Here is a 112,207-nt window from a genome sequence, read left to right as displayed (position 1 = left end):
AGCTGTTATAAACAAAAAAGTCCATTAGAGTAAATTGGGAACTGGAAGTATAGTGGGTTTTCACTGGCTGAGGTGTCAGTGTCTCATTGGCTGGATTGTTGCTTGGGGGAGGAGGAAAGCCTTTCTTCCTCCTGTTGGGATAGCAAAATAGTATCCTTGTGCAAAGTCCCTCTCTTCCCCTTAGGTCTGGAATTGAGAAGTGAGAAGTTGTGAGAGCTTGCCCTGCTGGCCTGACTCCATTCTAAATGAGATTTCCTTAAAAAAAAAAAAAAAAAAAAAAGGTTTCCTTTAATTAATTTTCACATTTTAAAATATGCATGTGGCAGGGGTGTTTATTTTTTCACCTTTATTATGTTGTGTTCAAATACTATGACCTTTACAGTTCTTGCATTTTGAATTTGGAAATGAGTATGGTTTTGTGGAAGTGCCTGTATAATTATTTTTTGTAACTGTTCCAAAGTTATTTGAATAGACATTTCTCTGTAATAGATTTACTTGCAGTCTCTTACCTTTTCTTTCAAATACAAACTTTTAAATCTGTCATAAGGATATATATCCTACTTTACTGCCACTTCTGTTAACCTCCACTTAGGAACTTCGTAGAACCATCATTTCAAATATGGAACCCTCCTCTATTTTATCTTTCCCATAATTCCCCTTAAGAAATGCTAGGGGCGCCTGGGTGGTTCAGTAGGTTAAGTGCCCAACTTGATTTCGGCTCAGGTCATGATATACAGTTCGTGGATTCAAGCCCCGCATCAAGCTCGGCACTGACAGTACAGAGCCTGCTTGAGATTCTCTCTCTCTCCCCTCTTCTCTGCCTCTACCCAGCTCTCTCTCTCTCTCAAAATAAATAAACTTAAAAAAGAAGACTGTTACAGCTTGATCACTCTAACAAAATATAATATGAAGCACCAAGATTCAAATGAAATAAATGAATCTCACATCAAATTTTCTTGGATACAGATTCATTTTTCCAGTGACCAAACCCTGCTACACTTCATTCCTCAAATGTTTCTCTCCTTGGCTAATAGAATTTCTTAGTTTCACCTGGAAGCAGAGTGGTCTAGGGGGAAAAAAGACAGATTTTAGGTCAGAAAGGCCTGGGTTTTAATCCAAGCTCTACGTACATAACAGTTTGATCAAGTTATTTAACCTCTTTAAACCTTAGTTTCCTCTCATGTAATAAAAGAAGAAAAGCCAAGAATTAATACTGTATCAACTGCAGGGGCTACTAACCTTAGAAAAAGCACCATCGTTGACAGTCTAAGAAAATAGGGAAGTAGTAAAAATAAAAATGGCATTTATTATATATGTATATAATAATTCTATATGTATATAATCAATTATATATAATTATATTCATATAGCATATTAATATATAATAAAACATTTTACATAATATATACATTATGTGTATATATATATATATATATATTTTTTTTTTTTTTTTTTAAGTATTTGTTCTCTGAGAGAGAGAGAATTCCAGGCAAGCTGTATACTGTCAGTACAAAGCCCAATGCAGGGCTCAAACTTATGAACCATGAGATCATGACCTGAGCTTAAACCGAGAGCCAGCCACTTAACCAACTGAGCCACCCAGGAGCCCCTAACATATATTTTTAATACAGTAAAGAAAAGTTTTGGAAGGCATGTTTTCAAAACAAATCAGATTTAAGACCAGTTCCAGTGAGAATCCCTATTTGCTGCATCCCCTCATCAGATTTTGAGGAAATGTTTATCACATTATGATCTAAGATAGATTCTTTCTCAAGTGTTTGTTATATTATGTGGAAAAGTTTTGTTTTAGTTTTGAACTAGCCATTACTAGCCTGAAATTTTATTTTTATACTTATATTCTCTGTTTTTGTTTTGTTGTAAGACTAACAAATTTCCAAACTGTTTTTACATTTTAAAAAAACTAGTGGTGCCTGGCTGGCTCATTTGGTAGAGCATGTGACTTGATATCAGGGTGGTGAGTTTGAGCTCCACAGTAGGTGTAGAGATTACTTAAAATCTTAAAAAATATTTATTACAATGCCTAGACACCTATTTTTTTAAACCTGTTTTTATTTATGTGTATATAGGATGGGACATGAAAAGATTTTGTAAAACTATTTTTACAGGCCTTTCTACAGAGTCTGTCTGAGAGGGAAGCAAATTTGTTTTCATGTACTTTTAAGATAATTGACCTGATAGCATATATTAAGTTTTAGCCAACACAAACAAATGGAAAGATATTCCATGCTCATGGGTTAGGAGAATTGATATTGTTAAAATGTCCATACTATTAAAGCAATCTACAGATACAATATAATCCCTATCAAAATACCAACAGCATTTTACACAGAACTAGAACAAATAATAAAATTTGTATGGAACCCTAAAAGACCCCAAATAGCCAAAGCAGTCTTAAAAAAGAAGAATATAGCCGGAGATATCACAACCCCAAATTTCGAGATATACTACAAAGCTGTAGTAATCAAAACAATATGGTATTGGCACAAAAATAGACACACAGATCACTGGAACAAAATAGAGAACTCAGACATAAACCCGTGTTTATATGGTCAATTAATCTATAACAAATATTAACCAGTTAATCTTTTGGTTTCAAGTGATAGAAACTCAAGTTACCTTAAATAAAAAATAGGTTGTTAGTTCAAAGATTCCCAGGAAGGTTCTACCTACCAGGCTGTGAGAAGGGCAGGAATTGCACTCAGCCTGAGGGGTTACTAGAGCAAGTCTTGAAACATTGGCAGGATTCTCTTTCCCCCTGCTGCTCATTGCTCCTTTTCCCTATAAGCCACCTTTATTCTCAACCATTGCAGGATTCCTTTAAATAGGAAGATATATAGTTCCCCACAGGTTTTACACTCTTAGCCACTAAACAGTTAGTTAAACATAATGGTCTTTCTGGGCCATGTTTAAAAGCTCATGGGTGGGACTGATGAGTGTGGCATGACTTAGTTGCTCTTTCAGGGACCAGTTGACTGTGTGGAGGGTGGAATACTGTGATAGGTTCATGTCAATCAGGTACCAATCTCTAGACTAGTCAACCGATTACTTTCACTAACCATGTGGGTGGCTAGATCTTAGATAGAAAAGAAGTGCTAGGCAAACAGCCATGTAGAGTCTCCTACCCTAGGACAGTGGGATTCCATGGTTTTCATCATGTGCTCTGTAAGCCCCCAGAGCCCTTGTCAGTTCATGGCAAAACCAGTTTTCCATAAATAACTGTCACATATCCACCTTTGCAACTTGTACTGCTAGTTCTGTATAAGCACAAGCATTTCCTTTGATGATACATGCTTTGTGCAGAAGGAATAAAAGAACAGAATTTAAAAGAATAGAATAAAAAGAATTTTCCAGACACGTATCCCCCTAAATAGGTACTCTGTATTTTAAATAATATTTTTCAAGTATTCAAATAGTATTTTTCAAGTTTCCTACTTTGAAATGACTTTTAACTTCTATCATTAGAAAGATGATCCTGGGCTTTTGGTGGACTCAGAGGTTAGGTAAAGGTTTGTCTTAGTCTAGTAAATAATGGTTTTATTCTTACTTTCTGTTTCAGTGAGGAGGTAGATTTTGAACTTCCATGCACTGAAAATGAGTGTGTATCAACTTCAGAACCTGATATTGGTGGACAATCTAAAATGGTATTTAAAGAAAAAACAGTCACTTCTCTTGGAATCGTGGCAGATGGAGTGGCCCCAGTCTTTAAAAAGAGAAGAATTGAAAATGGAAAATCTAGAAATTTAAGGCAACGAGGTGATGATCAGTAATTGCAAAAGAGCTTTTTGTACCTGCTTTTCAGACCGCATGGAGACTATACATCTTGAAGCTCCTCTGTGTTTGTTTAAATGCTGAAAATTTAGATTTATTCTAAATGTATTTTCTGTGAATCTAAAATAAATCTTTTTTCATGTGAAACTTATTTTTGCTCCTAAAATGGAAGCCTACCACCACATTTCATTGTAATACAGTGTATTATATTGAGTGTCTAAAAATGCTAATATGTCGTAATATAAGATGCTATGTATCTGTTACTTAAAACATGGAAAAACAAGGCCTAGCACATTCTTATCCTGCACCGAAAATGCATTACTTCTGCACACTGATACTAACTTATCCAAGAAATAAGAATCAGACCACATAAGAGAAGATTCACAGGCCTGTGATGGTTCAGTTCTAAGGACTCTGTCAAAAGGCTGATACAGAATGTTTATGTGTGTTGGCCTACCATACCCAGTTTAAGGCTAAGGGCCAAGAACCAGGACTGCAACTCAGGAACTTTAAATGTAGTGCTTAATATGGAATGAAATTTGGACCAAAGGTAGAAATGTGTATTTCCCCAGTTTGGTTCAAAGCAGCAAGCATTGTTTAAACATTATTACTTACCTTGAGCTAGGCATTATGCTAGGAGCTGAGGATATAAAGATGAATAAGATATATCCCTGTTCTTCATGATTTCACATGCTAGCATAGTCCTTCTCTCAGTCATGCACTCTGTTTCAAACAGCCTTATATATACTAGAAAGTAATTTTTCAGGCTTATTTAAAGCTATGTAGATAAAGGCTTGAACAAAAATACTATGATCTCTGACTTCAGTAAAGTTTTAGTATTCCCTTAGACAAATTGGAAATATCTTTTCTGGTTACATTTCTTAACAAGTAGGATTTTCTTATTTTATCCATTTGAAGATGGTTTCTTCCCTTTATTACTCCAAATTCTTAAAATTATATTTTTTATAAATTGTACAGTATTTAACGTTTGGTAGTAAATATTTGTCTTTAAGTTTACTAGTAGTGTACATGTAAGAAAATGATAGCTTATTAAAAACTTTATGAACGAGTTAATTAATATTGGATTTGATTTTTTTTTCTAATACTGATCAGAGTTAACAGCATTGGTGAAACAGTATTTGGAGATTTGACTATATTTGATCAGTCTACTTATTTAGGTATTTCATGAATACATAGCGTATGAAGAAATATTTTAGGTTCTCAATAGTGCATTTGTCATCTACCTAAGCAGTACATTTTGGTGCTCGACTGCCCTTAATTGGAGAAAGTAATAAGACCATAAATGGAATGCTACTTTATTTTACCCCCACGTAGCTCATACAAAATATGCAAAAAACATACCTTATCATCAGGAGCTTGGGAAGATGGTGGATTAAGAGGACCCCAAGCTCACCCTGTCCCACATTTACAACTAGATACCATCCATATCCAGGTCAATAAACCAGAGAATGATCTGAAGACTGGCAGAACAAACCATAGCTAAATATAGACGTGGAGCTGCCTCTCAAAGGTCAGGACGGTCAGCTAGGCAGAGGGAGGCTGCCAGCAGGAGAGAGGGAGCTCTCCTGTATGGAGAGAGCAGAGATACAGGCCATCGCACGCAAGGAAAGCTAATCCCCATAAGGTTGGCTTTAAAAACCAACCTGTGTTTGTAAAACCAGTGGGACTTGGATCCTGGAGTCAGCCAACTCTGCACTGGGCAAGCGATAGCTGTGTCTCCGCTCTTACAGAGCAGCTGGCTTGGAGAGGCAACATAAAAATGGCAGCTTACACAACGCCAGGGACAAATAGGAGAGCTGTTCCTACCGAGTATGGAGCATGTTAAGGGATTTGGAAAATGAGGGAGCTGACAGGTACTGTTTTCCTCCCTTACCCACCAGCATAAACAGAGCCACTTGCAGGAGGTGGTACTGCACAGACACTTGCTACCGAATGTACTACCAATATACCATCCCCACAAGTTTTCCAGAGCACTTTCCCCCTCCAAGCCTGGAGGCCTCGTCCCTAGGCTCAGTGCAAATGTTGCTAAAGCTATGCTTACACCCTGCCTAGCCACCAGGTATTGCCTGCCACTGTGCAAATCACCCAGCACTGCCCCATGCCCAACCTTGAACACCCACCACTTGGCCCCAATGCACAAGTTCCCAGCTGCCACAAGATTTTGTGAAATCTAGCATAGGACTAGGGTCCCAACACAAATTTTGCTAACACTGCTTCCCACTCCCAAGTTCCCCTGTGGGCACAGGCCATCAGAGCTGGCCTGCCAGAGTCCCACTAACACCACAGAGAACAATCACAGCCCACAACATGCAGAGAGTCAGTGCAGACAACTGCACTGAAAGGAAAAGTGACACAACAGCAGGGTGTCAACACACATAGGTACTCTCCTGCAATGCCAGGTTCTGATAAACAGGGGATACTGCACTGCAGGGCATTCCAGGACCTCCTGCTACTTTTAAGAACAGAATACCTAGCTGGCAACACACAGAAACACACAGAGAAGCAGACAAAATGAGAGAAAATTTTCCCAGCTCCAAGAACAAGTCCATGGCTAGAGATCTAAGCAAAACAGATACATCTAACACACCAGTTTAAAGCAATGACCGCAAGATACTCACTGGACTTGAGAAAACTGGACATGAGACACTTAACTCAGAGATAAGGAATAACATAGCAGAGATAAAGAGCTCAATAAATGAAATAAGAAACACGCATGACAGAATGAATAGTGGGATGGAAGAAGCAGAGGAACAAATTAGTGACCTAGAAGACAGAGTAATGGAACATAATCAAGTTGAACAAAAGAGAGTAAAAACAATTACATGAAACAAGAACAGACAGGAAATTTAGCAACTCCATCAAATGTAATAATTTCATATTATAGGACACCCAGAAGAAGAGAGAGAAAAAAGGGGGTAGAAAATTAATCTGAAGAAATAGCTGAAAGGTTCCCTAATCTCAGAAGGAAACACATCCAGGTACAGGAGGCACAGAGATTTCCCATCAAAATCTACAAAAGCAGACCCACACCAAGATACATTGTAACTAAATTGAAAAAATGTGGTGATAAATCTTAAAAGCAAGACCGGGGCACCTGGGTGGCTCCATTAGTTGAGCATCCAACTCAGTTTTGGCTCAGGTCACGAGCTCATGGTTTCTGAGTTCAAGCCCTGTGTCAGGCTCTACGTGCTGAAAGCTTGGGATTCTCTCTTTCTCTCAATAAGTAAATTAAATAAATAAATAAGAAAGCAAAACAAAAGAAGTATCTTACAAGGGAAACCCCGTAAGTGGCATGACATATTCAAGGTGCTGAATAGGAAAAATCTGCAGGCAAGAATACTTTATTCAGCAAGGTTATTCAGAATAGAAGGAGAGATTTAGAGTTTCCCAGACAAAAACTAAAGTTCCCAGACAAAAAACACTAATCAACCCTGTAAGAAATATTAAATGGGACTCTTTGAGTAGAAAGGGGGGCCTGGCTAGGTCAATCAGTAGAGCATGTGACTTTGAGCCCCACAGTGGGTGCAGAGATTATATAAATAAATAACTTAAAAAATACAAATTGGTATATATATACATATATATATGTGTGTGTCTATATATATATATATGTGTGTGTATATATATATACATATATATATATAGACAGACACATATATATGTGTGTGTGTGTGTATATATATATATATATATATATATAAAGGAGAGACCAAAACTGACAGTAAAAAGGTAGGAAATACAAAATCAGTATAAATGAATATTTCTCTATAAAATCAGTCAAGGAACTACCCCCAAAAAGGATATAATAATATATACCTAAAACATGCAAAGGAAAGAAGAATGAGTTCAAACTTAAATGATCATCAACTTAATATAGACTGCTAATGCAGAAGAATTTATATACAAACCTAATAGTAACCATATATCAAAAACTACTAATAAACATGTGAAGAATAAAGAGAAAGAAATCCAAATAAATTTCTAAAGAAAATCAGCAAAACTTGAAAGAGAGAATGACAAGAAAGGGTCAGAGAAAATCTTCAGAAACAACCACAAAACAAGTAACAAAATGGCAATAAATAATATCTGTCAATGATTACTTTTTAAAAATCTTTTCTTTGAAAGGGAGAGGGACAGAGAGAGAAAGAATCCCAAGCAGGCTCCACACCCAGCACGGAGCCCAAAGCAGGGCTCGATCTCACAACCATGAGATCATGACCTGAGTGGAGGCACCCAGGTATCGCAATAATTACTTTGAATGTAAATAGACTAAATGGTCCAATCAACAGACGTAAGGTGACAGAATGGAAAAGAAAAGTAAGACCCGTCTATATGCTGCCCACAAGAGACTTATTTTAGATATAAAGGCGCCTAAAGATTGAAAGTGAGGGATGGAAAAATATCTATCATGCAAATGGATGTCAAAAAAGCTGGAGTAGCAGTACTTCTATTAGACAAAAGAGACTTTAAAACAAAGACTGTAACAAGAGACAAAGAAGGACACTATATAATAATAAAGGGGATGATCCAACAAGAATATATAACAATTATAAATATTTAGGCAGCCACCATAGGAACACCCCAAAACATAAAATAGTTCATAACAAATATAAAGGAACTAATCAATAGTGGTACAATAATTATAAAGGACATGGAGTGCCTGGGTGGCTCAGTAGGTTGGGTGTCTGACTTCAACTCATGTCATGATCTCATGGTTCATGTGTGCGAGCCCCACGTTGGGCTTTGTGCTGACAGCTCAGAGGCTGGGGCTGCTTCAGATTCTGTGTCCCCCTCTCTCTGCCCCTCCCCAACTCGCACTGTCTCTCTCTCTCTCAAAAATAAATAAACATTAATTATAAAGGACGTTAGCTCCCCACTTACATCAATGGAGAGATCATCTAAACAGGAAATCAACAAGAAAACAATACCTTTGAGTGACACACTGGAACAGATGGATTTAACAGATATATTATGAACATTCCATCCTAAAACAGAATACACATTCTTTTCAAGTGCACATAGAACATTCTCCAGAAACAGTAACATTTTAGGCCACAAAACAAGTCTCACAAATTGAAAAAGATTGAAATCATACCATGCATCTTTTCTGAACACAATGCTATGAAACTAAAAATGAACCACAAGAAAAAAATCTGGAAAGAACACAAATACATGGAGTTTAAATAACATGCTGCTAAACAACAAATGGATCAACCAAATAAAAGAAGAAATTAAAAATACATGGAAACAAATAAAAACAAAAGCACAATGATCCAAAACCTCTGGGATGCAACAAAAGCAGTTCTAAGAGGGAAGTTTATAAAAGCAGTATAGGTCTAACTTAAGTAGTAAGATAAATCTCATATAAACAATCTACCCTTAAACCTAAAAGAGCTACAGAAAGAACAATAAAACCTAAAACCAGCAGAAGGAAGGAAATAATAAAGATTAGAGCAGAAACAAATGATATAGAAACTAAAAACAAAAACAAAAAAAAACAGAACAGGGACACTTGGGTGGCTCAGTCATTTAAGCACCTCACCTTGGCTCAGGTCATAATCTCACAGTTCATGGGTTCGAGACCTGAGTCAGGCTCTGTGTGCTGACAGCGCAGAGCCTGGAGCCTGCTTCAGATTCTGTGTTTCCCTCTCTCTTTCTGCTCCTCCCCTGTTTGTGTTCTGTCTCTCTCTCTCTCTCTCTCCCTCTCTCTCTCTCAAAATTAAAAAAAAATGATAACAAAAAAACATTAAAAAAAAAAAAAAACAATGGAACAGATCAACGAATCCAGGAGTTGGTTATTTGAAAAAAATTAACAAAATTGATAAACCTCTAGCCAGGCTTATCAAGAAAAAAAGAGAAAGGACTCAAATAAAATCACAAATGAGAGAGCAGAAATAACAGCCAACACCAACAGAAATACAAATAATCATAATATTATGAAAAACTATATGCCAACAAACTGGACAACTTAGAAGAAATGAATAAATTTCTAGAAATATATAAACAACCAAAACTGAAAAAGAAAGAAATAGAAAATATGAACAGACAGATAAGCAACAAAGATATTGAATCAGTAATCAAAAAACTCTTAGCAAAAGTCCATGAATAGATGGCTTCACAGGCAAATTCTATCAAATATTTAAAAAAGAGTTAATACTTATTTTTTTCGAACTATTCCAAAAATTAGAAAAGGAAGGAAAATTTCCAAATTCATTCTATGATGCCATTACCCTGATATCAAAACTGGATAAAGATACCACTAAAAAAGAGAACTACAGGGGGCGCCTGGGTGGTGCAGTCGGTTAAGCGTCCGACTTCAGCCAGGTCACGATCTCGCGGTCCGTGAGTTCGAGCCCCGCGTCGGGCTCTGGGCTGATGGCTCAGAGCCTGGAGCCTGTTTCCGATTCTGTGTCTCCCTCTCTCTCTGCCCCTCCCCCGTTCATGCTCTGTCTCTCTCTGTCCCAAAAATAAATAAAAAAACGTTGAAAAAAAAATTTAAAAAAAAAAAAAAAAAAAAAGAGAACTACAGGCCAATATCCCGGATGAAAATAGATGCAAAAATTCTCAATAAAATACTACTAACGTGAATTCAATAATACATTCAAAAACCATCCCACGATCTAGTGGGAATTATTCTGGGGTTCTGAGGGTGGTTCAGTATTCGCAAGTCAATCAACATGATACATCACATCAATAAAAAATAAGAATAAAAACCATATGATCATTTCAATAGGTACAGAAAAAGCATTTGACAAAATACAACATTCATGATAAACACCGTCAACAAAGAAGGTTTAGAGGAAACATACTTCAACATAATAAAGGCCACATACTGAAAACCCACAGCAAAATCAAATTCAATGAGGGAAAACCTGAGAGCTTTTCCCCTAAGGTCAGGGACAAAACAAGGATGTCCATTCTCACCACTTTTATTCAACATAGTACTGGAAGTCCTAACCACAGCAATCATAGAAGAAAAAGAAATAAAAGGCATCCACATGGGTAAGGAAGAAGTAAAACTTTTATTATTTACAGATGACATGATACTATATACAGGTAACCCAAAAGACTCCACCAAAAAAATCCTGTAACTGATAAATGAATTCAGTAAAGTCCCTGGATAAAAAAAATCAAGGTACAGAAAGCTGTTGCATTTCTATATACCAATAATGAAGCATCAGAAAATAAAATTAAGAAAACAATCCCATTTACAATTGTACCAAAAATAAGAAACCTAGGAATAAATCTAACCTAACCGAAGAGATGAAGAACCTGTACTCAGAAAACTATAAAACACCGATGAAAGAAATTGAAGAAGACACAAAGAAATGGAAAAATATTCCATGCTCATGGATTAGAGGAATATTATTAAAATGTTTATACTATCCAAAGCAATCTCCACATTTATTGCAATCCTTATCAAAATACCAACAGTACTTCTCACAAAACTAGAACAAACAATCCTAAAATTTGTATGGAACCACAAAAGACCCTGAATAGCCAAAGCAATCTTGAAAAAGAAAAGAAAAGCAAAACTGGAGGTATCACAATATTGGACTTCAAGTTATATTACAAAGCTGTAGTAATCCAAACATTATGGTACTGGCTGAATAGACACACATGTCAATAGAACAGAATAGAAAACCCAAAAATAAACCCACAATTATATGGTCAATCTTCGACAAAGCAGGAAAGAATATACAATGGGAAAAAGACAGTCTCTTCAGCAAATGGAGTTGGGAAAACTGGTCAGCTACAGGCAAAAGAAAGAAACTTGGCCACCTTTTTACAAAATAATAAATTCAAATGGATTAAAGACCTAAATGTGAGACCTGAAACCGTAAAAATCCTAGAAGAGAACACAGCCAGTAACTTCTTTGACATGGACTGTAGAAACTTCTTTCGAGACATGTCTCCTGAGGCAAAAGAAACAAAAGCAAAAATAAGCTATTGGGATTACCTCAAAATAAAAACTTTCTGCACAGCAAAGGAAACAATCAACAAAACTAAAAGGCAGCCTATGGAATGGGAGAAGATATTAGCAAATGACATATCCAATAAAGTCCTAGTATCCAAAATATATAAAGAACTTATAAAACTCAACACTGAAAAAAACAACTAATCAATTTAAAAATGGGCAGAAGATATGAACAGACACTTCTGCAGAAAAGACATACAGATGGCCAACAGACACATGAAAATATGCTCATTATCCCTGATCATCAGGGAAATGCAAATCAAAATGAGAATGAGATATCATCTCTCATGTGTCAGAATGGCTAAAATCAAAAACACAAGAAACAACAGGTGTTGACAAGGTTGTGGAGAAAGAGGAACCCTTGTGTGCTATTGGTGGAAATGCAAACTGGTGCAGCCACTGTGGAAAACAGTATGGAGATTCCTCAAAAAGTTAAAAATAGTGGAGTGCTTGGCTGGTTCAGATAGAGCATGCACCTCTTGATCTCAGGGTCTTGGATTCAAGTGCCACATTGGGCACAGAGCTTACTTAAAAAAAAAAAAAGTTAAAAATGGAACTATCTTATGATCCAGCAATGGCGCTACTGGGTATTTACCCCCAAAATACAAGAACATTAATTCAAACAGGTATGTGCACCCCTATGTTTACTACAGCATTTTTTATAATAGCCAAGTTATGGAGGCAACCCAAGTATCCATCAATTGATAAATGGATAAAGAATATGGATGTGTGTGTGTGTGTGTGTGTGTGTGTGTGTGTGTATCATTATTATTCAGTCATAATATTATTCAGTTATATTATGGAATTATTATGGAATATTATTCCGTCATAAAAAAAAAGAATGAAATCTTTCCATTTGCAGAGACATGGATGAAGCTAGAGAATGTTATGCCAAGTGAAATAAGTCAGAGAAAGACAAATACCGTATGATTTCATTCATATGTAAAATTTAAGAAAAAAAAAACAAGCAAGGGGGAAAAAAAGAGAAACAATAAAGGGACTCTGTTTTTTAATTAAGTTTATTCATTTGTTTTGAGAGAGAGAACACAGGTGGGAGAAGGGCAGAGAGAGAGAGAGAGAGAGAGAGAGAGAGAATCCCAAGCAGGCTCCACACTGCCAGTGCAGAGCCCGACACAGGACATGAACGCATGAACCGCAAGATCATGACTTGAGCCCAAATCAAGAGGCAAACATTTAACTGATTGAGCCACCCAGGTGCCCCAAGAAAGGGACTCAATTATAGAGAACAAACTGATGGTTACCAGAGGGGAGGGGTGGGAGTCTTTTAAATAAGTAATTAGGATTAAGAAGTGCCCTTGTCCAGATGAGCACAGGGCGACATATGGAAAGGTTGAATCACTACACTGTACACCTGAAACTAATATGTCACTGTATGTTAACAGTACTGGAATTAAAATAAAAACTTGAAATAAAAAAATAAATATAAAACCACACTTCATCATATAGTAGTTCTCTCTGATGCATTCTTTAAATTATTTCCTTTACCTTTGGAATAAGATGGATTCTCCAGGTGCCTGGCTGGCTCAGTCAGTAGAACATATGACTCTTAATCTTGGGGTCATGAGTTCAAACCCCATGTTAAGTGTAAAAAAGAAAATAAAAAAGACCGTATTCTCAGAAGTTTGGAAGTAAATCTCCTTACGTTGAACTAGTTTTAAGAATTGCTCAGGGAATGGGCTATGGGCTAAATGGGTAAGGAGCATTAAGGAATCTACTCCTGAAATCATTGTTGCACCATATGCTAACTAACTTGAATGTAAATTAAAGAATGAATTATTAATTAAAAAATAATAAAATAAAATAAAATTTCAGAGAAATGCACAAGGTACGTTATAGTTCAGCTAATTTGTTAACAAAAACATTCAGATAAATTTTAAAAAATAAAATTCAGATAAAACATTATAAAAAAAACAAAACAAAAACAAATTGCTCAGAAAACACTGTTGTCAAAAATGTAAGGAATCAAATCGGTAAAAACAGTACTTTTCTATTTGCTTTGAAAGATTAGAAGGGCACCTGGGTGGCTCAGTTGGTTAAACGTCTGACTCTTGATCTCACAGTTTGTGAATTCAAGCCCTATGTAGGACTCTGTGCTGATAGTGTGGAGCCTGCTTGGGATTCTCTCTCTCCCTCTCCCTTTGCCCCTCTTCCACTTGTGTGTGCATGTACTCTATCTCTCTCAAAATAAATAGACATAAAAATTTGTTTAAAAAAAAGAAAGATTAGAAAACATACGAGCTTTAAATTACCTGGATTTTTCAAGAAGTTAAATCATATCATCATTTCTACCATCACCGATTATTTCATATTTTTAATATATGTGTACATTGATCATAAATAATATATATTATTATGAATATAAAACCCCAAATAATAAAGAAGTAAAAAAAAAAAAAAAGTCCCGATAATCTCTCACTGCTCTGCAATGATCACTGTGGGCTTTTTTTCCTAAGCATGTCAAGACTATGGATACAGTGGGTAACCTTTATGACGTTTGGCTCCATGAGGTCCATTCTGGAGGAATCTTATACACTGCTAGTTAAAATATATACATTAATTTTTTTCTGTATTTCATGGATGTTTTGAGGTCTTAAAAGCTTGCTGGCCCCTCCTTTCTTAGAGATAGCAAAGGGCTTGCCCTGGAGCACATCCTTCACATACAAATTAACTCATCCCAAACCCACCCTCCAGCCACCTCCTTATCTAATTCTCACACACCATACTAATATTCTCTCTGCCCGAAATCATCGAGGGCCAGATAGCCCAGCAACTAGAGACCACTCGATAGCCCATCATCCCCTGGCATTATTCAAACCTGCCAATCCTATTTACTTTGCCCTACCTTGCCTTGCTTTTCCCACAAACACTTCAATAAAGACTTTGGCCTAGACTTTTCCCTTACTCCTGTCTTCTGCCAAAACCTAGTAGTGTCCCTGTGGCCCAGTGTGGCATGCAGTGACCTTCTCTGATATAATAAACTTTCTCCTTCCAAGCCCCAGTCTTGTCTTTTCTTGTGGCCACACCTACTTCACGATGCCATATCCAACAGGTGCATTTGTACGACACTATGTCAATGCAACATTTATAGAGAAAAATATATAAAAATGTACAAGTATGTATCTGTTAAGCTGGTGAGTCCATGTTCAGGAATGCTATAGGTATCTTATAAGTACTATCACACATATGGGAAGGAATGTTTCTCTGAAGGCCCAATAGATGAGGGAAGCCACTTTAGATTTCGTAGTCAACATGACTGTATATTAACTTTGTTCAAATCAAAAGCCTGATTTATGGCCCACCACACGTGCATTGTACATCTACTTCGTGAATGAGTAGCCAAAGGAAAACCATTTTGCCCTTGAGATATTGATCAAGGCTCCTACTCTCCCTATTCCTTGATAAAACTCATGACTCCTGCCTATCTGCTAATTTATCATCTCTTGAGCTCTTACAATATGTAAAAAAGCACATAACTGTGTGAAACCTGTTCATTCTCTGGAGCACTTTGTTCCCTGTGAAGAGTGTGTTTCCCGGGCACCTGTCCTAACTTGGGCTCGAATAAAACTCTCTTACTTTTAGAGATTCTACAAGGTCTATCCAATTTGCATTGACATTTCTTGTCATCGTTGGCAGGATATCAGAGCACCTCACCTGACGACACCTGGGGGTTATCTGGAACTCTGTGCTTGGTCCCAACATGGGCCCCTTTGTGCCCCTCCTACTTCTCAGCACCTCACAGGTATGTCAGTGAGTTCTCCTGATATCTGGTCCTCCTCAATTTGAGTTGATGGTCCTGATTTTTACTTGAGCTGTTCAGGGTTATCAGTAACGATCTCTAGGTGGGAATAATCTAGAGAGGTTGGAGGTGATGGGTTGGTTGTTTTAATTTGGCATTATACTAATTGATGTTTTTTGTATAAGGCCTGAGTAAATTTTCTGGCTAGAAATAGGAGAGACTGAATGATTCAGCTCTGAAGAGGAGTGACACTTGCTTCTTCAAGCTGAACAGTACTTTTGGGTGACTGAAAGCACAGTGGATGTACTCAAAACCCATAGTGGTCCCATAGGAATTTCCCATCTCATAAGGTAATTGATGATGGGCTTGTCCAAGGACACACACGTGAGAACTGATTATCCAATGCTCCGAGGCCCCTTGATAGTCTTAGGTCTTACTGAGAGAAACCAAGGCACATCAGAGAATGTATCACGGCTGTGAGGAAGGGACACTCACAAATGGCACCCACTCAATCCACCATACTCACCATCCTTAGATTTTACTCAAACCTTATTCCAAAACTGAAACTAAAATGAATGGGCGGGGGGGGGGGGCACCGGGGTGGCTCAGTCTGTTAGGCGTCCGACTTCGGCTCAGGTCATGATCTCACAGTCCGTGAGTTCGAGCCCCGCGTCGGGCTCTGTGCTGACAGCTCAGAGCCTGGAGCCCGTTTCAGATTCTGTGTCTCCCTCTCTCTCTGCCCCTCCCCTGTTCATGCTCTGTCTCTCCCTGTCTCAAAAATAAATAAATGTTAAAAAAATTTTAAAAAAATAAATAAAATAAAATGAATAGGGAGACAATTGAGCTTTAAAGGCCAAACAGCTCCCAGGAAACCAACAACAATTCACAGGGACTCTGGCAGGTATACACACAACACACATAGAGTCTCTACGTGGAAGTGCTTACCTAAGGGGGGAATTTTAACTAATAGCTTGAGTCTCAGATGGCCCAAAGAGGGTTCTTTTGACATGTCTGCATTCGTTTTCTTGCATGCACAATTAGAGAAAACTGGCCATAAGACCAAGCAACCAGAAACTAGGAAGCCATTTGGTTCAGTCAGTGAAGCCCCTGGCTTCTGGGAGGAACCAATGCTCACAGAGGCACTCCGGGCTTCATTTGGTTTATTTGTTTCTGCAACTTTTGGCAACTTTGGACAAAACCAGCCATGTTAGATTAGAAAATGGGAAAAGACTAATAAATGGATCCATAAATTATAATGCTATCTTATGATTAGATTTGCTTTAATAAAAGACAGATATATGGTAGAGTATTATTCAGCCATTAAAATGAATGAAATCTTGCCATTTGCAATAACATGGATGAAGTTAGAGAGTATAATTAACACTAAGATTTAAATCAGTCAGAGAGAGACAAATATCATATGATTTCACTCATATGTGGAATTTAAGAAACAAAGGAACAAGGGGGGGGAAGGGGAGAGAGACAAATCAAGAAACAGACTCTTAACTATAGAGAACTGATGGTCACTAGAGGGGTGGTAGGTGGGGGGATGGGTGAAATAGGTAATAGGGATTAAAAAGTGCACTTACGGTGAGCACTGACTAATGTACACAGTGGTTAAATCACTATGTTGTATACATTAAATTAATACACCAAAGCTGGGGGCATCACAATGCTGGACTTCAAGCTGTATTACAAAGCTGTAATCATCAGGACAGTCTGGTACTGACACAAAAGCAGACACATAGATCAATAGAAGAAAATAGAAAACCCAGAAATGGACCCACAAATCTATGGCCAACTAGTATTTGACAAAGCAGTAAAGAATATCCAATGGAAAAAAGACAGTTTCTTTAGCAAATGGTGCTGGGAAAACTGGACAGTGACATGCAGAAGAATGAACCTGGACCACTTTCTTACGCCTTACAGAGAAATAAAGTCAAAATGGATGAAAGACCTAAATGTAAAACAGGAAACCATCAAAACCCTAGGGGAGAAAACAGGCAGCAACCTCTTTCACCTCAGCCACAGCAACTTCTTAAGAAGATAAAAAGCTTCTGCACAGTGAAGGAAATAATCAACAAAACTAAAAGGCAACGAATGGAATGGGAAAAGAATTTGCAAATGACATATCGAATAAAGGGTTAGTATCCAAAATCTATAAAGAACTCACCAAACTTAACACCCCAAAAAATAAATAATCCAGTGAAGAAACGGGCAAAAGAATGTGAACACTTTTCCAAAGAAGACATCCAGATGCCTAACAGACACATGAAAAGATGCTCAACATCACTCATCATCAGGAAAGTACAAATCAAAACCACAATGAGATACCACCTCTGAATGATTAAAATTAACAACTCAGAAAATAACAGATGTTGGCAAGGATGCGGAGAAAGAGGATATCTTTTGCACTGCTGGTAGGAATGCAAATTAGGGCAGCCACTCTGGAAAGTAGTATGGAGGCTCCTCAAAAAATTGAAAATATAACTACCCTACAACCCAGCAATTGCATTAATAGGTATTTATCCAAAGGATACAAAAATGTTGATTCAAAGGGACTCATGCACCCCAATGTTTACAGCAGAACTATCACCAATACCCAAAGTTTGGAAAGAGCCTAAATGTCCATCGATGGATGAATGGATAAAGAAGATGTGGAATATATACACAATGGAATATTACTCAGCGACCAAAAAGAATGAAATTTTGCCATTTGCAACATTGTGTATGGAACTAGAGTGTATGCTAAGCGAAATAAGTCAAAGAAATGTATCATGTGATTACGCTCATAAGTAGAATATAAGAAACAAAACCGATGAACATAGGGGAAGGGAAGGAAAAGTAAGATAAAAACAGAGGGAGGCAAACCATAAGAACTCATAAATACAGAGAATAAACAACTGAGGGTTGCTGTAAGGGTGTTGGGTGAGGGGATGGGCTAAATGGATGATGGGCATTAAGAAGGCACTTGTTGGGATGATCACTGGGTGTTATATGTAAGTGATGAATCACTAAATTCTCCTGAAACCATTAATACACTATATGTTAACTAGCTTGGATTAAAAAAAAAACTAATATAACACTGTATGTGAACAATACTGGAATTTAAAAAAAATATTAGATGGGGCGCCTGGGTGGCTCAGTTGGTTAAGCGGCCGACTTCGGCTCAGGTCATGATCTCACAGTCCGTGAGTTCGAGCCCCGCGTCGGGCTCTGTGCTGACAGCTCAGAGCCTGGAGCCTGTTTCAGATTCTGTGTCTCCCTCTCTCTGACCCTCCCCCGTTCATGCTCTGTCTCTCTCTGTCTCAAAAATAAATAAACGTTAAAAAAAATTAAAAAAATAAATAAATAAATAAAATATTAGAATTAAAATTAAAAGCTTAATTAAAAAAATTTCTGGGAGTGCCTGGCTGGCTCAGTCTGTGGAGCATGTTACTCTTGATCTCAGGGTCATAAGTTTAAGCCCCACATTGGACAGAGAACTACTTAAAAAATTTTTTTTCTGAAAAAAAAAATGTAGAAACTATGTTTTACTTGCAAGAACTATAATTCCTGATGACATACTTACTGGTGTGGGAAAAAATGGTATTCTCACCAAAAAATAGTGGAGAATTGGAGAAAAGAATAGTCTTTCTATTTGATTTTGAGTTTTATTATTTTTCCTAAAAAAATAAAGATTTGGAAATTGCACTTTTAATGTCCTCTTCACAAATATTAATGAAACAAAGACTAGATTTTGTTTGCACCTCGTTTGTGTATGTGTGTGTTATAAATGTGAGATATTTTTTCTATGTCCAGATGGTATTGTTAAAATTAGTTTGTAAAAGAGCTCTATTTAATTGTTTTAAAGTCAAATGTTTACAGGAATTGTGCATTCTAAAGCTCAGAAAGAGACTAACACAAATGTTTTTCAAGTTCATAGGATGTAAGAAAAAATTCAATAATTAAAACTAGTGTAAGTTTGGGGGCACCTAAGTGGCTCTGTTGATTAATCATCTGACTCTTGATTTCCGCTAGGGTGATAATCTCATGGTTTGTGAGATCGAGCCCCACTTTGGGCTCTGTGCTGACAGCAAGGACCCTGCTTCAGATTCTCTCCCTCTCCCTCTCTTTCTCTGCTCCTCCCCCATGAGCGCGCACTCTCTCTCTCTCCCCCTCTCTCCCTCTCTCTCTTTCAAAATAAACTCAAAAAGAAAAAATGAGTTTAAGTTTGTTGTTTAATTAAAATAGACATGTCTTTAGATTTACTAGCATTAAATATAAAGCTATTCTACCAAAATATACTAAAGGTCAAATAAGCTTGCATTCTCTCTGTTCCAAATTGTCAGCAAAAAATGACTTAAAATGATGGTTGGTTTTGTCTGTCTCATGAGGTTTTCATGCATAACTGTATGAGCAAATAGGTTAAATAAATAAAAAGTTTTATAGCTTTCAAAATCTTTGGTAGCCTGAAACTTTGAAGTTCTGCTAAATTAAATGGTACATTGGGCTGAATTCATTGGGTATCTAGGTATCTAAGTCTTTTCCAACTAAGAATACTAAAGTACCTGATTACTGACCTTAGGTTTGTCTGCTTTGGCCTCTTATTGCAGAGAAACTGGAGGATACTCGGGTCTGTTGATAAACATGCTTTGTACTTAATTGAAAGATTGTATGATGGGGGAAAAAATATGTTTCTAGAAATTAAAAAATGTATTCATAAATTTCCAATCTAAGGAATTCTGGTGTAACAGTTCACAATTGGTTACTATTTAGTTTTCAGTGGAGTCTGAGGTTTCTCAAAGCTAAAATCCTGATAAATGTCATGGAGACTGCTAGAAATGATAAGGGAAACAACTCCATCTGCAGGAAAAATAAGATGTGTTTTGATAAGAAAGAAGGTATGAGGAAAAGGGAAACATTTTTGCTGAGGGAAAAGAAAGCAAGTTTGTCCTAAATAAGGCTGGTTGTTTAGAGAAAGAAGACTTAGGACAAAATCTAAATGAAAAAGAAAGTTGTAGAAAGTTTGTAAAGGGAAATCTTTGGAGAAGAATTTTATGCGTGGTCAGGGCTAAATAAAATTGGAATGAATGAGTTTTAAATGTACATTGATAGAAGATTGAGATTTAGCCTTTCTCTCTGTTTTCTTGGATTGTTGGTCTGTTTTTGATAAGAAATTATAAGTGAAGTTTTTATCTGCCCCCACTCCCCTCCAAAAAAAACCCCAAGAACTTTCTATGCTTTGTCTTTATCAGGTCTTTAATTATGTGAGGAAGTTAAAACTGAATATTAAAAGCATCTAAGTTTTGCTAAGAACTAGATAACCTTCTGTATTTGCCTTTTGAATCTCTTATTGCCACCTTGGTTAAATAGATAATTAAAAATTAAGTTTTTTGGGGGGCCTGGGTGGTTCACTCGGCTGGGCATCTGACTTCGGCTCAGGTCACGATCTCCCAGTTGGAGCCCTGTGTCGGGCTCTGTGCTGACAGCTCAGAGCCTGGAGTCTGCTTTGGATTCTGTGTCTCCCTCTCTCTCGGACCCTCCCCTACTCATGCTCTGTCTCTCTCTCTTTCTCAGAAATAAAAATTAAAAAAAAATTTTTTTTAATTAAGTTTTTTAATGATCTGTAATCCCACTTAGGTATGTGCTTTAAAACCTTCTGAGGTTTTTAACAAAACTTCCCAAGATTCGAATTCTAAATGAAGTCATTTTGACTAATCAGGCTTGTTTACTTGGTATGGTAAGTTACATGGGAAGCACTGTCAAACAACTAATGAGACACCTTCTTATGTTATATTGTATGGGTAAATGCTGTAACTGTTTTAGAAATTATATGAAATTCTTGAAGTTTTAATATGTTCTGGTGTAAGGTCATCTAATTATTAAAACGCGTGTGTCTCAGAAATAACTGAATTTCCTTGTCAAATGCATTATTACAAACACTCATCAGATCTTTAACCATGGCCATTTTTTAGTCTTTTGTCATTTAGTGTTATTGTTCTGATGCTCTTGCAAAACGTGTTTCCTCTTCAAGCAGATTCATGAAACTTTTTGACAAACTCCGGTTTCTGATATATTTAAAGCAATAAAACTAAGCTGAGAAGGAATTTGCAAATCTAAAGGAAAAGCTGCATTCAAACAGAATATTAGTAACATGAAACTGAATAAATTAAGAAAGATGATTATAGTCGTGACCACTTTTGTTTGAAACATTGCTGGTCCGGGGTGCCTGGGTGGCTCAGTTGGTTAAGCGTCTGACTCTTGATTTTAGTTCAGATCACTATCTCACAGTTCATGAGATTGAGTCCCACATCTGGCTCTGTGCTGACAGTGCGGAGCCTGCTTGGGATTCTCTCTCTCTTTCCCTCTCTTTCTCCCCCTCCCCCCACTCTCTCTCTGTCTCTCTCTTTCAAGATAAATAAATAAACATTAAAAAAATAAAATAAAAAATGAAACATTGCTGGTCATCTAATATCTGCTCTTCCAGATTTAAGGAAGACATTTATGACTTACGGAGATATGATAAAGTATTCCTTTGTGAACAAATTGAAACATTTACCTTCCAGAATTCAGAAACTCCCAGTGAGTATTCTTTCTTTCATGGCAATTACAATTATTTGCTTATGTTCAGTAAGAATCTGTTTTCCTTGTAACAAGACACCATTGGAAATACTGGTTATGTTACCAAGGCTTTGACTGGAATGTCATATCTGGGAAAGACATGCATAGACTCAGATATGACCAGACAGCTTTAAGGAATTAAGGCTGACTTTATGGATCCAACAAAGCCCCTTGGAAATATCAGCCTGATATTTTGCTTACAGAGTTCCCCCCAGCCTTACCAGGTGAGTAAAAAATGTCACGTCCTGGCAGGTGCAGAAACCTCACGATATTTTGGAGACCTCAAGAAGAGGAATTGCCCCATATCTACAGGTATTGCAGGCAAACCCGACAGCAAGAATTCGGCTTGGGGGCACCTGGGTGGCTCAGTCGGTTGAGCGTCCAACTTCAGCTCAGGTCATGATCTCACTGTTCACGAGTTCGAGCCCCACGTCACGCTCTGTGCTGACAGCTCAGAGCCTGGAGCCTGCTTCTGCTTCTGTGTCTCCCTCTCTCTCTGCCCCTCCCCTGCTCACGCTCTCTCTCTCTCAACAATAAATAAACATTAAAACATTTTTTTTAGAAAAAAAAAGAATTCGGCTTGGCTTCTGGTCTGGAGAGGCTGAGAGGCTATTAAAGTTCAACCTAAAATTGCTTATAAAAAGTTCCAGCAAAGCAGATCCAAAAGAACTTATATGGTCAATCACTATTCTTCCTGTGCTTATGTAAATAATGAGGCCATGTTGATTAGAACTGATTACAAACAAATCAGTCTTAATTTGGCTCTTTTGGGTAAAAATGAGGGTGATAATAGAAAAAAAAATGTTTCAACAACACATCTTTGTAGATATTAGATTTTAATACTATTCACTGTGCACTAGACTAGATCCTGACTTCTTCTAGCAGTGTTCTCCAATGCCAGGCTACAGCTGTCCAAACCAACACGTTGATTTTCCTCCCACCTTTCTAACTTGGAATCATTTGAGAACTAAAACTGCCCTTTTCCCTGAAGCCCTGCAAATTTCAAATATAAACACCTTGATGTAAAGAAATTACTGCAGTAGTTCATGCAGCATCAATCTTTGTGCCTGTTGCTCAGTGGGCCACTCAAAGATCATCAGAGACATTCAAGCTACAAACTACCATGAGAAGTAGATGACATCAGGGTAGACCGCTTTTTCCAAAATTCAGGACCAGGCCTATATTTCCATTCTTCTTTTAGAATTGTAATATTAGGGGTGCTTGGGTGGCTCAGTCAGTTAAGTGTCAGACTTTGGCTCAGGTCATGACCTCGCAGTTTGTGAGTTAGAGCCCCACATCGGACTCCCTGCTGTCAGCGCAGAGCCCTCTTTGAGTTCTCTGCCTCCCTCTCTCTTTGCCCCTCCCTTGCATGTTCTCTCTCTCTCTCTCTCTCTCTCTCTCTCTCTCTCTCTCTCACAAAAATAAATAAATAAACATTTTTTTACAAAAAGATCAGGGGGTGCCTGGGTGGCTCAGTCAGTTAAGCATCCAACTATTGGTTTCAGCTGAGGTCATGACCTCATGGTTTGTGAGTTGGAGCCCCACATGGGGCTGTGTGCTGACAGGATGCTCTCTCTCCCCCTCTCTCTGCCCCTCCCCCACTCACTCTCTCTGTCTCTCTCTCAAAAATAAATAAACTTAATTTTTTTAAAAAAGATCATTTCTGCTCTATGGATCTTAAAAAAAAGAAAGAAACATTACCTAAGTCACATTTAACCTGTTTTATATATAACACTTAACAGATTGACAATTGTATCTCTATAAACTTAGGTGATAATTGAAGTAAGCCCCCCAGCTACAACAATGGGAGAAACTGAGCAACAGCTTGTCCAACATGCCAAAATATCCAAATGCACTCACATTGTGTGGATGGAACGGCCTGAAACAAAATAAGAAAAAAACAATGGCTATCTGTCAGAGATGCTACTGAAGGAATAACTTGGTGGATTCAGCCACCTCTGAAATCTAACTCTACCATACAACCCATAAGGTTCTGAGGTAAATATGGGTCCATGACCTTCTTTATTAACTGCAGAAACCCAAAATGTACGCTTTCCTAATGTGTGGCAGATCATTAAAGACTTCTGTAACTTTTATAATGTTTACCTCCTTAATACCCAAATTTATGGCCAACCAGACTTATTTCAATTCAACACCATAATAGGGAAAGAAACTATTGTAAATACCACCAGAGTTCTTCTGACTAGAGGAAGATAGGCCTTATTAGCCAATGATTCTTATTGGATTCCATTATATACAGACATCTGTGAATTCAGGCAAGATATATGATTATTCCCTGAACAACAATGGAACCCTGAATTCACTCCAACTTGGTCTGTAATGGCTATGCCTATACAAACTAACACACAGTATATGGGAAAAAGGAAGATTTTGTTGGGAAGATTTACAAAACACTTCTGTATTACTCCTTGATTTATTGTGTGACCAGAGTACTTTTTATTATAACGCTACTGCTATATACTATAAGATTGGCTTTACACCTCGAATAGAATTGCCTGACTCTAACAAAAATTATAGTAATATTGATATTAATAACCAAATCTTCTGGGAGATAGAATTACAACCACCACAAGATGTAATATCTATGGAAACTAATTGATCAGAGAAATGATTACTTATTTATAATAACATAAAATTTAATGACTATTTTTTATTTTTATCTATTTATTTTTTAAGTGCATTTATTTATTTTGAGAGAGAGAGAGAGAGAGAGAGAGAGAGAGAATCGCAAGCAGATGCAGGGCTCAACACCAGGAACCATGAGATGATGACCTGAGCTGAATCAAGAGTTGTACACTTAACCAACTGAGCCACCCAGGTGCCCCTTAATGACTATTTTAAACCAATCAGATAAAACATCATAAAGTACAAATAACTAGATAAAAAAGGTAAACAGATACTCAAATTAATTTAAGATTATCAAAATAAATGTAATGGATATTTTTAGATTCTTCTCTTGTCATGTATGTCTGTCCCTACTCTTCATTAGTTACTTTGAATGTTATTAACTGGATTTTTATATTATTTCAATATTTATGCTATAAGTGTTACCAAAAAATGTAAAGGCAAAACTCACCACAAAGCACACATACAGTGTTTGCACACAGTTTCATTTCATTGATGGCACACCTGAGTGGCTCAGTAGGTTAAGTGTCCAATTCTTAGCTTCGGCTCAGGTCATGATCTCACACTTTGTGAGTTTGCACCCCACCTTGGGCTCTGCACTGACGGCAGGCCCAGAACCCACTTGGGATTCTCTCTGTCCTCTCTCTTTGCCCCTCCCCAACTCGTGTTCTCTTTCTCTCTTTCAAAGTAAATATATATATATTAAATATAAATATATATTAAATATACAAATATATATTAAATATAAATATATATAATAAGTATATATATTAAATAAATATAAATATATATATATATATATCAGGGTACCTGGGTGGCTCAGCCAGTTGAGCATTCAGCTCTTGATTTCGGCTCAAGTTGTGATCTCATGGTTCATGAGATCAAGCCCTGTGTGGGGCTCAGCTCTGACAGCTCTCAGCCTGCTTAGGATTCTCTATGTCTCTCTGCCCCTCTCCCACTTGAACTCTATCAAAACAAATAAACATTAAAAAAATAAATATATAATTATAATATCCCCTATTAAAGGCCATACTGTTGACATCTCTCCCCCCATGTAGACTCCTAGGTAATCCAAAGCAGGCCTAGCATCAAGGGACGTGATGGACCCAGGGCAGATAAGCAATCACCCTAGTATCGAGGGACAACATAATGATCCTCAATGCTTTCTGTCAAAAGATTATTGATCAAAAGGAGAAAATGATGAAAAAGAAACTCTAAGACCTGATATAAAGGGAAGCCATTTTAGATTTCTTTCTTAGTCAACGTGATTATATATATTAACTTTGTTCAAATCAAAAGCCTGATTTATGGCCCACCACACATGCATTGTACATCTGCTTTGTGAGTGAGTAGCCTAAAGGAAAACCATCTTGTCCTTGAGATATTGATCAAGTCTTCTACTCCCTGCATTCCTTTATGATAAAACTTGTGATTCCTGCCTATCTGCTAATCTATAATCTTATGAGCTGTTACAATATGTAAAAAAGCACATAACTGTGTAAAAACTGTTCATTCTCTGAAGCACTTTCTTCCTTGTGAAGACTGTGTTTCCCAGGCAACTGTCCTAACTTGGGCTCAAATAAAACTCTTTCTTACTGTTAGAAATTCTGAAAGGTTTGTTCATTTCACATTGACAGCAGTGACATGTATAAGATTAATGTAGCATTATTTCTAAATCAGATTAGAAACAACTTGAAGGTCTAGCAACACAAAACAGATTAAATTAAAAGGAACTCTATAGGTACTTTTATGAATTGATCTGCAACATACATTTTTAGGTAAAAGAAGCAAGATTCAGAAAAAAAAGTGCACTGGTTAAAGATAAAGTTCTATTGCCAGAGGGATTCTGCCAATCCCGCCTTTGTACGTGGCAGACCTTGGAAAATTTTAGGCAAGCTATTTAAACTCTCTACCTCTACCTTCTTATCTGTAAAATGGGGATTTTTAAAGAAAGGTTTTAGGTTCACAACAAAATTGAAAAGAAGGTACAGGGGTGCCTAGCTGGCTCAGTCAGTTGAGGATGTGACTCGTGATCTCGCTGATGCGAGTTGGAGCCTCACACTGGGTGTAGACATTACTTAAAAAATAAAATCCTTAAAAAAAAGAAAAGAAGGTACAGAGACTTCCTATGTACTCCCTGCCCCCACATATGTATACCTTCCGTTTTCAACATCCCTCAACAGAGTGGTACATTGGTTACAACTGGTGAACCTACATTGACACATAATCACCCAAAGCCCAGAGCTTACGTTAGAGTTTACTCTTGGTGTCGTATACTTCTTAGATATTCTGTTCCAGTGGTGTTGTTTTTCATTCTTATATTTCTTTGCATTTCACACTGGGAGATTTCAATGGACATACCTTCAAGCTGACTGATGGCTAACTTGACCATGTCCAGTCTACTAATGAGCCCATCAAAGGCATTCTTCATTTGTGCAATGTTTCTTATTCATAGAATTTCCTTTTGATACTTTAAAATGATTATTTATTTTTTTTTTTTTGAGAGAGAGAGAGCAAGCAGGAAAGGTGCAGAGAGAGAGGGAGAGATAGAGAATCCCAAGTAGGCTCTGCACTGTCAGCATGGAGCCCCATGTGGGACTTGAACCCATGAACTGAACTGTGAGATCATGACCTGAGCCAAAATCAAGAGTCAGATGCTTAACTGACTGAGCCACCCAGGTGCAACTCCTTTTGATTTTTTGAGGTTCTCTCTGTTTCTGTTTCCATCTCTCTGTACATCACTCTTCTGTTCTTGTATGTTGACCACTTTTTCCATTAGAGCCATTAGCATTTTCATCAGTTATCTTAAACTTCTCATAATTCTAAAATTTCTGCCATATTTTATATCTATTTCTGATACTTGCTTTGTCTCTTCAGACTCGTTTTTATCTCTTAGCATGCCCCGTAATTTTTTTTTGTTGAAAGCCATTCATGATGTATTGGATAAAAAAAAGTGAGGTAAATAGGCCTTTCCTGTGAGATTTTATGCTTGTTTCCCTTGGAGTTAGGCTGTGTTTAATGTTTCCTACAGCTGTAGATGTCAGAGGTTTCAATTTGATCTAATGTCCTTGTTTTTCTCTCCTCTGTTGTCTTGGCCTAGAAATTCCTTCTTAAATAGAGCCTGAGCCTCGTGGTTCATTCTTTCAGCTGTTTGCACTGTTACTATACCGGGACCCTGTTGATGTGGTGCTAAAGTGGAAGGGAAGCATCCTATTATCTGGTGATTAAGTCTCGGTGTTTAGTGGGTTGTGACCTTCATAAGTGCTTGTCAGCATCCTCTCTCCCCCACTTGGGTGATACTGGAAGACTCCAAGGTGCTAGAGTTGGAATTTCCCTTCTCCTACCTTCCTTAAGGCTCTGATAAAGCAGTTTCCCTTGATGGTGGGCCTTTGTTATGAAAAACAATGCACTTGAAGGTATTTCAAAATGATTCTTTTCCCCCTAGGCATATTTCAAAATGGATATTTTCCCCCTCCCCCTGAGCCAAACAGAGGGAACTTTTCTCAGATCTTCACTATGAGGACTGGTGGTGCTCCAGGAGGTAAAGTCAAAGAAGCATGTCCTCCCTCACCCCCCACCCCACCTTAGACTGGGCTCTCAGGAGTTGGTAACTCAGGCAGTCCACCTTCAGCCTCCAGCGATTTGTCAGTTACCTTTGTTACCTACAGTACTGGCTGCAGGGCTTCTACTGCACGTAAGCTGACACGTTCTCAGTATTTAAGCAGGTAAGCTGACACGTTCTCGGTATTTACTAGTCTCTCTGGTAAAGACTAGCCAGTTTTCTGATGGCTGTAAGAAAATGTATTGATTTTAATTTTGTGAAACATTTTTCTTCTTGAGAGGGCTGGAATTGATGGCTTTCAAGCTCTCTACGTGTTACAGCTGAGATTCTAGCAATTTTTTTTTAATGTTTTATTTATTTTTAAGAGAGAGAGACAGAGACAGAACATCAGCAGGGAAGGAGCAGAGAGCAAGGGAGACACAGGATCCAAAGCAGGCTTTAGGCTCTGAACTGATAGCACAGAGTCCGATGCGGGGCTCGAACTCATGAACCACAAGATCATGACCTGAGCCCAAGTCAGACACTTAACCGACTGAGCCACCCAGGCACCCCCTACCAATTTCTTAAAAATCTATTTCAAATACATATTTAAAAACCTATTTCCTTTGGACAAGCCTCATATCTTCACGTAAATTGGTTAAGATCTATATTCAGAAAGGCAAATTTGCCTGCACTGACCTATAGATATTCTACAAAAGTGAGTCTTGAACCACTACTAAACTTTTCCTTTTGACTTTACTTTGCAAAAGTCAACGTCACACCCATGTCTCAGTTTCTACACCTGTGAAACAGGTATGCTGTTTTGTATAATTCTGGCCGATGCATGTTGTAGAATTGCTTCCCAGCGGTAGAGGGAAGTATTGGCCTGGGTATTTCTAGAAAAGGTAATGCAGAGACCTCAAGTAACTGCTGGCACTGGGGCAAATGGAGAATCAATCCCGAGATTTTTTTTTTCTCCTTATCAGTTCAGACAAGTTCCTTAATTCTTTAATTTGCATTGGGAATCTAGCTTTCAGGGTCCCAGGCTTGAAATTAAACAGGGACCACTCTAAGTGCTTAAAGACCCATTACTGGCTGGAGTTCTTTTCAGAGGTGGAATTTTCCCTTCCATCAAGCTTCTTGCTAGTGTTTCATTTCCCTTCCTTGTCTCCTGTGTTATGTAGTTCTCCACTTCTTTGACAAAGAAGATGAAAGCAATTATACAAAGGACTGCCCAGGGCTCTGCCATACAACAAACAACTGCAGTGGACTCAGGAGAAAGAGCCTTACTCTGGACCAAAGAGATTTTCTCCAATATCTTGAGACTAGAACATCATTCTGTCTTATTTTACAAGTTCAAATTGAAGTTTGAGACGTCAGGTCTAGCTCATAATGTAAGTCTTTATCAGCACTTGATTACTACCTGGGATCAAATTTCTCCCTTCCTCTTGGAGTTAGGATGATGGAGAAGTCTGCAGAGAGAGCTTGGAAATTGTTAGCACCAATAACAAATGAGCTGGTCCTTCAGGACCAAGGAGCTAAATGCGAGTTCCTTAATAAACCACTATGTGATGCAGAATAAATTAAATTACATCACTTAAATAATTGGCAAAGCTATTGGCAAGCTGTTCCTAAAGCCTAAAGTAGCCCAAACATTATAAATTGTGGCACCACATGCTGGCTTGAGAAGTTTTTTTGTTTTTGTTTTTGTTTTTCTTACTATAAGCTTCATTATGTCATTATTTCTGAAACCGCAATCAGACATCTGAACTGTAGACTTTGCTGTGGTTGCACTGCCTTCTTGAACATTAATTATCTCAGTTCAGAGATCAGAAGGTAATTTTGGCTTTAGCTGGCTGAACTCACCTGAATTTAGCTGGCGGAATAAAGACAACATGTCCTCATGTTTCCTAAGTATTATCCATACTAACAACAATTTCAATATTTATCCAAAGACAGATGAAATAATGGCCTAGCAAATCTTTGCCATACACATATTTCAACAGCGACTGTAAAAAGAGCTCACACATCATACTCAGCTCTGTTCCCAAAATACATTTTTTGACAGAAGGAAAAATTTGACCATCGCACTGCATGGTGATGGGACTCATCTCTCTATAAAGGTTTGATTAAATGCCTTTGACCCTTGTCATTGACCACAGAAAGGAGAAAAAGAGAAAAATAAATTCTGTCATTACAGAAAATGGGCTTCTCTGGGAATCTGGTACATCCAGCCACAGGGTCTATGCTCCTTCGCTTTGCCCTACGATGAAAGAGCTTTCTGGAACCAGGTCAGATGGAAAAGAGAAGAGGGCTGGCGTGAGGTGGAAGTGGAAGAAAATTGACAAGGGATGATAACACTAAAGGCTAGGCAGTCATAGGTAAAATCTGTGACCCAAACCATGTAAATAGGACAAGGGCATGTCACATCATCTTTGAAAGATTCAATTCTACCCACATGGATTGAATATCTGTTGGAGCCAATTTTCAAATTCATGCAGCCCATAAAGATGTTCACTGGTTCTCAAAACGTCTGTTGACTGTAGCTCCACGTAAGAATGCCATTTCCATCCTTCTGCCATTCCTGAGGCCTCTGACCCAAACTGTTACGTCTGAGACACTACCTGTGTCCATTGATTTTGAGGAATATTTTCATAAAACTAATATCACTGTGATTTCCCCATAAAAACGGAACCAAGTAGGAATGAAAAAGATGGATAGATGGTTAGGAATGAAAAAGATGGTCTCTTGCTACCCCTCACTCAATCTCAGATCTCAGAGAGAACACATTGGTAACTGCATCTGTCAGCACCTTGATCTTGGACTTCTAGCCTCCAGGACTGTGAGAAAATATACTCTGTTGTCAGAGCCACGCCGTCTGTGGTGTTTGGTTAGAGCAGCCCTAGCAAACTAATACAGCACTGTGGATTTGAGAATTTGAGAAAAGTTTTGCTATTTTTTTTTAATTTAAAACTTTAAAAAGTGTAATATGCTCATTGTGGGGCGCCTGGGTGGCTCAGTTGGTTAAGCGCCAGACTTTGGCTCAGGTCATGACCTCACAGTTCACGGGTTCGAGCCCTGCGTCGGGCTGTGTGCTGACAGCTCAGAGTCTGGAGCCTGCTTCAGATTCTGTGTCTCCTTCTTTCTCTCTGCCCCTTCTTGGCTCACACTCTGTCTGTCTCTCTCTCAAAAATAAATAAACATTAAAAAATAATTTAATAAATAAATTAATTAAAAATGTAATATGCTTATTGTAAAAACTTCCAGTGATATTCAAGTATCTGAGGGGGAAGGTTAAAATGTTCCCCTAACCTTGTCTGTCAGTCCCTCTACCCAGAAGTAAACAACCACTGTCTTGTAGGTGTCCTTACAGATAGTTCTCTAAACACCCACATGCATGTGTATGTTGGTTTTGTTCTGATTTGTTTTGGCTTTATAAAAATAAGAATCACTGTATGCGTATTACTTGTCAACTTGATTTTATTCTCTTCTTTTTTTAGTAGGCTTCACGCCCAATGTGGGGCCTGAGCTCACAACCCTGAGATCAAGAGTCACATGCTCTAACGACAGCCGGCCAGGCACTCCTTGATTCTTTTCTTAAAAATTGATCATAGGTCACGGACATGTACGCCTAGGTTCTTGGTTGCAAACAACAGAAACCTCCTCTGGTTAATTTAGGCAGAAAAAGCAAAGGCAGAACCCTAGCTCTGAAAACATACAGAGCTAAACATTTCTTAAACAAGCAGAAGTCATGTCAGAATCAAGTCAGAGCAGAGATCTGTAATCTAGTAACACATTCTGGGAGAGGATGTAGGGAAATGGCATTACCCACTGCTGGTGGCAGCATAAGTTGACATAACTTTTCCAGATGGCAATTTTGTAATACCTCATCAGAATTCCAAATGCACATACCCTTTGAGAACTTTGTCCTACAGAAATTTTGGCAAAGATATGAAAAGCATCCAAGTACAAGAGCATTCACAGCGGCATTGTTAGTAACAGCAAAGGACTGTCAGCCACCTAAATGTCCATCCAGAGAAACTGATTGGAGTATGATATATTTGTACAGTTTACTCTAAAACTATCAAAGAATGAACATGTTCCTGACACACTGATAGAGAATGTGCTCCCAGAAGCAGCTTATATAGAATGTTGCCATTTTAGAAGAAAAAAAAAAAAAAAAGGAAGAAAGAAAAAAAAGAAGATATGCATACTGTCAAATATGTCCAGAAAATATGCCTGAAAGGATACACACAAAATTAGTAACATTGGAAAAGAAAACTAGGTGTTAAGAGGACAGGGATAAGACGGACAAGAAAAAGGAGGGGGACCTCTCATTATATATCTTCTGTACTCTGTGAATTTTGTGGTTTTTTTTTTTTTTTTTAAGTTCATTTTGAGAGAGAGAGAGAGAGAAAGAGCGTGTGTGACCAGGGGAAGGCCAGATACAGAGGCAGAGAGAGAATCCCAAGCAGGCTCCATGTAGTTAGTGCACAGAGCCATCAGATGCGGGGCTCAAACCCACGAAAGCGTGAGATCATGACCTGAGCCGAAATCAAGAGTTGGATGTCTAACTGACTAAGCCACCCAGGTGCCCCTGCACCACAACAAATTCTATGGCAAACATTTTCCCATATCAGTGCACATAGCTTCACATTTTTTCAAACAGCTGCATGCGGTTCTGTCGTCCTTACTGAAAATTCTGTAAATCCTTACTGAATATTTGTGTATTTGCTTAGGATATGAATATTTGCTGATGAACTTTAATGACTTTTTTAACGTTGCCATTATAAATAATACAACAAACATCTTTGAATATATAGTCTTTATCATATTAGTGTATGCACATGGGCACACATATAGAACTTTTTGTGAAATGAGGAAGTGTGACAAAATCACATAAAATCATATCTATAGTATGAACTATAAAATCTGTACAACAAAACTTGTTTTCAAGAAAAGATTTGAGGAAGTATGACAAAATGAAAAGGGTGTTGTAACCCAACTTGGAGTATGAAAGGAACATGTGAGTGTGAACTCATAAAATCTTGAGTTGTTTCAATTATTAATTTTAAATTTTTGTTTAATTTTTGTTTTAGACAGAGAGGGGGTGGGGGAGGGGCAGAGAGAGAGAATCTTAAGCAGTCTCCCTGCTCGGCAGGGAGCCAATGTGGGGCTTGATCTTCCCACTGTGAGATCATGACCCCGCTGAAAGGAAGAATCCAGTGCTTAACTGACTGAATTGCCCAGGTGTGCTATTCCAGTTATTAGATGAGGGTCAGGAAAGATGTTGGTTAAGCAATGACACATAACTATGAGCCCAAAAGAAAACGATCTTCAAATCCAGAAAGTAAGCAAGAGATTGAGAATAGACGAAAAAAATACATGAATATCTTGTTTTGAGAGGTTAAGTTACTGTCTTTGAGTAGCTCCTTAATAAAAACTAAAAATGATCAGAATCATACCTAAAATCTCAAGGTATAACTTGTTATTCCAAACAGAATCTGTGTAATTTATTTCTAAACCTAGAAAATTCGCAAATTCACCTCTTCATTCTCCTGAATTGAATCCAACTTTCCTTAAGTGCAGCATTAAAACATAAAGTTGGAATTATTATATGATAATTAAAAAAATTTTTTTTAAATGTTTATTTAGTTTTTTTTTTTTTTAATTTTTTTTTCAACGTTTATTTATTTTTGGGACAGAGAGAGACAGAGCATGAACGGGGGAGGGGCAGAGAGAGAGGGAGACACAGAATCAGAAACAGGCTCCAGGCTCTGAGCTGTCAGCACAGAGCCTGACGCGGGGCTCGAACTCACGGACCGCGAGATCGTGACCTGGCTGAAGTCGGACGCTTAACCGACTGCGCCACCCAGGCGCCCAATGTTTATTTAGTTTTAAGAGAGAGCAAGAACACAAACAGGGGAGGGGCAGAGAGAGTGCGACACAGAATCTGAAGCAGTCTCCAGGCTTCAAGGTTGTCAGCAGACGGCCCAACCGCAGGCTCGAACCCATGAACCGTGAGATCATGACCTGAACCAAAGTTGGACACTTAACAGACTGAGCCACTCAGGCGCCCCATATTATGTAATACTCTTACTTTTTCTAATTCGTTTTGATATGCCAGTATTTGTTTCATTGCAAAATATGATACTTTGACTTCATTTTGGGCTTCTGTTCTTCACATGGACCCTAACCTCGATGCTGAATTGTCACATATAGCCTGCCAGTATTATCACATGCTTATTTCCATTATGGCTCATAACTGTTCTGTTTATTATTAAAAGAACTTTTTTTTAATGTTTATTTCTTTTGAGAGAGACAGAGAGAGCGTGAGCAGGGGAGGGGCAGGGAGAGGGGGAGAATCTCAAACAGGCTTTGTGCTGTGAGCGCAGAGCCTGTTTTGGGGCTCGAACACCTGAAACCGTGAGATCGTGACCTGAGCCAAAACCAAGAGTCGAATGATCAACCTACTGAGCCACCTAGGTGCCCCTGTTCTGTTGTTTAAAATAGAGATAGGGGCGCCTGGGTAGGTCAGTCGGTTAGGCGTCTGACTCTGGCTCAGGTCAGGATCTCACCGTTCGTGAGTTCGAGCCCCACATCGGGCTCTGTGCTGACAGCTCGGAGCCTGGAGCCTGCTTCCGATTCTTTGTCTCCCTCTCTCGCTGCCCCTGCCCCACTCATACTGTGTCTCTCTCTCTCTCAAAAATAAATAAACATTTAAAAAAATTTTTTTAAATAAAATAGAATAGAGATAGAGGAAGTCTTCAGATTGAAAAGCAGTATCAGATGCAATGGTTTCCTAACATCTTTGCTCGACTTGTTTTTCCAGTAGATAGAATCACTAATATCTGTACAATTGTCAGTACGTGACATTGACGGTATCCCTCATGTAAAAAATTAATAAAAAGGTAACTGGGTCGGTGCATGGTTTGAAATTCCACAAGTAACAAGACTTTGCTGATCCTGTCTTCCTGCTGTCGAACCCCTCTGTTTAAAAGTGTTAAAAATGACTGGGTGGCTCAGTCATGATCTCACGGTTCATGGGTCATGGCTTTGAGTTCTGCATTGGGCTCCATGCTGACAGTGCAGAGCCTGCTTGGGATTCCCTCGCTCTCCCTCTCTTTACTCCTCCCCCACTTGCATGTGCTTGCTCTCTCTCAAAATAAATAAACTTTAAAAAAAAACAGGGAAGACAAATCGAGATCATCCGTTTAGCATGAATCCCTTTACAATGCCTGCTAACTGGCAGCTGTGGGTGGTTACTGCTTTTATGTCAAAACCCAGAAGGCAAGTTAACTGCAAGACAATTTTCATTTAGATGAGGTTGTGAGTCTGCTCACTGGTGGTATTATAACCTTATTGATGAGAAAAGCATTCAGAACTGCGCAGAGGAAGGGTGTGGTAACGATTACCACATTGGATTACCACAATGATTACTTCCAACGGGTGGGTATACACTGGAACGGGGCGGTACCTGACTCCCCAGTACGTGACGAAAACCCACAGAAGAGAAAAGAGAAAATGCGTCATAACATACAGGTAAAATGGTGCCCTCAGCGTATCCAGCGGTAGAGAACAGGCTCTGCCTTTAAAAACCTACATTGACAGCTGGCTGAGTGGCCCAGATAAACCCTGCTGTATTGAACATTTCTATGATTTCTATGATTACATGATTTCTATGATTACAGTTTAATAAAACCCTCTTGGCTCCTGAAACTAAAATATGAGCGGAAGGAACAAGGGTGGGAAGTACCTAATTTGGGACCTTTTCAGCACAAATCTCAATTTTTGTAAGACTACTATCATTCGCTAATTTTGTGTGAAACTTAAGAAACAAGCAAGGAGGTGGGACACCTGGGTGGCTCAGTTGATAAAGCATCTGACTTTGGCTCACGTCATGATCTCATAGTCTATGGGGTTCAAGCCCCACATCGGGCTGGCTGCTGTCAGTGCGGAGCCTGCTTCAGATACTCTGCTCCCCTCTCTCTCTACCCCTCCCCGGCTCATGCTCTGTCAAAAATAAACAAACTTAAAAAAAATAATAAAAAATAAAGAAGAAAGAAACAAGCAAGGAGGAGAAAAAGGAAAATTAAGCCATGACAGAGCTCTTTAGTTTGTTTTGGAGCAATTAATTTTTAAACTTCGTTAACAACTCAGACAGAAAACCCAACCAAATTCACAGGTACTTGTGGAAAAGTGGAGAACTTGGAGGGGATAGAAAGGCTTGGGGGTTTAGAGATATAGTAATTATACTGCTTTATATCCTATAGCGTTTACAATCTGAACAGATTTGTTTGCTTTCTAATTCCCTGCATTCTTTATAAAAGATAAAGAAATATACAGTGTGAGGAATGTGATTTATAATAGCATCATTATTCCGTAATTGAAAAAACCCTGCGTTTGGTTGTCTGGTAGAATATGCCCATCAGAAATAACCTGTAGCTCTGGAGGCCAGTGGGTTGCTATGACAACCAGACAAAAGAGTTTAATAATAGCTCTCCCTCAAAGCTGGAAAATTGACAAAAAGATGAGATTTCTAAATGCAAGTGTTTCTCATATAAATGCAAACAAGCACCAAATACGTTTATTTCTTTGTTCAACAAATATTCGTTGAATGCTGATGCTGTGCCTGGCTATGTTAGGAGCTGAGGCAAAGACAGACGTGGTCCCTCCATGATGGAGTTCACATTCTAGAGCAGGAGACAGATAATAAAGAGTAAACAAATCAATAAACTGAATAATTCCCGCATGTGAGAAGGTCCTACAGGAAAGAAAGTAATTGGGTTGTGATACTAAACCAGAGGTATCTAGTGCAGAAAATGCAGAAGGACCCAGTCACGGCATATATTAAAAATTGTGTCTTTGGGCTTATAGGAGATCTAAAAGAAGTGAAATAGAAAATGGAGTCTTAGACTCTTTATTAACGTAGGGATAGAAACAGAACTACTAACTGAAGTATTACTCTTTACTTGCTGATAGAGTTTAGGGTACTATATAAAAACAAGGGTTGTTTGAATGTGTTTTTAAAATAAATATGGGTATTTGTAATGAAAATTGTAATGATAAAAACTATATCACAAACTTGACAGAAGCGGTTATTCAAAATGTTCTCTGCAGCTGTTTTGAAGTTTTCACAAACACAGAAAGTGACACTTTATGTGTAAATTGAATAAACTATGATTAACCGGAAGTCAGTACAAGAATTCAGCAAGAAACTAGGTTTTGAATAGACTATTGTGGCTAACTGTCTGGGCTTCAACAGAGGGGGAGACGAATAGATTTATATTCACACAGCACTGCCAAAGATGATTGAGGGACAGAAAATGCTAGAATGTTGCTAAATAGCTGAGCTTGTTCTAAGAAACTTCCAGTTTTCATCATTACTCTGTGATTCTGATATCTTTTCTTTTCTTTTTAACAGAAGCAACATTTGCTGTTTAAGATAATTAATACTACCATTGATTATACAGAGCCATTTGTCAGTACTCTATTCTTTCCTCTCAGGAAGTGGAAACATTCCATGATATAATGCCAACACTAGACTTTGGCTAATGATCTAGGGTTTCAGTATACACATAGTCTACGAAGCTTTATTTAGTCAAAACAAGATGAAGTGCCTTTCCTTGCCTTTTCTGTTCAGGGCAGCAGCAAGAGCCCAGGGAGCTCCCCAAGGCTTTCTGGAGTGGAAGGCCCAGTCCATGTTACGCGGATTGCAATAACCCCCGGGGATGGTGTTATCCCTTTGGCTGCCATGTGATAACATCTGGCCTGACAGATGGTGTGGTAGAGATTGCTATTTAACCTAATAGCCTTTCTCCTCCATTCTATAAGAAGGAACCCCTGAATTTTAATTCAATCCACATTGTTCTAGAATAAAGACTACCTCTTTTAGGCAGTCTTCAAGTTAGGTATGCCTATGTGGTTAAGATCTGGTGTAGGTCATGTGACTGGAAGTGATGTGTACAACTTCCTTTATAAGATAGGCTCATGCCTTTCCCTTCCCCTTCCTCTTTTCTTGATGGCTGGAATATGGACACAAGTATAAACTGGTTTAAACCGTGTGGACCAGGACATAACCCCAAGAATGGCAGAATGGGGAAACAGAAAAGCCTGGGTCTCAGGGGATTTTCTAGATGAGGGGCAAAAACATAACAGATTGGACTTTTATAGGAAAAACTTATTTAAATAACTACTGGGTCTCTATTACAAACAACCAGACCTACATTCCAGCCAATATACAAAGTGAGAGAAAACATTAGGTCTTCTCTAAACAGAGAAAGCCCTGAAGACACCGAGACTCTATCTAGATCAGGCTGTGCCTGAAGTAAGTTCCCTTGCTGGATTTTTCTGTTAAAATAGGCAAAAAAGAACAAAAAAAAAAATCTACTGAATTTTCTTAACATGATCTATGTTAAGGTAATGTTGCTTACAATTGAGTCCTGGCTCTTCTCTTCCTCTAAGGCACAAACATTTGTTTGAAAGAAATTATTTTGCCCGGACACATAAAGTCCCTTTTTGCTAGTTTCCCTAGAATTAACAAATAGTTTGCCCCAAAACAATATTTGATTAAGATATGGTGTTTCTAAGCAGCAATTTTAATTTTGGAGGTGAGAGTGTAAAAGGTTGAGTCCATTAGGTGACAACAGACTAGGTTGTTTTAAGAGAAAATGGGTCTCACATACAGATGGGATGTTATATAACAATATGTTCCCTACTCTCTCTGTGCCTTGGACCACGTGGAGTCCTCAAGGTTATATACGTAAGGAATGGCAGTTTGATGAAACAGATCCAGGTGACAAATGGCTCAGTCAAGAAGGGGATCTTTTTCCTGTTCTACACAAAACCTATTGCCTCCATGGCAGCTTCTGTGAACATTATCTCGTTTATTATTATGTAAAAAATCAATTGGTTTGTATATATTCTATGCTCTTGTTGGTTTTAAAAGAAACATTAACTCTTACATTTCTACCATGAGTCACATTTTCTGTAAATAATTTTGCTTCCTAACCTTCCCTGCTTTATCATATTTGCTATAAAGAATGTTTCTTTAAAATTAGATGAAAAGGGCCTTGACCTTTTTAAACAGATAAGGGAAGGAGAGACTGTCACATGTATTCTTACCTCAGTTAAGATGAGCAGAAGTGTCCTGTCATCTTTGACATTATAAAATTATAACAAATTTGCCTTTTTCTTGAGAATAAATCAAGGGGTGCCTGGGTGGCACAGTTGGTGGAACATCTGACTCTTGATTTTGGCTCAGGTCATGACCCCAAGGTCGTAGGATCGCGCCCCACATTGGGCTCCTCACTGGGTATGGAAGCTGCTTAAGATTCTCCCTCTCTTTCTCTCCCTGCTCACGCTTTCTCTAAAATTAAAAAAAAAAAATTTTTTTTTAATTTAAAAAAGAAATAGATCAAAAGCTTTCCCCAGATTCTCAAAAACGTCAGGTACAGAAACTTTAAAAATCTCTGCTTAACTAAAATCAATGAAAAGAGCTATTATAATTTAATTTCTTTCTTTAATCCATATATAAACAAGCCAATTGCTAAATTAGCTTCTAGTTTATCCTTTTGGAAACCCTAACGACACTTATCATTCAAACTTAGAACTTATAAAAATTTGGGTTACACTTTTCAGACTACAGGAACAGATACAAAGGTAATTAAGGTCATTCTAAATCTTAAGAAGAGTAGTCTTGCAATGTTCTATTGAACATCTGCTAAAAGATGTGCCGATTAATTGGAAAACTGAGACAAAGGTGCTCTCCCGTCAAGAAGGGATTTCAACACTGCTAGTTGCATCATTCAATGCACAGGCAAGAGCATTACACATTTAGCACAAACACTGAATTAAAAAGTCAGGAAGTTTAGGTTCTAATACCAGTTTTATTTGCAACTAATCACATACAAATCACTTACCTATAAAATAATGATTAACACCGATTCTCTAATTCACAAATATATCACGAAACCAAAATTCTTCCCAAGAAAACTTCTTTGTAAACCAAGATATCACTGCTACTTAGCTTTTACCTAACTCAAAGGTTGAGAATGACAAATCAGGGAATTTGTCACTCCTCAATTGTTTGCATACCTTAATTCTGCAGATGGACAATCTGGTTAAGATCAGCACTGTCCTATTTCAACCAAAACAAAAAGCTACCCACAAGAAGTTACTGGTGAAGAAAAAATTGGCCAAATACACTACTGAGACACAGCTTTGTGTTAAGTACAGTGCTCGTAACAACCCTGCTGTTAAATAGAACAAAACGTAGTCTTACACAACTAAAAGCATGTTTGCCCTTTTGAAGGAACACGTACTGTTAGGACAAGCATCTTATTTCACTAAAAATGTTAAACAGGAATGTTTTGTAGTATCTTCAAATGGCCAATCAAAATGGCTGACAACCTTTTTTTCTTTTTTTTAAACCTTTTGTGTCTCCCTTTCTCCATTTTCATCCTATGGTATTTCATTAAAAAATTCAGGTCCCCACCTGAGAGCACAATCCTCTGTACTCAGCCAGGGTGTAAGAAATGTTAGCATTCTGTCACTAGAGCATAAACGTCGAAGAGGAATTAGCATGTTACTAAATGAAGATTCAAGAATAAAATTCTAACTGGGTATAGAAAAAACATATACACCATAAGCAACCGGTCATTATCACGTGTATGTAGCGTGACAACCATATCTAGTAAACCCTCAAGAGGTAAGCACTTGTATTTAGCAATGTCAGTTTTGTTATGATTTAGTCTCTGTTTCTGAACATTCCCTTACGTAGTGTGACAGAAACAAAGACTGGAGCGTGGTTCACAGAGAAACACAGAACAAATACAAATATCCTAATAAAATAACCATGTATACCACTGCTTAGGGAAATATTTTAGACGAAATATACTTTCACTACTGGCCCCAAATGCCATCATTCACTTATGTTATTTAACTGTAAACTTTTAATACAAAAATACCTTTAAGCTGATAATAACATTTAGTGACTTACAAAAACTGACAATATTTCAATGCTACACAAAACAGTTCTATACACAACTTAAAGTTTTAAAGTCCTTTGCTGGCACTTGATTTTATAGTTGATAGACACAATATCTACTGATCTCAATAAAATACTGTTCTTAGCTTACACATATTTTCAAAACGAATATTATCTCATTAAACAGCAAAGAATAATCACATTTTGCTGACAAATCTCAGATGAACACTAAAATTGTACAGCCCAAGTATTTTAAGAATCACATAAACTTTTTAAGACAATGGATACAAATTTACACAATCGTCTCCAGTGAAAAAGAGGATTATTCCTCTGATTCTGTGAAGCATGTATCAAGTATAGGTCAAAAATGTGAAGCGACAAAGCAAGTTAGTTTTGTTTTTGTTTTTTTTAAGGTTTCTCAATGACTGGTGACACTACTAGAACAGATGGAAAACTGGTCACTGTTTGCAAATACACATTTTATATTACAAATTTAAAACAAATTTCTTTCCAAACAGTAGAATCCTGTTTTTGTTTGCTTCGTTTTTACTTTTAGTGAGCTTACTGCCATTCTGCACATCATTACAAATGAAATCACCAGTCACATTAAACATACAAGCTTTCTTTGTTTCTCTTCTTCACACAGGGGAGGTAACTAAACTAAAACCTGGCAAACTATATTTAAATTAGAACACATTTTGTAATAACCCACTAATTTAAAGTTTTGGAAACCTACGACCCTGTTCTGAAGGAAAATATATACTTTCAAAACCCCACTTGGTAATTCCTAGCCAGTAAGTTTTCTATTTTAAAAATCAAAATTCAAGTCACAGTACTTGTGGCACGAAACAGAATATAAGATTTAAGAACAGAAGACTAAATTAGTATAATCGAACATAAACATACCAAACAATCAAATCAATATAGGACTTTTAGAACAGTAAATTATTAAATAGGTTGATTTCTTTGAGTGTATAAACTCCCTAACATTAAATATGTTAGTATTTCAAACAATACCCTTTCTAAACCAAACCTGAAATTAATCAACCTGTTTTGTTTTGTTGTTTTCCCAGCAAAGAGAAAGGGTATCTCTTTAAGACACTTTCCAAAGCAGTAAAAACACCGTAGTGTTTCAACCTATCTACAACAAATTCTGATCCTGTGCATTTCACTGAGGAGCTACCTGAACCCACAAATCATCATCAGATAGAGAACTTGAACTTCCTGACTCAGAGTCCAGCTCACTGAATCCACCTAAATCCCATTCAGTACTGGATTCACTCGGCACATCTTCTTCCTCCGTGAGGAAACTGTGACCAGGCTCAAGGCAGGAAGGATAAACACGAGCTGACAGGCAGAAGAAGTTGGAATCAAACTGGAAGAGGCCTAACGTGGTACCTATGTTAATCCACTGGTCTCCCCTAGTGTCATATTCATACACGGTCACCCGGTTCTTCTTCCACTGTGGGGTGCGCGACGTGATCAGCAACAGTTTTTGGCCATGATTGATTATCCGGTAGTTGTTGGTCTCCGACACCAAGGGAATATTATTGATCTGCCTCCACTCTCCTCTGACTGGATTGTAGACCTTCATGACTGGGATGTCACAGATACAGTAGATCTCGTCGTTGAAGACACAGGCTTCCTGAAAGTCATTGCGCTTCAGAGAAACACACTTCAGCCACATATTGTGGCTAGGATCGTAGCAGAACATCCGCTTGCTGTTGAGAGCATAAAGATAGTTCTGAATTACCATTAGATCAAAGGATATAAAAGAATGGGGTAGCGGAGCCACCAGTGCCCACTGGTTTCTCTGAACACTGTAGCATTCCACTTCCTTCAATTTAACGCCGGTAATCGGGTCTCGCCCACCCAAGATGTAGATGTAGCCATTGAGGTAGGCCACATCCATGCCCTCGCGACACAGCAGGCGGTCGGCAAGCTGCTGCCAACTATTCTGGGCTGGCTTATAAACCCACAGGTCTTTCCGGGGCTGGGCAGCCAGGTAGATGTCATGGTCTGGAGAGACACAGACAGCTAAGGTGGTTACAGTCCTGGTGTGAGCAAGGCAGGTCAGAGGTGACGGCACTTTGTAAATATCTCCGGTGTATGGGTCACAGCACAGAAAGGGATCCCTAGGATGTCCAAAGAAGATCACCATCTTCTTAGCACACACACCCAGCCTCTGGGGCGGATTTTCTGATGTAGGTACCATAGAGCTGCTGCTGCTACTGCCGCAGCCGCTGCCGCCACCGCCGCCGCCGCCACTGCTGTTGCCGCTGCCGCTGCCGCTGCCGCCGCTGCCGCCGCCACCACCGCTAGTGCCGCTGCTGCCGCCACTGCTCTCTGGCTTCGGCACCAGAGACTTGCACAACTTGTCACCGTATCGCATCTGCAGAGCCCCTTCGATAAGGTCCAGACAGTACTTCTTCACAATGGTGTTGGTCAGCAGCCCTTCCAGGTAGTCCTTATTTTCATCTGTGAAGTGGGTCCAGCGGACACACTTGAAGACTTCTGCAGCGTTAGGACCCCGCTCCTTGGGAGACGCTTCCAACCACTGCACTGCCACATGACACACGGTCTGCTCAAGCTCTATGTTTAGACTATCAAGGCGCAGGATAGACAGCAACTGAGCGAGGGTCAGGTCTGCCAGAGTCTCTTCCCGAATCGAACCCATCTGGCTGAGCTGCTTGAAGTTGTGGGCGATGAAGGACTGGGCCTGTGATCGCAGTTTGCGATGGCCGAAGGCGTCGGCAAACTTAAAGATGGCGGTGCAATTGGCCAGGTCAAGGCGGCGGGCTAGGAAGGAGGCACAAGCTTCCCGCACGTACTCGAGCTGCAACATGTCAGAGGCCGCGTAAAGGCGTTCCACGTTGGCTTCACTCAAGGATACACGACCTGTGTAGCAGTAGTCGACCAGCACCTCGAAGGACTCGGCATCCACATCATGCATGGTCACATTCGCCTGGTGGCTCTCGTACATGCCACCTGTGAACATGCTCTTGAAGTAGGGACACGCGGCAGCCAGCACGTTACGGTTGCAGGGGAAGAGGCGGCCGGTGCCAGGCCCGCTGCCAGGTGTCACCACCTCGATGGTCACATCACATAACAGCCGCGCATCGTAGAAAGACTTCAGCTGCGCCAGCAGGGCTGCAGAATGAGCCGTGTCCTTCAGCTCCTCCGGGCCCGTGAAAAAAGCCGAAACCGTGGGCTTGTGAACCCTCTTGGGCCGCTTCCCACCGCGGGGACTGGCCAGGCGGCGAGAGCGCGGAGCTTCTTCCCGGGACTGCATGGTGGAGATGGCGGCGGGGTACGAGGGCGAGAACGGGTGCAAGGACCGGGCTCTGGCTCCTCCTCGCCCTCTTCTCGCTGGCGCTAGATCGCGGTGTCTCCGGAGAGACTGCAGCACGGGTCCATTTACCTAATTCAGTCTTATGCCGCAGTGCCGCCTCCCTTTATCACGTAGCCAGCGCCTGACTCACCCCTTTCCAGTTCCGCGCCCTTTCTCCGCCTCAGCTCGCTTTACAGAACCCGCTGGACGGAACCGAGATCCGCCACTGCCGCGCTGGCAATACCGGTAGGCGTCCAAGAGGACTACGGTTCCCAGGCTGCCTTTCGCGCCTTGAGGCATGCCGGGACCCTCCAGACTCCAGGGGATAGGCGGACGGACCGAAGCCGCTGTGCATTTTGGGGGTAGTAGTTTCAATAGTATCGCGAGATTTATCGGCCGTTCATTGTTTCGGGTGACGGAATTAGAAATCGCTAATTTTCTTTCGTTCTGTTTTATGGTTTAGAACTTTGGATTTGGAATCCAGATGAGACGCCGGATCTGTATTTATCAATTGTTTGGCTTTGCTCTCAGAACTGGTTTTAAAAATGTGAAGAACAACAGTATATCATAGCCCGATGTGACGACGACATGAATTGCGTAGGTTAAATAGGATGCTCTGAATAAATATTTGCGGATTAGGTTAATAAAGTGCTTACGCAGTGTCTATAATGTAAGGGTTAGATAGGTTTTAGCTTTTCTTCTACCATTTGTGAAAAATCAAGCACCTACTCATTTGAAATCAGGAGCCTGGAGGAAAAAATTCAAAATGCTGCAGGTTTCTGCAGAGCTTCCACCCCCTCACCCTGCCACCCCCGCCTTTTAATATTTTTTTTCTTTTTCCAAATATTGTTTCAGGTGTACAATATAACAGTTCAATAATTCTATACATTAATGGCTCAGTGCTCATTAAGACAAGTGTACTCTTAATCCCCTTTATCTCTTTCACCATCACCCCACACCCCGCCCTCCGTCCCCTGGCAACCACCAGTTTGTTCTCTATATTTAAGTCTGGGTTTTTTGGCTGTTGTTTGTCTCTTTTTTTTCTTTATCTGTTAATAACGATTTTATTTTTAAGATCAGTTTTAGGTACTCCAAAAACTGAGAATTTGTAGATAGCTTCCAAATACTCCCATCTCCTTACAGTTCTCTCCCATTATTAACATCTTGCATAAGTGTATGTGTTTGATACAGGTGATGAATTCACACCGGTACATAATATTAATTAAAGCGTATAGTTTCTATTAGGTTTCAGTCTTTGTGTTGTACAGTTCTATTGGTATTGAAAAAGGTATAATGTCATGTATCTACCATTACAGTTACAGAATAGTTTCACTGCCTTAAAAATCCTGTGTTCAATCTATTTATGCCTCCTTCTCCCTGCCCTCCAACCACTGATTTTCTTGCTGATTTTCATAGAAACCACTGATTTTCTTGCTGTCTAGGTAGTTTTAACTTTTCCATTATGTCATACAGTTGGAATCCTACCATGGGTAGCCTTTTAGTATGTCTTCTTTCACTTAGCAATATTCATTTCAGGTTACTCCCTGTCTTTTTATGGCTTAACAGCTCATTTCTTTTATCATTGAATAATATTCCATTGTATGGATTTACCATAATTTATCCATCACTCACTGAATGACATTTGGTTTGCTTTGAGTCTTTACAATTGTGAATGAACCGGCTATAAACACACATGTGCTGGTTTCTGTGTGGACCTTAGTTTTCAACTCATTTTGGTAAATACCAAGGAGACTGATTGCTGGGTCCTAGGATAAGGACCATGTTGAGATTTGTAAGGAATTGCCAAAATGTTTTCCAGACTGGTGGCTATCCTGTTTGTGCATTCCCACCAGCAATTAATGAGCATTCCTGTTGTTCATTCCATATCCCTCCTAGCATTTGCTGTTGTCAGGGATTTGAATTTTTGACCTACAGATTTTAAACTTGCCTCTGGAAGAATTCTGAAGGATAGGATAGTATTTTAAACATTCAGCAGTATCTGCGGAGCCATTAAAGTTCAGTCTTGGGGAGCAGTATATATGGATTATGTCAAATTATGTAAATAAGGACTATAAATAGATGCTTTGGCGGTCTCAATATTTCACGTTCTCAATATTTCACGTTCGGGAAGCAGTGCTAAAGTCTTTCCGTTAATCTCTTAATGTAAATGTTTATAACTAGTCCAGTACACCTTCTTGCACTACCATCCCCAAATCAATGGAAGATTCTGGAATTCTAATTATTGTGGATAATTTTAAATAAAAATATTTCAACAAAGAGACCCTGTTCTGCTCAGGATCCTTAGAACTCAGTTTCGTACATACTTAAGCATCCCTTGAATTAGTATAATCTATGCTTCATGAAAGTGTCGAATATTTGTATTTATCAACTTCGTCTCAGGATACAACCCTCAAAATAAATTATGTTCAGTCACTGAGTTTTAACTTCTTCATATATGCCCTTAACAGCATTATTTGCTTTAGACTGCTTTTCACAAAATGTAAAATGTTTATTAGACACTGTACTCTCAGGCCTACAGCAGTATTGTTCAATAGACTTTGCTGTGATGATGAAATGTTCCATATCTACAAGCCAAAGAGAGAAGTCTAGAACAGGTCCTTCTCTCTCAGCCTTCAGAAAGAACTAAGCCTGTGGACATCTTGATCTTGGACTTAAAAGTATGAGATTATACATTTCTTTGGTTTATGCCACCCAGTCTGTACTACGTAACAAAGTACCATGTAGACCCTAGAAAACTAATACGTCTGTAATTTCCCACTAACCTCCCTTGGACTGCATAAATCATACCTGCAGTGGGATTGATCATCTACCCATTACTTGCCTCTGTCTACATCTTTTTCTGCCTCCTTAGTACCTCTCACTCTAATACCATGACTTAGTGCTTAATTCCACTGCCCCAGTAACCTTTCTGGGAATAGATTTACTTCCCAGTAGGAATATCAGGGGTTTTTTGCTCCCCCAAATGCTTCACCATTGAAGTACCTGGCTCTGTACCTATGTTCCTTTGCCTTCTTAGGACTCATTGACCATCAGACTTTTTTTGCTCCTGTTAAAAATCCCCCAATTATTTAAGTACAAACTATGTTAACTATAATACCTGACTCCTTTGGGCGGCTCACTCCCTCTGACACAGGCCAAGTCTGCCACTCCCATGCCACTTCTAAGATTACCATGACATATTTAAAACTAGAAGCTCTCCAATATTTTTGCCGTGATTCAAGGCTTTGTTGACACATCTTCTAATAATCCAATCTCTCCAGTAAAGAATCCTAGTGACCAAGGAGACTGGCTAGTTTAATTTAACACTTGTGAGCAATGAAGTAGTTACAGCCAGGTTTCCTTTAGTTCCTAACCCCAATACCATCTGGTCTATATGTGACCCAACACCACTTACTTCACAGTCATTAACTTCTGTTCTTCATTTTTTTGGTTGTTTTTCCACTACACCCCTTCACCCTGACACAAATATCTTTTGGGCTATCACATGGAAAAAATCAACAATACACACGGACTGCCATGCCTGAGGGGTTTCTTGAGGCCAGTAATTATTTCTCTAGGACTCTAAATGCAAACCTGAGAAATCTAATCTTTCCCTGTAATTCTCTCCTTATCCATCATGCAGATGACTGTCTTCTCTGCTCACCTGATTTTAACAACTTGTTTGTTACAAGCTCTTGCCCACAACAGACATACGGTTTCTAAAAACACAACATAATTTATTCAGCCCCCTCAAGACCATTAGCTAGGACATGCTATCTCCTCATGTGAAGGGACAACTTTGTCCCCTAAATGTATTAACATCACCATTAATTCCCCTTTCCCTGAGACCAAAAGCCAACCTTGAGGATTTCTAGGGTTGGTTGGCTAATTGCTAGAGCCAGACCCCTAGCGTTTTAGCTATTGCCCTCTCTTGTATGCCCTAAGAAAACAATGCCCTTCTCTTTAATTGGGACTCCTCTTCCAGGTCTGAATTTTAAAACCTGAAAACCTCTTTATCTGTTTCTCCCACTTTTAGACTCTCCAGTTACTCATTACCCTCCCCCCCCCTTTTTTTGACAAAAAAGGAAGGACATTCATACCCTTGTTTTCAGGGTGGCTAGAAGCTTTTCTTTGCAAACAGGCTACTGCTACCACTATAGTTAAGCTGCTACCAGAGAGAATTTTCTCTTCTCTGGAATCCCTTTGTTCTTCTCTAGTGATAGAGAAATTCACTTCAATGGTAAGGTTATTCAAGATATTCAACAAGTACCTACGCTGCTACAAAAATTTCACTATTCCTTACCTTCCTCAGTCCTCTGGGGAAAAAACAAACCAGACCAGACCAAACCAGACCAATCACAGTGATGCTCTCAAATTAAAAACAGCCAAACGCTGAGGAACTAAACCTGCAACAGGTTTTGAACTTAGCTGTGATGATCCTTGACCCCTCCTCCTCCAAGCAACATTGATTATTCCCTTATGAAATGAGGATTATTATTAATCTTCATTAATACACCAGTGAGGATTCCTTACCTCTTCTGGTCTTAGGTGCCCTTCATTTGATCACTCCAACATCTATCCTTAAATACTGCTAATGTCTTATTAAATGCATGTATTAAATTGCACTCATTTATCATCAACAGGTCAGGTTGACTTTCCCACCACAGTCCTTACATGATCTTCAACTTGGACATTTAATTTTCAGGAAAAGACATCACCAGAAGACCAATATTGAATCCAAGTGGAAGGAATCTTACATTATGTCCTACCCACCAATACTGCCACAAAAACTGTAAGGTAGAATAACACATACTTTATATCTCACCAAAAAATAAATAAATAAAATTGGAATTCACCACTTGGCCTAAAAACAAGTAAAAATCTGAACAGACTGAAATATCAACAACTCTTCTTAGATTCATGACAGACAGGAAAACACTGGGCAAACAGCTGCTCCCAAGACTGAAGACACAGACCCGCGACTACAGGGGGTCACAGCTTACCTGAGCAGACACCCAGCGGCTGGAACTGCTGCAGGAACCAGTGCCAAGGTGTAAAAACCTGAAATATGAAAATTGATGAATTGCTGAGGGCTCAGTGTGGACAACTCGAGAGTTTACAACTCCAGGGGACCCAGTCATGGGTGGGGGTTGGGTAGTGGGCACCAAATTGTAAGATTTACCTCCAGGAACTTTGACCAGGCTTCACAACAAATATAGAGAAAAATCCCCTCATACTTCCAAAGGGAGAGAGGGAAAAGCAACCATTTTTAAATCCGTCAGAACCCTCTGTTCTTAACAAGGATCATTCTCAGGAGAAACTAGTTAATCAGAGCCTCACCTGCTGGGGTCTTATTGGAGCCTAACTGACCTAAAGGAAGAGAAATACCCACCTCCTGCTCACTCAATCCAAATTGTATCTGACCTAAGGGGAAGGAAAAGAATTTAAAAACAAAAACCTTGAAAGCTCACAGTTCAGAGGTATGAACTCTGAAACCTAATCATAGAATGACAGAACCATAGAACATGTGCCCTCCACACACACCTCACCACCACATCACTACAGGCCTACTTACAACAGTGCATTTTACCCAGTACATCATGTTTGGCTATGAAGAAAGAAAGGCCAACATCTGAAGAGACAGAGCAGGTGTAGTGTTTATTTTATTTTGTTGTGTTTAATGCCCCCCCTTTTGCATTTGAGTACAGTTTACACACAAGGTTACGTTGCTGTATTTTTAAAAATTAAAGTATAGTTGGCACATAATGTTAGTTTCAAGGGTATAGAGCAAGTGCATTTAATAAGACCATTTGAAGAGACAGAGCAAGCACCAGAACCAGACATGGCAAGGGTGTTGGAATTATCAGACTAGGAACTGGAACAATTATGAATAGCATGCTTAGTGCTATAGGCTAAAGTAGACAACATGCAAAAATTGGGCAATGTAAGAAGAGAAATGGACATCTTAAGAAAAAAAAAAAAAAAGAAATGATGTAGGTTCCAGTTCAAGATGGTGATATAGGGGCCCCTGGGTGGTTCAGTCAGTTAAGCATCTGACTCTTGATTTTGGCTCAGGTCATGATCTCACAGTCATGAGATCAAGCCCCATATTGGGCTCTGCTTTAAGTGTGGAGCCTGCTTAAGATTCTTTTTCTCTTCTTCTGCCCCTTCTCCACTTGCACATTCTCTCTTTATATATATATAAAAGAAAAAAAAAAGATGATATAGGAAGATTCTAAACTCACTTCCTTCCACGGACAGACTGAATTTAGAGCTATTTACAGAAAAATTTCCTCTGGAAAAAAAAAATTCCTAAAACTGATGGACTGACCCCTTTGCATTAGCAAATGAAGGGGAATCCACATGGAACCAGGTAAGTAAGGCTGAGAACAATCTTGCCATTTACTCCACCCCCAGTGGAAGAACACACAATTGGGAGGGAACTCACAACCCAGAGCTGCTTCATGATGGATGAAGTGTTCATACCCCACCGTGGGCATGCCACCTTTTAAGACCATCAATTAAGAGATGAGCCCCCAAAACATCTGGCTTTGAAGACCATCAGGGCTCCCATCCATAAGACCCAAAGGGCTGCAGGAACTGAGGAATGGCTCTTAAAGGTCTCACATGCAGACTCACCCTTCCCAGGGCCCAGTACAGAAGCAGCCTTTTGGAAAGCACCTGGACTTTACATGAAAGAGACTCATTTGCACATTTAAAGCATTGGTCAAAGGGGCATGGGCTTGATGGAATATTCTCCAGGAATGGAGGCTAGTAGGTGCCATCCTCCTGCTCTCCCTCTACCTTTCTAGAGCCAATAGGCACAGTGTTTTGTTTTTTTCCTTTCCATCAGTTCTCATCTTTATGCTCCACTAGGTGGACACTGTGAAAATCAATAAAAGGAAAACTCATTTAGAATGGAGTCAGGACAGGGGAATGGGGGGGCGGGGGGAAGGCAAGTGCTCAGCCCTACCACTCCTAGCCAATCCCAGTGGATATTACTTTACTTTCCCAGCAAGAGGAAGGAAGGTTTCTTCTTGGCCCCCCTCAACAGTCCAACCAATGAGAGAGAGTCATAACTCAGCCAATGAAAAACCACTATACTTCCAGCTCTCAGTTTAAGCCAGTGGAGTTTTTGTTTATAACAGCCCTTCCCAACTCCTCTCTCTCCTCTATAAAAGAGCTACCTTTCCTTTGTTCTCCAGATTTGCCTGTGGTTTTGTAGCTTGCTTGTCTTAGATTGTAGTCCTCTGCCGTTCCTGAAAAAAAAAAAAATTATCTTTTGCTGGTAATATAACTGGCAGTTTTATTTGTAAGGTTAATAGCATCCTCTTCCTGCAACAACGTGGATGGAACTAGAATGTATTATGCTAAGCGAAATAAGTCAGTCAGAGAAAGATAAATATCATATGATTTCACTCATGTGGAATTTAAGAAACAAAACATGAACAGAGGGGAAGAGAAGGAAAAATAAGATAAAAATAGAGGGAGGCAAACCATAAGAGACTCTTAAATACAGAAAACAAACTGAGGGTTGCTAGAGGATAGGTGGTGGGGAATGGGCTAAATGGGTGATGGGCATTAAGGAGGGCACTTGTTGGGATGAGCACTGGGTGTTATATGGAAGTCATGAATCACTAAATTCTACTGGAACCATTAGCACTCTATATATTAACTAACTTGGATTTAAATTAAAAAAAATCATCTTCCATGTTCTCACTCTGCCTTGCTAAAACCAGTGGACACCATCTTTTATTTTTTCCATTTTCTTCTTCCTCCTCTTCCTCCCTCTCCCCCTCCTCCTTCCCCTCGCACTTCCCCTTCTCCTTCCCCTTAATCACCTGGCCACGGAGGCCTGGGTCCCAAAGGACTGTAACAATCAGAGAGACAGTTATTGGCAGACTCCCTCTCCCAGGGCACTACACAGAGAGCCAACTGAAACACACACCCAGGCTTTCTGAGAAAGAGGCCTATGTGCTTTGTCTAGGAGCTTTGGTCTTGGGGAGCAGTTCTGGTTTGGCACACTTAGAGGGCTCTATGGAGCTATTCCCAGGAAACAGAGACCAGGGGATGCAGTCTTTGTGCTCTCCTGCTGCTTCACTCCAGCTCAATGGTATTTTCCAGAAAGGAGCTTATATACTTGTCTGGTACACTGATTTTTGCAGCTGTATTCAGGGAACACCCCTACATTGCCTGACTCTAGGGGCCAACAGGGCTTAAGCTTGTGGGTCCCACAGGACTGAAACCAACTGAGAAAGAGTTCTTAAACAGATACCACCACGGACATAGCAAGAGGTCACAGACTCAGGAGCTCATTCTTTCTGTGAAAGAGGCCTTATCATCATAGGTGCAGCCCGAGGGCCAGGCTTCTAATTAAATGTACTTATAGGAGCTGACTGTAAACCTTTCCCGAGACCAGGGAGGGAAGGCACTTTCTTTGTGCTCTCCCTCTATTCAATACTCCAGAGTGCCAGCATCTCAGAAAGCAAATCTTCATACGTTTCTGGTGCCTGGCTTTGGAGGCCAGGAGGGCTTGCAGTCCTGGATTCCATAGGATTGTAAAAATCAGAGATGGTTTTTAGCTGTCTACTACCCCTAGGGCACTGCACAGACAATAGTCTGAAACACTGAAAGAAAAAATTAAATAGAAGTAAAATTGATATGCCAAGAGAGAAGAGAAAATATAATTATATAAAATGCACTTCTACACCTATTAGAAATTGATCGGTCCAGCAGGCAGAAAATCATTAAGGATATATATAGTAGCACTCTCTTATCCATGGTTTTGTTGTCCATGGTTTCATTTACCTGTGGTTAACTGTGGGCTGGAAGCAGATGATCCTCCTTCTGATGAATTGTCAGGGGGTCAATAGTAGCTTAATGCAATGTCACAATGCCTGCGTTATTCATCTCACTTCATTTCATCCCATATGCATTTTATCATCTCAAATCACAAGAGGAAAGATGAGTACAGTTCAGTCAGATATTTTGAAAGATCACATTCGTATAACTATCAGTACAGTATATTGCTATAATTGTTCTAGTTTATTATTAGTTATTATTGTTAATCTTACTGTGCCTAATTTATAAGTTAAATTTTATCATAGGTGTGTATGTATAGGAAAAAAAAACAGTATTTAGAGGTTCTGGTAGTATCTGCTTCTGCAGGCATCCATGAGGGACCTTGGAATTTATCCACCATGGATACAGGAGGACTACTTTAGTTGAATAGAAAGGCACCATCAATCGTCTGAATCTAAACTGACATTTGAAGAATCCTTCATTTTCAACAGCAGAATATACATCCCTCTCAAATTCACATGGAACATTCACTAAGATAGACCACATTCTGGGCCATAAAACTTACCTTAACACATTTCAAAGAATAGAAATCATGTAAAGTATACTCTCCGAACACTGTGGAATTAAACTAGAAATCATTAACAGAAAAATAACTGGAGAACCCCAACATGTGTAAGGGGTAAACAACACACTTCTTTCCTCCCACCTCTCAGCTTTACTGGAATACTATTGACAAATAAAAATTATATATAGTAAGGTTGTACAACACGATTTTTTAAAGGTGTATAACATGATGATTTAAGATATTTTGTGTAAGGATTAGCACAACTAAATTAATACATCCATCCCTTCACATAGTTACCTTTTAAAAACTTTTTTGTGGTGAGGACATTTAAAATCTACTCTTAACAGATTTCAAGTATACAATACAGTATTATTGACTATAGTCACCATGCTGTACATTAGACACCTGGAACTTAATGCATCTTACAACTGAAATTTCATACCCTTTAACCAATCTGTCACTATTTCCTCAACCCCAGTCACTGGCAACCACCATATATTCTCTGGATTTATGAGTTTGAGATTTTTACATTCCATATATAAGTGATCATACAGTATTTGACTTTCTGTGCCTGGCTTATTTCATTCACTTAGCATAATATCCTCCAGGTTCACCCATGTTGTTGCAAATGGTAGGATTTCCTTCTTTTAATGGCTGAAAAATATTCCATTATATATGTATGCTACATTTTCTTTACTCATCCATCAATGGATACTTAGGCTATAGCCATATCTTGGCTCTTGTGAGTAATCCTGTAATGAACATGGGAGTGGGGATATATTTTCAAGATATTTATTTCATTTTCTGTGGATATACACCCAGAAGTGGAATTGCTGGATCATATAGTAGTTCTATTTTTAATTTTTTGAGGAATCTCCATATAGTGTTACATAGGGCTACGCCAATTTAAATTCCTCCCAACAGTGCTGAATAAAGCATTTCTCCACATTCTTGTTATCACCAACACTGGTTATCTCTTGTCTTTTTGATATTATCACCCTAACAGAAGTGAGGTGACAGCTCATTGTGGATTTGATTTCTTTTTTCCTGATGATTAAGTTGATTATGTGTTGATGAGAAGTGGTAAGTGTGGACACTCTCTCTTGGTCCTAATCTTAAAAAAAAAAAAAAATCATCCAACTTTGCACCATTAAATATGATGTTAGCTGTGGACTTTTCATATATGGCTTTTACTGTGTTGAGAAGCATTTCTTCTATAACAAATTTGTTGAAACCTTTTATCATGAAAGGATCTTGAATTTTGTCAAATGGGTTTTTTTTTTTTTGCATTGATTGAGATGTTCATGTACTTTAATCTTTCATTTTGTTAATGTGATTGATGTATCACATTTATGGATTTGCTTATGTTAAGCCAACCTTGCATCACAGGGATAAATCTCACCTGATTATGGTGTGTTTTTCTAGTCTCTTTTATTTATTTCTGTTATAATCTTTCTTACTTTTTTTCTTCTCCTGTCTTTGGATTTAGTTTGCTCTCTTTTTTTTAATTCTTGAGATGTAAAGTTAGGTTGTTTACTTGAGACTTTCTTTTTTCCCAATTTAGACATTTATTGCTCTAAACTTCCCTATTAGAATGGCTTTTGCTGCATCTCATACGTTGTGGTGTGTTGTTTCTATTCATTTGTCTCAAAATATTTTGGGTTTTCCTTTGATTTCTTCTTTGACCCATTAATAGTTCAGAAGTGTGTGGTTTAATTTCCACATACTTGTGAATTTTCTAATTAACCTCCTGTTATTGATTTCTAGTTTCATACTATTGTGGTAAGAATAGATACTTGGTGGTATTTCAACGTTTTTAATTTTAAGAGTTGCTTTGTGGCCTCACATAAGATCTATCCTGGAGAAAGTTCTATGTGCCCTTGAGAAGAATGTGTATTTTACTGGTATTAGATGGAATGTCTGTTTGTCTCTTAGGTCCATTTGGTATAGTATTGTTTACACTTGCTATTTTCTTATTTATTTTCTGTCAAGGTGATCTCTCCATTGTTTATAGTAGAGTATTAAAATTCTGTATAATTATTTTATTTTGTTCATTTCTACTTTCCTTTCCATTAGTATTTGTTTTTTATAATTAGATGCTCAAATGTTGGGTGTATAAATATTTACAATTTATATCCTCTTGATGAATTGACCCTTTTATCATCATATAATGACCTTGTCTCTTGTTACCCTCTTTTACATTAAGTCTATTTTGTCTGATATAAATGTAGCTACCCTTGCTCATTTTGGTGTCCATTTTCTTGGAATATTTTTCTCCATACCTTCAGTTTTCACCTATCTGTGTCCTTAAAGCTAAAGTGAGTCTCTTGTAGGTAACATATCATTGGAATGTTATTTACCCATTTAGTCTTTCTATGCTATTGCTTGGAGAATTTATGTTTAAGTACTTTTTGATATGTAAGGACTTACTATTGCTGTCTTATTGTTTTCAGATTTTTGTAGTTCCTTTATTCTTTTTCTTTACTATTTATTTTTGAGAGGGCGAGAAAGAGAATGCACATGTAAGCAAGCAGAGGAGGAGCAGAGAGGGGGACAGAGGATCCCAAGTGGGCTGACAGCAGCAAGCCCAATGTGGGCTTCAAGCTCACAAACCAAACCACAAGATCAGAACCCTAGCACAAGTCAGGGCCCAACCAACTGAGGCATCCAGTCACCCCTGTAGTTCCTTTATTCTGTACTTCCTCTGTTGCTATTTTTCTTTGTGATGTGATGAACTTTTTTGTAGTGGTATACTTTGATTCTTTTTTTTTTTTTTAATGTTTTGTGTTTTGTTTTTTTTTTAAGTATATTTATTTTGAGAGAGAGGGAGAGCACGTACGTGGGAGAGAGGCAAAGAGAGAGGGAGAGAGAGACAATCCAAAGTGGGCTCCACGCTCAGTGCAGAGTCCAACTTGGGGCTTGATCCCATGAACCATGAGATCCCATGGGATGGGATTCTTGATGAGAACCACCAAGAATTGTGTGCTTAACTGATTGAGCCACCCAGGCACCCCAATCTTTGTGTTTCTTTTACACGTTTTTTTCTCTGTGGTAACCTATCAGCATACATAAAGTATTTTATAATTATCCTATTTTAAGCTGATAAAAACTTCAACTGCATACAAAACTCTACCTTTACTCATACCCTCTCCCATTTTTGGTTATTGATGTTACAATATACATTTTTTTTTATAACAACACTTTTTATTTTTAAGTTTATTTATTTTGAGAAAGAGAGCGAGCAAGCACGCGAACAGGACAGGGGCAGAGAGAGGGAGAGAGATAATCCCAAGCAGGCAGAATTTCTGCACCACCAGCACAGAGCCTGGTGGGGAGCTCGAAGCCACAGACTGTGAAACCATGACCTGAGCCAAAGTTGGATATTTAACAGACTGAGCCACCCAGGCACTCCTACAATATACATATTTTAAATATTGTGTATCCACTATCAAATTATTATTGTTATATTTATTTTTAACACACTAATTTTTTTTAAAAGTAGACTTTATGCCCAACATGGAGCTCAACACAGGACTTGAATTCATGACCCTGAGATCAAGACCTGAGCTGAGATCAAGAGTTGGTCACTTGACTAACTGAGCCAACCAAGTGCCCCATTAATATATTAATTTTTGAAACTTTTAAATTAGAGTTGAAAGTAATATATGCACCACTATTACATTAAAAAATTCTGACTTTGACTATATATTTGTCTTTAACATTGAGTTTTTATTTATTTATTTATATGTTTTTCATCGTTAATTAGAGTCCTTTCATTTCACTATGAAGAAGTCCCTTTACCATTTCTTGTAAGGCAGATCAAGTTGTGATAAAATCCCTCAGCTTTTGCTTGTTTCAGAGTACACTGTCTCTCAGGACAGTTTTTCTGGGTATAATATTCTTGTTTAGCAGTTTTTTCCTTTAATAGTTTGAATATATTCTCAGACACCCTCATGGCCTTCAAGAGGCCTTTCTCAGTAGAGGCCTTTCTACTGAGAAATCTGCTAATCTTATGTTACTTCTTGTATGTGATGAATCAGTTGCTGCTTTCAAAATTCTCTTTATCTTTGACTTTTGACAATTTTAATGCATCCTGGTGACCTTTTCAGGTTCATACTATTTAGGGACATTTGAGACTCATGAACCCAGATGTCCAAGTCTCACCCTAAATTTGAGAAGTTTTCAGCCATTTTTTAAATATACATATATCTGTGTATGTGTGTGTGTGTGTACATATATATTTAAATTTATATATATATATATTTGAGAGAGAGAGACGAGCAGGGAAGTGGGGCAAATAGAGAGAGAGAATCCTAAACAGGCTCCACACTGTGCATAAAGCCTGATGAGGGGCTCAGTCCCACGACCCTGGGATCATGACCAAAGCTGAAATCAAGAGTTGGACACTCAATTGACTGAGTCACTCAGATGCCCCTATTAATATTTTTTTGTTAAATTTCTTTGTATTTTTTTCCTGAAAGACTTTGTTTTGACAGCACTGTTGTAGTTTTACTTCAATCCCAAATTTCTGAAACAGAAATCAGAAGTAAATTAGAGGGGAGGGAGGGAGGCAGGCCAAGGAGTAAACAGAGTTTGACTAGAAAATAGAAGAGGGCATGTGTGGTGAACATTCCCAAGCAAGGCCATTCCTTGATGGAGGGGGTTGGCAGGCAACTTGCCTTATGCAGGGGAAGGAGGAAAGATCCCCTGGGGACCCTACAGAGGGGTCCCCCTCTTCTTAGAGCTTCCTCCTCCAGGGAAAGCTTTCCACAGAGATCAGCCACAACCTCAAACAGGACTGTCCACCCACCTCTTATCCTGGTTTGACTCCCACCTCTGTTCTGCCTGGAAAGTGTGAGATTTGCCTCCTTTGATCACTCTTTCTGTTGTTTTCCTATTTCACAAGATTCTGATATGATGGGGGAAGGGTATAACCCACTTAGAAACTACTAAACTTGTCACAGCTTTTGGTGCTCTGTGAGTTCCTGTTATCTAGGTTGGTTGTGTTCCCCAGAAATGCCTCCCCCTACCCCCAAGCCACAAATGCCAGAGTTGGGGAGCGGCCTCCTAGCTCAAGTGCCTCTGACCTCTGTGGCATAAATATCTTCTTCTGGCCCCTTAGAAATATAATAAAAGGGGGGCGCCTGGGTGGCGCAGTCGGTTAAGCGTCCGACTTCAGCCAGGTCACGATCTCGCGGTCCGTGAGTTCGAGCCCCGCATCAGGCTCTGGGCTGATGGCTCAGGGCCTGGAGCCTGTTTCCGATTCTGTGTCTCCCTCTCTCTCCGCCCCTCTCCCGTTCATGCTCTGTCTCTCTCTGTCCCAAAAATAAATAAAAAACGTTGAAAAAAAATTTTTTTTTAATAAAAAAAAAGAAATATAATAAAAGGTCACAAGTGAGTCAAAACCAGGTAAATAAACTTTTAGAGAGAGAGAGGAGGGTGGGAGAGGTCGGTGGGTAGATGTCACTGCATTGGACATTTATTTCCTTTACACATTGCTCTTGATACCAGACATTTCTTGTCTTTTCTTTTTTCTTTTTCAGTTTTTAGAGAGAGAGCACAAGTTGGGGAGAGGGGAAGAGGTTGAGAGAGAAAGAGAGAGAGAGAGAGAATCTCAAGTAGGCTCCAGACTCAGTGTGGAGCCCTGCACTGGGCTCGATCCCACGACCCTGGGATCATGACCTGAGCTGAGATCAAGAGTCAGATGCTTAACCAAATGAGCCACCCAGGGGGCCCCCAGCCATTTTTTCTTTTAAATAGACTTTGTGTCCTTTGTCTCTGTCTTTTCTCTTTTTGGGATCCTCATTATGCATATAAAGCTTCCTTTGATGGTGTCCCATATGCTTTCTTCATTCTTTTTCTTTTCTTTTTCTTTTTGATTCTCTGATTGGAAAATTTCAAAGGACGTATCTTCAAGTTCACAGCTCCTTTCATCTGACTGCTGGCATGCTATTGAAGCTCTTTATTGACTATTTCACTTCAGGCGTTGTATTCTTGAGATCTAAGATTTGTTTTCTTTTTAATGATTTTTATTTCTTTGCTGAAATTCTTATTGTGCTCATGTATTGCTTTCCTAATTTCATTTAGTTGTCTATATGTGTTTTCATCCCCGTTCACTGAACTTCTTTAAGATGAATATTCTGGATTCTTTGTCACTCAGTTCATAGATCTAATTTTTTAAAGGGTTATTAGAGCTTTATTAGTTTCTTTTGATGGTGCCATGTTTGTCCGATTACTCATGATTCTTGGATCATTGCACTGGTATTTCCATATTTGAGGAAGAGGTGTCTTCCTCCATTGTTTACTGGTTTACTTTAACCGGGAAAGATCTTCCCCAATCAGTCCAGCCTGGGGTTCTGGGTGTCTCAGCTGGAAGGCAGGGACTGCTCTGGATCTCTAGTTGTGCAGGGCCATTGCTTGTGCTCTGATGTTGAGAAAGGCACTGCTCTGCAGTCAGGCAAAGTAACTGTCTAGGGTCCCTGGTGAGATGAGTCTGTAGGCTATGCTTCTCAACTGGTCAAGGTCACTGGTTGACCTCTCTGTTCGGGTGGGTTTGCAAGCTGTGCTCAGGAAACAGGCAGGGACATAGGCTGAGCTCTGCATGCAGGCGGGGCTAAAGGCTGAGCTCTACAGATAGACATGGTTGCTGTCCAGGATCCTTGCACAGTTAGGGTCTCTGGGTTGGGTGGGGCCAGAGGCCATGCTTTGCAGTTGGGTGAGGCTGCTGGCTTGGCTTTCTGTTCAGCTGGTGTGTTAGAATGGTCTCCATAGCAGGGTTGAACTGTTGACTGAGGATCAATACTAGACAGAACTGCCAACTGTGTTCCCTGACCAGATGGAACAACTGGCTCAGATCCATGGGTGAATGAAGTCACTGGCTGGGTTCTCTGGTTGGGTCGCCACCACCAGTAGGAATGCAGTGCCACAGCATGATCATTGCACTGATTGCTATGAGTTCTTCCCTTCTTCTTTGTTTCTAGCTGACCCCATTTTGTATAGCCCTGCTTATTTTCCCAGTGTTCCATGTGAGGTGAGACAGAGCCAAGCCTCTGGGAAGCATGCTGGAAGGCTGGATAAACTAGATGTCAACCCCAGGCCCCCTTTTCTCCACTGGAGAAACCATGGGCCCAGGGGAACTCTGTGTGGCACTGTGCCAGCCTGTGGGAGAGGCACGTTGGTCAAAGTGAAGCCACTCCTTTTAGACTTCTAATGTGGCTTTTACCCATTTTTGTTGTTCAGGGGTGCTTCTTCCTCACCCCTGGGTTCTAGGATTTTCACATTGATGTTATTTTCTGTGAATAGTTGCTTGTTGGTCTTTTTGTAAGGGGGACTAAATTCCAGGACTTCCTATCCTGCCATCTTGTTTTCAAAGTAGAAGTACTGGCATTTATTCAATTAAGATTTAATTATCTTTCAACTGAGGAAAAAAATAAATGAATGCTTTCTTAATTTTTTTTCAACGTTTATTTTTTTTGGGGACAGAGAGAGACCGAGCATGAACGGGGGAGGGGCAGAGAGAGAGGGAGACACAGAATCGGAAACAGGCTCCAGGCTCTGAGCCATCAGCCCAGAGCCCGACCCGGGGCTCAAACTCACGGAGCGCGAGATCATGACCTGGCTGAAGTCAGATGCTTAACCGACTGCGCCACCCAGGCGCCCCTGAATGCTTTCTTTACAGAAGAATAGAAAGAAAGGTGGAATTAGAAAGTCACCATTTGCAATGTCAATATAAGAGTTGAGTCAGGGAATGATTGTTAGCAGTTGCTACAATCATGAGATCGAAGTTTTGGGGCAATTATTTATCATTGGAAAACAAGCTACACTCAAATTCAGCATCTTTAAAATAAGTAAAATTTATTGTCTTGCAGTTCCTGCAGACCTGAAATCCATTTATTTAGCTGGGATTTAGCTGGGTTTTTCTGACTCAACTTTTCTCATGAGTTTGGGGGGCAACTATTGGCCAAGACTGAAGTCATCTCAAGCCTCTACTTGTGCTATAGGATCTGCTTCCATAGTCTACAGTTCCTCAAGAATTGTTGGAATGAAAAAAAAAGAAAAGAAAAAAAAAAAAAGAATTGTTGGAATGAGGGCCTCAGGTTCTCCCCATGCCAGGCTACCCCAGCATGAGAGATGGGACAGAGAGATAAGGAGAGGAGTGGAAGCTACTTCAGTTGTTTTTTTTTTTTCATAACCTAATCTTGGAGGAGACATCCCACCACTACTTTCGTATCTTATTATTAGTAGAGAGGCTATAAATTCAGTCCACATTCAAGGGAAGGAGTTTACATAAGTACATAACATGAGCAGAGATCATTGGGGATAATCTCAGAAGCTGCCTACCACATCAAGGAACCAAATGTTTATATGATGCCAAAGATTGCATACTAATTATTAATTGGAAAATGAACCATTACAATAAAGAGACATGACAGTTATTTTAGTGAGACTTTCTGGATTATGTTCTTACAGATGTGATATAATACATACAATATGAACTCTATAACATTATCTATGAAAATCTTGCCAAATGCTTTTAACCTGAATTTAACTAATCTTTAGGCTTAATTTAATTTATAATATATCAAGGGGATAGATGAAAGTCACTGGATTATTCAGGGTATGCCAGAGAAATAAAACCAATAGGACATATATATGAATAGATTTATTAATAAGGAATTGGTTCATGCAAATATAGTCTCAGAATCCACTTTCTACAAGCTAGAAACCCAGGAAAGCTGGTGGTGTAGTTCCTGTCAGAGTTGGAAGGTATGAGATCAACCAGGAGCACCATTGGTGCAAGTCCCAGTAAGAGGACAGACCAATGTTCCCTTTCAGTCAGGTGAGAGTAAAATCTCCCTTCCTCTGCCTTTTTATTCTATTCAGGCCCTCAGTCAATTGGATAATTCCCATCCACATTGGAAAGGCAATCTGCTTTACTCAGTCTACCAATTCAAATGCTAATCTCCTCTGGAAACACCCTCACAGACACACCTGAGAAATAATGTTTGCCAAATCCAGGCACCTTGTGATCCACTCAAGTTGACATATGAAATTAAACATCACAATTACTAACACCTAAGGAAGTAGCCAGACAAATCCATTTTGCTGGATTGTTTAAAAAGTCAGTGTTATATGAAAAAAAGCTAGAGGAATTAATCTAGAAAATAAAAGTATGCAACCAAGTGCGATGCATGAATCTTAGATTCTGGATTGGAAAAAACAAACATAACCCTTGAACAATGCAGGCATTAGGGGTGCTGACTGCCCACACATTTGAAGATCCCTGTAGGGGTATCTGGGTGGCTCAGTTGGTTAGGCGTCCTACTTCTGCTCAGGTCATGATCTCAGTTTGTGGGTTCAAGCCCCGCATCAGGCTCTGTGCTGACAGCTTAGAGCCTAGAGCCTGCTTTGGATTCTGTGTCTCTCTTTCTCTGTCCCAGCCCTGCTCACACTCTTGCTCTCAAAAATAAATGAATAAACAATAAGAAAAAAAGAAAGAAAATCCACACATAACTTTTGACTCCCCCAAAATATAACTACTAATAGCCTACATTGACCAGAAGCCTTATCAATAAAATTGATAAGTCGACTAACACATATTTTGTATATGTATTATATACTGTATTATTACAATAAAGTAAGCGAGAGAAGAGAAAATATTATTAAGAAAACCATAAGGAAAATACATTTACAGTACTGTACTGTAAAAAATCCAGGCATGGGGCACCTGAGTGACTCAGTCAGTTGAACATCCAACTTTGGCTCAAATCATGATCTCGTGATTTGTGAGTTCAACCCCACATCAGACTCACTGCTGTTGGCCTGTCAGCACAGAGCCCTCTTCAGACCCTCTGTCTCCCTCTCTCTGACCCTCCCCTGCTTTCACTCTCCCCAAAATAAATAAATATTTTAAAAAAATCCAGGCATAAGTGGATCCATGCCGTTCAAACCCATATTATTCAAATGTCAACTGTGTATGTGTATACATGTATATGTGTGTATATATGTATATGTACACTATATATACATATATATGTATATATATGAAGAGGGAGGGAGAGAGGAAGTACAGGGAAAAGAGAAAAGCAAATATGTGTATGTATAAAAGAGAATATGTATATGTATAAAAGAGAAAAGCAAATATATATATATATGTATATATGTGTATATATGTACACATATATACATGTATATATATGAAGAGGGAGGGAGAGAGGGAGGAAGTACAGGGAAAAGAGAAAAGCAAATGTAAAAAAATTAATAGTCATTAAAATATGTGTGGCATATATAATGTTCATTGAAGTATTTAAATTTTTTTGTATGCTTGGGGGCAACTGAGTGCTTCAGTCAGTTAAGCCTCTGACTCTTGATCTCAGCTCAGGTCATAATCTCATGGTCTGTGAGATTGAGCCCCATGTCGGACTCTGTGCTGAAGCAGGAAGCCTGTTTGGGATTCTCTCTCTCCCTCTCTCTCTGCCCCTCCCCTGTTCAAGTGTGCTCTCTCTCTCTCTCTCAAAATAAAATAAACTTAAAAAATTTTTCTGTATGCTTGAAATTTTTCGAAATAAAAATTTGGTGAAAATCTCTCTCATTCAAATAATTCCACTGGGCTTAAAATTGTTTCAGCTAGTCTTTTCTGGCATGTATTTCCTCTCTGGGAAATGCCTAAAATAATAGTTTCCCTTACTCAAAATCATTTCTCAGAACAATTACTACATATATCATGCCAAATTTTTGTGCAGTTATTTTTCTAAGAACTGAATTGGCAACTCCTGAAAAAAGGACTGTGTTTTATTTATCACTGCCATTTCTATAAACCTACACAGTAGACTACTCTTATTAGACCATCTGTTGATGCTCATTTTAGTTAAGCCAAAGAAAAACAAGAATTAGAAGCTAAGCACATAAGTAGTGGTAAGCCAACACTCTAAATATGGTTTATACATTATAGAACTCATTAAACTTTCAAAGAACTTTATATCTGTGTCCTAGAGCTGCTCATCGACTCAGATTTTTCATAATTTGTAAATACTCTTTTAAAATAAAAGTAGCACTCTTCTTCCCAAATTGATCCATAGATTGAAGCAACTCCATCCAATATACCACCAAGTTATTTTGTGAATAATGGAAAACCGATTATATGGGGAGTAACATCAGGATCATGACAGTGTAAGGCATCTATCTTTTTGTCCTCCTATTAAACAACTAAAGAGACATCCACCCATAAATAAAAATGCCTCTGTGGGAGGCACTGTGGGATCCAGCACCATATGCCAAGGGATCTTGGAGTAGTCTTGCCCACTTGTGCATGCAGTAATATCCAGACAGCCCTCAGTATGGGTGACAGAAACAGTAAAACTCCAGCAAACCTGTCTCAGTGCCTCCAGACTGCATTTGGGGAAAACCTGGAAGAGCGCTGAACTTGGGCAGAAACCCACAGATAATAGGTAGTTTGTAGAAGCCCAGCCTTCCCAAGGGAAGATTTGAATACACTGTTGGAGAAGAAAGAAAGAAAGAAAGAAAGAAAGAAAGAGAGAAAGAAAGAAAGAAAACTAAAAGAAAGAAAGAAAGGGTTCGGATACATTGGAGACAGTAAGAACTTTTCCTGTGTCACCACGCCCCCAAGGTAACACTGCAAGGGATGGGATCAGCTGGCAGTGACTTCCCCCATGGTAAGAAAGAGAGCAGTGAGTGAATGCTAGGCTTCCCCTGCTGTGAGGTATGCTGCTGGAGAAACCTGTTTCTTTCTAGCAGCACCCAGAGTGCTGAGGTATGACCTCCATGATTCAGAAGAGGGAGATTGGGAAAGATGCAGATAAGAATATCTAAGGGCATTAAAGAACACATTCTTGCTGACTGCACTCAGGATTTCAGCAGGAATTCTACCCTGAAGCCTCTGGAAGAACCTTACCCTAGGATCCCCCACTGGGCGCATAGGCACTACCAATGCCCTGTGTGCTAAACCTACACTTGTCCCATATCTGGCTCCTGAGTGTGATGGTGAGAGTGAGCTCTCTCCAGTAAACAGACTGCTCTCAGAAAAATAGACCAGGGTCTGCAGGCAAGGGAAAAAGCACAATCTTGAGCTGTATCTCCACCTTCTGGAAAGTAAAAGAAAGGTTTCTATAAACCAGCCTTGTGTGTTTTAAGAACCATAGAAGACATAAAAGCTTAAGAAATATACCATGAGAGGGAGCAAGAAGTATGGGGCAATTGTATCCATAGAAGGTCTGAGTAAAACTCAGATATAAGAGGACCAACACACAGCATATCCCACCTGAAGGCAAGACATAAAGATCTGAGAATTTTATGCTGCTTCAAATGTGAAAGCAGCAATGCAAAAACTACAAGGAATTGAAAGAATCAAGGAAACACATAATCAAAACCAAACAAAAAAAAGTTGTCCAATAACCAAAATCAAAGGCACAGAACTTAGTGATCTAGCTGATAAAGAATTCAAAATAGCTGTTTTGAGGAAACTTCAATGAGCTAAAAAGAAAACACATAAACACAATTTAATAAAATGAGTAAAATAATACATGAACAAAATGAGATATTTACATTTTTTTCTTTTTTAAAATATTTATTTATTTATTTTGAGAGAGAGAGAAAGACAGAGAAAGAGTGCAAGAGCAGGAGAGGGGCAGAGAGAGGGGGAGAGAGAGGATCCTAAGCAGACTCTACACTGTAAGCATACAGCCCGACGCAGGACTCCATCTCATGAACTGCGAGATCATGACCTGAGCCAAAATCAAGAGTCAGATGCTTAACTGACTGAGCCACCCAGGCTCCCCTGAACAAAATAAGATATTAACAGAGATAAAACGAGATATTTAATGAGATATTTAACACAGAGACACTTAAAAAAAAGAACCAAATAAATTTTGGAGCTGAAAAAGAATCAACAAAATGAAAAATGCAACAGAGAGTGTCCACAGCACAATAGACCAAATGGAAGAGGGAATAAATGAAGAAGAGGATAGGAACTTTGAAGTAAACTCATCAATGGAAAACAAAGAATAAACAAAAAGAAGTGAAGAAAGCCTATATAGGAAAGAGGACGGTGTCAAATGTAGAAATATTAGAAAAATCAAGATTTCCAGATGGAGAATAGTGGGAGAAGGGGTTGGGAGGAAGATGACCTCAACTACCTCCATTTGACCTCAGTCTGTATTTTTTAATTAAGTTCTTTCCAGCTTATCTTTTAACTCAGGCAAAAGACCTAGCAGCCAAAAGCATCCTGTGATGAGAACGGAAGCTACCTCCTCAAGGAATACAGACCCCATGTAATTGATCCCTAGACAGTGATCTATCTTTACTGCCCAGATGCACGTACCCACCAAATTTGATCCCACATTTTTCTTATATAAACCTGAAAGAATTTTCAGCACTTTGGAGACTGTCTTTGAGAAGCTAGTCTGCTGTTTCCCCAGTGTTGGCCTCACTGAAATAAATTCCTTTCTAGTTTCACCACCACTCATCTCTATGCCTCTGGATTGGTCAGTGATGAGTTGCTGAACCTGGTCTGTTGGGACCCTGGGAACTAGGTGCTCTTGCACCCTTGTGCTCTGGTTACAGGGGCAGAAAGTTTATTTAAAGAAATAATAGTTGAGAATTTTCCAATCCTGGGAAGAGAATTAGATATCCAAGTACATAATGATAATAGATCACCCTATTATCTCAATGCAAAACAACCTTGTCTAAGACAAACTATATTAAAACTGTCAAAAATCAAAGATAGGAGGAGCTTGGGAAGATGGTGGGGTAGGAGGATCTTAAGCTCATCTTGTCCCACAGATACACCTAGATACCAGTCACATCAGTGCAACTAACCCAGATAACAATCCAAAGACTGGCAGAACAGAGTCTCTACTGTTAATTATAGAGAGGAGGTCACATCAGAAAGAGTAGGAGTGGTGGAAGTCGAGATGAACCAAACTCTCCTGTGAGACTAACCACAAAAGGGAGGGACACCACAAACATGGAGAAGGGAGAGGAACAGAACCCACACCAGGCATCCCAGTAACAGGAGACCTGCACCGGGAAAACAAGTCCCTATAACCTTTGGCTTTGAAAACCAGTAGGGCTTAACTTCAAGAGTTTGTAAAACCAGTGGAGGTTAACTCTAGGTACTTTAAAAATGAACAAGCTCGGCTCTTGGGAGAGCCAGATGGTGATAAAAAACTGAGTTCCTGTCCTTAAAGAGATGACATAACAAACAATCCTGCCAAGATACAGCATAGAAGCAGCAGTTTGAAAAGAGCCTGGGGGATAGGGGAAGGAGATTTATTTACTAATCTCAGAACATGTGCAAGTCAGTCAGGGATCTTTAGGAGGCTTCTCCAAGAACAAAAAAGATGATGGGTGCCATTTCTTCCCCATTTCCACCACCCAGCCTAGATAGCTGGCCACCTGCAGGAACCAGCTTGAACACTCTCCATTTAGCTTGCTAATACCACATGCCCCACTCCCATATTCTCCTGAAGATCTTCCTACTCCAACCTGCCCATTCAGCAAGAATCTCTCCACAGTGCTCCTGATGTGTCTCATTCTGCAAGCAGCCCTGACAGCGAGTAGCACCGCTCCAAAATGACTCCTGCACTGGGAAGACAGGAAGATAACCACACACACACACACACACACACACACCAGTGCAGCTGCAGCTCCAGGAGTAGGCTGGAGAAGCTATTACAGATCATACATCTGATCTTATTGCCAGCACTGCCCACTAACAAAACCTCACAGGAGACAGCACAAGGAGAGAGTCCTATAGTTTGGGGCCACTGCAACCCCAACAGATAGGATTGGGGGCAGCCATCTGGTCTGACTGCAGGCTCCACCCCCAATAAATTCCTCTCAGGAGACAACACAGGGAGAGTGTCTTGCAGCTTAGTGCAACTGCAGCCCTGTCACATGGGCTGAGGGCAGGTATCTGGTCTGACCCAACTGCAAACACAAGGTACCCCAGACTGGTCTCTTAACAGCACAGGGAACAAACCTTGCTCACCACAGGCAAAATGGGCCACTGCAGCCAACTATACTGAAGGCAAACCTGGCTCAGCCACAATAGTAGGGCACACAAAACACACAAGAGATACCCCTGCTGAGCTGGGGACATTGCACTACAGGCCACTACAGGACCTCTTCGTCATAAGTCCACTACTTTCAAGAGCAGGAGATGTAGCTGAATTTCCGAATACATAGAAATAAACACAGAGAATTAGAAAAAATGAGACAGAGGAATATACCCTAAATGAAAGAACAGGACAAAAGCTGTAAAATCAATTATATCTATAAAAATTTGTCAAAGTAGTCACAGAATAAAACAATGTAAAGTAGGACATCACATATGTAAAATAGGGGTGGGGAGACTAGCAATTCAGAGCTTTTAGAATGGGTTAAAAGTTAAGCAACCAATAACTAAATATAGACTGCTATATGTGTAAGATGTTGTATATAAACCTAATGGTAACAACAAGCTGAAAACCCGTAATATACATGCAAAAAATAAAGAAAAAGGAACATAAACATATCACTAAAGAAAGCCATCAAACAACAAGGGAAGAGCAAGAGAAGAGAGGAATGGAGAAGAACTACAAAAACCTTCCATAAAAAAGTAACAAAATGCCAGTAAGTACATACTTATCAATAATTACTTTGAATGCAAATGGAGTAAGTGTTCCAATCAAAAGACATAGGGTTAGTGAATGGATAAAAAAGCAATCCATCCATATGCTGTCTATAAGAGACTCACTTCAGACTGAAAGACACATCCAGATGGAAAGTAAAAGGATGGAAAGATATCATGCAAAAATGGAAGTGAAAAGAAAGCTGGGGTAGCATTCCTAACATTGGAAAAAAAAATAGACTTTCAAAGACTATAATATGAAACAAAGAAGGACACTACCTAATGATAAAGGGACGAATCCAGTTAGAAGATGTAACAACTGTAAATATTTATCACCCAAAATGGGAGCACCCAAATGAATAAAGCAGCTAATACCAAATATAAAGGGAGTAATTGATAGCAATTCAATAATAGTAGGGGACTTTAACAGCTTACTTTATATAAATGCATAGATCATCCAACCAGAAAATCAACAAGGAAATGGTGGCTTTGAATGATGCATTAGACAACATAGTTCTAACAGATATATTCAGAATACTCCATCCTAAAAGAGCAGAATACATATTCTTTTCAAGAGCACAGGAAACTTCTCCAGAATAGGTCACATGGTGGGCCACAAAACAAGTCTCAACAAACTCAAAAAGACTGAAATCATATCATGCATTTTTTCCAACCACAATGGTATGAAACTAGAAATCAATCACAAGAAAAAAAATCTGTAAAGAACACAAATACATGGAGTTTAAATAACATGACACTAAACAATGAATAGGTCAACCATGAAATCAAATGGAAATTAAAAAAAAAATACATGGAGGGGCACCTGAGTGGCTCAGTCAGTTGGGCATCTGACTTTGGCTCAGATCATGATCTCACGGTCTGTGGGTTCAAGCCCCGTGTCGGGCTCTGTGCTGACAGCTCAGAGCCTGGAGCCTGCTTCAGATTCTGTGTCTCCCTCTCTCTCTGCCCCTCCCCTGCTCAAGCTCTGTCTCTGTCTCTCTCAAAAACCAATAAACATTAAAAAAATAATAATAAATTAAAAAAAATACATGGAGACAAATGAAAATGAAAACACAATGGTCCCAAATCTTTGGAATACAGCAAAAACTATTCTAAAAGGGAAGATTATAGCAATAAAAGCTGACCTCAAGATGCAAGAAAAATCTCAACAACCTAATCTTACACGTAAAGGAACTGGAGAAGAAGAAGAAACAAAGCCCAAAGCAAGTAGAAGGAAAGAAAGGGTAAAATTAGAGCAGAAAGAAATGAAATAGAGACTTAAAAAGACAATAGAACAGAACCAGGAGCTGGTGCTTTGAAAAGATCAACAAAATTGATAAATCCTTAGCTATAGCATCAAAAGAGATGGGGTTGTGGGTGGAGGGGGGTGCAGAGAAAAAGAGACACAGAAAGAGAGAGAGAGAGAGAGAGAGAGAGAGAGAGAGAGAGAGAACTCAAATAAATAAAGTCAGAAATGAAGGAGAAGAAATAAACAACACCAGAGAAATACAAAGAATTACAAGAGAATACTATGAAAAATTATATGCCAACAAACCTAGAAGAATTGCACAACCTACAAGAAATGGATAAATTCCTTGCCATATATAAACTTCCAAAACTGCATCAGGAAGAAATACAAAATTTGAACAGACTGATTACTAGCAATGAAATTGAATCAGTAGTAGTAGTAGTAGTAATAGTAATAAACCCTCAACAAACAAAAGTCCAGGACGAGATGGCTTCACTGTGAATTCTACCAAATGTTTAAGGAAGAGTTAGTGCCTATTTTTCTCAAACTATTCCCAAAAATAGAAGGGAAGGGACAGATTCCAAATTCATTCTATGAAGCAAGCATTACCCTGATACCAAAACCAGATAAAGACAATACAAAAAAAAAAAAAAAAAAGAAAACTACAGTCCAATATCTCTGATAAACATAGATGCAAAAATCTTCATCAAAATATTAGCAGACTGAATCCAACTGTACATTAACAAATCATTCACTGCGATCAAGTGGAGTTTATTCCAGTGATGCAAGGTGGTTCAATATTCACAAATTAATCAGGGTGATACCTCACATTAAGAAGAGAAAGGATAAAAACCGTATGATCATTTCAATAGTTGCAGAAAAAGCATTTGACAAAGTCCAATATCTATTCATGATGAAAACTCAACAAAGTGCATTTGGAAGGAACACACCTCAACAAAATAAAGGACATATATAAAAAATCCACAGCTAATATCAATGGTAAAAAACTGAGAGCTTCTCCTCTAAGGTCAGGAACAAGACAAAGATGCCCATTCTCACTACTTTTATTCAACATAGTACTGGAAATCCTAGCTACAGCAGACAACAACAAACAAACAAACAAACAAACAAACAAAAATGGCATCTGAATTGGTAAGGAAGAAGTAAAACTGTCACTATTTGCAGATGACATGGTATTATATAGAGAATTCCCTAAAGACTTCACCAAAACACTACTAGAACTGGTAAATAAATTCAGTAAAGTCTCAGGATACAAAATTAACATGCAGAAATGTGTTGTGTTCCTATACACTAAAAGTGGTAGAAAGAGAAACTAAGAGAATAATACCATTTAAAATTGCACCAAAAAAATAAAATAAAATATATAGGAATAAACTTAACCAAAGAGGAGAAATCTACATCATACTCTGAAAACTATAAAACACTGATGAAAGAAACTGAAGATGATGCAAATAAACAGGAGGATATTCCATGCTCATGGATTTGGAGAACCAATATTGTTAAGATTTCCATACTACCCAGAGCAACCTACAGATTTAATTCAATCCTTATCAAAACACCAACAGCAATTCTTACAGAACTAGAACAAATAATCTTAAACTCTATATGGATCTGCAAAAGACCCTAATAGCCAAAGCAATCTGAAAAAGCAAAAACCAAAAAACAAATCTGAAGGTATCACAATCTCAGATTTCAAGATATACTACAAGGCTACAGTAATCAAAACAGTATGGTACTAGCACAAAAATAGACACATAGATCAATGGAAAACCACGTAGAAAGTCCAGAAATAAACCCAATAATTTTCTGGTCAATTAATCTATGACAAAGGAAGGAAGAATATACAATGGGAGAAATGCAGTCTTTTCAACAAATATTGTTGGGAAAACTGAACAGCTACATGCCATAAAAATGAAACTGGACACCATACACCATATATCATTCTTAACCATACAAAAATATAAACTCAAAATAGATTAAAAACCTAAATGTGAGACCTGAAACTATAGAATTCTTAGAAGAATACATAGGCAGTAATTTCTTTGATATCAGCCATAAAAACATTTTTCTAGATGTGTCTCCACTGCTAAGGGAAATAAAAGGAAAATTAAACTATTAGGACTACATTAAAAAGAAAAAAAAGCTTTTGCACAGCAAAGGAAATTATCATTAAAACAAAAAGGAAACCTTTTTGGGAAAAAGATAATTGCAAATGATGTATCTAATAAGAGGTAAATATACAAAATACATAAAGAACTTATACAACTCAACACCAAAACACCCAAATGATCCAATTAAAAAATGGGGAGAGGGCATGAATAGATATTTTCCCAAAGAAGACAAACAGATGACTGACAGACACATGAAAAGAAGCTCAACATCACTAATCATCAGGAAAACGCAAATCAAAACAACAATGAGATATTACCTTACACCCATCAGAATGGCTAACATAAACACAAGAACCAAGAAGTGTTGGTGAAGATGTGGAGAAAAATGATCCCTCATGCATTGTTGGTGGGAATACAAACTGATGCAGCCACTGTGGAATACATTGTAGAGGTTCTTCAAAAGTTAAAAATAGAAATACCACATGATCCAGTAATACCACTACTAGGTATTTACCCAAAGAAAACAAAAACATGAATTTAACCCCTATGGTATTACAGCATTATTTACAATAGCCAAGATATGGGAGCACCTCAAGTGTCCATCAATAAATAAATGAATAAAGAAGAGGTAATGTGTATTATTCAGCCATAAAAAGAATGAAATCTTGCCATTTGCAACAATATAAATGGATCTAGACAGTATAATGTTAAGTGAAATGAAAAGATGCTAATTATTGACAATAAAACATGTGAAAGCATCCAACACAGTGGTAAAGGTAAATACACAGTCAGATTTAGAAAACTCTCATTTTGGGGGCATCTGGGTGCTCAGTCAGTTAAGCATCTGACTCTCGATTTCAGCTCAGGTCATGATCTTAAGGTTGGTGGGATCAAGCCCCATGTTGGGCTCTGTGCTGATGATCCAGAACCTGCTTGAGTTCTCTCTTTCCCCCTCTCTCCGCCCCTCCCACTTGTGCTCTCTCTAAATAAACAAACATTAAAAAAGGAGAAAACACTAATTTTGTAATAGGATGATGTACTTAGCTAAAGTATAAAGGTTGAAGGAATAGAGTAAAATAAAATAACTGTAGCTACTATAATTAGTTAATAAGTACACATTTTAATGAGAAGTAAATTATAACACCAAAAATATAAAGGGTGGACATAAGGGTAGAGTTTTTTTATGTGATCAAAGTTAAGTTGCAATCAGCTTAAAATGAATGATTTTTTCTATATGATGTTTTGTGTAAGCCTTGTGGTAACCACAAAGCAAAGCCTTAGAGCAGATGCACAGAAGATAAAGAAGAAACAGAGTATCCAACTATGGAAAACTACCAATTTACAAAGATAGGCAAAACATGGGGAGAAGGAAACAATGGAACTATAAAACCACCAGAAAGCAATTAATAAGATGGTATTAGTAAGTCCCTACATACCAATAATTAAATATAAATGGATTGTTCACCAATCAAAAGGCACAGAATGACTGGATGGATAAAAAACCAAGAACCTTCTATCTGCTGCCTGTAAAAGATTCACTTCAAATTTAAGAACACACATAAGCTCAAAGTGAAGAGAGAGAAAAAGATGTTCCATGCAAGCGGAATCCAAAAGATTCAGACAAAATAGACTTGAAGCCAAAAACAGTAACAAGAGACAAAGAAGATATTTATATAATGATATAGGAGTCAATTCATCAAGAACATATAATAATTATAAATATGCACACCCAGAATGGAATATCTAAATATATTAAGCAAATACTAAAAGATCTGAAGGGAAAAACAGACTAAAATACAATAATAGTAGGGGATTTCAATACTACACTTTCAGCGATTGACAGATCATCCAGGGAATGATCAAGAAGGGAACATTGGACTTGAACCACTTACGAATTTTTTAAAATGTTTATTTATTTTTGAGAGAGAAAGACACAGAGCATGAGTGGGGGAGGGGCAGATAGGGAGGAAGATGCAGAATCCAAAGGAGGCTCCAGGCTCTAACCTGTCAGTATCAAGCCTGACTTGGGGCTAGAACCCACAAGCAGTTGAGATCCTGACCAGAGCCAAAGTCGGACACTCAACCGACTGAGCCATCCAGATGTCCCAGACCGGAACCACTTTAGACAAACACATCTAACACATATTTATAGAACATTCCACCCAGTAGCAGAATACACATTCTTCTCAAGCACACATGGAATACTCTCCAGGACAGATCACATGATAGGCCATGCAGCAATATTAGAATATTTAAGATAATTGAAATCATACCAAATATCTTTTTTGATAACAATGGTATGAAACTAGAAATCAGCAGCAAAAGGAAAGCTGGATATTTTCAAGCAAGTGGAAACTAAATAACACACTCCAGAACAATGAATAGGTCAAACAAAAAATGAAAAAAGAAACAAAAACATATCTCAAAACAAATGAACATGGAAACGCAACATACCAAAACATTTGGGATGCTGCAAAAATAGTTCTAACAAGGATATTTATAGCATTAAATGCATATTTTAAGAAAATAGCAAGATCTCAAACACTACCTAACTTCACAACTCTAGGAACTAGAAAAAGAGGAACAAACTAAACCTAAAGTTAGCAGAAGGAAGGGAAATAACACTGATCTCAGTGGAAATAAATGGAATAGAGACCAGAAAGACAATACGAAAGATCAATGAAAGTAAAGCTGCTTTTTCAAAATGATAAACAAAATTCAAAATGATAAATAGATGATAAACATAACAAAACTTTAGCTAGTTTAATTAAGAAAAAAACCCACAGAAGACTCAAATAGTTAGAAATGAAAGAGGGGACATTACAACTGATACAAAGAAATTCATAGAATCGGTAAAAGACCACTGTGAACAATTACATGCCAATAAATTGGATCATCTAGAAGAATTGGGTAAATTCCTAAAAGCATGCAATCCACCAAGACTGAATCAGGAAGAAATACAAAATCTGAACAGACCAATATTGTGTAATGAGATCAAATAGATAATCAAAACCATCCCAACACAGAAAAGCTCAGGACCAAATGACTTCACTGGTGAATTCTATCAAATATTTAAAGAAGAATTAATGATAATCCTTTTCAAAGGTCCACAAAATTGAAAAGAAAGGAACACTTCCAAACTCATTTTATGAGACCAGTATTACCCTGATACCAAAGCCAGATAAGTACACTACCAAAAAAAGAGAACCACAGACCAATATTTCTAATGAATAAAGATACAAAAATGCTCAACAAAATATTAGCAACCTTTAGTTGAGCACATTAAAAGAATCATACACCATGATCAAGTAGGATTCATACCCAGATGCAAGAGAGTGTTCAACAAATACAAATCAGTAAATGTGATACACCACATTAAATAGAATGAAGGATACAAATTGTATCATCATCTCAATAGATACAGAAAATGCATTTGACAAAATATGACATCCTTTCATGATAAAATGCTTAAAAAATAAGGTACAGAAGGAATATACCTCAACATAATAATCGTCTTCTATGACAAACCCACAGCTAACATCAGATTTAACAGCAAAAGATTGAAAGCTTTAACCTCAAAGATCAGGAACAAGACGAGAATGCCCACTCTGATCGCTCTTATTCAACACAATATGGAAAGTCTTAAAGCAATTAAGGAAGACAAATAAATAAAAACATTCAATAATAAAAGACAATAAAGTAATTGTATGAGTCTTTAATACCCCCCCCCACCCGTCAACAATGGATAGATCATCCAGACAGGAAATGAAGGAAACAGCAAATTTGAACAATACCATAAACCAAATAGATGTAACAGACATGTACAAACATTTTATCCAACAGGAGCAGGATATATATTCTTCTCAAGCATACAGGAAGCATTCTCCAGGATAGATAATATGTTAGTGACCACAATAATATAAAACTAGAAATCAGTAATAGAAGGATAATTTGAAAATTCACAAATAATGTGTACATTAAACAACACACGTCTGAACAACTAATAGGTCAAATAATAAATCAAATGGGGTATCCAAAAATATTTTGAGACAAATGGAAATTAAAACACAATACCAAAATGTATGGGATGCAGGACAAGAAGTTCTAACAGGAAAATTTATAGCAATAAATACCTACATTAAGAAAAAAAAATATCTCAAATCAACAACCTAATTTTACATCTCAAGGAACTAGAAAAACAAAAATGAAAACAAAAAGTAAACATAGCAAAGTAAGAAAACAATGATCAGAGCAGAAATAAATGAAATAGAGACTAGAAAAACAATAGAAAAGATCAACAAAAGTAAAAGCTGCGTTTTCAAAAGAAACAGAAATGATGAACCTGAAGCTAGACTAAGTAGGAAGAAAAAGAAGACTCAAGTAAATAAAATAGTAAATGAAAAAGGAGATAATACAGCTAAAAACTCAGAAAAACCAAGGATCCTCAGAAACTACTATGATCAGGGGCGCCTGGGTGGCTCAGTTGGGTAAGCATCTGACCTCGGCTCAGGTCATGATCTCACAGCTCCTGAGTTTGAGCCCCACGTTGGGCTCCGTGCTGACAGCTCAGAGCCTGGAGCCTGCTTCGGATTCTGTATCTCCCTCTCCCTCTCTCTCCCTCCTCTGCTCATGCTCTCTGTCTCAAAAATAAATAAACATTAAAAAAATTTAAGAAACTACAATGAACAATCATAAGTCAGCAAATTAGATATAACCTAGAAAAAAATGGACACATTCCTAGAACATAGAACCTATGACTGAATCAGGAAGAAAAAGGAAATCTGAACAGAATAATAACAGATAAGGAGATCGAAGCAGTAATCAAAAACTACCCCCCGCAAAGCCCACATCCATATGGCTTAGTTGGTAAATTCTACAAAACATTTAAATAATTAATGCCAATCCTTCCTTAAACTCTTCCAAAAAATTGAAAAGGAGAGCACTTCGAAACTCATTTTATCTTTACTCTCAGACCTAAGCCAGATAAGGATACTATAAGAAAGGAAAATTATAGATCAATATCCCTGATGAACATAGATTAAAAAATCCTCAATAAAATGCTAGCACAGTATAGCATAGCATATAGAGTTGTGAAATCACTATGCTGTATGCCTGAAACTGATGTAAAATTGTGTCAACTATACTTAAAAAAAAATACTAGCTGGGGCACCTGGGTGGCTCAGTCAGTTAAGCCTCGGACTTCGGCTCAGGTCATGATCTCACGGTCTGTGAGTTCAAGCCCCACATCAGGCTCTGGGCTGACAGCTCAGAGCCTGGAGCCTGTTTCAGATTCTGTGTCTCCCTCTCTCTCTGACCCTCCCCTGCTCATGCTCTGTCTCTCTCTGTCTCAAAAATAAATAAACGTTAAAAAAAAAAAAACTAAAAAAAAAAATACTAGCATACTGTATTCAAAGCACATTAAATAGATCATACATTCATTATAATTAACTGGGAATTATCTTTGGAATTCAAGGTTGGCTTATACATAAGTCAATGAATGTGATACAGGGGTGCCTGGGTGGCTCAGTCAGTTAAGCTTCTGACTCTTGATTCAGCTCAGGTCCTGTTCTCACAGTTCGTGAGAGGGAGCCCCATGTCAGGCTCTGTGCCTCTCTCTCTGCCCCTCCCTTGCTCATTCTCTCTCTCTCTCTCTAAATGAATAAACATTAAAAAAAAAATGTGATACAACACATTAACAAAACAAAGGATTACAATTATATTGTCATCTTGATGGATGCTAAAAAATTTGACTAAATCCAATATTCTTTCATGATAAAAACCTTCAAAAATTTGGTATAGAAGGAATGCCCCTGAACATAATAAAAGCCATGTATGACAAGCTCACAGCTAACATCATACTCAATGGTGAAAAGATGAATGCTTTTTATTTAAGATCGGGAACAATACAAGAGTGCCCACACTTATCACTTCTGTTCAACACAGTACTGGAAGTCCTAGCCAGAGCAATTAGGAATTCACATTGGATAAATAAAAGGCATCCATATTAGAAAGGAAGATGTAAAATTATCTTTGTTTTCAGATGTCATCGTCTTGTATATAGAAAACCCTAAAGACCCCACCCAAAACTGTTATATCTAACCAACAAATTCAATAAAACTTCAAGACACAAAATCAATATACAAAAATCAACTTAAAAAATCAGTTGTATTTCTATATACTAACAGCAAGCTATTTTAAAGTGCAATTAAGAAAACAATCTCACAGGCACCTGGGTGGCTCAATACGTTAAGCATCCAACTTTGGCTCAGGTCATGATCTTGTGGTTCACGAGTTGGAGCCCTGTGTTGGGCTCTGTGCTGACAGCTCAGAGCCTGGAGCCTGCTTTGGAATCTATGTCTCCCTCTCTCTCTCTCTCTCTCTGTCCCTCCCTCTCTCATACTCTCTCCCACTCAAAAATAAATAAAACATTTTTAAAAAATTAAAAAAAAACAATCTAATTTAAAATAGCATTGGAAACAACAAAATACTTAGGAATAAATTTAAACAAGAAGGTAAAAGATCTGTACACTGAAAGGCTTAACATAAGACATGGATGAAAGAAATTTGAGTAGGTACAAACAAATAGAAAGATATTTCATGTTCAGGCATTAGAAGCATTAATATTGTTAAAGTGTCTATACCACCCAAATCAATCTATAGATTCAATGCAATCTCTATCAAAATTTCAATGTCATTTTTCACAGAAATAGAAAAAAAATAATCATATAATTCGTATGGAATCACAAAAGACCCCGAATAGCTAAAGCAATTTGAAAAAGAAGAACAAAGTCACAGGCATCACATTTCTAATTTTAAAGTACAGTTGTCCCTTGAACAACTCAGAAGTGAGGGTGCCCTGTGCGGTCAAAATCTGAGTATAACTATGGGTTCCCCCCAAACTTAACTACTAATAGCCTGCTGTTGACTGGAAGCCTTACAAATAACATGAACAATTAACATGTATTTTGTGTGTTATGTATATTATATTGTAGTCTTACAATAAAGTAAGCTAGAGAAAGGAAAATGTTATTTAAAAATCATAAGGATGAGACAATATATTTACAGTACTGTATTTATCAACAAGTTCTGTGTATAAGTGGACCCATGCAGTTCAGACCCATGTTGTTCAAGGAACTGTATCCTACAAAGTTACAGTCATCACAAGAGTATGGTATTGGTATAAAAACAGATAAACCAATGGAACAGAATAGAGAGCCCAAAAATGAACCTCTGCATATATGGTGAACTAATCTTTGACAAGGGAAAGAATACACAATGGGTAAAGAATAGTCTCTTCAATTGGTATTGAAAAATGGATAACCACTTGCAAAAGAATGAAATTGGACCCATACACAACAATTAACTTGAAAAGGATTAAATCCATTTTGTGTATGTTACACCTTTTGTAGTTGTCCCACGGTCCTTGGTTATTCTATTCCATTCTCCTCCCCACTCCTGACCCCCACCCCACTATCTTTGTTCTCTTTGGTTTTCAGTCTTCAAAATTTCTATTGATATATCTTCAAGCTCAGAGATTCTTTCCTCAGCTGTGTCCAGTCTACCAATAAGCCCATCAAAGGCACTCTTCATTTCTCCTACAGTTGTTTTGATCTCTAGCATTTCTTTTTGGGTCTTAGAATTTCCATCTCTTTACCTTTCAGTTCTTACATGCTGTTTACTTTATCTGTGGAATATTATTATAGTTAGAATATTAGAGTAGCCCTTAGAATACTATTTATAGTTGTTTTCAATTCCTGGTCTGATAATTTCAACATCACTGCCCTGTCTGGTTCTGATACTTGTTGTGTCTCTACAGATTGTGTTTTTTGCCTTCTAGTATGACTTTCAGTTTTTTCTTGATAGCCAGACATGATATACTCCTGTAAATAGGCCTGTGGTAGGGTGTGATTAGGTCTCAATCTTTTAGTGAGCCTATACCTTTGAATGTGAGCTTCAAAAGTGTTTTTTTGTTTGTTTTTAAAATTTTTTATTTATTTTTGAGAGAGAGAGCACACGGGGAGAGGGACAGAGAGAGAGGGAGACACAGAATCTGAAGCAGGCTCCACGCTCGAGCTGTCAGACAGCACAGAGCCTGATGTGGGCTCACGGTATTCTTTCATAATCCTTAAAACAATTTTTTGAATGTTTATTTATTTTTAAGAGACAGAGAGATGAGTGCTAGTTGGGGAGGGGCAGAGAGAGAGGAAGACACAGAATCCAAATCAGGCTCTAGCATAATCCTTTTTAATTCTGTAAGGTTAATACTGATGTTCTAACTTTTATTTCTAGTTTTAGTTATTTGTGCCTTCTCCCTTTTTTCTTAGTCAGTCTACTTAAGTTTGTCAATTTTCCTGACCTTTTCAAGAATCGACTTTTGGTTTCTTTAATACTCTCTATTGTTTTTTTACTCTCCATTTCATTTATCTGCACTCTAATCTTTTTAATTTTCTTCAGTATTTAATATTTTCTTTTTTTCTTTCTAGTTCCTTAAATTGTAGAGCTAGGTTGTTGACGTGTGATCTTATTTATTTTTTAATGTAGGCAGTTATAACTATAAATGTCACTCTGAGCACTGTCTTTGCTGTATCCCATGTGTTTTCATTTTAATTCATATCCAAGTACCTTCATATTTCCCTTGTTGATTTCTTCTCTGACCCATTGATTATTTAAAAGGGTGTTGTTTAATTTCAACACATTTGTGAATTTCTAGTTTTCCTTCAGTTATTGGTTTCTAGCTTCATTCCATGGTGTTTAGAGAAAGTGCTTTGTATAATTTGTGGCCTAAAATATCTATCCTGGAGAATGTTCCATGTATACTTGATAACAGTGTATATTCTGCTATGGTGAGTGGAATGTTTTATATGTAATGTATGTCAGGTCTAATGGATGTTTAGTGTCATTCAAGACCTCTATTTATTTATAGACCTTTTATCTAGATATTTTATCCATTATTAAAAATGAGTTATTGGGGCACCTGGGTGGCTTAGTCAGTTGAGCCTCAGGCTTCAGCTTAGGACATGATCTCATGGTTCGATTCGTGAGTTTGAACTCCACATAGGGCTCTGTGCTGACAGTATGGAGCCTGCTTTGGATTCTCTGTCTCCCCCTCTTTCTGCCCTTCCCCTGCTCGCATGCACTCTCTCTCAAAAATAAACTTATAAGAAAAGAATATTTTAAAAAATGAGTTATTGAAGTCTCAAATGATTATGCAGAGTTGACTATTTCTCTCTTTAAGTCTCCCTTTTAATGTTTGCTTCATGTATTATGGGGCTCTGCTAGTGGTGTATATATATTTGAAATTGTTGTGTTGTATATTCCTAATGAATTAGCTCTTTCCTCAATATATAGTATTCTTCTTTTTCTCCTGTATTAATTCTTTTTAATTTTTTAATGTTTATTATTTATTTTTTGAGAAAGACAGAGACAGAGCATGAGCAGGGGAGGGGCAGAGAGAGAGGGAGACACAGAATCCAAAGCAGGCTCCAGGCTCTGAGCTGTTAGCACAGAGCCGATGCAGGGCTTGAACCCATGAACTGTGAGATCATAACCTGAGCCCAAGTCAGACGTCTAACAGACTGAGCCACCCAAGTGTCCCCCTCCTGTATTAATTTTGACCTAAAGTATATATTTTTTGATATTAGTATTGTCACTCCTGCTATCCTTTAGTTATTATTTGTATAGAACATTTTTTCTCACTCTTTCACTTTCAATGTAAGTGAATTATCATTCATAATATCATGAATTATTAATTTCATAATATGAATTATTTTTAAAATCCATTCTTCCAATCTATCTTTTAATGGTGAGTTTAATCTCTTCCCATTTAAAGTACTGATAAGCAAACACTAACTTCTGCCATTTTGCTATTTTCTAGCTATTTTGGTTGTTCATTTTTTGGTCCTTACATATAGCCTTTTGTGTTTAAGTTTTTTTTAGTATAACATTTTTATTTCCTTCTCAATTTCTTTTTTATTTTATAGTTATTTTCTATATGGTTATTATGGTGATTATAATTAACATGCTAAATTTATAACAATCTAGTTTGAATCAGTTCCAATTTGGTTTCAATAGCATACAGAAACTCTGTTCCCATACTGCTCTGTCCTCTGTTGTTGTTGTTATTGAGTTTATTTAGTTTGAGAGAGAGAGAGAGAGAGAGAGAGAGAGAGCGAGCCAGGAAGGGGCAGAAAGAGAGGGAGAGAGAAAATCTCAAACAGGATCTCCACTGTCAGTGCAAGGTGGAACTTGGATTGACAAACTCTGAGATCATGACCTGAGCCGAAACTAAGGGTTGGATACTTAACTGACTGAGCCACCCATGCACCCCTGTCCTCTGTGTGGTTATAGTGATGAATTGCATCTTCACATATTGCATGCTTATTAGCATAGATTTATAATTTTTTTTGCATGTGCTTTAAATAATATAGGAGGAAAGAAGGTATTACAACATTGAGAATGCTTTATATTTACCCATGTAACTATCTTTACCAGAGTTCTTTATTTTTTTGTATGACTTCAAGTTACTATTTAGTGTCCTTTCAGTACAGTCAAAAGGATTCCCTTTAGCATTTCATGTAGGGCGGGTGTACTAGCAACTAACTCCTTCAGTTTTTGTTTATCTATGAATGTCTTAATTTCTCTTTTATTTTTGAAAGAAAGTGTTGCCAGAATTCTCAGGTGACAATTGTTTTCCCCTTTCAGTACTTCAAATATGTTATCCCACTGCTTTCTGGGCTCCAGGGTTTCTGATAACAAATTGGATATTAATTGTATTGTGGATCCCTTCTATGTGTGAAGTTGCTTGTCTGTTGCTACTTACAAGATTCTGTTTGTCTTTGTCTTTCAAATTTTTGGCTGTGTGTCTCAGTGTCAGTCTCTTTGAGCTTATCATATGTGGAGTTCATTAAACTACTTGGATGTGTAGATTCAGTTTTTAATCAAAGTTCGTAAGTTTTTGGGCAGTATTTCCTGCAGTATTCTTTCTGTCCCCGTTTTTCTTTCTCTCATTTCTGTCTGGGACTCCCAGAGAATATTGGTGTTCTTCACGGTGTCCCCAAGATCATTTAGGTTATGTTAATTTTATGTTAATTTTTCTTCTCTTCACAATGTCATTTCAATAGTCCTATAGTTTGCCGATTTTTTTTTCTTCTGCTTCTCAAATCTGCTGTTAAAGCCCTCTAGGGACTTTTTCATTTCAATTATTTTACTTGTCAACTCCAGAGTTTCTATTTGTAATTTTGTACAAATTACATTTTCATTTTGTAATTTTGTAATTTTGTAATTTCTACATCTTTATTGATATTTTCATTTTACTCACATATTGTTTTCCAGGTTTCCTTTATTGTTTTATTTTTAGTTATTTTTGGTTTTTATTTATTTTTGAAAGAGAGTGAGTGGAAGAGGGGTGGAGAGAGAGTGGACAGAGGATCTGAAGCTGACTCAACATTGACAGCAGAGAGCCTGACATGGGGCTCGAACCCACAAACCAGGAGATCATGACCTGAGCCAAAGTTGGGTGCTTAACTGACTGAGCCACCCAGGTCCCCCTCCAGGTTTCCTTTATATTTTTGTCTATGGTGTCCTTTAACTCTTTGAACATATTTAAGACAGCTGTCTTTTTTTTTTTTTTTTTTTTTTTTTTTTAAGACAGCTGTCTTAAAGTCCTTGTCTACTCTATCTAGTGTCTGGGTTTCCTCAGGGATAGTTTATGTAAAATTTCTTTTTTCATGCAAGTGGACTATGCTTTCCTGTTTCTTTTCATGCCTTGTAATTTTTTTGTTGAAAACCAAATATTTTGAATATTATAATTAAGTAACTCTGGAAGTCAGAATCTCCTCTTCTCCATGATGTTCTGTTGTTGATTGTTGAGGTGAGCAGTTGTCCTTGTTTAGTGGCTTTTCCAAACTATCTTTGCAAACACTGTCTTTGGTGTCGTGTGTGGTCACTGAAGTCTCTTTTCTGTTATTTCAGCAGTTAGCCAAGAAGGCTGACAGATTTCCTTAAACATGTGAGGCCAAAGGAAGAAGAAAAACAATACTCACCTGTTACTTGTAGATTGAAACTAAGCTAGGGCACTTCTTCAACACCACACCAACTTGCCTCCAACTCTGCCTTAGCCTTTATCTCCAACTCTGCCTTCCTGTTTGTTCAAAAATTAGCCAGAGGTGCAAGCCAATGGTCATCTCAAATCTTTTCTGACCAAGATGATGGCTCTAGGCATGTGTTGAACTTTGTATTCCATGGTATATACAGTAGCCCTTCAAAGCCCTTATTCCCACAAGAATCTTCTTCCACAGCCTCTTACTTTCCAAGCTCTGGATCTTCCCAGGCTTTGCTACCTCTGCTGTCTCTTGGCTCAGGTGGTTATGGGTGGTCTATACCTTTAAATGTTTTTGTCATATGTCTCCTGGGTAGTTGTTCCAGCCCAATGGGAATAAAACAAAAGTCAGCCTCTATGCTGATCACCAGGCAGACCAAAATGCATTACCGCAATTTTTTGAGAACAAAATCCACATTGCCCCCATAGCACCAGCAAGGTACATCTCGATTTCAAGCTGCCATTTGCATAGCCACCACTTAGCTGGGAAATGAAGATGATAGGTGGGTAAATAAGAACATAATGGTTTCCTCTTGAAGTTTCACAGTCTCTTCACTAAGCACTTTCCTGCTTACTGTGAAGATTATGCTTAGATTTCAGAGTTCCAAAGAAATGGGTTCTGTCATTTTTTTGTCAGCTTACTGGTTGTTTCAGTGGAAGGATGGGTTCTTAGATCTCTCCACTCTACCATTTCCATAGTATCACTCCTTATAACTTTTTTTTTTTAAATCATGAATGGATGTTGGAATTTGTCAACTACTTTTTCTGCATCAATTAATGTAATCATATAATTTTTCTTTTTTACTTTGTTGATCTGGTGTATTACATTGATTTTTCAAATTTTGAACCAGGCTTACAAACCTGGAATAAATCCTACTTGGTCATAGTGCATAATTTATTTTTATACAATTATTGTGCTCACGGGCGCCTGGGTGGCGCAGTCGGTTAAGCGTCCGACTTCAGCCAGGTCACGATCTCGCGGTCCGTGAGTTCGAGCCCCGCGTCGGGCTCTGGGCTGATGGCTCAGAGCCTGGAGCCTGTTTCCGATTCTGTGTCTCCCTCTCTCTCTGCCCCTCCCCCGTTCATGCTCTGTCTCTCTCTGTCCCAAAAATAAATAAACATTGAAAAAAAAATTAAAAAACAAACAAACAAACAAAAAAAAAACCAATTATTGTGCTCACTTTGCTAATATTTTGTTGAGAATTTTTACATCTACGTTCATGAGAAATATTTGCCTGCAGTTTTCTTTTTTGTACTTGTATGGTTTGGTTTTGATATAAGGGTGTAACTGCCCTCCCCAAATGAATTGGAAACTGTTCTCTTCTCTTTTGGAAGAGATAGTGTGAAATTGGTGTTAATTCTTTAAATGATTGGTAGAATTCTGCAGTGAAATCATCTGGGACTGTAAATTTCTTTTTTTAGGTGCTATTTAAATAAATTCAATTTTAAAAATTGGTACAAAGCTCTAAATTGATATAATCTATTTCATCCTGAGTTTTGATGAGTTTTGTAGTCTGTGGTCTTTGAAAAGGGGTCCATTACTTCTAAGTTGTCATATTTACAAATGTAATGTTTTCTATAGTATTCCCTTATTATCTAAGTGCTGCATATGTAGTGACATCCATGTTTCATTCCTTATATTGGTAATATGTATTTTCTCTCTTTTAATTTTTGTCAGTCTTACTAAATTTTATCAATTCTACTGATTTTAAAACAAACCATTCTCTTACTTCATTGATTTTCTCTATTGCTCTCTTATTTTCAATGTAATTAATTACTGCTTTGATCTATATGAGTTCCTTCCTTTTACTTATTTGGATTTATTTTCCTCTTCTTTTGCTGGTATCTTAAGCAAAAACTTATTTATTTTAAATTTATTTATTTAAGTAATCTTTACACCCAACATGGGGCTCGAACTTATGACCCCAAGATCAAGAGATGCAAGCTCCACTGGCTGAGCCAGCCAGGAATTCCGCCTTAAGTAAACATTTAGATCCGTGACTTGAGTTCTTTTGTCATGTCTAATGTAAGCATTTAATGCTACAAATCTCATTCTCAACAATGTTTTATCTGCATCCAACAAATTTTGGTATGCCGTATTTTTATTTTCAGGCAATTCTATTTTAAAATATTCTTTGAGCTGGGGCATCTGGGTGGCTCAGGTGGTTAGGCGTCCAACTTCCGCTCAGGTCATGATCTTGCAGTTTGTGAGTTTGAGCCCCATGGTGGGCTCTGTAATGACAGCTCAGAACCTGGAGCCTGCTTCAGATTCTGTGTGTGTGTCTCTCTCTGCCCCTCTCCTGCTCTCACTCTGTCTCTCTCTCTCTCTAAAAAAATAAATAAACATTAAAAAAATTTTTAAACATTCTTTGAGATTTCCTCTGATGAATGGTAATTTTAAGTTGTGTTGTTTAATTTCTGTGTGGTTAGAGATCATCTTACTGTCATTCTAGATATTGATTTTTAGTTTGATTCCAAAGGTCCAGAAAATATGCACTGTGTGATTTGACTTATTATACATTTGTGAAAGTTTTTCTTTCTTCCTTCCTTCCTTCCTTCCTTCCTTCCTTCCTTCCTTCCTTTCTTTCTTTCTTTCTTCCGAGAGAGAGAGCGCGGGTGTGCATGAGTTCATGAGAGAGAGAAAGTGTGCACGTGAGTTCCTGAGCATGGGGGAGGGGCAAAGGAAGAGGGAGAGACTGAATCTTAAGCAGGCTCCATGCCCAGCCCAAAGCCCAACTGGGAGCTTGATCTGATCTAATGACCCTGAGATTATGACCTGAGCTGAAATCAAGAGTTGGATGCTTAACTGACTGAGCCACCCAGGTGCACCAAGGTTTGTTTTATGGTATAAGACATGATAGATCTTGGTAATTGTTCCATGGGCAAACAAAAAGAAATGTGTATTGTTATTATTGGGTGGAGTGATAGGTCACTCCTCAACTAGTTGTGTTGTTCAAATCTTCTCTATCCTTGTTTGTTTTCAATCTAGTAATTGTTGTTGAGAGATCATCTTGAATTCCCTAATAATAAATGAAGTGTTGCCTATTTTTCCATTCAGTTTTATTAGTTTTGGTTTCAGGTATTTCAAACTCAGTTGTTTGGTTCATACACATTAAAGATCATTAATGTTTTCCTAGTCTGTTGATTTTCTTCTTATGTATTATTTCCTTTTATCATCTCCATTCTACTTTAGAAATTTTCTTTGCTCTACCATCTACTATTTCAGATATTAATATAGTCACTTACGCTTTTTAAAAATTGGTATTTGTGTAGTCTATGTTTTTACAAACTTTTATTTTACTCTGGCTGTGTCCTTGAATTTGAAATGAGTTTCTTATAAACAGTATATGATGAGGTCATGTTTTTTATCTATTCTGCTTGTCTTTCTCTTTTGATTGGTATATTTAGACCATTTGCATTTAAGGTGATTATTGATATGCTAGCATTTAAGCCTCCCATTTTATTATTTATTTTCTGTTTTCTCTGGTTCTTGTGGGTTTTCCTCTTTTTCTCTTTTCTTGTCATCCTGTGAATTACCTGAACATTTTGGGGGATTCATTTGTATTTATTTGTAGTATTTTTGAATGCATATATGTGTATGTTTTTATAATGTTTCTTTCTCTTTCCTTCCTTCCTTCCTTCCTTCCTTCCTTCCTTCCTTCCTTCTTTTCTTTCTTTTCTTTCTTTCTTTCTTTCTTTCTTTCTTTCTTTCTTATTTCTTTCTTCCTTTCTTTCTTTCTTTCTTTCTTCTTTCACATGAGCAGGGAAGGGGCAGAAAGAGAGAGGGAGAGAGAGAATCCCAAGTGTCAGCACAGAGCCTGTCTGACGCAAGGCTGGATCTCACCAATCGTGAGTTCATGACCTGAGCTGAAATTAAGAGTCAGATGCTTACTGACTGAGCCACCCAGGAGCCCCTGTATGTTTTTTAGTGGTTGCTTTGGTATTAAAATATACACATGTGACTTATCACAGCCTACTATAATCAACGTTTTACCATTTTTAAGTGAAGTGTGGAAATCTACTTTTAATCATCATTATCTTGAATATCAGGTGGTGTTATAATTTTTTTCAATCATCAAATATGATTTACAAATGTTATGATTTATAAAATATGCCATTGTATGATTAATAACATACTTTTGTGTGTATTCATATTTCTGGTTTCTCTGTTCCTTCTTCCTTCCTAATACAAGATACTTTCTTTTATAATTTCTTTTCCAGTCTTTAAGAATAGATCTGCTAGCAACAAATTCTTTTATTTTTCCTTCATCTGAGAATGTCTTTATTTCCCCTTTCTTTCTAGAGGATGATTTCTTTCTGGCTTCTTTAAAGAGTTTTTCTCTGTCATTAGTTTCAAGAATTTTTTTTAAATTTTTTTTAACGTTTATTTATTTTTGAGACAGAGAGAGACAGAGCATGAACAGGGGAGGGTCAGAGAGAGAGGGAGACACAGAATCTGAAACAGGCTCCAGGCTCTGAACTGTCAGCACAGAGCCCAACATGGGGCTTGAACCCACGGACCGTGAGATCATGACCTGAGCCGAAGTCGGACGCTTAACCGACTGAGCCACCCAGGCGCCCCTCAAGAATTTTAATTATGATGTGTCATGGAATGGATTTCTTTAGGTTTATCCCATTTGGGGTTTGCCCAGCTTCTTGAATATGTAAGTTGTGTACAAATATGGGAAATTTTCAGCAATTATTTCCTCAAATATACATATATAATATATATATACATATAAATGTAAATGTATGTAAATGTACATACATATGTAAATGTATATTATTTCCTCAAATATATATATATATATATATATATATATATATATAATTAACGTCCCATGAAGGGGGGTGGGCAGGAAGAGTCTTGAACTAAATATATATATATTTTCTTTTATATATATATATATATATATATATATATATATATATTCCTCCCCCACCCATCTTCATTGGGACTTTAATAATACAAATGTTGGCTATTTTGTTATTGTCCCACAGGTCCCTGAGGCTCTGTTCATTTTTTCCTCTAGTTAACTTTACTGTCTGTTTTTCGAATTGAATGAATTCTACTGATCTTTCCTGAACGAAACTGATTCTATCTTCTGTTATCACCACTATACTTTTGGGTCCATCCAGTAGAACAGTTGTTTTATTTCCATTACTGTATCTTTTAATTTTATAATTTCCACTTGGTCCTTTTTTTATAAGTTTGATCTCTTTGCTGAGATTTTTAAATTTTTTTCCAGTCACTTCAGGAGACGTTATAATAAGTTACTAAAGTAACTTAATTTGAACTTATGATTCATGTATGTTGACTTTAGTTGATTGTCTTATTCAAGTTGTGATATTTTTGGTTCTTGGTGTGACTGATACCTCTTATGGTATGCTAAACATTTTGTCTATAATATTATTAAGCACTAATATTTATTGATAATATACTTCATGCTAAACGTTGTATTATATACTACATACATTATTTCATTTAATGAGAGTAGGATGTTGAAGATAAATTTTGTTGAAGCTTTAACAGTTTGTATAAAAAAACACAACCAAATACACAGATGCTTGTGGAAACGTGGAGAACTTGGAGGAAATATAAAAAGGGGTAGGGGTAGAGATGAGGGTCATACTGCTTTGTTTGGCTGGTTTTTTTCCTAGCATATATTGGATTGAACAGATTTTTTTTAGTTTCTAGTCTTCTGCCATCTTCATAAAAGATAAAGAGAAAACCTCCAATGCCCCCTTTATAGTATGACAAATGTGATTTATAACAGCATCATTATTTCATAACTGAAAATGCTGTTTGTTCTTCTGGGAAAATAAATACATCAGAATTAACTTGTAGCTCTGGAGGACAGTGGGTTGCTATAACAACCAGAAAAAAAATGGTGCAATAATAAATAGCTTTCTCTCAAAGATAGATAACTCACTGAAGTATGAGATCTATAAACGTAGGTGTTTGTCATATAAATGCAAACAACCACCAAACACATTCATTTATTTCTTCAATAGTGAGCACCAATTCTATGTATGATGCAATGCTAGGAACAGGTGAAAAAATAAACATGGCCTCTTTTTTGATGGAGGGCACATTCTAGTGGAGGAGATAGAAAATAAAGAGTACACGCATCAATACAGTAATATTTCCAACACGTGAGAAGAGCTTTATAGGAAATAAAACAACAGACCCTGACACTCGACAAAGCAGAGAACTCCTGTTCTCTCTATGTTCCAGTACAGAATATGGATATATTATAAGTAGTGACTTTAAGTATAAGCTTTAGTAAAGTGAAGAAATAGAGAATGGGTCTTACAGTTTATTAATAAAAAATATTTAAGAAACAAAACTGCCGGGGCACGTGGGTGACTCAGTGTCCAAATTTAGCTCAGGTCATGATCTCACGGTCTGTGGGTTTGAGCCCTGCATTGGGCTTTGTGCTGACAGCATGGAACCTGCTTCAGATTCTCTGTCTCCCTCTCTCTCTGCCCCTCCCCTGTTCTCTCTTTCTCAAAATAAATAAACACTAAACAACAACAACAACTAAAAAAGAAAAGAAACAAAACTGCTAGGGGAGCCTGAGTGGCTCAGTCGGTTAAGCCTCTGACCTCCATTCAGGTCATGATCTCAAGGTTCGTGGGTTCGAGCCCCGCATGGGGCTCTGTGCTAGTAGCTAGGAGCCTGGAATCTGCTTTGGATCCTGTGTCTCCCTCTCTATCTGCCCCTCCCGTGCTCACACTATATCTCTCTCTCTCTCTCAAAAATAAACATTAAAAAAAAAAAAAGAAACAAAACTGCTAACTAAAGCATTATTATTATTTTGGCTCAAATTGGGTGGATTCAACATGAGAATAAGAATTGTTTGTGTATTTCAAAACTGGGTATTTTTTCATATCAATCAATCCTTTACTAATAATAGTCAAAAATTGGCAACAAACCTAAATGTCTTTCAGTTGGTGAATGGGTAAACAAACTGTGGTACATACATTCTATGTACTCTTCAGCAATGAAAAGGAAATTAAGTATTTTTAAGAAAAATAAAAGCTTTATTGAGATATAAATTCACATACCATAAAGTTAATCTTATTTATTTACTTATTTATTAAATTTTAATATTGTATGATTAACATACAGTGTTATATTAGTTTCAGGTGTATAATATAGTGATTCAACAATTCTTTACATTACTCAGTGCTCATCATATGTGTGACTCTTAATCCCTTTTACCTATTTCCTCCACCCCCATCTACCTCCCTTCTTATAACCATCTGTCCTCTATAGTTAAGAGTCTGTTTTTTGGATTGTCTCTTTTTTCCTTTGTTAATTTGTTTTGTTTCTTAAATTCTACATATGAGTGAAGTCATGTGGTATTCGTCTTTCTCTGGTTGACTTATTTCACTTAGCACTATACCTTCTAGAACCTTTCATGTTGTTGCAAATGGCAAGATTTCATTCTTTTTAATGGCTGAATAATAATCCATTGTGTATAATATTACCTCTTGTTTATCCATTCACCTATTGATGGACACTTGAGTTGCTTCTATAAGTTGGCTATTGTAAATAATGCTACAATAAACATAAGGATGCATGTATCTTTCAAATAGTGTTTTCATATTCTTTGGATAAATAGTAGTGGAATTACTAGATCATACAGTATTTCTATTTTTTTAAGTTATTTGTTTAGAGAAAGAGAGAGAGAAAGCACAGAGGAGGGGCAGATAGAGGGGGGAGAGAGAATCCCAAGCAGGTTCCACGCTGTCAGAACAGCAAACAGATCTCACAAACCATGAGATCATAACCTGGGCTGGCATCAAGAGCCAGACACTTAATCTATTGAGCCACCCAGGCACCCTGGTATTTCTATTTTTAATTTTTTGAGGAACCTCCATACTGTTTTCCAGAGTGGCTGCACAAGTTGGCATGCTCACCAACAGTGCATGAGCATTCTTTTTTCTCCATGTCCTCACCAGCACTTGTTATTTCTTGTGTTTTTGATTTTAGCCATTCTGACAGATGAGAGGTGATATCTCATTTTGGTTTTGATTTGAATTTCCCTGATGATGAGTGATGTGTCATGTGTCAGCCATCTGTATGTCTTCTTTGGAGACATGTCTATTCATGTATTCTGCCCACTTATTAATTAGATTTTTTTTGTTTCTATGTTTCTATTTATTTCTGTTCTAATCTTTATTTCAGTTCTAATCTTTATTATTTCCCTATTATTATTCTTCTGCTGGCTTTAGGCTTTATTTGCTATTCCTTTTCTGGCTCCTTTAGGTGGAAGGTTAAGTTGTGCACTTGGGACTTTTCTTGCTTCTTGAGGTAGGCCTGTATTGCTTTATAATTCCTTCTCATGACCGCATTTGCTGCATCCCAAAGGTTTTGGATTGTCATGTTTTCATTTTCATTTGCTTCCATGTATTTTTTTTAAATTTCTTTTTTATTTCCTGGTTAGCCAATTCATTCTTTAGTAGGATGTTCTTTAGCCTCCATGTATTTGTGGTCTTTCCACATTTTTTCTTGTTGTTGACTTCAAGTTTCATAGTGTTGTGGTCAGAAAATATGCATGGTATGATCTCAGTCTGTATTTGTTGAGGCCTGATTTGTGATGCAGTATGTGATCTATTCTGGAAAATGTTCCATGTGCACTCGAAAAGAATGTGTATTCTGTTGCTTTAGGATGAAATGTTCTGAATATATCTGTTAAATCCATCTGGTCAGTGTGTCATTCAAAGCCATTGTTTCCTTGTTGATTTTCTGCTTAGATGATCTGTCCTTTGCTCTAATGGAGTGTTAAAGTCCCCTACTATTACTGTATTATTATCAGTGAGTTTCTTTTTTTTAATGTTTATATTTATTTTGAGAGAGGAGAGAGAGAACATGTGAGCAGGGGAGGGGCAGAGAGAGAGGGGGAGAAAGAGAGAATTCCAAGCAAGCTCTGCCCAATGCTGGGCTCAATCTCATGAACCATAAGATCATGACCTGAGCCAAAATAAAGAGTCAGATGCTTAACCAAGAGAGCCACCTATGCATGCCTCAATGAGTTTCTTCATGTATGTTATTAATTGACTTATATATTTGGAACTCCAATTTGGGAGCATAAATATTTACAATTGTTAGATCTTTTTATGGGATAGAGCCCTTACTCATGATATAGTGCACTTCTTCATCTCGTTACAGCCTTTGGTTTAAAATCTAGTTTGTCTGATATAACTATAGCTACTCTGGCTTTCTTTTGACATCCATTAAGCATGATAGATGGTTCTCCATCCCCTCACTTTCAATTTGCAGGTGTCTTTAGGTCTAAAATGAGTCTCTTATAGGCAGCCTATCGATGGGTCTTGTTTTTTTTTTTTTTATCCATTCTGATATTCTATATCTTTTGATTGGAGCATTTTGTCCATTTACATTCAGAGTGATTATTGGTAGATATTAATTTAGTGCCATTGTATTTCCTATAAAGTTGTTTCTGGAGATTTCCTCTGTTCCTTTCTAGTCTTTTTGTTTTTGATCTTTCCTTCCCACTCAAAGATTCCCTTTTAATATTTCTTGCAGAGCTGGTTTAATGGCCATGAACTCCTTAATATAAAACATTAAAAAAATTTTAAAAAAGTGGTCACGAACTCCTTTAGTTTTTGTTTGTCTCTGAAGCTATTTATCTCTCCTTCTATTCCAAATGACAGGCTTGCTGGATAAAGTGTTCTTGGTGGCATATTTTTCCTATTAAGCACATTTAATATATCATGCCACTCCCTTCTGGACTGCCAAGTTTCTGTGGATAGATCTCCTGCTAACCTTGTCTCTCCTTGCATAGGGATTTTTTCCTGCCTTGCTGATTTCAAGATTTCCCCCTTTTCTCTCTATTTTGCAATTTTCACTAGGATATGTCTTGGTGTTGGCTGGCTTTTGATTTTGATGGGAGTTCTCTGTGCCTACTGGATTTGGATATTTGTTTCCTTCCCCAGATTAGGGAAGTTTTCAGCTATAATTATATAAGAAGAATCTCTTCTTCTGGGACTCCTATGATACTAATGCCTTTATCCTTTATGGAGTCATTGATTTTTCCTAAGTCAAAATTTATGATTCGATATTTTTCTGTCCTTTTCTGATGCATTATTTTCCATAATTTTATATTCTATATCACTTCATATCATATATCATAATTTTATATTCCTCTGCTTCTTCCATATTTGTGATCTTACAACCAGTCAGTTTTGCATCTCAGTTATAGCATTTTTAATTTTGGCCTGACTAGTTTTTAGGTCTTTTGTCTCTGCAGCAAGGGACTCCCTGGTGTCTTCTATGCTTTTCTCAAGCCCAGCCAGTATCCTTCTGATTTTTTAAAATTTGGTTCAGTCATATTACTTATGTCTGTTTTGATTAGATCCCTGTCCATGACCTTTTCTTATTCTGTCTTTTGGGATGAATTCCTCCATATTGGCATTTTGTCTAGTTCTCTGTCTTCTGTGTTAGGAAAGCCTGTTATGTTTTGTGCTCCTGAGAGTAATGGCTATATTAAGTAGAGGTCATATACTGTCCAGGGCGTGGCAATCGAGGAAGTGTTTCTGGTGTATGCTGTGTGCACTCTGCTGGTGTGTTTTGGCTGCTCTTTTACTTATTTGAATCCTCTGCAGAGTTTCTCCTTGCCTGTAGTGGGGAGTGTTTGGACTTTGTCCATTGTGTGGCGAGTTTTAACCAGGTGTGCTTTGGTCTGCTTGTTAAAAGAGGCTAGATCCTATTTCCCCCAGAGCTGAAGCTTTGCAGCACTCCATGGTCAGTAGACTTGGTGCCTAAGGGGGATTTGTGCTGGTCTTGGGGGGTAGGGGAGGGGCTGGCTGATGCTCTGGCTCTCAGGCACACTTGCCCTAGTAAAAAAGCATCTGCAGAGTACAGAGGGGTGGGGCTTGGTGTAAGCAACTCAAACATCCACTCTGGGCACTGTGCTGCTCACAGAAGTCCTTCTGTGTTGCTTCGGCGGGGGGAGGGAGGGAATGCATCAGCCCCCTCTCTCTCATCCCTGGAGAGGGGAATTTGTGCCCGCTGCTGTTCAGGAAGCCCTCAGAGAAGAGTGGACAATCTCACCTCATGTGTCACAGGCATCTCTCAAGATCCCTGTGTTCATCCTGTGTCTGAGCTGTCTGCCCACCTGGAGGCGCAGTGCTCCTGTTTTATCTCAGGTACACCAGCAGGATTTCAAAACTCCAAATTTAAGGGACCTGGTGTGGCGTGGGACCTGCTCTGATCCTCTGGGGGAGGGTCTTGCCACACTATGGCTGGTGCCAGTTTGTCCCAGAAGGGCAGTCTCATGAACATACAGGGGCTTGGAGTTTATGATAAAGTGCAGCAAAAAGTTGGCTTCCCGGTTAGCTGTCCTCAGCAAGTGTCTCTGCTCGTGCTAATGAATGGAGCTGTGCAATAGTGCCCACTGGCTCTTTTGTCCCCTGAGAGGCAGGGCCACCTGTCCCAAATGCACTCCAAGAAAGGATACTGTCTCTCCCAGTGTGTCCCATAGGATCTTCAGACCACAATGTCCACTCCCAGGCCTATGTGCTCCTTCACAGGAGCATTGCTAGGCTTGCCAGGCTCCACCCCCATTATGGCATGGACTTCTGAAACTTCAGTCTTTGAGCTCTGCTGCTTGTAAAAACTTGTGATAATCAGCCCTTCTTGGGTTTCCCAGTCAATTGTTTTGGGGAAATGTTTTTCTTATGCAATTTCTTGCGTGCTGTGCGCTCTCTCCCCCTTTTTGCATGATTAGGGCTCCCTTCCCTCCACAGCACTTAAGATTCTTTTCTCCCCCAAATAACATCTCCACATCTCCTACCTCCCATGATGTGGCCTATTTTCTCCCTCTAGTCATGTAGTTTGTTCTCTTAGTCCTCTGATTTCTTGTGTGTTCAGAATGATTTGATATATATCTAGCTGTATTCCAGAATGAGACAAGCATAGGGTCCTCTTACCACTCTGCCATCTTAACTAACTCCTCCCCATTAATTGGATTTTTCTTTGATGTTGAATGGTATAAGTTCTTTTTATTTTTGGATACTAACCATATATCAGATATGTCATTTGCAAATATCTTCTCCTATTCAGTAGGTTGTCTTTTAATTTTGTTGGTTGTTTCCTTCACTGTGAAGCTTTTTATTTTGATGTAGCCCCAATAGTTTGCTTTTGCTTTTGTTTCCTTTACCTCAGGAAGAATATCTAGAAAAATATTGCTATGTTCAAGTCAGAGAAATTACTACCTGAGCTCTCTTCTAGGATTTTCATGGTTTCAGGTCTCACATTTAGGTCTTTAGTCTATTTTGAGTTTATTTTTGTGTATGATATAAGAAAATAGTCCAATTTCATTCTTTTGCATGTAGCTATCCTGTTTTCCCACACGATTTATTGAAGAGACTTTTTCCCATTGCATATTCTTGTCTCCTTAGTGAAAGATGAATTGACCATAAAAGCGTGGGTTTATTTCTGGGCTCTCTATTCTGTCCCATTGATTTATGTATTTTTGTGCCAGTACCATATTACTTTGATTACTACAGATTTGCAGTATAACTTGAAATATGGGATTTTGATACTTCCAGTTTTGATCTTCTTTTTCTAGATTGCCTTGGCTATTCAGGGTCTTTTCTGGTTCCATACAAAATTTCAGATTATTTGTTCTAATTTTGTGACAAATTTTGGTATTTTGATAGCGATTGCATTAAATATGTAGATTGATTTTTGTAGTATGGACATTTTAACAATATTTTTTCTCCTAATCCATGAACATGGACTATCTTTCCATTTGTTTGTGTCATCTTCAATTTCCTTCATCAGTGTTTGTTTTCAGAACACAGGTTTTTCACCACCTTGGTTAAGTTTATTCTTACGTATTTTATTATTTTTGGTGCAATTATAAATGGAATTATTTTCTTGATTTCTCTTTCTGCTACTTCATTATTACTGTATACAAATGCAATGGATTTCTGTATATTGATTTTGTAACCTGAGACCTCACTGAATTCATTTTATCAGTTCTAGTAGTGTTTTGGTGGAGTCTTTAGGGTTTTCTCTATATAGTATCATGCCATCCGCAAATAGTGACAGTTTTACTTCTTCCTTACCAATTTGGATGTATTTTATTTCATTTTGTTGTCTGCTTGCTGTGGCTAGGATTTCCAGTACAATGTTGAATAAACGTTGTGAGGGTGGGCATCTTTGTTGTGTTTCTAATCATAGGGGAAAGCTTCCAGATTTTCACCATTGAGTATGATATTCACTATGGGTTTTGCATATATAGTCTTCATTATGTTGAAGTATGTTGCCTACAAACCTACTTTGTTGAAGGTTTTTATCATGAATGGATGTTGTACTTTGTCAAATGCTATTCTACATCTCCTGAAATGATCATATAGTTTCTATCCTTTCTTTTGTTGATGTGATATATCACGTTGATGGATTCGTGAATACTGAACCACCCTTGCATTTCAGAAATAAACCCTACATGATCGTGATGAATGATTTTTTTAATGTACTGTTGGGAGCACCTGGGTGGCTCAGTCGGTTAAACATCTGACTTTGGCTCAGGTCATGATCTCACAGTTCGTGTGTTTGAGCCCCATGTCAGGCTCTGTGCTGACAACTTGGAGCTGGAGCCCGCTTTGAATTGTGTCTCCCTCTCTCTCTGCCCCTCCCCCTCTCATGCTCTCTCTCTCTCTCTCTCTCAAAAATTTATTTATTTATTTATTTATTTATTTATTTATGAGAGAGAGAGAGAGAAAGAGACAGAGCACGAATGCAGGGGCAGAGAGAGAGGGAGACACAGAATCTAAAGTGGGCTCCAGGCTCCCAGCTGTCAGCACAGAGCTTTACATGGGGCTGGAACACAGGAACTGTGAGATCATGACCTGAGCCAAAGTCAGATGCTTAACCGACTGAGCCACCCAGGTACCCCTCAGTTTGCTAATAGTTTGATGAAGGTTTTTATATCTATCTTCATCAGAGATATTGGCCTGTAGTTCTCTGTCTCTCTCACTCTCTCTCTCTCAGTGTTTTTATCTGGTTTTGTTATCAGGGTAATTAACTGCTGGTAATCAGTCTGTTCAAATTTTCTAGTTTTTCCTGATACAGTTTTAGAAGGTTATATGTTTCTAGGAACTTATCCATTTCTTCTAGGTTGTCCAATTTGTTGGCATAAAATTTATCATAATTATCTCTTATTATCCTTTATATTTCTGTAGTGTCGGTTGTTATTTCTCCTCTTTCATTTCTGATTTTCTTTTAGTCCTCTCTGTTTTTAATGAGTCTAAGTATTTATCAATTTTGTTGATCTTTTCAATGAACTAGCTTCTGGTTTCATTGATCTGTTTTATTATTATTTTTTAATTTCTATTTCATTTATTTCTGTTCTAATCTTCATTATTTTCTTTCTTCTACTGGTTTTGTTTATTCTTTTGTTTAGCTCCTTCAGGTGTAAGCTTAAGTTGTTTATTTAGATGCTTCTTGAGGTAGGCCTGTTTTTCTATAAACTTATACCTTAGGACAGCTTTTCCTATATCCCAAGATTTTGGACTATTGTGTTTTCATTTGTTTCCATGTATTTTTTTATTTTCTCTATGATTTCTTTGTTGACTCATTCATCATCTAGTAGCATGTTATTTAACCTCTATGTATTTGTGTTCCTTCCAGATTTTTTTTTTTTTTTTTGTGGTTGATTCTAATTTCATAGTGTTGTGGTTGGAAAAGATGCATGGTATGACTTCGATCTTTTTCATTTGTTGAGACTTGTGTTGTGGCCTACTATGCAATCTATTCTAGAGAATGTTCCATGTACACTTGAAAAGGATGTGTATTCTGCTATTTTAGGATGGAGTGTTCTGAATATATCTTTTAGATCCATCTGGTTTAATGTGTCATTCAAGGTCACTGTTTCCTTTTTTATTTTCTGTCTGAAGTATCCATTGATGTAATTCGGGTGTTAAAGTCCCCTACTATTATGGTATTACTATTGATTACTTCCTTAATGTTTGTTATTAGCAGCTGTAAGTATGTGGGTGTTCCCATGTTCAATGCATAAATCTTTATAATTATTATATCTTCTTTTTGTTCTCTTTATGATTATATAGTATCCTTCTTTGTTTCTTGTTACAGCTTTTGTCTTAATGTCTATTTTGTTGATATAAACATTGCTGTCCCAGCTTTCTTTTCACTCCATTTGCATGATAAATGCTTTTCCTTCCTGTCACTTTCAACCTGCATGTGTCCTTAGCTCTGAAATGAGTCTCTTGTAGGCAGCATATGAGTCTTCCTTTTTCATCTATTCCATTTCCCTATGTCTTTTTTTTTTTTTTATCACCCTATGTCTTTTGATTAGAGCATTTAAACCATTTACATTTGAAATAATTACTTACAGGTATGTATTAATTGGCATTTTGTTACATGTTTTGTTTTTGTAGTTCTTTGTTCCTTTCTTCTTTCTCTCTTTTCTATCATGGTTTGCTGACTTTCTTTAGTCATATACTTGGATTCCATTCTCTTTATATTTTTCAAATTTATTATAGGTTTTTAACTTGTAGTTGCCATTATGTTTATTATATAATACTTTATGCACATATCAGTCTACATTAAGTTGATAGTAGCTTAGTTTGAACCCATTATAAAACTATAATTTATTTATCCCTTTCCCCTATATTTTAGGTATATGGTGTCATAGTTTACATCCTTTTATTTTCTGGATCCTTTGATTTTTATCGATATACTTATTTTTACTGCTTTGTGCTTCCTACTTCTTACTCCTTCTTACGTCTTACCTACTTCTTACTCCTGTTTATGGTTTTTCCTGTCCACTCAAAGAGTCCCCTTTAACAATTCTTTACATTAAAAAAAAAAATCTTTATTTATTTTTGAGAGGGAAAGAGACAGAGTGTGAGGACGGGAGGAGCAGAGAGAGAGGGAGACACAGAATCCGAAGCAGGCTCCAGGTTCTGAGCTGTCAGCACAGAGCCTCACACAGGGCTCAAACTCACAAAAGCGAGTTCATGACCTGAGCCAAAGTTGGACACTTAACTGACTGAGCCACCCAGTTGCCCTTACCCCCTTTAACAATTCTTTAAAAAAAAATTTTTTTTTCAACGTTTATTTATTTTTGGGACAGAGAGAGACAGAGCATGAACGGGGGAGGGGCAGAGAGAGAGGGAGACACAGAATCGGAAACAGGCTCCAGGCTCCAAGCCATCGGCCCAGAGCCTGACGCGGGGCTCGAACTCACGGACCGCGAGATTGTGACCTGGCTGAAGTCGGACGCTTAACCGACTGCGCCCCCCAGCCCCCCCCCCCCCCCCTTTAACAATTTTTATAGGTCTGGTTTAGTGGTCATGAATTCCTTTAACTTTTGTTTGTCTGGGAAACTTTTCATTTCTCCTTCTATTCTCAATGTTAGCCTTGCTAGATAGAGTATTCTTGGTTGTAGGTTCTTTTCTTTCAGCACTTTGAATCATGCCACTCTTTTCTAGCATGCAGTGTTTCTGCTCCTAAATCAGCTGTTAGCCTTATGGGGTTTCTTTTGTATGTAAATGTATTCTTTTTGTCTTGGTAGTTTAAAAATTCTCTTTATCCTATTTTTTGCCATTTTAATTACTATGTGTCTTGGTGTGGACCTCCTTGGGTTGATTTTGTTGGGTTGTGTGCCTTCTGGATCCAGAAGTCTGTTTCCTTCTCCAGATTCAGTTAAGTTTTCCACTATTATTTTTTCAAATACATTTTCACACCTTTTTCTCTCTCTTCTTCTGGGATCCCTATAAATGTTAATCTTATTTATTAAAAAATGTTTTTAATGTTTATTTTTGAGAGAGAGAGAGAGAGAGAGAATGTGAATGAGGGAGTGGCAGAAAGAGAGGGAGACACAGAATCCAAAGCAGGCTCTAGACTCTGAGCTGTCAGCATAGAGCCTGATGCAGGGCTCGAACTTGTGGACTGTGAGATCATGACCTGAGCTGAAGTTGGAAGCTTAACTGACCGAGTCACCCAGGTGCCCCCATAATGGTAATCTTATTATGCTTGATGGTTTCTCTGAGTTCCTTCAATATATTTTCATTTTTTATTATTCTTTTTTCTCTCTCTTCTTCAGCTTGATTGCTTTCCATAGTGTATTTGAAATTTCAGTTATTGAGTTCTTCATCTCTGGTTCTTTTTTACGTTTTCTATCTCTTAAAAATTTTTTTTCTTAAGTTTATTTATTTTGAAAGAGAGGGAGAACACACACACAAGCTGGGGAGGGGAGGAGAGGAGAGACAGAATCCCAAACCGGTTCTGCACCATCTCTTTATTGATGGTCTCACTGATGTCCTCCACTCTCTTCTCCAGTCCATTGAGCATCTTTATGACCATTACTTTAAATACAGAGAAAGACAGGTATGTTTTCACTCTTATGTGGATCCTGAGAAACTTAACAGAAGACCATGGGGGAGGGGGAAGGGAAAAAAAAAAGTTAGAGAGGGAGGGAGCCAAACCATAAGAGACACTTAAAAACTGAGAATAAACTGAGGGTTGATGGGGGGTGGGAGGGAGAGGAAAGTGGTTGATGGGCATTGAGGAGGGCACCTGTTGGGATGATCACTGGGTGTTGTATGGAAACCAATTTGACAATAAATTTCATATTAAAAAAAATAAATACTCTATCAAGAAAAAAAATTCTCTATTAGTCATATTACTTATCTCTGTTTCAATTAGCTCTCTTGTGAGTTTCTCCTGTTCTTTTATTTGGGACACATTTTTCTGTCTCCTCATTTTGTCAAATTCTCTGTATCTATGTGTTAGGAAAGTCAGCTACATCTCCCCCTCTTACAAGTAGTGGCCTTAGGAAGAAGAGATCCTGTAGTGCCCTGCAGTGCAATGTCTCCTGCTCACCAGAACCTGATTCTTCATGGGTTTATCTAATGTGTATTGCATACATCCTACTGTTGTGGGTGAACAACATTTGCCTTCAGTCCAGTCATCTGCAATGGTTTTCTTTGCCTTTTGTGATAAGATTTCATCTCTGTGTTGCTAGTGGGCCAGTCTGGGGCTGCCTTGGCCTTGTGTTGAGTCAGATAAAACATTTGCCAGAGCTGCGGTAGCTCTGAGCTACAGGGTGTCCCCCTGTATTGTCTTCTGAGAAGCTTTTGTTGGTGGGTGTGGCCTGCAGTTAGACCAGATGTCTGCCCCAGCCCACTGGTGGGGCATTAGTTAGACTGATATGTGTGGTTATCTTTCCTTTTCCTTAGGGCAGGAGTCACTTTGGAGTGGTGTTCCTGTTTGCACAGTGCCAAGCCTGTGGCACTGCTTTGGATTGACTCTTGCCAAGGGCATGTTGGAGGAAAGAAGTCTGTAGAAGAACACAGGGTCTAGACATGCAGTTAGCAAGGTTGGTGCTGGTCCTTTGAGGGAGAGGCCTTGTACCTGGGAAAACTCTTGCCAAGGCTGGGATGGAGGGCATGTATCTTCAGAACATGGGTGGTAGCAGGGCACACTGTTACCAAGTTAGGTGGAGAGTGTTGGCACTGTGCTGGTTACCACAGGTGTCTGTACATCTAGGTTGGAGCTTTGGGGAGGGAAATGGCACTTGCCCACCGGTCAGATGTTTATGGAGAGGTCACCCAAAGATCCCTGTCCCTCTAGCACATGCTTTGAGATTGATATTTAAAGTTCTAGGTGTTAAAGTTATGGGGATTTGTCTTTCTAGTGTGGGTTCCCCATGCCTGGGGTACCTAATGGAGGTCTGCTCCTCTCTCTTCTTTTTGCCCAGTGGCATCCCTCCCTCCCAGGGACTGTGGCTTCTGGTCACATCTCTATCCTTCCTACTCTCTTTAGTGTGGTCTCTTGTCTATATTTAACTGTGGAGAGACTGTTCTGCCAGGTTTTGGGGCATTTTCTGGGTTATTTACACTGATGTGGGTGTTATCTAGGTGTATTCACGGGACGAGGTGAGTCTAGGATCCTCCACTCTACCATCTTCCTTGGAAGTCTCCACCAAGTTCATCATTTTACAGTTTACAATTCACTCAATTTTAGTATAGTCATGATGTAAAAACTAGATATCTAATCTAGTTAGATGTTGTGTAACAATCACCATGAATTTCAAAATATTTTCAGTGCCCTCCCCAAACTCCATGCCTATTAGCAGTGAATGTCTGTTTCCTCCTGACACTCCATATGCTTAGCCCCGCAGTCCAGTTAACTACCAATGTACTTTCTGTCTTCGTGTTTTTGGCTGTTCTGGATATTTCATTTAAATGGAATCATACAATATGTGTCCTCTGTGTCTGGCTTCTTTTGCTTAACAAAATGTTTTCAAGGTTCATCCAGCCATAACATGTATCAGAACTCTAGTCCTACTTATGGCCAAATAATATTCCATTGCATTGATATTGGCATTTTTCCATCCATTTATTACTTGATGGGCATTTAGTTTTTTCTACTCTTTGTCAGTTATGAATAATGCTTCTATGAACATTTGTGTACCAGTTTTTTCTAGATATATGTTTTCAATTCTCTTGGGTATATGCCTAAAAGTGATAGTTTTGGGTCATATGGTAACTCTGTTTAACTTTTTGAGGAACTGCAAATGGTTTTCCAAGGCAACTGCACCATTTAGGTTCCTAGCAGCAGGTTATGGGGATGTAATTTTTTCCATATCCTTCCCAGAACTTTTTATTTTCCAGTTTCTTGATGTTCTTGTTTATTTCATTTCATTTTTTAAAAAAGATTTTATTTTTAAGTAGTCTCCACACTCGGTGAGGGGCTTGAACCCACAACCCTGTAATCAAGAGTCACATGATCCACTGACTAAGCCAGCCAGGCACCCCTCATTTTGTTTTTGATTCTAGCAATCCATGAGGGTATGAAGGGGTATCTCAATATGGTTTTGATTTTGTATTTCCTTTAATGACTATTGACGTTGAACATTTTTTTCTTGTGCTTGTTGGCCACTTGGAGAAATGTCCATACAAACCCATTCTTCACTTTCAATTGGGTTGTTTATATTTTTATGATTGAATTGTATGAGTTCTTTATATATTCTAAACACAAATCTCTTATCCGATATATAATTTGACAATATTTTCTCTGTTTACATTGTCTTTTAATTTTATTGATGGTATCATATGAAGAACAAAAGTTTAATTTTGATTAAGTCCAATTTACCTATTTTTTTGTTTTGTTGTGTCACTGATTTTTTTCCCCCAAAAGCCCTGTATGTTAAGCTTTTTTCACAGAGTGTACTCTGAAATAGGTCAAATAAAGATGAGTCCTGGTAATGGAGCTTTTAAGTGAGCCATCAGAGAGGCAAATCTCTGGGGATAGGGCTTTTAGGGATCTCCAAATCCATTATGTCTCCTCCGGTGGCTGCTAAATTGCTATTTTTTACAGGTACTATAGTTGTGAAACTGTTGAATTTAAGGCTCCCATAAAGCTGAGGAGAGAGGGATGGGATTAGGGTGTGTTAGAATGCCACCAGACTTATTGTTCTTATTAAGATTCATCTGTTTTTCTTGAATAAACACTTCTCAGAATGTAGCAGGCCTTTAGTTAATTTCCATAGTCCCAATAAATTTATTTTAAGAGTTTTTGTTAGTGTTTTCATTGCTTTTATGGAGGAGAAGATTTTGTGGGGATTGTTACTACATTTGGAATGTCTACATCAAAAAGTGAATTACTGATAAACAGAAAACTTGGATACATCTCAGGAAAATTATGCTGGGTGAAAAAAAAAGTCTCAGAAGGTTACATACCATATGGTTCCATTTACATAGCATTCTGTTAATAAAAAAAATAGGTATGGATTACAGTCTAGAGTTGGCAAGGGTTATGGAAGTGAGGAGGGAAAAGGTGTGTTTATAAAAGCAGAGCAGTTATGAAAGTCCTAGATGGCACCTTCTTGCAATAGAAGGCTATTTCATCTACACTGAAAATCTGTTGTTTAGTGTAGCCACCTTCATTAATTATTTTAGTTATATCTGGATAACTTGCTGCAGCTTCTATACCAATACTTACTGCTTCACCTGGCACTTTTATGTTATGGAGACAGCTTCTGGTTTTTTTTTTTTTTAATGTTTATTTTTATTTATTTTGACAAAGACAGAGAGAATCCAAAGCAGACTGTGCTGTGAGCATGGAGCCCAACGCAGGGCTTGGGCTCACGGTTTGTGAGATCATGACCTGAGCAGGAATCAAGAGTCAAAGGCTTAACCAACTGAGCCACCCAGGTGCCCTGAGACAGCTTCTTTCCTTCAGCCTCATAAATCAATATCTGCTTGCTTCACATTCTTTTCTGCAGCTTCCTCACCTCTCTCAGCCTTCCTAGAACTGAAGAGAGTTAGGGTTTTGCTCTAGATTAGGCTTTGGCTTAAGGGAATGTTGTGCCTGGTTTGATCTTCTATCCGGACCACTAAAACAGCAATAAGGCTGTTTCACTTTCTTATCATTCGTGTGTTCAACGGAGTAGCACTTTTAATTTCCTTTAGGAACTTTTCCTTTGTGTTAAAAACTTAGCTGTTTGGTGCAAGAGACCTAGCTTTTGGCCTATTTTGGCTCTTGACATACCTTCCTCACTGAGCATAATCATTTCTAGCTTTTGATTTAAAGTGAGAGAAGTGCAGCTCTCCCTTTCCTTTGACCACTTAGAGGCCACTGCAGAGTTACTCAATGGCCTAATTTCAATATTGTTGTATCTCAGGGAAGAGGGAGACCCAAGGAGAGGAAAACAGGGAAACAGCAGGTCAGTGGAGCAGTCAGAACACACAAAACATTTATCAGTTAAGTTTTCCATCTTATATGCGTGAGATTTGTGGTACCCCAGAACAGTTACTATAGTAACACCAAAGATTATAGACCACCATAACAAGTATAAGAGTGAAAATTCAGAAATATTGCAAGAATTACCAAAATGTGACACAGAAACACAAAGTGAGCAGATGCTATTGGAAAAACGATGCCAGTAGATAGACTCAGTGCAGGAATGCCACAAACTTTCAATTTGTAAAAAACAAAAACAAAAACAAAAAAACAACCCCCCCCAATATCTGTGAAGTACAATAAAACAAAGCACAGTAAATCAAAGTGTGCCTGTATTACAAAACTATAATAATTATAACCGTATGCCACTGGCATACATATAGACACACGGATCAATGGAACATAATAGAGAGCCAAGAAAAAAACTCCTGCATATAAAGGCAATCAATATTTGGCAAGGGAGCCAAGAATACCCAATGAGAGAAGGAGAATCTCTAACAAATGGTGCTGGGAAAACTTGATGTAACCACATAGAGAAAAATGAACAGGATCTTGAGCTTAGAGATCTTATTTTAAATACTTGGTTGTGCCTCACCTTTCTCCAAATCTTCTGAGTCTCCTGACAAGCAATTCGGTTGACTGATTCCAGCTCTCCATCCTTTATCTTCTCTTGAACATTCACAAACACAGCTGGTAGACAGCCAGCATGGAAAAAAGGAAGGCCCTGAATTCCTAGAAAATCAGAAACTGACTATATTAAGAGTCTTCGACATTTCAGAGACCTCAAACATTACATCATAGTTATTTTCATATTGATTCCAGCTGTGATTCAAAATTTCATGATGAGAAATATATACAGACTTTTGATAAATTTAGATTATATTTTGAAGTAAAATGACATAATCATATCTTTAAATCTGAACCTCAATACTGTGCAAACTGATTCAAATTTAGACTGCTTTATTGCTCCTCAAACATATATTAAAAAGGTTTTCAGTAAACACATAGAATCGAGGTAGTGTTTGAGAAAGTACACTTTATTATTACCTTGACATATTTAATATCATAGCTGTGAATTTAAATATAAGAAAACTTTGACATTTATTAAATTAGCTCAGTGCTCTGATTTCAGATTACTGAACTGTATCTGAACTGAAATGGTCAAAATATAATACTAAATAGTATAAATATCAAATGTAATACTAAAAAATCATACCATGTCTTTTGATACATAAAATTTATAATTTGATCACTGGAGGTTTTCTTGGGTTTTATTTTGAACTAAAACTAATTTTTCATTTTCTTCCTCAATTATGCTGAGATGACTTTGTGTTAAGTCTGGAAATCTCTTTATTCAGAGTTCTTAGTATGGGGTGCAGAGATTCCAGATTTAGTGCTCTATGGTGCATAAAAACTAGATTGGAGGACAGAATATATCTCAAGCAGAACAGCTGAGATTTTACTTTCCCAGTCCTATGCTTATGGTGGTGTACATGTTGAAAAATGGTGTAGATTTCATCATAAACGATACTTGGGAGGCAAGAGGGTGCACTAGAAAGTGCCCTGATTTAAGAGAGAGGAAACATAGTTCTAATCCCAGTGTTCTTAATAACTAGCAGTGTGACCCTTGCTATATTATTTAAAGTTCTTTAGGTTTAAATAAGAAAAGTATTCTATGATTCTAATTGACAAAAAATCAAGAATCACCTAGTGATTAAAACAATATAAAGGGGTGTCTTGGGTAGCTCAGTCAGTTGAAGGTCCCACTCTTGAGTTCGTCTCAGGTCATGATCCCAGAATCGTGGGATCAAGCCCCACATCAGGCTCTGCACTGGGTATGCAGCCTGCTTGAGATTCTCTCTCCCTAAAACAATATAATTATATAAAGAAATTCAAGCTACCTAAATATTATTTTTAAAATAGAAATTTTTGTAATATACATTATATTGTTAAAATCTAAGATATGTGCAATCCTATTTTACAGTAATAGCTCCAGTCTTAAATGTTTTTCTCAACTCTGTTCAAGGCACTTTGATTGGTGTTATGAAGGATATAAAGATGAAGTTGACCCTATCTCCCCAGCTCTTATGAAACTCACCTTTGAATAGGTGCGCCCTCTCCTCCAAGCTGTTCCCTTTCTTTCAGCAGAAAAACTTGCATCCTAATTCAAATAAAGAATTAAGAAATACATCTCTATCTCTGTGAGATTATTTCTTTTTAAATTTCTTTTTTGTTAAGAAATTTTTAAAGTTTTAATTTATTTGAAGTAATCTTTATATCCAACGTGGGGCTCAAACTCATCACCCTGAGATCAAGAGTCATACGCTCTTCTGACTGAGCCAGCCAGGCCAGGTCCCTCTCTATAAGCCTCCCTTTCTTCCTCCAACGTTGGAAGAAGAAGGGTTGTGGCTCTTGTTCCGGTATGATCCTGGCCCTTGTGCTTTGGTCCATCTCCTCCCTTCTTCTGAGCTTCTGGGCTCAGGCTCATTACTTTCTCAATGGATTTTTTCCCACGCATAGTAAAGTTTTTAAGACTCAAAGCAACCAAAACCATGACCTGAGGTATTTTCTCCTTCACTAGGTACCATCCAAGCTTGCAAAGAAGAGCCCATGCTTGCTTTTCCACTTCCTCACATCTTACCATGTGAGGGAAGATAGATTACTGTTGACACTGTGTTGCTGTCCTGCTGGATATCTCACATTCTGGATTTTGCTGATTGCTTTTTTATAGGGATTTTAATTCATCCTTCTGGCACGTCTTTCCTGTCAACTGGAAGTTTGTTCTAATGGCTTAATTAGATTCAGGCAGAACATTTTTGTCAGCGCAGGTTTTATAAGAGCATGAATTTTTTTATTGTTGTTGTGTTATAAGAAGGGCTGTGAGGCTCGAACTTGCCTGTGTCCTTTAGTGGCTGGGTATACCTATATTTGGCACGTGGCAAAGCTTCATCTCACTCATTCTAATTAATTCTTTCTTGGCTTCTGCCCCCAAGCAAATCTTCAAATCTGAAACTTCTTGCAAAATACCACCAGTGACCAAAGCAAGTTTCTGTGATGTGACATGGTTGGCTGTACCCTGAAGCAATACAGGGAAGATGTGTTACAGAACTGATTACTGTGGTGAGAGACTGGGGTTCAGTCCAGCAGGGGGCCCTCTGAAGATCCATGTACAAGGCACTGCACAGCTGTCCCTTTCTTGAAACTGGGATGCTGTAGCATAGATCTACCAATTCCCATCATCCCTTGCTTAAGGACTGTTTTGGGGGCATGCACTTCCCCTTGAACTCCTGTGCTGTTGCAAGAGCACTGCCAAAGAGAACGATCTTTCAAGAGAAAACCTTGAGCCAGAAAAGCAAAGTGGCCTGTTATCATGGTCTGGGAGTGCCTGCCATAGCTTCAGCTGAAATCAGAAGTTGGTGTGACATGGGACACCCCATGCATCTACCAGTGTCTCCAAATCTGATCTGACTCCTAGAGTCTCAAATACACTGACAGCACTGTCCACTTAGTCAACCATGACAGAAACATCTAATTGCCCTTCTTCATTCTCTTTTTCCTTTTGGTAATATGGAGAGCTCTTGGGGTGTGGGATGAGTGAAAAGACTAAGCAGTAGGTGTCCAGAGAAGAGGGGACTGGAAACGAGTTCAGGCATGCAGGGAGAGAACCCTGACCTCTGAAAGCTGAATTTCTGCCATTTCTAGGAATACTTGGGATGAGGCAGACCTGAATGACAAGGATGTGATGAGTGTGTGTGAGTGTGTGTGTGTATGTGTGTGTAAAGCATCTCAGGGGCACATTTGTTTGTGAAAAATCATCATCTAGGATTACGTGGAATTTAACTTGTGGGTGTGAACTTATTGTGGAAGGAGGGAGATTTGAAATGACCACCATTACAATAAAGCCTGAATGCTGTTGTGAATTGCCTGTATTTGAATACAGGAAGCCTGGACATGTCTATTTTAAAATATGTTAGTTTATTTCTATTTAGTAATAGACACCGAGTTTTAGCTGGGCACAGAGCTACCCCTTTAATGACTATTTCCCAGTCGACCTTGCAGGTGGATATGGTGATAAGACTAAGTTCTCCCCAGTGAAAAATGGCAAAATTATATAAAAGTCCATTAAAGAAGGAATTGTTTGCATTTCCTCTTTCTTCTTTCCTGCAGGCCACAATATAGATATAATTCTAGTGAGTGTGCTTTGCCTGTGAAGATGAGGACAACTCACTAGGAGTTGGAGGAAAAATGATAAAGGAACCTGGACTCATGAAGAACTTACTGGGCAGAACCACCCTGCCAGCCCTATTACCACTCACTTCTGGACTCAATGGACAGAAACAGGTTTCCATCTTTGATCTTAGGGCCTCTTTGGCACAGAAGTTTGGTTTATACACTAACACAATATCCAAGCAAGAATCTTGGGAGATAGTCTATAGTCCTTCCTTTCTCATATACCCGATGGCTCTCTGCATCCCCAAACATACAATTATAGGTCCAGCTCAATCTCTTTAACCTTTCATATCTGTGTCTTCCTAGTCAAGCCCACCACTGCCACCCCTACTGAGGACCACATCATCTCACTGGACTACAACAGCATTCCCTTAACCATTCTTGCCCCCACAGTCTTGCACTGTCAATTCATTCAGAAGAGTCTCAAGAAAACAAATTCAATTGTCAAGTCCCTACTTAAAATTTCTCAATAAATTCACACTCTATGCAAAAACTCCTTGCCATGGCATACAAAGCTTCCATGATCTGATCCTAACTAACCAACATTGCCAGGTTGTTTTCATTCCAGACTTCCCCTCAAATCCTAGGGTCTGGTCAAAACAAAATACATGCTGTAACGTGAACATTCCCATTGTTGGAACTATTACTGTCTGTAGGAACTATAACTCTTTATTGAAGGTATTTCCTTAACTGTCTTCCTCAACATTCTTATCCCCCAACTTCATCTATTACAAATGATGGCTATCCAGACAGGAATATCTGCCAGAGATATCAGAAAATACTGCGTTTTCCCTCTAGGGTTTGTAAGTTGGTAGGGTGTGGGTATTGGGCATCCTGGGAATAATTTTGGCTGCCATGTCATAAAATCTAGCCTGACAGATGATACAGTAGAGATTGCGATTTATACAATATCTGTCTTCAGCATTCTACAAAAAGGAATCTGTAAATTTTAACGTGATACATGTTGACCCAGAATAAAAGACTACCTCTCCCAGGCACTCTCTCTCTCTTTTTTTAATGTTTATTTTTGAGAGAGAGAGGAGAGAGATAGAGAGGAGAGAGAGAGAGAGAGAGAGAGAGAGAGAGAGAGAGAGAGAGAGAG

The 112,207-nt window shown here is 38.2% G+C and overlaps 2 protein-coding genes and 2 long non-coding RNA genes across 4 annotated transcripts in view; 1 reads left to right on the top strand and 3 right to left on the bottom strand.

Moving 5' to 3' along the window:
* Window positions 1–3,940, top strand: part of WBP4 (WW domain binding protein 4) — a 66,225-nt gene extending 62,285 nt beyond the window's left edge. The window contains exon 10 of the mRNA XM_040448587.1: window positions 3,578–3,940. Coding sequence (XP_040304521.1) covers window positions 3,578–3,788 — 211 coding nt within the window. The 3' untranslated portion in view covers window positions 3,789–3,940. The remainder of the gene's footprint in view (window positions 1–3,577) is intronic.
* A 41-nt stretch (window positions 3,941–3,981) lies between these two features.
* On the bottom strand, window positions 3,982–8,823 carry LOC121013030 (uncharacterized). The gene is made up of 2 exons (XR_005782466.1): window positions 8,788–8,823; window positions 3,982–4,085 (listed from the first exon to the last, which is right to left on the bottom strand). It is a non-coding gene; the product is annotated as an uncharacterized LOC121013030 (long non-coding RNA).
* Window positions 8,824–40,203: 31,380 nt separating this feature from the next.
* LOC121013025 (kelch repeat and BTB domain-containing protein 6) lies at window positions 40,204–44,945 on the bottom strand. Its single transcript, XM_040448581.1, has one exon. It carries the CDS (start codon window positions 44,613–44,615, stop codon window positions 42,492–42,494), a length of 2,124 nt encoding a protein of 707 aa, XP_040304515.1. The 5' UTR covers window positions 44,616–44,945; the 3' UTR covers window positions 40,204–42,491.
* A 6,727-nt stretch (window positions 44,946–51,672) lies between these two features.
* LOC121013024 (uncharacterized) lies at window positions 51,673–107,631 on the bottom strand. Its single transcript, XR_005782465.1, has 3 exons — window positions 107,471–107,631; window positions 53,463–53,598; window positions 51,673–51,913 (listed from the first exon to the last, which is right to left on the bottom strand). It is a non-coding gene; the product is annotated as an uncharacterized LOC121013024 (long non-coding RNA).
* Between the last annotated feature and the right edge of the window lie 4,576 nt (window positions 107,632–112,207).

The sequence above is a fragment of the Herpailurus yagouaroundi genome, unplaced genomic scaffold, assembly GCF_014898765.1.
Source record: "Herpailurus yagouaroundi ecotype Mexico unplaced genomic scaffold, PumYag 197, whole genome shotgun sequence".
Taxonomy (NCBI): Eukaryota; Metazoa; Chordata; class Mammalia; order Carnivora; family Felidae; genus Herpailurus; species Herpailurus yagouaroundi.
Note: the sequence above shows the minus strand (reverse complement) of the source record. Positions and strands in the feature narration are given on the sequence as shown.

Excerpts from the sequence above, each read along its gene's own strand:
- LOC121013025 (XM_040448581.1), bottom strand. The coding sequence starts at position 44,615 with ATGCAGTCCCGGGAAGAAGCTCCGCGCTCTCGCCGCCTGGCCAGTCCC.